Source organism: Pelmatolapia mariae, linkage group LG17, assembly GCF_036321145.2.
Source record: "Pelmatolapia mariae isolate MD_Pm_ZW linkage group LG17, Pm_UMD_F_2, whole genome shotgun sequence".
Taxonomy (NCBI): domain Eukaryota; kingdom Metazoa; phylum Chordata; class Actinopteri; order Cichliformes; family Cichlidae; genus Pelmatolapia; species Pelmatolapia mariae.
The window spans coordinates 36,406,721-36,550,899 of NC_086242.1; the positions used below are offsets into that span (position 1 = coordinate 36,406,721).

A 144,179-nucleotide genomic window follows, 5' to 3' on the forward strand; every position below is an offset into this window, starting at 1 on the left:
CACCTTGTATTTTTCAGTTAATATCAAAGGTGCTAGAATTACTTTTGCAGAATTACTAACAGTAGTGCAGATAATTCATTTTTAAGGAAATGTGTAAATGCTAAAAGACAGTAAGAGAAAAAAATAAAACTTGCCTAATTTAGTAGTTGTGTGAGTCTTGTTTTTCTGTACAGGTGGCATTTCTGAACAGTGAGGAGGCACAGAGTATACAGGAACAGCAACACGTTGCTGTCATCTTCTAAATTTAAAGGCATCACAATGTCAGAAATGGATACAAGTGTCCCATTTGAGGACATGCATATGCTGATATTGTTCAGCACCTAAGAGTCACAGAGAAGGTGGTAAATGAAACTGACCTGACTCTTTTGAGACAATTTTCTCACTGGCAGTAAGTGTCTTCTGAAAGAGATTAAATTTATATTTACTGTCCCTACACTGTAAAATGTAATATTGTGTTTAATTAAAAATATTAAATAGGCTGAACTCAATTTTTATCAATTTGTTATTAGAACTCAATTTAAATAACTTACCAGTACTTTTTATGCAAAAATGCTGATAAACTCGATTAATTTGAGCTGTCCTAACTTAGAAAAACTAAGTAAGCTGGAAGTTTTGCTTCTCAGGGCGGAAGGATGAAAGATGTGTTTTGAAAATGCCACGTGACTACCATCCTCCTCCCTCCCGGATCAGTCCGCATGTTCATGGCGCCAGCATTTGTTATGGAATATATTGGGCAAACCTGGAGATATTATTGTTGTCATTGCTGTGGATCTTTACTGACTTGGTGAGTAAATGTTTACTCTTATTCAAACTGATTTTGTGGCTTCTCTTAGTTTAGCACCAGGTTTATAATCTTGCTAGCTAGTTAGTGTTAGCCTAGCGTTGCTGCTGCCGCTGTGCTCATGTTACTTAAAAATTAACACCACAGCCTTAAAAACCTTACATAAAACTATGTCGGTGAATTTTTTTGTTGATTGTTTGAAATAAATAAGTGAGATAAGAGCCCAGACAAAATTCTTTGGGAGGTGCAGCCGTTAGGGGTGGGGTGGGTGTGGGGGGTGGATAACGGAGCTCTCCGAAAACGTGGAAGCACTTTTGCAAATATGTGATATTTTGATAAATCAAGTAGATATTTGAGCATTACTCAGCTACATTCTCGCCTGAAAATATCTTAAAAGGTTATTTTGTGACCCAGAAAGGGTAGTCTGGTGAAAAGGAGGATCGCATTTGTCGGCCACGGTTGTCGGAGCCTGTGCGCACTTGTAAGCGCGGCAATGGCGGAGGAGCGCGGCTAAAAAACTTACTACTTTTTCTGGGTCACAAAATAAACTTTTAAGATATTTTCAGGCGAGAATGTAGCTGTGTGAATTTCAAATGTCTGCTCGATTTATCAAGACATCACATATTTGCAAAAATGCTCCGACGTTTTCGGAGACATCTATTTTTTCATGCTTTGTGGCAGCTTTAGAACATCTGTGGCATCTATTAATGTCAAATCTAGCCTTTATTTAACAACATAAGCAAACTCTATGTTACAATGATTGCACAGCCATTAAGGATCAAATCAGTTTCTGAAAAATGTTCTGTTTTTTCTCCCTCTGCTTGCTTCTTTCTGTCTTTGAGGCTCGGGACCAGCACTCCTGTTGTTGGACAGAAAGACATCAACTCAGTGGTAAGTATTTTGGTTTTCCAATATATTAGCAACTGTCAGTGACATTTATATTAATCAGGCTGAACTTTAATCATACTTTAGATCAGCCTGTTTTACTTATTGTTTTGTTTGTGCTTTGGTTTGGGGAAGTTGTTTCTTTACTGATCTTTTCCTGTCTGTTATTAGGCTTGAGATATGACTGCACTGTGCTGTTGCTGTGACTCCAGTTAATTCTACAAGACATGCTGTGTAAGTAAACAAACAACAACAGTTTGGTCTGCATTTCTTGAAAGTTCACATCCCCCAAACTTAGTTTAGAGGGTCTACACTGTATATAGTGAAGTCTGCAAGTTTTCTAACAGCAAAATCTGTTTTGTGCCACAAATCATTTTGCACATCATTAGAATGGAAGTTATTGCCCATGTTTGCATAGCCCTTTTTAAAATGATGCTTTCATGACAATATTGTGTGTTGCGTGGTGGTCACGGCTATCTAGACTGAGAATTTGGGACATTGAATGTCACCTCTCCGGCGGGGAGGGAGCCTGAGATTGTCTAAATTGGAGTCTGTTTTATACCAAATGCAGAAAAAAATGTTTTAAGAAAGCAATTAAGTTCATGTTCCAAAAATATGATTGTTTGCTTGCAGGACACCAGGAGAGATGAGTCCTCCGTCACAGATGGTGTGGTCAGTGAAGGTGGTCACCTGCAGGTTCAAGCTCATTGCATCTCCAACCCACATCCACTGCCACTGTACTTAAGGGAAGTTAAAGACTTTCTTCTGCACCTACATTTGGATCACCTCGATCCATGACAGTCATTCAGGCAGTAATGCCTGGACTGGAAACAAGCCATCCTTAAAATATTACAACATTCCAGCTCCTGTGTTGGAATGAAAAACGAATGTGTTGTTTAAATTAGAGACTGCACTTGTGACAGAACAATAAATATTTTATTTTGATTATATAAGTGAGTACAAAACAAACTTGTGGTAGACCTAAACTTATTTTCAGAATAATTACATCTGAGACTTTGTTTCATTGTAAGATTATAACAGTGATGGCAATATAATTTTTATTCAGCAGAACAGTGTCCAGTATGTTGGCTGTTGTACTTTGTTGTGTTTGAAAATAAAAGTTGTGCTCATTTTAACATCATTACAAAAAGTGTTGTTAATTATTTTTAGTCATAATCAGGTTACCACAAATTGTTTTTTCATTTAGTTGAACTTGAAATGTTTGTCAGTAGGTTAACAATTAGTGTTGTACAGTCAGAAATATCAAGTTATTCTTAATACTGCAGACTTGCAATGTATAAGTTGTCCTAACAGTCATCCTAAGTAAGCTTTACTTAGTTTTTTTGAGGCAACGAGTTTCCATAATTTTTTTGAGTTCTGGGAACTAACACGGCTGTGTACATTTTGAGTACAGTGTACTCAAAATGAGTAAGTTGCCCTAACTTGGTCATCTTACGTAAACTTGATCCAATTTTTTTGAGTTCTGGGAACAAATGAGCTTGTACAGAGTACTCAAAATAAATACGTTGTCCTAACTTGGTCATTTTTAGCTAAGCTTTACTCAATTTTTTTGAGGCAACGAGTTTCCATAATTTTTTTGAGTTCTGGGAACTAATTAGATTTTACAGTGTACACATTTTTCTAATAACTTCATTTATTTAATTGCTACATCTTTTTAGGCACGCAATTTCTATTTTCTCCTACTCAGCATTTCTTTTTACTATTTCTACAGCTTTACTTCTAATCTGGACTGTCCAGTCCGCTTATGTCAGTCAAAATATACCTAATCGGCTTGAAAAGCACCTGGAAAAGTTCCCCAAATTACAGGTATGTTATTGAGTTTGTGGTCTCTCTGTGTGGTTTTTGTGTGTTGGTGTGTTGGTGAGGCAGTCCTAGATCTAAATTCAATTGGCTTCTTTCAAAATGTAAAATAACCCACCCACCAATTTAATCACACTCTAGATCTTGTTTTAACAGCAGTGAAACTGAACATTTAACACTGTTTCCTGCAAACCCTCTCTTGTCTGATCCTATCCTGATAACATTTACATTTATAATAATTGATTACACAGCAGTAGGGAGTAGATTTCTTCACAGCAGATGTCTTTCTAAAAGTGCTGTAACTAAGTTTATGAATATAATCCACCCACTGTTATCATCTTCAACAGGGTCGAGTGCTCAAAGTAAAAAAGGGGCACATACAACCAGGCTGAAGAACAACTGCAAACATTCTTTAAGAATCTAATATGGAATCGCATCATACTTTATCACTGTCATCAGGTGGAGACGATACAAAGCGAACATAGCCTATGTTTTACCTGATGGGATACAATGTTGCTGTTGAGGGGTTGTTGCTGTTCCTGCTGCTGATAGTGCTGGAGGGCAGGGCTGTGTTGATCTGTGATTGTAGACTGTAAAATGTCCATAGTGTCATGGTCCCGAGTCTGACGACTCAGTGTTTTGTGTTTCTTTATATTATTCTATCCGCTTGTTTATTCTGTTATATCTCTTGTTAAGGTTTGCTATTTCTTAGGGTTTTGTTGTATGCCTGCCTTCTCCCACTTCTCTGTGTTCCCTCTGTCTGTCCATGGTGTCACACTGGCTGTGTCCCAATTCAGAGACCTCACGCTTGAAGTACGCATTTTGAGTGCGATTACGTCACCGCCACGCGACGACGGCTGTCCCACTTCAAATGCATACTCCAAATGCGCCGTAGATTTCCCCAAATATAAAGCGTGGTCCGGTGCAAGCTTCGTGGTCCCATATATCCCACAATTCATAGTGCGGCGGTGGGTGTGGATAATTTTGCCCCAAAATACGGCAGTAGGGAGCCGAAGAGTGAACTGTCACAAGTAAGTACTGAATATTATGTCACTTATTTATGTGCGAATGTTTAATAATGAAGAACATTAAAACATTCCAGTTGGCCACATGTCAGCAGAGTTATGTGACATTAGTGATGTTTGTACTAACTTGGTTTTAAAGCCTTTACTTTAAAATATACGCCGTTCAATAGTTGACCTTAATCTTGCAGAGAATGTGATGATTTTATGGATAATTAAAGTCAGTCATATATCCAAAAACACAACAAGCTGAAAGTCAGTGAATGCTGTTCGGTTTGCAGTCCTGAATACCACGGCACAAGCAGGATTCACTGCACTGTTAATGTTAGCTATGTTATATTGCTCCCTCTGTTCGGTGGTGTCGAGCCAAACGGACTTTAACGTGTGTTTGAACGAGCTGACTGTTCACTCGTTAAGCTGAAAGAAAGATGCTTTAATCACAGGAGTCACACATGTGTCCACTGTACCATCTGGGAACTCTTCTTGTTTAGCACTCGTAATAACACAAACACTAAATCCTCCTTCTCTTGTGCTGTTTTGTAGCAGTGTATACACCTGAGACTGTCACCTGTCTGTCTGTCCTGCACTCTCTCTTTTTCTTTCTCTCTGATTGTGTAATAAAAGTCTGAACATGTATTTATAAGTTACACTTGTGTTTGAAGCCTGCAGCTTATCACACATTTGATTTCCATGTGTGACAACTGCAAGTGTCCAGAGTGAGGACAGACTGAGGGACCCACTGCTGCACATCATCTGTGAGGCTTTGCACCCCTGATGATCCACCAGGACAAACTCAGCAGTGTGTGAGGAAGAGTAGGAGGAAGAGCCAGCAGCAGCTGACAGATGGAGAGAGTAGACAGACTGTTCCCTGTTTCTGAAGGACTGCTAGAAAAGTTTAAAATAACTTATTGTCTGTCCTGAATCAGTCTTATTAGGTAATGTTCAAATAATTTTATCATTCCAGTGTTTTCAGTGTACTCAGGGCCTTCAAGTTAAACACTGTGAAAGGCAGCAACAAGTTTAATGTTCAGAAACCTAAAGTGTGTATCAGCAGCAGAATGGACCTAAAAACAAATGTTTGTTTCAGTTCTATGAAGCTTTGAGTATTTTGGATTAGTAGCACTGCTGTGTTTGTTGCATCATATTATTGTAATTGTTTATATGCTTTATATATTCTGAGGTAAGTTAAGTTGATCTATAGTGTTACATCATATTCTATAAGTGCCACGGTCCTGGGTCTCCAACCCAGTGTTTTGTATTGTTAATCTTTGATTTCATGATGTCTTTTATTCTTTCATTCTGTGTTATATGGTACCTTTAAAGTTCAGTCGTTGTATTTCTTGTTTTGTTGTGAAGCTTCATATCTTATGCCAGTGTTTCTAGTTTTGCTTCCTTCTTATTTTGATAGTCCCAGTCTGTTGTTAGTGTGTTTAGTTTTACTGCTCCCCTGTCTCGTTAGTCCAAGTTCTCCCAGCTGTGTCTCCCTCCTGTTGCCCATTCCCTGATTACCACTCTGTGTATTTAAGCCCTGTGTTTCTCTGTGTCAGTGTCGTGTCGCACCCTCAACAAGCTGTGTGTTCTGCGTCCGTGTTTCTAGTGTTTAGTCACCTACTCAGGTTTAGTATTTATTTCCCAGTGTTTCAGTCCTCAGTTCCTCTGTTCAGACTTTTGTTGTCTTTTGGTGAGTTTTAGTTAGTACGAGGTTTTTCCCAGCAATAAAGCTGTGCTTTAAGTTGTACTTCCGTGTCTGAGTCCTGCATTTTGGATCCACCACTCCTGCTTGCCTGCCTGCCACACAGCGATCCATGACAATAAGGATGTTATGTGTTTGTATACATTCTGCCCAGTTTGACCCATTTAGCAGAAGTCAGCCTTTTTAAGGCTATGATATCTATTCTGTATGACTTAAAGCAGTTATGACATGGTCTGATTTTTTTCACCCAATAAAGGAATATTTAATATTTCAGTCTAATATATCAATCTACTCTTCATTCTATCAGAAACAATTATCACAGCTCGTACATTTGCTTTTTACACATATATATATATATATATATATATATACAGGGTGGGCCATTTATATGGATACACCGTAATAACATGAGAATGGTTGGTGATATTAAAGTCCTGTTTGTGGCACATTAGTATATGTGAGGGGGCAAACTCCTCAAGATGGGTGGTGACCATGGTGGCCATTTAGAAGTCGGCCATCTTGGATACAACTTTTGTTTTTTCAATAGGAAGAGGGCCATGTGACACATCAAACTTATTGGTAATCTCACAAGAAAAATAATGGTGTGCTTGGTTTCAACGTAACTTTATTCTTTCATGAGTTATTTACAAGTTTCTCTTTGTTCACAGCCATTGACATGTCGAAGAGGTTAACACGTGAGGAGCGGATCGAAATTGTGTTGATATCTGGTGAACGCAGTAACCGGGTCATTGCAGCAGATTTCAATGCAAGACACCCTACGAGACCACCCATCTCCCATGCTACAGTTAGCAAACTGCTTGCTAAGTTTCGTGAAACTGGTTCAGTGTTGGATTTGCCAAAATGTGGACGCAAGAAAACTGTCACTAATGAAGAAACATCAGTGGCTGTCCTAGCTTCATTCAGCAAGAGCCCACAGCGTAGCACTCGCCGCATGTCACTGGAGAGTGGCAATAGTCGAACATGCCTTCGGCGGATATTAGCTACTCACAAATGGCACCCTTACAAACTCCAGCTACTGCAGCATCTCAACGAGGATGACCCAGATCGGCGCACAGAATTTGCAGAATGGGCAAAACAAAAATTGGAACAGGACCCTCAGTTCACGCAGAAGATTTTGTTCAGTGATGAGAAAAACTTTTATGTGAATGGTGAAGTTAACAAACAAAACCACCGCTATTGGTCTGACACTAACCCACATTGGATGGATCCCTCCAAGACTGTTGGACCAACAAAAGTGATGGTTTGGTGTGGTATATGGGGTACAACGATAGTGGGTCCATTCTTCATCAATGGAAACCTCAAGGCCACTGGATATTTGAAATTGCTACATGATGATGTGTTTCCCTCTTTATGCACTGAAGCTGGCACGTTCCCTGAGTTTTTCCAGCAAGATGGTGCACCACCACATTATGGGTGCCAGGACCGAGCATTCCTAGATGAACAGTTTCCTGGAAAGTGGATTGGTCGTCGTGGGCCAGTTGAATGGCCCCCAAGGTCTCCCGATCTGACCCCCTTAGACTTTTATCTTTGGGGTCATCTGAAGGCAATTGTCTATGGTGTGAAGATACGAGATGTGCAGCACCTGAAACTACGGATACTGGATGCCTGTGCTGGCATTTCTCCTGCAGTGTTGCTATCAGTGTGTGAAGAGTGGGAGAAGAGGGTTGCATTGACAATCCAACACAATGGGCAGCACATTGAAAACATTTTATAAGTGGTCAGAAACTTGTAAATAACTCATGAAAGAATAAAGTTACGTTGAAACCAAGCACACCATTGTTTTTCTTGTGAGATTACCAATAAGTTTGATGTGTCACATGGCCCTCTTCCTATTGAAAAAACAAAAGTTGTATCCAAGATGGCCGACTTCTAAATGGCCACCATGGTCACCACCCATCTTGAGGAGTTTGCCCCCTCACATATACTAATGTGCCACAAACAGGACTTTAATATCACCAACCATTCTCATGTTATTACGGTGTATCCATATAAATGGCCCACCCTGTATATCTCATGCCGGCTCGGACGTCGCCCGGATCAACAAGGTCCGCATCAGGTGTTGAGGATCCAGGGCACCCTGACGAGAAGTGGGCTACTGGAACAAGAAGGCATCGGTGGGCAAGAGACAAAAACAGGGCATTGTTGGAATGCTACTACGCAAGTAACCCTGGCGGAAGGGGTTACATGAATAGGATGAGGGACCTATGGATTCTTTGATACCCAACATCCACAATGACGGCGAAACAACTAGTAGCTCAGTGTTCCAACATTTGAAAGAAGGGACTGCTCTCACAGCTAGAGATTGACGAGGTACAACATAAATGCTACAGCAAGGGGGAGCCAGGACGCCAGGTCATGGGAGGGAGATATCATCACCCCCACCCGAGATTGGGTACCAAGCCCCAAGTACGATAGAAGAAGGATCGTTGAGTGCGAGAGGAACTGACCTGAAAGATAGGATCATGGCCAAACTTGAAACCTGGACCCCCCATAGCTGGTTACCAAGATTACGTGAAGTACCCTCAGAAGGTCTGCTAGATGATGTTAATGCAGCACTTCGGACGACACCTACAGCCACGATAACCGACACTAACAAGCTGATCTACAGTACGGCAGCAGTGATCAGTGAGATGCTTGGCTACAAGTTGAACATCCACAAGGGGCAGTACCCTCCATGGAGAAGGAGGTTAGAGGCTAAGGTCAAGGTAGCACGGAGGGAGGTTAGCCAACTATCGGAGTTGCAGAAAGGCGCGATGAAGAAGGTGCCTAAGAAGTACAGGAAGCTGTCCATACCTGAGGCCTTGGAAACTGCCAAGCAACGACTCACAGCCTTGGCCAGCCGCTTGAGGAGGTACACCAGAGAGACAGAAGGCAAGAGAATAAACCAGCTGTTCTCCACGGAACCAGTCAAGGTGTACTCTCAGTGGCAGGGGAACAATATGAGAACAGCACCACCAAGGCTGGAGGCAGAACAATACTGGAAGAGCATATGGGAGAAGGACGCAACCCATAACGGCAATGCTCAGTGGCTAGTGGCTCTGAGGGAAGTCCACAGCGACCTCCCCGAACAGGGTCCAGTAACCATCACAGTGGCAGATATCCAAGAAAGGGTCTCCAGTGTGAAGAATTGGACAGCACCAGACCCTGACATGGTTCACGCCTTCTGGCTGAAGAAGTTGACTGCACTCCACGAGCGCCTGGCAGCACAAATGAACCAGCTGCTAGTTGACGAGAGACACCCAGAATGGCTAACCGAAGGCCAGACAGTCCTGATCCTCAAGGACCCTCAGAAGGGACCGGTCCCCTCCAACTACCAACCAATAACCTGCCTGAGCACCACGTGGAAGCTCCTGTCAGGCATCATAGCGGCTAAGATGAACAGGCACAGGGGTCAATACATGAGCGGGGCACAGAAAGGGATGGGCAAGAATACTAGAGGCGCAAAACACCAGCTACTGGCAGACCAAGCTGTCAGCCGAGACTGCAGGACCAGACTGACAAACCTGTGCACTGCCTGGATTGATTACAAGAAAGCCTATGACTCAATGCCCCACACCTGGGTCCTGGAATGCCTAGAACTATATAAGATCAACAGGACCCTGAGAGCCTTCATCAGGAACTCAATGGGGATGTGGCGGACAACACTGGAGGCCAACCTCAAGCCCATAGCACAAGTCACCATCAAGTGCGGGATCTACCAAGGAGATGCTCTGTCCCCATTGCTGTTCTGCATAGGCCAGAACCCCCTCAGTGACATAATTGACAAGACTGGCTACGGATACCGACTATGCAATGGAGTAGTTGTCAGTCACCTCCTGTGGGATGACATCAAGCTGTATGCCAAGAGTGAATGAGACATCGATTCACTGATCCACACTACCAGGCTATACAGCAATGACATCGAAATGTTGTTTGGGCTGGAGAAGTGTAGTCGGATGGTAACAAAGAGAGGGAAGGTAGTCAGAACGGAGGGGATCAAACTACCAGAAGGCAACATTGCAGACATAGAGGACAGTTACAAGTACCTGGGGATCCCGCAGGTGAATGGGAACCATGAAGAGGCCGCTAGGAAAGCTGCAACCACCAAGTACCTACAGAGGTAGGTCCTGAGGAGTCAGCTGAATGGTAAGAACAAGATCCGGGCTATCATCACCTACGCCCTGCCCGTGATCAGGTACCCAGCTGGTATAATAAGTTGGCCAAAGGAGGAGATAGAAGCCACTGACATAAAGACAAGAAAGCTCCTTTCCATGCATGGAGGGTTTCACCACAAGTCCAGCACCCTGAGGCTGTACACTAAGCGGAAGGAAAGGGGCCGGGGACTGGTGAGTGTCAGCTCCACAGTCCAGGATGAGACAAAGAACATCCAAGAATACATTGGGAAGATGGCCCCAACTGACCGAGTGCTCAGTGAATACCTCAGGCAGCAGAAACCCGAGAAAGAGGAGGGAGACGAGGAACCATCATGGAAAAACAGGCCCCTGCACGGTATGTACCACTGGCAGATAGAGGAGGTGGCTGATATCCAGTAATCCTACCAGTGACTGGACAAAGCTGGACTGAAAGACAGCACAGAGGCACTAATCATGGCAGCACAAGAACAAGCTCTGAGTGCAAGATCCATAGAGGCTGGGGTCTATCACACCAGGCAAGACCCCAGGTGCAGGCTGTGTAAAGATGCCCCTGAGACAATCCAGCACATAACAGCAGGGTGCAAGATGCTAGCAGGCAGGGCATACATGGAATGCCATAACCAAGTGGCCGGCATAATATACAGAAACATCTGTGCCGAATATGGCCTGGAAGTTCCGAGGTCAAAATGGGAGACGCCCCCAAGGGTGGTGGAGAATGACCAAGCTAAGATTCTGTTGGACTTCCAGATACAGACAGACAAAATGGTGGTGGCTAACCAACCGGACATAGTGGTGGTAGACAAACAGAAGTGATCGATGTAGCAGTTCTGAATGACAGCAACATCAGAAAGAAGGAACACGAGAAGCTGGATAAATACCAAGGGCTTAGAGAAGAGCTCTAGAGGATATGGAGGGTGAAGGTAACGGTGGTCAATTAATTAGAAGAACTATAGAGTTCAACCAGTTAATTAAATAAACTGAGACTCTTGAGAAAGAGTTTATTAGTGTAGTTACCTCAGAAAGATGTGGGCCTGTGGTGTTGTGAGGGGCCTGACAGCAGTGACAGCTGTGTCATCAGCATATTTAAACAGGTGACAGTTGGGCTGTAGATGGACTTTATGACCTGCAGGAAGTTACGTACACAGAGACACATACACACTCACTCACACACACACACACACACACACACACACACACACACACACACACACACACACACACATACACACACATAGGTACGCGAACTCGCAGGCACTCATGTGCTTGCACATACATACACAAACATAGTGTTTTAGGTTTACAACACACCATGCGGGTTTTACAATGGGGGTCGCTTCTATAAAACCGGTTGTAACAGACAAAGAAGTTGAGATTGGCAAAGGGACTTCTCCCCTTCTAAAAGGTACACGAGTGACTGAAGATGAATAAAGGTTTTGTGAAATAACTACTGTCTCTGATGGACTGAGGAATAAAAAGAACTGGGGTGAAACTGTTAAACATGACACAAGCCACTGGTAAGACTGGTAAGACAGCCACCTCCTCTATCTGCTGGTGGTACATACTGTGCAGGGGCTTGCCTTTCCAAGATCCTCCTCTTCCTCGGGTTTCTGCTGCGTGAGACATTCACTGAGCATGCGGTTGGTTGGGGCCATCATTCTGATGTATTCATTAATGTTTGTTTCCTCCTTCCTTCCGCTTAGCAAACAGCCTCAGGGTGCTGGACTTGGGGTGAAACCCTCCATGCATGGTAAGGAGCTTCTTTGTCTTGATGTCAGTGGCTTCTATCTCCTTCTTTTGCTGTATATCCCGATAGCCAGGTGAGGGGCTGGTTTTCCATAGAGCTGGAGTTTCCACCTCTGCTCCCTCTAACAGTTGACACCACTTTTCCAAGGCCAAGCTAAAAGCCAGCAGCTCCCTGTCTCCCATTTCATAATTTTGTTCTGCTGAAGAGAGCCGGCGTGAAAAGAATGTACATGTTTGCAACTTGCTCTGGGTCCAGAGTTCTGTGTGAATAATGCCCAGACCCCAGAGATCTAGAACAAATGGTTTTGCTCATAGCAACACTTGACCTTGTAGTTTTTTAAACAAGGTAAGCCAATTTAACTGAAAAGGTGGGTAGAGAGTGAGCAAACACAAGTGAACATTATAATAGAAAACCTCCCAGCAACCTTACTCTGCCAGAATATGGTTTGGGTTCTGGGAATGCCGTGTCCCAAAAAGCCGGGACCACATTGGTAGATGGTAAAATGTGTAGATGCCTTCGCACAGGGTCTGCTGCGTCAATTCTGCGCTTGGCCAGTTCGTACTATCAAAGGGGTCCGAAGGCCTGTACCAAAACTGAACCCAAGCGCAGAACGGAGTGCAGTGACGGCAGGAAGAGTTTTAACAAACTTTTTTGCAGCCACTCACCCGGACTGTGACAATAATGGAATGCTGGGTGCTTTCATTTGACTCAACAGCTTTTATTTCTTCAAATCTTTTTGAGCTATTGGTTGTATGAAGTTGTTTGCTTCAACCAACATTCAACTGCATTACCCCTTATACTCATAAGTCAGTTCTGTAAAGAGATGTTTGGTTTCATACTGAAATACTAGGTGTTACGAACAGCTGTAAGCCTGGCAGATCTGGAAGAGATCTTTGGGGCAATGTAGCATATGTTAGGTGTGGGAGCTAGAGAAGGTGAGCTATGAGTGAAAAAAGGGTGACATTTTGAGGACCCATAATGCATTACAAAGATAGACTTAGCGGGGTGGAGGGGTTAATGCAGACTAATAGATTAATATATGGATTACTTAGAGTATGTCAATGATGATCAACTAATACCACCTGCTAAACAAATTCTTGATGACAGAAGTGGCCAATGCGATGTTTCAGTGACAAAAGTTTTCAAGATCGTTTTCTAATGCATAAAGTAAATGCTGTGGAGATAATTTCCCTTTTGAAACCCAGTCTTTTCTCTGTTGCCCAAAGAGTCTCTAGTTGTTCATAACTTTACATTTTTTGGCATGTAGCACTTTTCACAGAGAAACTGGGAATTTATGTGGGGTCAGTAAACCAACAGTGTGTAAAGTTGTTCACAGAGTATGCAAGGCCATCTGTGTATTGGGATATAAACTTCCGAGATGCTGCAGCCCAAGTATATTATAAGGTACAACTCTATGAATACGGAAGATTTCCCTAAATCATAGACTGCACTGATGAAATCTTGATGCATGCTCAATCATCCAGGTAAATAAATCTCCAAATGTTGATTCTGTTCATCTAGAAGTAGCATTTTTAGTGGAAGAAACATTTCGTCACTCATCCAAGTGACTTCTTCAGTCTCAGCTGACTGCAGGTTTCCCCAATCTTATAAACAGTACATTTGCATAAGGGCTGAAACTAGCACCACTGAAGAAACAATGGGCTGGGAGGTCAGTTCCTTCATCATAATTATGCAAATTTCCATGACAATTGATTAACAACCACTGATCAAAGCCCACTTATCAATGGCCATGAGTACCATTCACAGAGAGCTGGGGAATGGCTGCAATCACAACATTGTAAGAACGCTATGTCCAGATGAACAGAATCAACTTTTGGAGTTCGACAAAATTGTCATGGTCTGCAGAGGCAGAACATGTGGAGCGTGTGTGAGAACCCAGGAGCAGACACAGGCGAGGAGACAGTACTCAACTTTCAACAAAAAGAAAGCCTTCATTAGGGCTGATGACAAAAGTACAAAGAAAAACTACAAGAACCGAAAACCACCAGGTCAGGAAGTGATCTGGGGGTCAGCAGTACAAGAGTCCATAACTGCTCAGTTCTGGAGGTCGCCCCGGTGGTCGAAGGCACTAAAGTCCACAATTACACAGTTCTGGGGGTTGACCTGGGGTTTGACAGCTTAACAGTCTTTAACTCAAAAGTTAAAAAGTGGTTCAGAAAACATTGCAGGTTTGGGGTGCTTGGTCTTTCCCATTTATTAGGATGTCTATGTCTATTCTGATTAACTTATTAGGTTTATGTAAAAACCTATATCTACACAAGTTTACAACTGAAACTTGGTTTTGGTTGGTTTTACTGTGTACTACACCATACCTGAGAACATCATCATTTACATGCGGACAATATGTCTTAAGATTTGAGTTTTCGTTCTTCAAGAAGCATATCTCCTTTCATATTTTGACTCCACTTTGGTCTTTCTTGTTGTCACCCAAGACCATATGGGAAATAAATAAATACAACTTCACCTTCAACTTCAAGTTTTTGTAATTTTGTATTTTTTCAACAACTGTTGGTTTCCAGTTACCAGATCTTGGTATGGTGTGTTCAAAGAGAGTTGACTGATGAAAAATGAGTCTCTTCAAGCAACTGATTTGGTGAATCACACTTTGTTCTGAACTCTTAATCACAGTCCTCTCTGTGTCTCGGATTACATAGGCCTGCTGCATCTTGTTACGAGTTCAAAATATTGGGGATGGATACAAGAGGAAAACCAAAATAACAACACTGGTCCGGCCGGGTCAAGTCAAAACGATGATTTTAATGAACACACGTGTGGGAGACAAAGACTGCACGCAGACAGCAAAACTCTCACCGAAAACCACACAATAATAGTTTATATATGAAATCAGGGTATTAGCACCCCCCCTCATGCATCAAACAGGTACAACACAATCAATGTTGACAACTTTTAACACATTGAAAGAACATCTTCTTCTTCCCGAGGCCAGATCCTTCCCAGTAATCCGTCCCGCTTATCCCCTGGAACAAACCGTCTCTCCTGCAAGCATAATCAAACAGCTACAAGGCCTCGCAAACTGTTTTCTAAATATTTGAACTCTCACCTATACATGGGTTTAACTACTGCGTGTGTGTGTGTGCGTGTGTGCCTAGGCCTCAGCATTCACTCTGTCTATAAGGACAGAGGCCAACCCGTCATGTGTGCAATAACCTAACTGAAACCATATATGTGATATGTTGAATAAATGTTCTAATCAAATGCCACTATTCAAAGCTTAATAAAAGAATATAAATGAATAAAGGATAATAATAAATCACATAGTATATGTGTTCTGTAAGCGTGTTCTTTCCATAGCTCAAGGTCCTTAACACAATAGATTGTTCGGTCCTCGCTCCGAACAAAGTTTCCGACCCTCCACTAGTTGACCGAGCCCCTCTCATTGGCAAGCACAACAATACAATGCATGTATATGAAAATGATTATCACTGCTCCTGTAATAGAAAATGTTAATATGGGATTATGACGATACCTGTAATAGGAGTCGTAGCATAAGGCCGACAGCCTAAAGAAATTCTCTAATGCAATAACAATTAATGATGATAAGTAAATGAAGTAATGAGTAATTATTGCCAATACACACTACTTAAAGGTTAACAAAAGATATGACTAAATAAAAGATCATAAAATAACATGATGTAAGTGTCTTGTAAGCATGTGCGGCCTTCCAGCTCAAAGTCGCTTCACACAATAGATCAGCCAGACATCCCGCTGACTGTAGCTTTTAACCCTTACTGACGTGAGCACAATTCCATAATAAGCACCAAGCGGCAATATGTATAAAGATGATCATGGTTACACCTGCAACAAAAGATTATATGATTATACCAACACCTGTAAATAGAAGATTAACATGAGGTTATAACAATCACTGTAATACAAACTTTAATGTAATGTCAATAGCTTCAATAAATGCTCTAATGCAGTGCTTATTAGATGATTCTGATGCAATGATAAAATAACAGTAAAATATCTTTTCTCAATCTGAAAAATGGTGATAAACAGAGAAAAACGTAGGTACTTTAGCTCATCTAGATGCAATGTTTATCCTGCAGTGCTTTTACATGAGGAGGGACCTCCACTGCAACCTTGTCCTTCTGTGGGGAAACAATTGTTTCTGCACTTTTGAGATCACACGCCTCACTAGAAGAAAACTTGAAATGTAACCAGTTATACACAAAGGCAATGATCTAATTTTAAAAACATATGTTCTTTTATTGTAAAAGAAAATGTCATCACTTGTGATTTACAATTTTGTTGATATTTGTAATGAGTTGTTCTTACAATGGGTGTCTTGAGAATGATGAATTCAGTGTAACTTTCACAAAACGGCTGTGTGTAGATAGGAGAAGACCCAAATGCAAACTCACAAAGATGAAAAGTAAACTCAAAAAAACACAGGTTTATTGCTGGCAACGTGGTGATACAAATAACAATACAAAACTAAACTGGGAAAAATGAATGCACGAGGAGACACAGGGAGAATCACACGCAGCTATGAGGGAGGACACGACACTGACAAAGAGAAATACAGGGCTTAAATACACTGAGGGATAATGAGGGAAATGAGACACAGAAAGAGAACACAACTGGGAGTAGTTAGACTGGATGAGACAAGGGAAGAAAAACTAGAAATGCTGACATGAGACATGGACCTTCAAAGTAAGACAGGAAACACACCGACTGAACTCTAGACATGTAAACTTAACAGACTGTGGAGACAGAACATAGGGACAGGAAGGCACAGTAAACACAACACGAAACACAGGGAAGCCATCACACAAAATCTAAGAACTAAAGTCTTGACAACCATAAATGAAACCTAGGGATATAACAATAATGAAAACAGTACAACTTAGAACACAAACCATAATATAAAAATACAAGAACTCAAAATGCTGGGTCACAAAGACTCCTAACATTGACAGTAACAGCTGGAATTTGGTGTTGTACTGGTAATGTGCTCATCAATGTTTCTCTGTACTGTGCATATAACACACATAAATGCAAGAAGAAAAAAATACGAGCCAGCTTCATGTTGGTATTTATGGTTTAGATACAAATCGAACAGCCAGGAATGGTCTTCAGCCCCCTATTTGTGAGTAAAAGCATTTGGTAAAAGTTACAAGTGCACCACTACAAGTGGTGATTTCTTAACAAATAGTTTTAGGACATTTCAAGTCCTTGGAACACACTGCTGATATTATACATACACCAGTACGATCATTAGATTTACTGCAGGTTTCTACTACTCCTCATGACCTACTAAAAATGGACTGCAGCTCACTCACGTCTTCCATAAACACAGTGCTAAACAAAGGACTCAATTTTGCCATTTCTCCTCAATAGTTGCCCAGAATGCTCCATACACATTAATAAATTAACAAAAACAGAAGCAGAGCAAATCAGGATGGTTTCAGCCACACTCTCCAGTGCTAAATTCCCTCCGTCTAACCTTGCAATACAAGAGAAGAGCACTGTCGCGTCCCTGAGCAAAGACAACAACATCACCATATTACCCCCTGACAACGGAAGGTGCACTGTGTTTCTAAACACAATGGATTATCACACAAAAATTATTCCACACCTCAGTGAAAACAATACCTATGAAGCCTTAAAATGAGATCCCACAAGCAGGGAGGGATCTGGGAGGAGGTGTTGGCCATCCGATTAGGGTCTGGGATGCGGGGCCTCCGTGCTACTGCGATACGGGGGCGGTCTGCTTGCCTCCACCCCAGATAAAAGGGTTACATCTCCTGGGTCTAGGAGCAGTTAGCCCCTCTGGGGACCTGGGGTATAAAGTATGTCTGGAGAGTGTGATTGTGTGTACAGTGTCTATTTGCGTCTGTCTCCACGTGATTGTGTGTACAGTGTCTATTTGCGTCTGTCTCCACGTGCTGTCACAGTTCTGGTCCTTGTGACCCAGCATTTTTGAGTCATTTGTATTTTATATTATGGCTTATGTTCTGAATCCTTTGCTGTGCTGGTTTGATCATTATAGCTATTATTACCCTAGTCTTGGTTATGGCTATTAGTTTTAGATCTTATGTTTTGTTATATGGCTTCCTCTGTTCCATGTTGTGCTTTCTTTGTGCCTTTCTGTCTTGCATTTCAGGCCTCTATGTTCTGTCTCCCCAGTCTCTGTTAAGTTTTCATGTCTAGAGTTCTGTTGGTGTGTTTCCTGTTCTACTTTGAAGGTCCGTGTCTCATGATGTCATCTGGTATGACAACATGTGTCATACCAGATGGTTTATCCAGGACTTTTGGTTGGGGAACTTTACGACGTGTGTGGTGGGCACAATGTTGTTAACACACGTGCTGATGTACCTGGGTAACTGTTGTTAGGGTACCTGGGTCATTGAAGTTTTACATGATTATTTAACTTTGATTTTTGTCATTATTTAGCATTTCTAGTCTTTTGGGTTCAATGTTAGAGTTTTTAGTCTTCTGAAAATTTTAACAATAACTTGCAAACACCTCGGTGAGCATGATTTGAATCAATCAATCAATCAATCAATCAATCAATCAATCAATCAATCAATCAATCAATCAATCAAAGCTTTATTGGCCACATGCAGGTTGCCCTGCAGTGGAATGGGACCCCCCCCCCCCGACCTTACACACACAATACAGACATTACATGGGGATACAAGTCGGAGATCGGTAGCAGTACAGAAAAAAAAAAACACTGAAATGTACATTACAATGGGAAAGTACAAGAGGAAAAAAAGAGACCTCTACTCATGCTGTGCTCCCATGGTAGGACAGCACGAGAACAGGAAACAAAAAAACTCCTCTGCACAAAAGCACATAAATGTCCACAGCACAACATTATGAAACACGTGACAAGCCACAGGGCTGGGTGGGGGGTGAGGAGTTATCCGAAGAGAGCACAGCAGCCGCCCTGCACAGCACTACCATTCCAGCGCGGCACATAAACCCGCCATGTTCGCCCGCAGGAAACAAGCATCGAAGGCGTTTGGAAAGGAAGGGGGGGATGAGTGTGTGCATATCAGTGTGTATGTATGTGTATGCGTGTCCAGAGTTCTGCTGAGACAGTGTCCTTCGCCCTGCCAGGCTAAGTAAACAGTCTTCCAGCCAACCCAGGTGGCATTGCATGGAATGGGAAGGAACAGACTAAACACAGTCGTTATCAGGGAGTTTTTGTTCGGCTCCAGCCTTGAGCCCACAGCTGGCGCTAGAGGGGTAGCCGCATTATGATGGCGATTTTCTTTTCCAACAACTCATGAGAATTTCGAGCTCTTTTTTAGCACTCCGACACTGATCTCTCCATCTCCTGTTGGATAGCTGCTAGTTTCTCCATGATGTTGTTTACCTTCAATTCCGTGGTCTTGTCACTCTTTTGCTCACAGAGCAGATTCTGAGACCTCACAACTGCAGCCAACTGATCCGTGATGTATTCCAGCTTCCGCCCATAGGTGTTGATTTGAGCGGATTCTTCCCTGATGTGTCCCAATATCCGCTCAGAGATGTTGTTCTGAGTATTCACTGCAGCCGCAATCGCTTCCAAGCTCTTAACCATGCTCCCGTCCGTGAGCCCTTTCTGAGAAGCCGCACCTCGTCCCGTCAATTCAATCTCAGTGGGCAGCTTTATGGGGGTTTGAACAGCCGGTTCCGCTTTAATTCTCCGATAAGCCAGGGCCAAGCCAGCTCCGATCAGCAAGATCAGCAAGAAGTGAGTTTAATAAGATATTGCAATATGGAGAGACAATGGTCCAACACCCAATCAGTCTCTGATGATGGCTGCTGTGCTTTCACCTTATATTCACACACAAAGAGATTCCACAGCTCTTACATGTTTGCCCCCCTCCCATTCTAAGGAAAGTAATGACCCCGATCACTTCCCTAACAGCAGGATGTCCAGATGCCTTCACGTTACAACGGAATTCCTATGAAGGTGCGATAAAATCTGGGGCCCACTCGTAATTACATTCCACATGCAAGCATAAAACTGGGGTCAGGAGTGATCTTACTATACTAAAGTGATATAGTTACATATGTGATTAATACAACAGAAAAGAAATCTACTTCCACATGGTTTCTGTCTGTGTTCCATCATTGCTCTGTGTTTCCCTCCTGTCTCCCATTCCCTGATTGCTCCCTCTCTGTATTTAAACCCTGTGTTTTCCTTGGTATGTGTTGTGATATCCCTCATCCCATACGTGTTCCGTCTGCCAGTCTGTTTAGTTAATGAGTTTAATTACTTTTTCCTCCATGAGTCCGCACTTTGGGTCCACCATCCCTGCCTGCACACACTATATGACAAATTGTAGCTTTTAATCATGATGTAAATAAAAAACTACAAATAAAAGTGAATGTTCTGTTTGGGACACTGATTAAAAACTTATTTTTATTCGCTAGCTTTTGACTCAGTGAGTAACTGATATTTTTTACTTATATTTTATTATTATTACTATAGTTATTATTTTGTCTTATTTATTATTCTTATTGGATCTGTTGTTCAGCACTTCGGTCAGCCTTGTGTGTTTTTAAAGTGCTATATAAATAAAATATGATAATGATGATGATGATGATGATGGTTGTGGACCCCTTACAGGGGTTAGCTGTTAGCTGGGGAGGCCCTGTGCCTCCCCAGCTAACTCAGGGCTCTCTCGTCTTGCTCTCTCTGTCTCTCCCTCTCTCTCTCTATCATTCTTAAAAGGATTCCCAAATAATAAAAATAGTTTCTCTTATTGAACAAAAAAAGGACATTTATCTGAAACCTCAAGCTTAATGACAGATACAAAATCATCACCCGCAATAATACCATGTAAGATTCACCACTGTAAATCACCAGTGTTCTTAGTCAATGGAGGCTTGTAGAGCAACCCACATACAGGTGTCACATCAAAACCAACTTTAAAATGATCTCTACTACGCTTTTCATTTTTATCTCTTAATTTTTTGTTTAGAGCCTTAAAGCAACTCTTATACAATACCATCCTATTCATCGAATCCAGTGGTGTTCATAGATATTTCTCCTTCTCCAAAAAAGAGCCTTGCTCAGCCTTCAAAGTTCCACACCATTTAAAGGCCAATTCAGTGGGGTGTTATTGTTTACCTTGAAAGGTCCAAATGGTGGATATTGGGTGTTTTATATTTACATACTGAGAAAGTAGTTTTAAACAATCACTTATTTTTTGGAGGTCTGAGAGTGAAAGTATGGTGTCACCTGCTTTAATGTAGCTATATATAGCTATGTACTATAATTTTGCTTGAATTTTGGGTATATGAGACTTTGAAATTGAAAGAAATCACCATCTCATCAATCGCCTCTCCAATTACGCCCATCCCCCACCCTTCTCTCACCTATCATGTGACACAGTCATGGACAAACCTGTCTTCTGATTGGCTACAGTTGATAGCTTATTAAGGTTTTGATGTTTCTGGCCATCCACTTCAAATTACCATCTTCATCAGGCTGGCATTTCATCTCCTGGTAAGAGTTAAAAACAGTTTATTTTTGTTTTATTTGTGTTTATGTGTGTTTATTTGTTTATGCTTAAGTAATGTTCATTGCTTTTTTTAGCTCCCCCATTGGATTTTTTTTCTGCTACAATTTGTTTTTAGTAATAGACGCATTAAGCCCACCTTCAGTTACTCTTTTGTTTAAAGTGTTATTTAGTGTGAAATTTGCGGGCTAAATTTGGAGGTAGAACAATTGAGAAAATCTTGTGTAGGTGAATTTGTCTTTTTCTTTTTTTTATACTGAGAACCAAAAATCAATGTTGTATAAATGGTTTTATGTAACAAAACTTGCTGTCATAGAACCAAAGCATCAAATGTTTTACTGTAATGATATCTCCTTAAAATAGTGTTTTATCTTGTTTACATGATTAAAAAAGAAATGATAAATGTAATTTGACATGACTCATGAAGGTAACTGCTTTTAAAAATGTAGCAAATTATTGTTTTTTTGCAATGGAAATATCTCATTTGAATTTGAGAAAAAAATAGATATTTTTTCGACTGTGATATATTTATTACAATATTTTATAATGTACTATAATTATATGTAATATTCTTATAATACTACTAATAATATATACTCTGAAATCTCTTAGTTTGATGAGCACATTGTGATACAACAATATTGAAATTTGAGATGCCTAACCATTTCAGCTCATAGTACAACCCAGACAGTGGGACAAGTGGCTGAGGTGCTGTCATGAATCGTGGTACGATTGCCCGTAGTTTACGGAAGAGGTACTGTAGGGAAAGAAAGTCAGAGGATAGTGGCTTGGGTAAGAAGAGTGTGGTGACCCAGGATGAAGAAGAGGTGAGTGGGGCGAAGCTAGTTTCAATGTTGTATCGATTAATTGATGTTGCACATTAACTCGCATAGTGTAATCACAATTACACAATGAAAGGTAAATTCATGAAGAAAATAATCAATTTTCTCTTTGCAGCTACTTAATACTCAGTGTTAATCGATGAATGAAAGTTGATGTAAACAATTATTTGGCAAAGTATTGAGAATTCTAACCTCTTAAGTTCTGTTTGTGTGGATAAAGACAGTCCAGTAATTTACTTTATATTTCATAATTTAGTGGCACAAATTTTTTTTAACATAATGATAAAGAAAACTTGTGCTATTTTGTCATTTTTAGTGAGAGGAAAAACCCAGTTACTGTCTATTTGTCATCCATCCATCTTCTTGTGCTTATCCTGCTCCAGGTCGTGGGGGCAACAGCCCAAGCCTGGATGGCTGAACTTCTCCCCCTATCTCTAAGGGAAAGGCCAGCCACCCTTCGGAGGAAGCCCATTTCTGCCGATTGTATCCGCAATCTCGTTGTTTCGGTCACTACCCACAGCATGTGACCATGGGTGAGGATAGGGACGTAGATTGACCAGTAATTTTAGAGCTTCGGTTTTACACTCGGGTATTTTTTCACCAAAAGAGACTGGTACAGCGTCTGCATCAGTGCAGCCGCAGCACCAATCCGTCTGTTGCTCCCCCGCTCCCTTTTCCCATCACACCTGAACAAGACCCAGAGATACTTAAACTCTTCCACTTGGGGCAAGAACTGGTCCCTGACACAGAGTGGGCAGTCCACCCTTTTCTGGTTGAGGACCATGGCCTCAGATTTGGAGGTGCTGATTTTCATTCCCGTGGCTTCACACTCGGCTGCGAACCATTCCAAAGCGAGCTGGAGGCCATCACCCGATAAAGCCAACAGAACCACATCATCGGCGAAAAGGATGTATGAGATTCTGAGACCACCCCAAGTGAAAGTCTTCCGCCACTTGGCTGTGCCTAGAAATTCTGTTCATAAAAATTATGAATAGAACCGGTGACAAAGGGCAGCCCTGGCGGAGCCCATCACCCACGAGGAATGAGTCAGACTTATTGCCAGCTATGCGGGCCAAGCTCATGCTTTGGTTGTATAAGGATTGAATGGCCCATAGCAATTGGCCAGACACCCCACACTCCCGGAACACCCCTCACAGGACACTCTGAGATACACGGTTGAATCCCTTCTCCAAGTTCACAAAACACATGTAGACTGGTTGGGCAAAGTCCCATGCACCCTCAAGTATCCTTGAGAGGATAAAGAGCTGATCCAGTGTTCCATGAACAGGAGGAAAACCTCATTGCTCCTTCTGTATCCAAGGTTCGACTAACGGAAGGACTCTCCTTTCCAGCACCCTGGCATAGACCTTCCCAGGGAGGCTGAGGACTGTGATTTCCCTATAGTTGGAACACACCCTCAGGTCCCCATTTTTAAAGATGGTAAACCACCACACCGGTTTGCCAATCCAGGAGTACTGCCCCTGATCTCCATGCAACATTGTAGAGGCATGTCAACCAAGACAGCCCTACAACATCTAGAGCAGTGATTCAACACAACTTATCTTTACCACTTTGTTTATAATGTTTTAACCTTCAGCCTTTCGGGTTGTGCCTATTATGCCTGGTGTATTATTGGTTAGTTATGTCACCCGCCTATTAGTATATTTTATTTGTATTTTGTATTTTGTGCTTTATATTTGTATTTATTATTGCTCTTAACTCATTCTGTGAAGCACTTTGGCATACCTGTGGTTTTTTAAATGTGCTATATAAATAAAATTGTATTGTATTGTATTGTATTATTAAATGCTGTGAACATAAGTAGCTTTGATCACACAGTTTATGTTGTAAAAGAGAAGGAATATTGAAGAAAAGATCAACATTGTGATATTATTTCTTCCAAACTGACCAGAAACATGCTTGTCAGACTCTCACAGCAAAGGATCAGACTCACTGTGCATGACAGCTCAGGCCAATGATGTCTGTTAGATTGTCAGTTGTTTAGTATGCTTCTGTACAGTTACGGTCACCATCTCTATTTCAGTATAATTAATATGCAGAAAACACTAAAAGTTGATTGTCTTCCAATATTCTAGCATAATTAAAAAACTTTGACTTTGTAAGTACATATTGTTACAGTCCTAATGCCAATATGATTCTTCATAACGCCTGCTTTGAAATACTGAACTTTAAAATTTACCTGATGAAAGATAATTTACAGTGGCAGTCTGTCAGGATAATTCTGACTATAATATCACTGTATCAATCTGAATCCTTCTGAAATGTGCTGTGAATGAATGCTGATGCAATTCACAATTAACTATTCACTATTCACACATGCAACACATTCACAGAGGAAGAGGACACAAAGGGAGGACACGCAGAGGCTGTGTTAAAGTCAGAAATCCAAATCTTTCGTGAAAAACAGGCAGTGGTTACAAACAGGAATACAAGCAGTCTATTAAACAGTCTACAGATATTTCCCCCGCAAGGGGATGCTGAATTCTATAAGGCAAAGCCATAAATAGGAATATCTGAGCGTTCTTTTAAAAGTTACAGCTATCTTTATGAAGTTGTACAAAAACGCTTTATTTCGCCAAGACAGCGCGTTTCTTGCTATTACATGCATTTGAATGGCGTTCTCCCATAAAACAAAGTATAGGTTTACATCATGTGAATAACTTGAAAATCTTAACTCAAACAGCTTTAAAACCTGTTTGCTCAACACAGGGATATTGAATTCTATAAGATAAAGCCATAAATATGTGTATCTGAGTCTTCTATCAAAAGTTACATCTATCTTTATGAAGTTGCACACGTGATAGGAGCGGCTGTGGCATGCGAGACCTGTCGGCGGTCTGGTTGAGCATTTGGAGCCTTGTTACCAAACCGGCATTTCATCTCCGAGAACGTTATCCCAGAGAGAAGTAAAGCAAGTGTGTAAGTTCATCTCTGAATGTTTGTAAAGCATTCCCATTTTAAGCTTAACAACCGATATATGGAGCCACTGCCTCTTCTCTCTCCCTCCCTCTCCTGTTGCTACTTCAATCATGAAACTTGTCAATGATCAGCTGATCGGCTTTTCTGTCGCAAGTCCCGTCTCTCTTGTTTGTTTTTGGCTTGCTTTGCACCAAAAGAGGAAACCAGCGGTGAACAACAGCAGCATGTTTACGCTTGATAAGCTGTTGTTAGAATTTATTCAAAATTACTTTCTACATCAGGATCCTTTTCTACATAGCTGACAGCTGGTAACTGTGCAGGGGCGGGTCTAGCAAAGTTTAGCCAAGGGGACAGGTAGGGTATTAATTAGTGATGTGCGATACCACTGATTTCCTTTCTTATCCGATACCAAGTAAAATTCAGGGTGGTATCGGCGATACTGATCCGATACAAAAACTTTTTTACTGTATCTTTTATTGTATCTCAAATTATAGCTTCATAACGATTACGGGACATCAGATTACTTGTTCTTATCACTTAATAATGCAGAATTATCATATAAAACACTGAAGTTGTGCGCTATTTGAGCATGTTGCCTGCCTGCAGCACTGAAGGACTCTGCGAGAGACGTCTGTCTCGCCCTAGAAGCACATGTCCCTCTCCTCCTCTTCAGTTCGCTTCAACATACGCTCATCATATTATGTGATATGATTTACTTTGAGGTGTTTGACAAGGTAACTGGTGTTGCCACAACACCTCACTGTCTTGCCACATGTATCGCAAACCACGTCTCGGTTGTTTGTGGAGGTAAAATACGTCCACACATGACTCCATTTATGCTCAGCCATTGTTGTGAGTGCGCACGCCAGGGGCTGCAACACATTTACGTATACAGCCGTATTTCGCACATGACTATTAAAGGCGGAAGAGGAAGTAGTTCCTTCCAATGTAGACAATCCGAATGATATAGTTTCTTTCCACTGTGTTCCTGTTAATGATAAACTGCAAATTTACCCTAAATTACTAAAATATCAATATTTTAATATGAGAATCGATTCTAGAACATAAATGACTGGTATCGGAGGAATCAATATTTCAGTATCGATCCGCACATCACTAGTATTAACAGGGAAAGGGGGGCACAAAGACATACTTGTCTTTCTTATTCTCATTTAAAATGTCTAGCTCTTAATAAATAATTATCTGAATCTTACACCCAAAGTTTTAATCTGATGTAGAATGTATAGAAGTCCATTACTGTATATAGTAACCATTAAGTCTAATATACCCTAGTAAGCTATAGTACTTTTTCCTTTGGGAAGGTACCATCTGTGCAGTCTGCAATTCTGTTGAAGAAATATGTTGAATCTATTTAATTATTGTGGAGAAATAATCGATTTCTGTGCATCTTTTTTACACATTATACCAATTTGGCAGACGCTTCCACACAGCCTGATAAAATCTGTACCCCTTCATAACTTTTGCTGGGAGGAAGACATCATCTCCAAAATTACTGTGGTTATTGGTTATACTGATTTATATTGTAAATAAACTCCTTTGTGATAACATCGGTAATGTGCATTACAGAAGTGTACACCCAGGATAATTGGCTTCTCTCAAAATGTAAAAGACCCACCCACAACTTTAATCACACTCTAGATCTTGTTTTAACATATGGTATTCGAAACTGAACATTTAACAGTGTTTCCTGAAAACCCTCTCCTGTCTGATCATTTTCTGATAGCATTTACATTTACAATAATTGATTACACAGCAGTGGAGAGTAGACTTTATCACAGTACAGGGTGGGCCATTTATATGGATACACCGTAATAAAATGGGAAAGGTTGGTGATATTAAAGTCCTGTTTGTGGCACATTAGTATATGCGAGGGGGCAAACTCCTCAAGATGGGTGGTGAACATGGTGGCCATTTAGAAGTCAGCCATCTTGGATACAACTTTTGTTTTTTAAATAGGAAGAGGGCCATGTGACACATCAAACTTGTTGGTAATGTCACAAGAAAAACAATGGTGTGCTTGGTTTCAACGTAACTTTATTCTTTCATGAGTTATTTACAAGTTTCTGACCACTTATAAAATTTGTTCAATGTGCTGCCCATTGTGTTGGATTGTCAATGCAGCCCTCTTCTCCCACTCTTCACACACTGATAGCAACACCGCAGGAGAAATGCCAGCACAGGCATCCAGTATCCATAGTTTCAGGTGCTGCACATCTCGTATCTTCACACCATAGACAATTGCCTTCAGATGACGCCAAAGATAAAAGTCTAAGGGGGTCAAATCGGGAGACCTTGGGGGCCATTCAACTGGCCCACGATGACCAATCCACTTTCCAGGAAACTGTTTATCTAGGAATGCTCGGACCTAGCACCCATAATGTGGTGGTGCACCATCTTGCTTGATCTTCTTATGTCCACTGACAGTGGACTCATCTCTGTGCTTGTCCTACTAGACCTCAGTGCAGCGTTCGATACTGTTGACCATAGTATTCTATTAGCGCGATTAGAACATGCTGTAGGTATTACAGGTACTGTACTGCAGTGGTTTGTATCATATCTAATAGATTCCAATTTGTGCATGTAAATGGAGAGTCCTCTTCACACACTAAGGTCAATTATGGTGTTCCACAGGGTTCGGTGCTAGGACCAATTCTGTTTACATTATACATGCATCCCTTAGGCAGTATCATTAGAAGACATAGCATACATTTTCACTGCTATGCAGATGACACCCAGCTCTATCTGTCCATGAAGCCAGATAACACACACCAATTAGTTAAACTGCAGGAATGTTTTAGAGACATAAAGACCTGGATGGCCGCTAACTTTCTGCTTCTTAATTCAGATAAAACTGAGGCTCTTTTACACGGCCCTGAAAATCTTAGAAATATGGTATCTAACCAGATTCTTACTCTGGATGGCATTACATTGGCCTCCAGTAACACTGTGAGGAACCTTGGAGTCATTTTTGACCAAGACATGTCCTTCAATGCACATATTAAACAAATATGTAAGACTGCTTTCTTCCATTTGCGCAACATCTCTAAAATTAGAAATATCTTGTCTCAGAGTGACGCTGAAAAACTAGTTCATGCATTTATTACTTCCAGGCTGGACTACTGTAATTCTTTATTATCAGGAAGACCTAAAAACTCCCTAAAAAGTCTTCAGTTAATCCAAAATGCGGTAGCAAGAGTCCTGACAGGGACTAGAAAGAGAGAGCAGATTTCTCCTGTATTGGCTTCCCTTCATTGGCTCCCTGTTAAATCCAGAATTGAATTCAAAATCCTGCTTCTCACATACAAGGTCTTAAATAATCAGGCACCATCTTATCTTAATGACCTTGTAGTAACATATCACCCTATTAGAGCACTTTGCTCTCACACTGCAGGCTTACTTGTTGTTCCCAGAGTATTTAAAAGTAGAATGGGAGGGAGAGCCTTCAGTTTTCAGGCCCCTCTTCTGTGGAACCAGCTTCCAATTTGGATTCGGGAGACAGACACTATCTCTACTTTTAAGATTAGGCTTAAAACTTTCCTTTTTGCTAAAGCATATAGGTAGGGCTGGACCAGGTGACCCTGAATCCTCCCTTAGTGATGCTGCAATAGGCATAGGCTGCCAGGGGATTCCCATGATGCATGGAGTTTTTCCTTTCCATTCACCTTTCTCACTCACTATGTGTTAATAGACCTCTCTGCATTGAATCATATCTGTTATTAATCTCTGGCTCTCTTCCACAGCATGTCTTTATCATGTTTTTCTTCTCTCACCCCAACCAGTCGCAGCAGATGGCCGCCCCTCCCTGAGCCTGGTTCTGCCGGAGGTTTCTTCCTGTTAAAAGGGAGTTTTTCCTTCCCACTGTCGCCAAAGTGCTTGCTCATAGGGGGTCATATGATTGTTGGTTTTTTCTCTGTATCTATCCACTGTACAATATAAAGCGTCTTGAGGCGACTGTTGTTGTGATTTGGAGCTATATAAGTAAATTGAATTGAATTGAATTGAATTGAATTGAATTGAATTGAATTGATAAATTCACCGGAGAGTGATGTGTTGACATGATCCCGTCTGGTTTTACAGTATTAAAGTATCAAAGTCTTTGTCTGTACAAACAATTCCCAGCAGGTTATTTCAGTGTACAGTTTACAGTCGTCTGCACTGCACATTATAATATCACGAAATTAGTATTAAAATGCATTCACGAATCGAGTCTGTTGTTTTCCACCTTTTACACTTTATTGCAACGACTGCAGAATAGCATACAGAAATGAAGCTGGGCAAGTGACTCCAACTTTGCGTGCTCTCGTAGATGGGGCAGTAACTACTGTGGCACGACAACGGCAATTACTTTCTGGCAGTGTTGCCAACTTGGCGACTTTGTCGCTATATTTAACGTGTCTTCAGATCCCCTTATGGTAAATGGCAACTTTTTCTGGTGTTATTGGAGACTTATTTATGACGACTTTTTGACATGAAAGCGCATATCGCTCATACTGTCAACAAGCAGTACTCCCTCTTCTGCAACTTCTTAGCTCTTTCTCTGATATTTCATATCATTGTTATGCAGATGATATTCAGCTATATATCTCTTTCAGGCCACCTGATGTTTCTAAGCTCCAAATCTTGCTGTCCTGCTTAGATTCCGTTAGAGATTGGCTTGCTGGTAATTACCTTCAACTAAATGCTGATAAAACCGAAGTCATTGTCTTTGCTCCTGAGAAATTTGTTCCCCTCGTGGTTAAAAATCTAGGCCCTCTTGCTTCTTATATTAAATCATCCATTAGGAACCTTGGTGTTACATTTGATCCAGCTCTGACGCTGGACACACACGTTAAATCTTTGGTTCGCTCTTGTTTTTACCATTCGCTAAGCTGAGTCCCATTGTGTCATGTTCTGAATTGGAAATGATTATTCATGCTTTTGTTTCATCCCACTTAGACTATTGTAATTCCTTCTTTATATGCTTAAGTAATGCCTCCCTGGAACAACTGCAAGGCGTTCAGAATGCTGCTGCTAGGCTTCTGACAAAGCATCACAAACACTCCCATGCCACTCCCCTGCTGATTCAGCTGCATTGGCTCCCTGTCAAGTTCAGGGTCCAATTTAAGATCATAATCATGACTTATAGGGCCCTGCACAGTGTAGCTCCAACTTACTTAAGTGATCTTCTTCTTTCTTATCACCCCAGCAGGTCCCTGAGGTCTTGTGACCAGGGGTTGCTGGTTGTCCCGCATACAAGGTTAAAAACAAAAGGTGACAGAGCGTTTGTATCAGTGGCTCCCAGACTCTGGAACTCGCTCCCTTTGAGTTTGAGATCTGTGGACTCATGTCTTTTAAAAAGCAGTTAAAAACCTATCTGTTTAAACTCGCTTTTGGTTAATTTTGTTTTGTTTTGGATTTTAAAGTCTGTTTTCTGCCTCTGTAAAGCACTTTGTGATTTTTATCTTGAAAGGTGCTATATAAATAAAATTTTACTTACTTTACTTACTTTTACTGTTATGTTGTTTTGTGGATCACAAGGTTTAAAACACACACAAAGTAACTCCACCAGAGTGCCTATTTCGGGTCACTTTTGCCGGTCCACGCCTGGATAAAAGAGCAGGATTGGAATTGTGACATTAAAAAATACAATAATTGCTAAAAGAAAATTAATTTGTAGTTCTAAATATATTCGAAATGCATTTAGCATGACCAATTATGCAAATTAGGCGATGATATTATTTAACGACTTCTTAGTGATTTTCCTTACTGAGGAGTTTGCAACACTGCTTTCTGGCAGACAATCACTTTTTGCCACGAGGCACCTAAAGCTCCCCTTCACTGTTTATTCACACAGTGTGTATGATATAACTTATCTGCTTCCAAGTGTTGATTTAATGGTGTGTGGCGCGCTGGAACATTATGCAATGTGGCCACCGAGATACAAGAGGGGCCCCACTGGTTGCGTAAACTCGCGCACCGTGGACAAAACGCCAGACAGAAGACTAAAATTATGGCAAGCCATTATAGCCAAAATTCGCCACTTTTCTTATTTGGTCAAGAAATGTCATAAAAAACGGTTTTCATTCAAAACGCCGAAGAAAAGGGCATTTGTCCCGACAGACAGACAGGAACTTTTTGGCCAAAATGCAAAACGCTATGTGTGGCGGAAAACTAACACTGCACATCACTCTGAACACACCATCCCCACTGTCAAATATGGTGGTGGCAGCATCATGCTCTGGGGGTGCTTCTCTTCAGCAGGGACAGGGAAGCTGGTCAGAGTTGATGGGAAGATGGATGGAGCCAAATACAGGGCAATCTTGGAAGAATACCTCTGGAGTCTGCAAAAGACTTGAGACTGGGGCGGAGGTTCACCTTCCATCAGGACAACGACCCTAAACATAAAGCCAGGGCAACAATGGAATGGTTTAAAACAAAACATATCCATGTGTTAGAATGGCCCAGTCAAAGTCCAGATCTAAATCCAATCGAGAATCTGTGGCAAGATCTGAAAACTGCTGTTCACAAACGCTGTCCATCTAATCTGACGGAGCTGGAGCTGTTTTGCAAAGAAGAATGGGCAAGGATTTCAGTCTCTAGAAGTGCAAAGCTGGTAGAGACATACCCTAAAAGACTGGCAGTTGTAATTGCAGCAAAAGGTGGTTCTAAAAGGTATTGACTCAGGGGGCTGAATAATTACGCACGCCCCACTTTTCAGTTATTTATTTGTAAAAAAATGTTTGGAATCATGTATGATTTTCGTTCCACTTCTCAAGTGTACACCACTTTGTATTGGTCTTTCACGTGGAATTCCAAAAAAATTGACACTTCTGATTAAACAGAAGTGTGAGATGGTCGAGAATTTACAACAGTGTCCTGTTATATTTTACAGTGGCTTGCAAACGTATTCAGTCCCCTTGAACTTCCCCACATTTTGTCACATTACAGCTACAAACATGAATCAAACTTCTGTTTGACGTTTATGCAGTTATGTGAAAACCCCGGAGGAACCCACCCAGGGGATTAATAAAGTTTTATTTTATTTTATTTTATCTAATCTAATCTAATAACTTTAATCTCAGCCAAACCGATTTACTCACGAACAAATAAAACACTGAAAAAAGCCAAACAATAACATTTTTAGGTTATCTAAGTGACTTGTATATTACGTTTAACCTGAGTAGTGAAAGACCGCGGTGATCTGAAAATGATGTGCCAGGAGTTTGCCATTCTCGGCAGCTCTAGTGACCCTTGAGCTCCCGTAATTTTAAAACTTAGTAGCGGCCGCCATTGCCTGGAGTTTCGCTGGGATATGGTGGGCCACGAAGGACACACCTGACCCATCCTTCAAATTTGGGGAAAAGGAGGACAAATTTGTCAGCTGCATTCAGAGGAGTCTACGAATTTGGACAGCCTTTGTCGTGTCGCTGTGACATAATCGGTCTACAAATGCGGCCTCAGGAGGATTTTCATCTCAAGGTGCAAGGACATTCTTAATGACTGTACACGGTGGCTGCTGATGGACGATGTTGGGCCAGATGTGCTACAGTTAGCGTTAAGGAGGTATGATCGAAGCATGATTGAAAACATTTAAAAGTGACTACAGCAAGAGCAGCGGACTCCCGGCTTCATCGTTTTCAGACCCCCGCTGTCTTTCACTACTCAGGTTAAACATGATATATAAGTCACTCAGATGATCTAAAAATTTGTGATGTGCGATACCACTGATTTCCTTTCCGATCCGATACCAAGTAATATTCAGGGTGGTATCAACGATACTTATCCGATACCGATATTTTGTACAAAAACTTATTTTATTTATCGTATCTTTTATTGCATCTCAAATTATAGCGTCATCATGATTACAGGACATCAGACTACTTGTTCTTATCACTTAATAATGCAGAATTCATCATATAGAAATAAAAAAACTGAAGTTGTGCGCTATTTGAACACGTTGCCTGCCTGCAGCACTAAAGGACTCCGCGAGAAATGTCTGTCTCGCCCTAGCAGCACCTGTCCCTCTCCTCCACTTCAGTTCGCTTCAACATACGCTCATCATATTCTGTGATATGATTTACTCTGAGGGGTTTGACGAGGTTAGTGGTGTTGCCACAACACCTCACTTTCTTGCCACATGTATTGCAAACCACGTCTCGGCTGTTTGTGGATGTAAAATACGTCCACACATGACTCCATTTACACTCAGCCATTGTTGTGAGTGCGCATGTTTACAGTGGACACATTTATACAGCCGTATTTCGCACATGACTATGAAAGGCGGAAGAGGAAGTAGTTTCTTCCAATGTAGACAATCCGAATGATATAGTTTCTTTCCACTGTGTCCCTGTTAATGATAAACTACAAATTTACCCTAAATTACTAAAATATCGATATTTTAATATGAGAATTAATTCTAGAACATAAATGACTGGTATCGGAGGAATCGATATTTCAGAATCAATCCGGACATCACTACTAAAAATGTAATTGTTTGGCTTTTTTCTGTGTTTTATTTGTTCCAGAGTAATTCGGTTTGGCTGAGATCAAAGTTATTAGATTATTAGATTAAATAAAACTTTAATAATCCATCGTGTGGGTTCCTCCGGGATTTTCACCCAGCTGAATAAACATCAAACAGCAAACTGAACAGAAGTGTGAGACAGTCGAGAATTTACGCAAGTGTCCTGTTATATTTTAGATAGTAAGGAGCAGACGGCTGAGTTTATTAAACTCAACTGACACAGCGGTGACGCAAATCTGAAGGCTAGACCGTTCCATTTCACAGCCTCGCATTTCCGGCTTTCTCGGTCTTCGAAAGACCCGGCCCACGTAGACTGCGAAGGCCGGGTCCGCCGAAGGATGCAGCCTACGTTTTGGGACACAGCTTCTCTCTCATCAACTATGTGTGTGTGTGTGTGTGTGTGTATGTGTGTGTGTGTGTTTCTCTGGTGAAATTCAGTATGGTCCTGACAACAGTTTTATGTTAATGTACAATCCTAAATTTGTTTTATGTGTGTGTGTGTGTGTGTGTGTGTTTGGGGGGAGGGGGGGGGGGGGGGGGGGGCTCTAGAGGGAGTGTTCGCCCAGGGCGCCAAACAGGCTAGGACCGCCACTGTTGTTATGGCAAGTGCTGTGTGGCGTGCAGAAGGAAGGACCCAAATGCAGGACTCACAGACTGAGTGCTTTGGTTAAGCATCAGTTTAACAGGATTTTACATGTCTTGCTTTTGACCAAGTCTGATTTTCCACCCCATTCCCCTCAACCCACTACCCCACCACTCCCAGTCACAGTCCTACAGTGCTGCTAGAAATTGGAACTGTACTCTGATCATGAAGGTTAAAGTTTATAAAAGGCTGACGTATGGCTGCATCGTCTTACTTTTGGCTGCCATCATCTTCATGACATATATTATGGACATTCTGGAGGTGAGGACTTCTTTATTTGTTTGTCTGTTTTCAAATTTTTCATTTTAAAACATAAAAACAGACAAGACATGGAAACAGTGCACAGAAGAAAGTTGCATCTTGGTATAAACATTAATACTGTGTGTCCTCGTTGTGTGTGTTGATAGGGGACTTGCATGGCTGTATTCATTCAGAAAGCTGGTATTCCAAAGGAAGGATGAAGGGAAAAACCTTTAACCTCCTAGGACCTGAGGTCCACATATGTGGACATCACATTTTGGGTTATTTAGACCAAAATACTCAATTTTGCTCTACAAGGGCCTGATATCCAGTTACGAGGACATTATACTGCTACTGTTCTATCAAAATGTTAAACGAATATCCTAATATGTGGCTCTCATTTTTCTTAGAAACAAAAATTAGGTAAAAAAAAAAATCTGGTAATTCTTTGTTTTTACATTCATTGGGCCCCAATATGTCCAAATATCAAAGAGAAATTAAAAATGCATGTTGCGGAAGAGTTTGGGTCTTAGGAGGTTAACACTAGAATTACTGAGCCTTTTTTCCCTGGTGCAAGTCCCTACTACTAGATTTACTAGCCTGCGCAAATTTGCGTAAATTCCCCCGACCCTAACACCTCTTGGCACCCCGCTGATATTTTCACAGGTCTTCAGCTCCATTGTTCTCCTGCTTTTGTTGTGCAAACACACCCTCCCCCAACCCCTAACCATGAGAGATTCAAGTCTTTCCTTCCCTGCAAGGCTACTTTCCTTCCTTACATGCAGCGTACAATACACTATGGTAGTTTCTATGTGCAATATTTCTCATATGCAATATTAGTTCTTGTCAATCCTTGTCACTACATTGCATGCCTGTCCATAAACATATATACACAGAGCTGTACATATATTTATATAGCCACACCTTATATAATATGCATAAAGTCTAGTTATACACACAGACACATCTATATCATAAAAAAAAAAACACCCATCTCGCCCCTACGGGCGGTTTATCCTTCAAGCTCGGGTCCTCTACCAGAGGCCTGGGAGCTTGAGGGTCCTGCGCAGTATCTTAGCTGTTCCCAGGACTGCGCTCTTCTGGACAGAGATCTCCGATGTTGTTCCCGGGATCTGCTGGAGCCACTCGCCTAGCTTGGGAGTCACCGCACCTAGTGCTCCGATTACCATGGGGACGACCGTTACCTTCACCCTCCACATCCTCTCGAGCTCTTCTATGAGCCCTTGGTATTTCTCCAGCTTCTCGTGTTCCTTCTTCCTGATATTGCTGTCATTCGGAACCGCTACATCGATCACTACAGCCGTCTTCTTCTGTTTGTCTACCACCACTATGTCCGGTTGGTTAGCCACCACCATTTTGTCACTTTTTCTATATAAGTGCTTTTTATTTCATTTACACACATTCATACTCCAAAGGATGGATTGGAGAGCAACTTGGGTATCTTGCCCAAGGATATTTGGTATGCAAACTGGAGTAGATAGGGATCAAACCACCAACCTTCCTGCTCTACCACATGAGCTATAGCCAACAAGTTGTCATGAATATCTCCATATATCGCACAATTTACATGCTCAAAAAGGAATAAGATGAAGTTTACACTTGTTGAATTCTACCCCCCTCAATACTATTTAATAATTTGCACATGATATCAACATATAATCAGACAATTGACATATTTAACTATATACTGGATAAGTCTACACTATATATATGTACAGTGTTGGGGAGTAACGGAATACATGTACCGCTGTTACGTATTTAAAATACAAAATATGAGTAATTGTATTCCGTTACATTGTTCAGAATACATTTACTTTGTTGAAACAAATGGATGACATGGCGTTTTTTTCCTGTTTCATATGTTAGGCTATGCCCTCTCTATTTTTGGTAATTCCACGCTAGTGGAAACCCAAACAAAACACGCATTAAGAGGCTCTAATGCCTGTGTCTCAATCTCGCAGCCCATGTCACCTCTACTTGTGGCCCGCATAATGACGTGAAGAAATATTTTTAAAAATTATTGTTCAAAAAATTATTTAATATGAAGGCAATAAGCAGAGTGTTACAAGCATAGCCCTCAAGAATGTAGTCTTATGGGCAGTGTAGTCCAGTTGTAAGTAAGCTACTAAAACTTGACTGTACACTGTGTTTATGTTTTTCTCTGAAACAAAAAGTTTCGTTGGAGCAGCCTTTCAATGCCTCTCTCTGTCTCTCGCTAGCAAAGTTGACCCAGACAGCAAAGTAAAGCTAGTTTTCAGCCACGAGCCCAACACGGAACCCGACGTATTAGCCAGAGGTCCCTTTACTACGGTTCGCAGCAGTGGATCTGTTTTATATACGCGCGAAATAGTTTTCTATACAAGATCGCTGCAAAAAGTGCAACCTTACCTAATGTCCACCCTACTGTTACTCATTTTATATTAAGATTTAAAAATCTAGTTGGTATTGGTATGGCGAGTAACCTTCAGTAATAGTAAAAAAATCACACAGCAATATTACATTCATGTAGTTGTAAAAAGCTTGATAATATATTAAGTAATCCAAAGTATTCAGAATACTTAACGTAACGGAATACGTTACAAAATACATTTTGGGGCATGTAATCTGTAGTGGACAGTAGCAGTGAAGTAGCCTTCCCAACACAACATATATATTTATATCTATATGGTGGGGCTGGACGGCGTCAACACATAAATGAGCTAACTGCGCTAACGCACTAGTTCCCACCAATGTAATTGAGCATTGCGTGGCACATCCGACATACTCTTTTACTTTTGTCCATCAGGGTCATACTTCACATGAAAACCAAAATAGTTCCAAACGCCAGATGTGAATGAGAGTGGGGGAGGTTCAATTTCAGCTAGCGTTGAGGCAGTTGCCATGTTGCAGCGTCTTGCTAGCTTGCGCTGCGCTCAGTGGATCTGCGCTCGACAGTGCAGCCTAGGCGGAGTAGTCGAACGCAGATTCACTGAGCTCTCAACACAGACAGCATCGTCAGAAGAAAAGTTGATAAAATAAATTAAATATTTTGTATTGTTCGATACATATGCGTACCGAACCGAAAGCACTGTATCGAACGGTTCAATACCGATACGAGTATTGTTACACCCCTAATATATATATATGTATATATATATATATATATATATATATATATATATATATATATATATATATATATATATATATATATATGTGTGTGTGTGTATATATGTATATGTGTATATATATATATATATATATATATATATAGAGAGAGAGAGAGAGAGAGAGAGAGATATTTGTTTGGATATTGTCTTATAATATTTTGATATTTTACATTAGTATTACTTATTTGCATCTTCGTCACTACTGTTTTCCCATTTCAGAATACCATAATTGATATCCGAGGAGCAAGCATTGCCACTCTGCCGTACGTGCAGTATGAATACTGCAAGTTAAAATCACTGTCTCCTAAAGAGCCTCATGAAGAAAACCTCCTACTAGAGTCCATCGCTTGGCCTCAAACTCCACCATTATCATCACCTCATTCCCTGAGGAAGACCAGTGATCCAGCCCACAGCAGCTTCACCATTATACCAAAGAGGGAGGGGGGACAGTGGCATGTAGGAGATAAGCTGGAGGTTTTGATTAAAATTTCTGATGCCCAGGGCAATCCAAAGAGTTCTGGGGGAGACGTCTTATTTACCCGTGTGTATAACACAGCTCTTGGTGCAGGAGTGGCAGGACAAGTGAAGGATTATCTTAATAGCGCCTACTCTGCTGCATTCACCTTACTCTGGGAAGGAAGTGTACATGTTGAGGTAATACAAGGCAGTTTTAAATTTTCCCTTATTTTTGTAAAAATTGAACCTTTACACAAAAGTAAGGTCTTATTAAAGCAAGGCTTACTTACTTAACTGTTGTTTCCAGCAGAATAAGCAACTACAGATAAAAAGTTGATCAAAGATAAGTTTCATAAGGTTAAAACTGAATTTGTTAAGTGTCAAGTTTTGAATTGTGACATACACGCAGAGGTGGAAATAGTACAGACTGTCATGAACCAAGGTTCACATCCACAGCAGAAACCCAAAAGCAGACTCAATACGAAATTCTCAGGAACTATGTAGAGATTTATTGCTTTAACATAAATGGCCAGGACCAAACAAGGGAATGAAAATATAACTCAAAGCCGAGGAAACCAGGAACTGAAATGCTCTGGAAGCCATTATTGGGACCGTGAGAAGCTGCAAAAGAAAGGGGAAACAGTTACTTGTGTGTGCAAGAAAGCAGGGAATCAAAACTAAACAAGAATTAGAATATTGCTGCTTAGAATCAGAGTCACAGACCGTGGGACTCGGAGGGGAGGGTGTCCATGAGAAAATCCAAGGAGGAACGTCTTGATGCATTCTCAATCATCCAGGAAAATAAATCTCCAAAAGTTGATTCTGTTCATCTGGACGTTTTGTGGGAGAAACGTTTCGTCACTCATCCAAGTGACTTCTTCAGTCTCAGCTGACTGCAGGTTACCCCAAATCTTATAAACAGTACATTTGCATAATGACTGAAACCAGCCCACTGAAGGAACAATGGGCTGGGAGGTCAGTTCCTTAATCATAATTATACAAATTCTCATAACTTCTCACCCTTTGACCTACTTCTTTGTCACCTCTGGGCCTGGTTTATAAAGGCCTCCCTTATTAAAATACATAAAACAATATAATCAGAAAATAAGCATTAAGAATATATATTTAAATCCCAACACTCTCCAGCACAATGCTTTACTGTAAATCCATCACATTATTGCAAACTAACCTTTTTATCCTACATTTTATTTTATTTTTTGCTCCATGTAACATGTCACAGGTTCTGACAAAAAATTATCTAAAAAGAGCAACCACACTCTGACTGCGGCTATGGGATCTATTTTTTTTTTTTAAAAAGGATTTGATTAACTCTGAGATCAGCAACTCTGAGTTTCCTGTTTCAGTTCCTGTTCAGCTGATCTAAGTAAGTTTAATCTGAGTCAAGTACATGCATGAATAGAGAAAAAAAGCTATTATTACTGGAGCCCCAGTAATACGATTAGAAGGGAGAATACGCAAGAAGGCGGCAGTTAATAACAGCAGGACTAAGGCAGAAAAAGCCAAGGCCCAAGCGGAATATGCAGAATCCCACAGAGCAGTGAAGAAGAGCATTAGAAATGCTCTAAATAGATGGACTGGCAGTTGAAGCCGAACAGGCGGCATACAATGGTAACATGAAACAGCTTTATGACATCACCAAGAAATTGTCTGAGAAGTGCAGCAAGCCAGAACGAACCAGGTCAAATGAAAGAATATACCAGCATATTGGCAGCCACATCAGCACAAGTTGGACTCATCATCAACAAGGAGAAGACCAAAATCATTAAGACCAACTCCAATAATAACAACCCAATCATCCTTAGTGGGAGTCCTCTGGAGGAAGTACACTCTTTTACCTGCCGAGGCAGCATCATTGACCAGCAAGATGGAACCAATGTAGACGTAAAGGCAAGGATTGGCAAAGCAAGAGTCTCCTTCATCCAGCTCAAGAACATTTGGGCATCCAGAGAGCTGACCCTGACTACAAAGATCCGACTGTTCAACTCCAGCGTGAAGTCAGTACTGCTGTACGTAGCTGAAGCCTGGAAGACAAATAAAACCTTATATAGAAAAAATCTAGACATTCCTCAACAGCTGTCTCAGAAGGATTCTTCACATTCGCTAGCCAGACACAATCAGTAACATCAAACTATGGGAAACAACCTGTCAACTCCCAGTAGAGGAAGAAATCAGAAAGAGAAGATGGCACTGGGTAGGGCATGCTTTACCCAAACCGCTAACCATCACCAGGCAGGCTCTCAGGTGGAACCCTCAAGGCAAGCGAAATAGAGGCCACCCAAGAAACACCTGGCGATGAGACCTTGAGGCAGTAACATAAATGATGGGCTACACCTGGGCCTATCTAGAAAGAATGGCCCAGTACAGAAATCTCTGGAGATCTACCTTTGGTGGCCGATGTGATGGGCAGTAGTAGCAGTAGTAGTAGTAGTAGTAATACGATTCACCATGGCAATGGGTAAATAAAGAGCAGAGCCTGCATTTTATTCCAGTTGACCAAGGAATATGAACAGGCTATGTGTCAATGCGGACTATGATCTTTGTCTTGAAAATGAAGAGAGAAGAAAATTTTCATTTTAATCAGTCTCATTTCCTCATTCATATGATCCGAGTGAAATCAGAGTAAAACTCAAAGTTTCTCTTATCTCAGGGTTACCAAACTCAGCATTGTTGGCTAAACCTACTTCTTAGAATACAACCCAGGTTGTAAAACTCAGATTTTGACTTTGATCTGACTTTGTCCTACCAGGTAACACTGGTTCACCCCAGTGAGGCAGTCACAGAGCTGCACAGGCTGAACAAAGAACATCCTGATAGGATTTTCTTCAAGAGTCAGTTCCGTTCCGGCTCAGTCACTGAAACTACCACCTGCAATGTATGTTTGCGTCCTACCCAGCAGCCTGTGTGCAACTACACTGACCTCCGTACAGGTGAACCATGGTTCTGCTACAAGCCAAAGGAGCTGAGCTGTGATGACAGGATCAACAACTTCAATGGAGGATATCAAGAAAAAATTAGCACCATGGAGAAACTTTTTAAGAGGTGAGCATTACCAGTATTGTTGGTGAGGCAGTGCAGCCAAATGCAGCGTAGGTCTCGCTAGCTCTCCCTCTGCAGATTGTCCAGAGCAGTGGTTCTCAAACTTTTCTCAATGAGTACCACCTCATTAAATATATGGCTCTTGAAGTAAAACTTGTGACCAACATTAAAGTACAGTAGTATTGGCCTATTTAACACTGTACAGTTTCAATTCAATTCAATTTTATTTATATAGCGCCAAATCACAACAGCAGTCGCCTCAAGGCGCTTTATATTGTACAGTAGATCGTACAACAATACATACAGAGAAAAACCAACAATCATATGACCCCTATGAGCAAGCACTTTGGCGACAGTGGGAAGGAAAAACTCCCTTTTAACAGGAAGAAACCTCCGGCAGAACCAGGCTCAGGGAGGAGCGGCCATCTGCTGCGACCGGTTGGGGTGAGAGAAGGAAGACAGGATGAAAGACATGCTGTGGATGAGAGCCAGAAATTAATAACTAATGATTAAGTACAGAGAGGTGTGTAAATGCGTAGTGAGTAGGAAAGGTGACTGAATAAGAATTACTCAATTGATGATGGAAATTGCAGCATAGCTAAGGGAGGATTCAGGGTCACCTGGTCCAGCCCTAACTATACGCTTTACCAAAAAGGAAAGTTTTAAGTCTAATCTTAAAACATCTTGATGCATTCTCAATCATCCAGGAAAGTAAATCTCCAAAAGTTGATTCTGTTCATCTGGACGTAGCGTTTTGTGGGAGAAACGTTTCGTCACTCATCCAAGTGACGTCAGAAGAGGGGCATGAAAGAAGAGGGGCATGAAAACTGAAGGCTCTCCCTCCCATTCTACTTTTAAAAACTCTAGGAACAACAAGTAGGCCTGCAGTGCGAGAGCGAAGTGCTCTAATAGGGTGATATGGTACTACAAGGTCATTAAGATAAGATGGGGCCTGATTATTTAAGACCTTGTATGTGAGAAGCAGGATTTTGAATTCAATTCTGGATTTAACAGGAGCCAATGAAGGGAAGCCAAAACAGGAGAAATATGCTCTCTCTTTCTAGTCCCTGTCAGTACTCTTGCTGCAGCATTTTGGATCAACTGAAGGCTTTTCAGGAGTTTTTAGGACAGCCTGATAATAAAGAATTACAGTAGTCCAGCCTGGAAGTAATAAATGCATGAACTAGTTTTTCAGCATCACTCTGAGACAGGATATTTCTAATTTTAGAGATGTTGCGCAAATAAAGCAGTCTTACATATTTTTTTAATATGTGCATTGAAGGACATGTATTGGTCAAAAATGACTCCAAGGTTCCTCACAGTGTTACTGGAGGTCAAGGTAATGCCATTCAAAGTAAGAATCTGGTTTCTGTCATTATTTTAGAATAGAATAGAATAGAATAGCTTTTTATTGTCACTGTTACAAGAACAATGAAAGGCAGTTTGGCATCTCTCCATGTGTGTGAAGTACACAATAGCGCAAGTATTTACACAATAACAGACAAATTTACATTTACACAAGAAAGATATGTACAAGTTATACATACACCTGCAAACATACACGCACTTACATACTTAAATGTATATATACATATATGCATCCGTACATACATACACACACATATTTCCACATACACACTTACATCTATATACATACACATACATGCCATCTAACTAGCAGGTGCATTGAGAGGTGCAGTGTAATCAGTGCTATTGCACATTGAGTGTGTGTGTGTGTGGGGGGGGGGGGGGGGGGGGGGGGGGGTGATATTGCACATTGAGTGGGGGGGTGCTGTTGGAACTATACTAAATAAGGTTATAATAAATACAGTTTAAAGAGGTAGGGGTGTTGGTTGCATTGAAGTATAAACAGAAATACAATTTATAAATAAGGTGTAATGTCCATGAGTGTTGGCAGTGCAGTTATCAGGGTGGAGGTAGGGCATGTTTGACAGCCTGTAGGTAAAAACTTCTGTTGAGTCTGTTTGTCTTCGACCTGATGGACCTGTAACGTTTACCAGAGGGAAGGGGGGGGGGGGGGGGAGTGAGTGTCCAGGGTGTGAGGGGTCTTTAATGATGGTGCTGGCTTTCTGCTGAAGTCTGCCAGTATAGATGTCTCTGAGGGGGGTTAGTGAAGTGCCGATTGCCCGCTCTGCTGCCCTCACCACCCGCAGCAGTTTCCTCTTGTCCTCCGCGGTGCAGCAGTTGAACCAGAGTGTGCAGCAGTAAGTCAGAAGGCTCTCGATGGTGGAGCGGTAGAAGTTTACTAGCAGTCTTTGGGGTAATTGGGCCTGACGTAGTTTCCTGAGGAAGTACAGCCTTTGTTGTGCTTTCCCTACCTGGTGGGAGATGTTTGTGGACCAGGTAAGGTCGGCCGAGATATGGACTCCGAGGAACTTAAAGCTTTCTACCCTTTCTACCTCCTCCCTATCAATGTAGAGGGTAGAGTGCTCAGATCGCTTTGTTCTTCTGAAGTCGATTACCATCTCCTTGGTCTTGGCTGTGTTCAGATACAGGTTGTTGTCGTCACACCATTGCTTCAGATGCTGAACCTCCTCTCTGTAGGCTGAATCATCGTTGTTGTCGATCAGTCCTATGACGGTGGTGTCATCAACAAATTTTATAATGGTGTTACTGGTGTGGATTGGTGAACAGTCATGGGTGAAAAGTGAGTATAAGAGGGGAGTGAGGACACATCCCTGTGGGACACCCACATTCAGAATGAGGGTGGGGGAGGTGTGCTCTCCCATTCTGACGTTCTGGGGTCTGTTGCTCACGAAGTCCAATATCCAGCTGCACAGTGAGCTGCTGAGTCCTAAGTTGCTTAGTTTATTAACCAGTTTGTGGGGTTGAACTGTGTTGAAGGCAGAGCTGAAGTCCACAAACAGCATTCTGTTACTACTGTCCAGGTGTGTGAGGGCTGTGTGAAGAGCTGTTATTATGGCGTCCTCTGTCGACCTGTTTGCTCTGTATGCAAACTGGTGTGGATCGAGGTCTGCAGGGATGGCAGCTTTAATGTGTGACATGATGAGCTGTTTGGCAAACATTTGGCAATTATGGGTGTTAAAGCAACTGGACGATAGTCATTCAAGCAGCTCACTGTGTTCTTCTTGGGCACTGGAACAATGATGGCTGACTTAAGGCAGGATGGTACTACAGACTGTAGCAGTGAGAGGTTGAAGATGGTGGTGAAAACCTCTGCTAGTTGGTCTGCACATGCTTTAAGCACTCTACCGGCTACACCGTCAGGACCAGCTGCTTTCCTCGCGTTGACTCTGCACAGTGTGGCTCTGACCTGATGCCGCTCCAGCTGGATGGGAGCATCGTCCCTCTCTGTAACGGCAGGATGGGTGATGGTGTCCCTGTTTTCTTGGTCAAAGCGGGCGAAGAAATGGTTTTATGTCAGGTAAGGTGATGTCTGGGGAGTTGGTTTGTGTGCAACTGTCTTTGTAGCCAGTGAGTATCTTGATCCCCTGCCACACAGTTCTGGAGTTCTTTGTGTTAAAGTGTTCCTCAATGCGCTGTTTGTATTTGCGCTTGGCTTCTTTTATGCCTTTAACCAGAGATTGGCGTGCCTCTTTGTAGACTTGTTGGTCTCCTGATTTGAAGGCGCTGTCATGTGCTCTTAGTAGGGGTCTCACCTCACTGTTGAGCCATGGCTTCTGGTTCGGGAACACTTTAACAGTCTTTGTTGTTGTTACACTCTCAGTACAGAAGCTGATTTATGAGAGTATGGCAGATGTGTGGCCCTCCAAGTCTGATCCTTCTGCAAATACACTCCAATTCGTGTTATCAAAACAGTCTTGAAGGGCCGTGGTGGCTTCCTCGGTCCACACTCTTACTGTTTTTACAGATGGTTTTTGCCTTTGAATTAGAGGTCTATAAGCAGGGATCAAGAACAGAGAGAGATGATCAGAGAGTCCGAGATGAGGAGGGGGGTGGCTTTGTAAGCATCTGGGATGTTGGTGTAGACCTGGTCTAGTGTGTTGTTTTTCCTCGTCGGAAAGCTCACGTTTTTAAAGAATCCAGGCAGGACAGATTTCAGGTTTGCGTGGTTAAAATCTCCTGTCACGATCACAGTGCAGTCCGGGTGCGTTGTTAGCTGTTTATTAATGGAGTGCTGGAGTAGCTCCATGGCTGACTTAGCATTAGCTTGCGGCGGCACATAAACTGCTATTATTGTGGTCGCTGTGAGCTCTCTCGGCAAGTAGAAGGCTCTACACTGAATCATCATGTATTCTATGTCCGGGCAGCAGTGGATGACTTTAACTGTGTTGTTGGTGCACCAGTTATTGTTTACAAACACTAGTAGACCTCCTCCGCTTTTCTTACCGGACTCTTTGTTCCTGTCTGCTCTGAATGTAGCGTGGCCCGCTAGCTCAATCGCAGTGTCTGGGGTAAAAGAGTCCAGCCAAGTCTCTGTGATGATCATAAAACAGTAATCCAAACAGCGTGAGGTGATCCGCAGTCGTAGCTCATCGATCTTGTTATTTAGTGACCGTGAGTTGGTGAGGAAGAGACTCTGAATAGCCGGTCCGTGTGGGTTAGCACGTAGCCTAGCCTTCAGCCCCACTCTCTTCCCTTTCTTCTGTTTCCTGTGCTTCCATCGCCTACGTGGCGTAGTGGTGGAATTGGTGAAATTAGAGTCGATTTTATATTATTGTTCTGTTTATTTTTATCCTGCTGCTAAACTAATTTCCCCTTGTGGGACAATAAAGAAATTGAATTGAATTGAATTGAATTGAATTGATACCATATTTCTAAGGTTTTCAGGGCCGAGTAAATAACCTCAGTTTTATCTGAAATAACAAGCAGAAAGTTAGCGGCCATCTAGGTCTTTATGTCTTTAAGACATTCCTGCAGTTTAACTAATTGGTGTGTGTTATCTGGCTTCATGGACAGATAGAGTTGGGTGTCATCTGCAATGAGATAAGCGGTAATCTGAATTGTCATACTGGAATTGTCATAAGTGTGCTGTCAGCTCATTGGTCACAAAGCAGGAGAGGGGCTGTGAATTATGTTTTCAAACAAAGCGTTAATTCCATTAACATTTATAGACTACTTTTGATTCTCACTGTATTACGGGACAAAGTGCGTCCCTTATTAGCTCAATACGGGACGTGTACTTTTGTTTCTAAATACAGGACGATTCCGTTTTTTAAGGGACGGTTGGCAACCCTAGGGAGGGGCGGTAGTTACACTTACAGTAGCACAGGAACAAAGTGGGAGGGAAAGAGAGAGAAAGAGAGCCAGGGACAACAATGTCACATTAGAAAGGTATAGTAATCATCTACAACTATTTTCAGTTGCGGATGATAAAGGATTCAGAAAGTTTGTTCATGCATGCCCATATGACAGAGAATGTGCATCTTCTTTTTGTTTTCATGTTTTTTCATATTTATATTTAATTGTGCTGTGGTTTGCAGTGTTTTTGTGTTGTTTCACTTTAAATTTGTTTAAAAGGAAAAAGCTGAAAATTTAAATAGTTAAAAGCTGAAATGTAAATAGTTGGTTTTTGTACTATATTCAATTCAATTCAATTCAATTTTATTTATATAGCGCCAAATCACAACAAAAGTCGCCTCAAGGCGCTTTATATTGTACAGTAGATAGCACAATATTAAATACAGAGAAAAACCCAACAATCATATCATATGACCCCCTATGAGCAAGCACTTTGGCGACAGTGGGAAGGAAAAACTCCCTTTTAACAGGAAGAAACCTCCGGCAGAACCAGGCTCAGGGAGGGGCGGCCATCTGCTGCGACCGGTTGGGGTGAAAGAAGGAAAACAGGATAAAGACATGCTGTGGAAGAGAGACAGAGATTAATAACAGATATGATTCAATGCAGAGAGGTCTATTAACACATAGTGAGTGAGAAGGTGACTGGAAAGGAAAAACTCGATGCATCATGGGAATCCCCGGCAGCCTACGTCTATTGCAGCATAACTAAGGGAGGATTCAGGGTCACCTGGTCCAGCCCTAACTATATGCTTTAGCAAAAAGGAAAGTTTTAAGCCTAATCTTGAAAGTAGAGATAGTGTCTGTCTCCCGAATCCAAATTGGAAGCTGGTTCCACAAAAGAGGGGCCTGAAAACTGAAGGCTCTCCCTCCCATTCTACTTTTAAATACCCTAGGGACAACAAGTAGGCCTGCAGAGCGAGAGCGAAGTGCTCTAATAGGGTGATATGGTACTACAAGGTCATTAAGATAAGATGGGGCCTGATTATTTAAGACCTTGTAAGTGAGGAGCAGGATTTTGAATTCAATTCTGGATTTAACAGGAAGCCAATGAAGGGAAGCCAAAACAGGAGAAATATGCTCTCTCTTCCTAGTCCCTGTCAGTACTCTTGCTGCAGCATTTTGGATTAGCTGAAGACTTTTCAGCGAGTTTTTAGGACATCCTGATAATAAAGAATTACAGTAGTCCAGCCTGGAAGTAATGAAGGCATGAACTAGTTTTTCAGCATCACTCTGAGACAGGATATTTCTAATTTTAGAGATGTTGCGCAAATGGAAGAAAGCAGTCTTACATATTTGTTTAATATGTGCCTTGAAGGACATGTCCTGGTCAAAAATGACTCCAAGGTTCCTCACAGCATTACTGGAGGCCAAGGTAATGCCATCCAGAGTAAGAATCTGGTTAGATACCATATTTCTAAGATTTTCAGGGCCGAGTACAATAACCTCAGTTTTATCTGAATTAAGAAGCAGAAAGTTAGCGGCCATCCAGGTCTTTATGTCTTTAAGACATTCCTGCAGTTTAACTAATTGGTGTGTGTTACCTGGCTTCATGGATAGATAGAGCTGCGTATCATCTGCATAGTAGTGAAAATTTATGCTATGTCTTCTAATGATGCTGCCTAGGGGAAGCATGTATAATGTAAATAGAATTGGTCCTAGCACTGAACCCTGTGGAACACCATAATAGACCTTAGTGTGTGAAGAGGACTCTTCATTTACTTGAACAAATTGGAGTCTATTAGATAGATATGATACAAACCACTGCAGCGCAGTACCTGTAATACCTACAGCATGTTCCAATCACTCTAATAGGATATTATGATCAACAGTATCGAACGCTGCACTAAGGTCTATCAGGACAAGCACAGAGATGAGTCCACTGTCAGAGGCCATAAGAAGATTATTTGTAACCTTCACTAAAGCTGTTTCTGTGCTGTGATGAGCTCTGAAACCTGACTGAAACTCTTCAAATAAGCCATTCCTCTGCAGATGATCTGTTAGCTGTTTGACAACTACTCTTTCAAGGATTTTTGATATGAAAGGAAGGTTGGAGATTGGCCTATAATTAGCTAAGACAGCTGGGTCTAGAGATTGCTTTTTAAGTAAGGGTTTAACTACAGCCACCTTGAAGGCCTGTGGTACATAGCCAATTATTAGAGATAGGTTGATTATATTTAAGATTGAAGAATTAATTAATGGCAGGACTTCTTTAAGCAGTGTTGTAGGAATGGGGTCTAAAAGACACGTTGATGGTTTGGAGGAATTAATTATTGAAGTTAATTCGGAAAGATCGATTGGAGAAAAAGAGTCTAACTTAACATCAATGGTACTAAAAGTAGCTGTAGATAATATTACATCTGTGGGATGATTATTGGTAATTTTTTCTCTAATGATAAAAATTTTATTTCTGAAGAAGTTCATGAAGTCATTACTAGTTAACGTTAAAGGGATGGTTGGCTCAGTAGAACTCTGACTTTTTGTCAGCCTGGCTACAGTGCTGAAGAGAAACTTGGGGTTGTTCTTATTTTCTTCAATCAGTGACGAATAGTAAGATGTTCTGGCTTTGTGGAGGGCTTTCTTATAAAGCAGCAAACTATTTCTCCAGGCTAAATGATGATCCTCTAAATTTGTGACACGCCATTTCCTCTCCAGCTTACGAGTTATCTGCTTTAGGCTACGTGTTTGAGAATTATACCACGGAGTCAGGGACTTCGGATTTGAGGCCTTAGTTTTCACTGGAGCTACAGTATCCAGAGTCGTACGTAGTGAGGAGGTAAAATTATTAACAAGATAATCGACCTCTGTTGGAGTAGCGTTCAGATAGCTGCCCTCCCATACGGTAAAAAAATATATTTTAAAATACATTTTGAAATATATTTCAAAATATACAAAAAATGGCCAAAAAATATATGTGCTAAAATATATTTTAAAATATATTTATATATTTTGAAATATATTTTAGCACATATATTTTTTGGCCATTTTTTGTATATTTTGAAATATATTTCAAAATGTATTTTAAAATATATTTTAAAAATATATTTATAATATATTTTGAAATGTGTTTTAACACATATATTTTTTGACTGTTTTTTTATATTTTGAAATATATTTATAAAATATATTTCAAAATACAATTTAAACTTATTTAAAATCATTCAAAAATATATAAATTTAACCCTTCATATATTTCTAAGAAACCACATTCACATGTAACAGCTGAAAGAAATCTTTATTTGATGTTTAAAACATACATATAGCATATAAATCAAGCAAGGAATATTCATTTTATAATTTTATTCTCATTACATACTTAAACATTCTAAAAGAAACACACATACACATATATGTGTGTGTGTATGTGTATATATATATATATATATATATATACATATATGTGTGTATATATATATATATATATATATATATGTATATATATATATATATATATGTATATATATATATGTGTATATACATATATATATACATGTGTGTGTGTGATTGTATGAACATAAGTCAACATACTTAAAATGTAATTTCTTTTCCTTTTCCAGCAGTCTCAGTTCCCCCAGCTTTCACTGCAATCCTCAAAGCCCTTCTGGACACATTGGGAAACCTCTTCCTTCCTGCCACTGTAACAAACAAAAGTCACAGTTCTATTACTTTTATCAGAGTTAAAATAAAAATATGATTTATGTTAGCTAGCTTCATTTAGCAAACATATATTTCTGTTTATATAGATACAGATATTAATACAGATATATTTTATGCATAATTTTACCTCTTTTTTTTCCTAGATGGAAAGTCTATCCAGTTCACATTACAGTAATGCTAACACCCCTTTTGGTCGTCTCTCCTTACCCTCCAGCATTCATAAATCTGTTGACCTTCTTTGTCTGAGACCAACCACTACAATGCATCATCACCTATTTGTATTGGTAACTTACTTTGCAACCTATTTTAATGGTTGCAAAGTAAGTTTCTTGTGCTGTATGCAATTTTAGATACACAGAAAGTCTTCACTTACTATATATGGCTGTCATAGTGTCCTTATGAAGGGCAGTTCTTCACTCTGCGCCAATGTCCGTTTTGCTTTGTCCTCCTATAAAAAGCATTATTATTTGAGTGTTTGACTAGTTTTAGATTTCCAAAAATCTGATATTTGTACAACTAAACATTTGAACTACAAAGATGTGCTATTTAGAGATACTTTTATGGGTACTTTTTGGTAAAGAAACTGGTGACAGAGTTGTAGGCTTTTTAGAATACTATTAGCTAACCATTTGAACTGACTTTCAAAGCTGTTTACCTTTTAAATTGCTATGGATCAAAACCTCCAGTGGGAAGGTGGCCATTAGAAGAACACATACCATTGAACCTGAAAATAACAAAAACAAACAAAAAACAGAACAATATATAAGAGTCAGGTAGGGTAATAAATCTCTTCTGAAGCAATATAGTTCATTTTGGGTGAAAAACAAAACATTCCTCTAAAATATATATACTGACATCAGCAATCAACATCATGATTGTAATTATTTCCTTTTTAGTACATCTACTGCTGTGTGCATGTGTCAAGCACTACGACTGTATCTATGCATATAAATTCACCATATATATCCTGCAAAAATGTTTTGTTATAGTCAAAAAAGGCAAACAAACAAAGGCATTCAATCAGAGGTGAGAAATTAATTGGGAATATCAATTATAGGTGAACTATTCTTTACCTACTAGCAATCATATTTGAATGTAAAATAAAATAAATAAATAAATAATAATAAAAATAACATGATGTAATTAAAATGCACAACTTACAGTAAGGAAATCTGCATTTGTATCCACAGGCTAAAAGTAAAACAGTAAATGTGTTAGTAATAGTACAGGTATTTGTAAAAAAAAAAAAAAAAAAAAAGAGGCAGTAACTGTGACTCTTCTAGTGGGATGCTAAATGCAGAGATTTAAATTTGCAGTATAATACTGCATGTACAGGTAGCTGTGTTGTGAACTGTAACTGAATATTAGAGAATCTCAGAGAAATTAAATGTATTTATTTTTTGAATTTATCAATCATAAAACCGTCTGTTTTGAAGGCCTGTTACGATAACAACTTTTTGTTGGTCGGTATATTGCCCCATAAACAATTGCGACAAGTTATGTCATTGTCATTTTAAGACCATTTTATGTCTTTGAATGTATAATCATAATATAACACCATAATAATGCAAGATCTACACACTTTCAATTGACAAACCAACATCTAATTCTTAAAATATTTAGATCTGGAAATTAGGTATCAAAATATTAGATACCATAAAAACTTGAATAAATAGTAATTTTTCTAACAAATAGAAAACAATGTTATTTAATGTTATTGTGTTGTTATTATTATATTTTATTTTTGTAAATATAATGGCAGATAAATTGCATCATCAACAATTATTGAGGTCATGTACATGTATTGTGTGTTAAGTCGATATATCGATTATTGTGATAGGCCTACTGTTTTGGTATCATAACAAGCTTGTCAAACATGCATGACCACTAAGCAATGTCTAAGCAGTAGTATTGGTCTGAATGACAACAAACATAACTAGTGTTTTGGAAAATCTGTTAGAAAACAGTTATTTCAATAATTATGATTAGCATGTGACACAGACACTGCATAAAAAACTACAACAACAAATACTTACTTTAGGAGGATGGGGGAGGGCAGCATGAGGTTGAGACTTTGACATCTGTAAGAAACAAATTCATGTATTACAAACAAGTCACTTAAAAATACATTAATGTGGCAGACTGTTCCCTGTTCAGATGCAGTGTATAAGTACAATCAGGGCTGTCACAACAATGGGGTGGGGCCAAGTGGCTGCAACCCCAGGTACAATGTGCAGGTATAAATAATTACATATAATATATGTGAATAAAGCAAGAATCTGTTTAGATTAGTCACTGTGCTGACTGATGCTTGCTAGGTTTATATGATTGCAAACTGCACAAAAACAACAACAGCAACAACATTAATGACAATGACAAACAAAATTACTTACATTTATGTAAATCTCACATCAGGAAGATCTGCATTCGATTTCATGGGCTGAAATAAATAGGCAGAAACATTACTGCTAAAAAAAAACAAAAAACAAAAACTCTAAAAAGCCTAAAAATGACTTAAAAAGCAAGGAAATGTGGAACATTGTAATTAGCGAACATAAATTAGCGAACATAAAGCATAACTGTGCTTTGTTTCTAACCTTGGTAAGTACTCTGTAGCCAGAAGGAGAGGTGGGATTTCTGTGAAAGCCAAATTAAATGTGAATAGGTTTTGATAGTTATTGTATATAACAAGTGTAAACAGTTTTATTTGTAATTTTTTCCCTTTCTGAGAAGGTAGAATAATAAGAAAAGGCAAAAGTACGTCACAATATAATTAATTAAGTTACATATTTTGATTACCAAATTATGGAAGCGTGGAGCTGCCACCCAGGCAAAAGAAAAATAGAGCTATATCACGTTATAACATGAAATGTTTATTGTTCTAACATTATGCTTTTCATGTTTGTATAATATAATATCACGTTATTACAATACACATAATTACCACGTTCGCACAATATTGTACGGACGTGATAAATATGTACACTGTTCGTACAATGTTGTTCAAACATGTTGTTCAAACATGAAAAGTATATTGTACTAACATGATAGTATATTGTTAGAACGATAAACTTTTCAAGTTATAACGTGATATACTTATATTTCTCTTTTGCCTGGGTGGCAGCTCTACGCTTCCGTGCCAAATAAGCGAGAATAAAGTAATACTAGAAAGCGAAAATTTCAGAAGAAATTTTAAGTGTGCCTATGCCGCTGGTAATCAATGTAGTTTGCCATTCATACAGCTACAGAGAGCAAAACTCAGCAGAGCAGCCATTCTCCACCATGAACTATGGTAAAAACAAACACCGCTCGCGCCTCACAGATGACAGCTTACAGTTTTGGGTAAAGATGAAGTGACTTTGTACAGCCCCGATTTGCAGACGCTGTGCACATAGTTTCATGAGCAGAAGTCCCATTGTACCACGGCAGACCCGACAATGTTTGCATGAACACGCTTTGAAGCATTACGTTATGGACCACTTTTCACACATGGTTGGTGTACCCACACAGCCGGCTGTAGCTTTTCAACTCACAGCCTGACACACACCCAAAAAACAGCCGAGAGAGCACAGACTACGCCAGAGAGGCGTGATTGCAGATGCCGCTCAGGTGGGTCCACCTCCCCTGCAGCGGCACTGCAGACCACGCCCCGCCACACACATCAATCACGTAAAATAAATATTTATGCACTTTTGCATTCACTTTTTGTTTTTTGTTATTTTTACACAGTGTTCTGAATGATTAACAATGGTCTACAGCCAATCTTGTGTATTATTATACAAACTTTGGTTGTAAGATGCCCTACCTGGCCCCCTGGCAAAAGCTTTGCTAGATCCGCCCCTGCACAGTTACCAGCTGTCAGCTAAATAAAAAAGGAGCTTGGTGTTTATTTCTCTCAGAAACAGTTCATAACTTCCCTTCAACTCATTCATGTCACCTAAAAAAAAGGTAAACCTGTTTCTCCATCACCAGTTCAGCTCTGATGATTCAGTAAGGTCATCTCCTGTTTTCCACCAGCCGCTTCTACAGCTGTGGCTCCAGCAAACATCAGCTGATACTAGAAATTAAAATCAAATGAATTCTAACAACAGCTGATCAAGCTTAAACGTGCTGCTGTTGTTTAGCGGGATAAACAAACAAGAGAGAAAAGCCGATCATTGAAGTTTGAACAGGCGAGAGAATGACAGGGGAGGCTGTCATAAAGTTCAACATCAGTAACTTAGCGCGCACACAGCTGTATAGAAACTCCGTCGTGCTAGCTAGCACGCAGTACGAGTTATTATAACTGATTGTAAAAAGTCAGCACAACGAAAATAAACTACACCTAAACTCGGTTTATATCTGACCCAAATAGAGTGCAGTTCATAACTTCTTACCTGAAATTCAGTTCACCTCACGCTCTGACCAGCAGCCGCCTGCTTCTCCTGCCTTCGGTTTCCCTGATCCACGATCTACCACCGGTCGATCGGCGGTCGCCTCGCCGCCTCGTATGTCTCGTTCCCTGCATGCTCTGTCTGACACACACCGGTGGATAGCTGCCCTCGGTTGTAGCTCCGTGTCAGCGACCACCAAACAACTCAGTTATTTTTTCCACATCGACCAGCATCTGGACAATCCACCGCCTTTCACTGTTTGTACCGTTACTAAAAAAAAACCCCTCATCGGCTCATAAAAACGAAAAATAAGTCCAGCTATAACCCTGAGTCAAAAAGACAGCCAACTCCGGTTAGCTAGCTAGCTGTCTAGCTCTTTGCAGGCACCGAAACCATCAGAGCTAATATGGGATGTCTTGGTAACACGAGCAGATATTTGAAGTTTACATCTGGCCAATCCACCACCTTTCACTGTTTATACCGTTACTAAAATGAATAAATAAATAAATCATCGGTCCATATAAACGAAAAATAAGTCCAGCTGTGACCACGAGACTTTACGAAGGACCGGGTGTGAAACCAGAGTAAGCCGCTCTCACTGTCATCCAGGCCGGCTGTAGCTTGTTAGCAAAGCCGCGCTAGCCACACTAGCCAGCTAGCCTCAAGCAGAAACGACATCGTCAGAACATTGTCGCTAATATGGGATGTTTTGACAAAACGAGCAGATATTTGAAGTTTACACACCTATATTCTCGCCTGAAAATATCTTAAAAGTTTATTTTGTGACCTAGAAACAGTATTAAGAGGAAAATAAAAACTAAGTGATGGCCGCCATTGTTTGACTCGGCAGAGGCGTGCTATGAATTGTGGGATATTGAGTTTTCCACCAAGCATTACCGTAACTTTTGAATGATTTGCGCAACCTTAAAAATTCCAATGGCTCCTGAAAGCAGCGACGCTGTGCGCACCGTTGATATTGTCATCATTACAGTAATCCAAATAAGGGTAGACAGGCCGTACTACTCCCGGCATACCACTAGAGAGAGCCAGCACACCACAAATGAAGTTTGAAATTTGTATCAGTGGGACCAAAAGATGGCGCCAACACACCACAAATGAAGTCTGTTTCTATGGCGCCAAAAGAAGAATCTTTCTAAATTTGCACTAAAATATTAATATTTAAAAAACTATAAAAGTCATAAACACCAAAAGTGTATACCATACTAGTCCAGCTCCAGCCGCACAAAATGATCTAACATATGTAACCCTATTGTCAAAACTGTTTGGCAGAGAAGCGCGGGAAAATTTTCACTAAAATATTAATATTTAAAAAACTATAATAGTCATAAACACCAAAAGTCATAGCACACCATTCCTGATGCAGCCGCACAAAATGAGGTAACATATATGAAGCTTGTCTCAAAACTGCGAGGCGAGATTCGCTGCAAAATTTCAGGCGGAAACTGAAGAATAACTAGAAAAATTTGCATTTCCTGCGAAAATGCTGTGTGGATGCCTTAACGCTGAAGCTGTCTGCTGGAAAGCTGAAAAAGATGAAAAGTTGCAAAAAGTTGTATGGTGGTGAAAAAAAACATTGCCCTGAGCAGGATTCGAACCTGGCCCTCCTGGTCTCAAGGAAGCGACTCATCTCACTGAGCTAAACTCACTCTGACCAAGAAGAGGTGGAGAGACAGACAACTCTGCTGAAATGAGCAGAAGCTGCTGAGAATTGTGCTGATAAGAGGAGAAAAGGCTGAAAATTTTGCAGAAAAGAGGTGAATCAGCAGAATTTCTGCTGAAAAGAGGCGAAGAAGCAAAAAGTTGCGCTAAAAAGAGATGAATCAGCAGAATTTCTGCTCAAAAAAGTTTTTCCTGAAAACAGCTGAGACTTGTGCTAATAAGAGGTGAAAAGGCAGAAAATTTTGCAGAAGAGGTGAATAAGCAGAATTTGGGCTGAAAAGAGGTGAAAATTCTGCTGAAAAGAGTTTAATCAGCAGAATTTCTGCTGAAAAGAGTTCTGCAGAACTCTTTTCAGAATTCTGCAGAAAAGAGGTTTTTGCTGAAAACAGCAGAAAAAGCTGGGATTTGTGCTGAAAAGTGGTGAAAAAACTGAAAATTTTGCTGAAAAGGGGTGGAAAAGGTGAAATTGAGTTAAAAAAGTTTAACTGTTAACTGAAAGAAATGTTGCCATAAGCGGGATTTGAACCCGGGCCTCCCAGTCTGAGAACGGCTGCTCATCTCACTGAGCTAAAACACAGCTCAGCCCGGCAAGGAAAACTAGTGACCCCACTGATAATGTGTTCCATTTATTTCAATGGGCAACAATATTGCAAAAAAAATTCAATATCTCAAAAAGTATAGAAGTTATGAGCACCAAAAGATATAGCACACATTAGCAGAAAGAGCAGAATTTTTTAAAGTTTGAACTGAGAAAATCGGCTGAAAACTGAGGGAGTAGTTAAGCGGCAAAGAAAGTGGCAACTTGAAGAATAAAGTATAACTAGAAAAAATTGCATTTCCTGCGAAAATGCTGTGTGGATGCCTTAACGCCGAAGCTGTCTGCTGAAAATAGCTGAAAAAGATGAAAAGTTGCAAAAAAGAAAAAAAAAATTGTATGGTGGTGAAGAACTGAAAATTCTGCTGAAAACAGGTGAAGAAGCACAAATTTTTTGCTGAAAAGTGGTGAAAAGCCAAATGTTCTACTGAAAAGGGGTAAAGACGGAGAAATTTTTGCTGAAAAGTGGTAAAAAGAAATTTTACCATGAGCAGGACTCGAACCTAGCCTTCCTGGTCTCAAGGCAGCTCTCACTGACCCAAGCTCATTCTCTCAAGAAAGTGGTGGATAGACTGACAATTCTGCTCAAATGAGCAGAAGCTGCTGAGAATTGTGCTGATAAGAGGCGAAAAGGATGAAAATTTTGCAGAAAAGAGGTGAATCAGCAGAATTTCTGCAGAAAAGAGGCAAAGAAGCAGAACGTTGCGCTGAAAAGAGGTGAATCAGCAGAGTTTCTGCTGAAAAGAGTTTTTTTTTTCTGAAAACAGCCCAAAAAAGCTGGAATTTGTGCTGAAAAGGGGTGAAAAAAATGAAAATTTTGCTGAAAAGGAGTGAAGAAGCTAAAGTATACCAAATCAAAGTATTTGTGCCAAACCATAGTATTTCTGCCATATTGTGGTATTTGTGCCACAAAAGTTACCACATTACAACATGAATACGGATTAAAGGTGAAAGAAACTGGCAACAAATTCCTCCACTACAAACCAGTCTGATACCACTTCTTTGCAGTGTTCACGTTTACTAAGGCACTACCCAAAAGGCGCCACAAGAGGGCACTCCAACACAAGAGATGACCTATGTACACTGATGCACTTAGTAACAGTCAGCCTCCTACTTAGCCACTACATAATACAGCGATATTACAGTGTACAAATTCACATAAATTTGTAGGGGGAACAAACAAAGCAGGAACAAGCCCAAAACAATAAAATAACTGGGCTGCCATAGCTATCGCTAACTAGCACATACGCTAAAGGTAACTAAAACCAATACACACAAGTAGCAGGGTAAACATCTTAAGCATGAAACATTAACTCACGTTTATGTGACACACCATCCCCAACAAATACAGGATGGGCTATTTGCTCCCCTTCCCAGCAGCTCTCTCCTCAATCGTTAGCCCAGGAACGAAGGAAGACCATCTAGATCAAAAGTCCCATGAATTCCCTCACTGCTCAGAGGCTGCTGGGTAATGTAGCTCACAATAACACAGGTTTTTCTACAAGCACAAATACTATAACATAGCAGAAGTACTGTGATTTTGTTGAAATACTATGCTTTAGGACAAATACTATGATTTGGCAGAAATACTATGTTTTAGGACATATACTATGATTTGGCTCAAATACTATGATATAGCAGCAATACTATGTTTTGGCGCAAATACTATAATTGAGTGCAAGTAATTTAAGATAACAGAAATACTACGATTTAGCAGAAATACAATGTTTTTGCAGAAACACTAATTTCACTCAAATACTTTGAAATAGCCGTAATACTATGATTTGGCAGAACATAACAGAAATTCTACGACTTAGTAGTAATACTATAACATAACAGAAATATTCATTGGGCACAAATACTATAATTTGGCACAAGTACCATGTTTTGACAAAATCCCATAATTTGGCACAAATACTATGATTTGGCAGACACTATGATTTAGCAGAGATAATATGATTTGGCAGAAAAATACTAAACTTTGGCACAAATACTATAATTGAGTACTTTAAGATGAGAGAAATACTATGATTTAGCAGAAATACAATGTTTTTGCAGAAACACTGTAATTTCACTCAAATACTATGAAATAGCAGTAATACTATGATTTGGCAGAAATACTATGTTTCAGTACAAATACTATGACAAAGCAGAAATACTATGACTTAGAAGTAATACTATAACAAAAGGGATTCCTCAAAATACTATGAAATTGCAGTAATTCTATGATTTGGCAGAAATACTGTACTTTGTACAAATACAATGCTTTGGTACAAATAGTATATTTTGATTTGAATACTATGATTTGGCACGATTAGTATGATTTAGTACAAATACTATGAATTGGCAGAAATACTGTGACTTAGTAGTAATACTATAACATAACAGATATACTGTGATTTAGCAGACATAGTATGTTTTTGCACAAATACTACGATTTCACTCAAATACTGTGAAATTGCAGTAATACTATGATTTTGAAGGAATACTATGATTTGGTAGAAATACTATGCCTTAGTAGTAATACTATAACATAACAGATATACTATGATTTTGCAGACAGTCTATGTTTTTGCACAACTAGCACAATGTGGCAGAAATACTATGATTTGGCACAAGTACTATGATTTAGTAGAAATGCTCTTATTGGCACAAATACTATGTTTCAGTACAAATACTATGATTTGGCAATAATACTGCGTTTCAGCACAACTACTGAGATTTGATTAAAATACTATGATTTAGAAGAAATACTATGACTTCGTACAAATACTACTATGTTTTGGTTAGAATACTATGATTTGCAAAAAATACTATGATTTGGCACAAGTACCATGATTTAGTACAAATACTACGAATTGGCAGAAATACTGTGACTTACTAGTAATACTTTAACATAACAGATATACTGTGATTTAGCAGACATAGTATGTTTTTGCACATATACTACGATTCTGCTCAGATACTATGAAATTGCAGTAATACTATGATTTTGAAGGAATACTGTGATTTTGCAGACATAGTATGTTTTTGCACAAATACTACAATTTGTCAAGAAATACTATGTTTGGGCACAAATACTATGATTTGCTATAAATACTATGATTTGGCACATATACTATAATCAGCAGATATACTATAACATAACAGAAATTCTACGACTTAGTAGTAATACTATAACATAACAGAAATTTTAATTGGGCACAAATAACATGATCTGGCACAAATACCATGATTTGGCAAAAAAATACCATGATTTGGCACAAATACAATGATATGGCAGAAATACTATGATTGGGTACAAATACTATGATTTGGCACAAGTAGTATGACTTAGTACAAATACTGTGATTTGGCAGAAATACTATGATTTAGCAGAAATACTATGTTTTAACATAAATAATATCTTTTGACAGAAATTTCTGCTAAAAGGTACTATTTCTGCTTTTTAGCAGAAATACTGCAATTTTGCATAAATACTATGATTTGGGATAAATACTATGATTTGGCAGATATACTATATTCAGCACATATACTATAACATAACAGAAATACCTCCACCTACTAGTAATACTATAACATATCAGAATTGTCATGATTTGACACAAAAACCATGATTTGGCACAAATACCATGATTTGGCAAAAATGCTATGATTACCCAGAATTACTATGATTGAGCAGAAGTACTAAGATGTAGTAGAAGTACTTTGATTTAGCACAAATACTATTATGGAGGAGTAATACTTTAACATGGGAGAAATATTGATACACACACACATACACAGAGCCTAAAGGGAGCAGTGGCTGTTAAGAGTCTGGACTTGGTATATCTAGGTCAGCTAAATTGGCTGCACCTGCTGTAATCAGCACTTACACACACAGACAGAGAGAAGTATGAGTCTTCTTCAGTGTATTTCTCACATTCAGGACTCCCCTCGAACAAATGGCCATAATTTCCTAACCGTAGGGGCTAGAACGCTCATTCTGACACTGTTTTGTTCAGAAGGGATGGGGGAAATCTGCAGGTCTTCATAATTCAGAGATAAAATATAAAGTATTGAAGATATAGGACTTGTAATACACTGTAACTGAGTAGAGACAAAGCAAAACTGCCTTGACTTGCCCTCAAACAACGTTTTGTAACTCTAAATCTATATGGAGCATCAAAATCATTCTTTCACCGTACGAAACAGCAGGCTTTGGTGAACAGTCATGGAAATTTTCAGGTCTCTGTGGAAATCCATCAAAAAGATTTGACGAGAGAAAAAAGTGCCGCATTTCCAGAGTTTGAAATCTGAACAGATCTGAGCGAATGATGAATTTCCTACCCTCAAACAAGTGTAACTCATCTCAGAACGGTAATAGGTGAGAAATAACTTCTTGAATTGTGAGCATCAAGAGTGTCTGAAGATATATTTGCACAAGCCTCATGTCTCAACTTTGTTTCGTTAAGGAGATATGACGATTTGAAAATGCCTCTCATTACAGAAATCCAGCGCTGATTTTGAACAAACTCTCCATTGACTCTCTAAGGAGACTTTACAGACTTTGTGTTGCTCTGAGGAGATTTGCCAAAATTCTGTAACACCCACAACAATAACAGTGACAATTTCTGAAAGCCAGCAAAAATACCTACGTTTTGATGTATAATTTGTGGGGGTTGAGTGAAAATTGAGCGAGTAGCAAGAAGTTGTTCAGACATGAAGAGAAAATTCAGAAAGGACAAGTGCACACTCTGAGTTAATTGCATAGCAACCATAACAACGCATGTATTTTCTGAAAAATCACAATTTTGCAACTAAAAACTTAAAGAGGTATAAAATTAAAACGGTAGAAGATCTGAAAAAGCTGAATCATACAGGAATAGCCCAATAATCTGAGAACATTTTAAAGTTTGAATGGAGTTTCTAGGTGAAAGTATGAGGAAGTAGTTAAGTTTCAAAAACAAGCAAGTTTTAGCAGAATTTCTGAAGAATTTTAGAACTTTCCCATTCATTCCAATGGGACAAAAAATTGCATAAAAAGCTTAATATTTTAAAAAGTATAATAGTTAAAAGTACAAAAAGATATAGCACAAATGAGCACAAATAGCTGAATATTGTGAAATTTGAACTGAGAAAATAGCACAAAAACTGCGGAAGTAGTTAAGCGGCGAAGAACGGAGCAACTTGAAGAATAAAGTATAAAGAATAAAGAGAAACAGGAACTCAATAGTGTGGAAGCCCTTTTAGGGCATCCACACAACTAGAAAAATTTGCATTTCCTGCGAAAATGCTGTGTGGATGCCTTAACGCTGAAGCTGTCTGCTGAAAAGCTGAAAAAGCTGAAAAGTTGCAAAAAGTTGTATGGTGGTGAAGAAAAAAATTTCACCGTGAGCAGGATTCGAACCTGGCCCTCCTGGTCTCAAAGCGTTTACTCTTCTTACTGAGCCAAACTCATTTTCGCACAGAACAGGTGGACAGACTGACCATTCTGCTGAAATGAGCAGAAGCTGCTGAGAATTGTGCTGATAAGAGGTGAAAAGGCTGAAAATTTTGCAGAAAAGAGGTGAATCAGCAGAGTTTCTGCAGAAAAGAGGCAAAGCAGAAACTTGCGCTAAAAAGAGGTGAATCAGCAGAGTTTCTGCTGAAAAGAGTTTTTTTTTCTGAAAACAGCCAAAAAACCTGGAATTTGTGCTCAAAAGGGGTGAAAAAAATGTAAACTTTGCTGAAAAAGGGTGAAGAAGCTAAAGTATACCAAATCAAAGTATTTGTGCCAAAACAGTATTTCTGCCATATTGCGGTATTTGTGCTACAAAACTTACTACATTACAACATGAATACGGATTAAAGATGAAATAAACTGGCAAAAATTCCTCCACTACAAACCAGTCTGATACCACTTCTTTGCATTGTTGACGTTTACCAAGGCACTACCCAAAAGGCGCCACAAGAGGGCACTCCAACACAAGAGATGACCTATGTACACTGATGCACTTAGTAACAGTCAGCCTCCTACTTTGCCACTACGTAATACAGCGGAAATACAGTAGCAGAAATGGAATGTTTTTGCAGAAACATTGTAATTTCACTCAAATACTATGAAATAGCAGTAATACTATGATTTGGCAGAAATACTATGACTTAGAAGTAATACTATAACAAAAGGGATTCCTCAAAATACTATGAAATTGCAGTAATTCTATGATTTGGCAGAAATACTGTACTTCGTACAAATACAATGCTTTGGTAAAAATACTATATTTTGATTTGAACTCTATGATTTGAAAAAGATGAAAGCATTGAAAAAGGTGAAAAGGCTGAAAATTTTGCAGAAAAGAGATGAATCAGCAGAATTTCTGCAGAAAAGAGGCAAAGAAGCAGAACGTTGCGCTGAAAAGAGGTGAATGAGCAGAATTTCTGCTGAAAAGAGGCAGAATTTCTGCTGAAAAGAGGCAGAAGGTTCTGTATGTAGAAAAAGAAACACGATAAACCATGTGTGAAATAAAGAAATGAAATGAAAGAACAACCTGATTCTGCTCAAATTCACCAATCAGAGCTACTGCCTCTGTCTGCTTCATTAGGCTGGGTACTTGTATGTATTTCGGTCCATATTAGAAAAGCTGCTAAAATTATAAAACTTTGCAGAATTGTAATAAAAGATCAATATAAATGACAGGTCTGTGATAGTGTTTAAATTTGTAATGAAAAAAAAATGTTGAAGCAAGGTGGGATTGAACCCACGACCTTTGAGCTGCAGAGCCGTGTCATTACTGATTGCGCCACCTGGCAAGGGGGCGTGCAGCTGAAAAACAAAGACATCAGCAATCAGAAATAGATCGCGGTGAGAGGCGAAAAGCGCCGGTTTTTGGAGTTACAAAACGTCGTGTAACTCAAAAACTAGGAGGGCTAGCAGCATAATTCTTGAACTAGGTGAATCAGCGGACTTTGGTGTATTTTGACTGCGATTTTCATAGCTCTTTGTACCTCCGTCGCGGAGATATGACGAGAGAAGAAACGGCTTCATTTCCAGAGTTTGAAGACTGAGAGAAGGACAGGTTTCCACCCCTCAAACAAACGTAATTCATTGCTCAACGGTAAGATGATTGTAAAAACTGCTTCCACTGTGAGTGTCAGCAGTGTCTGAAGATATATTGGCACAAGCCTTATGTCCTAACTTTGCTTTGTTAAAGAGATATGGCGATTTGAAAATGCCTCCTGTTACAGAATTTCAGCTCTGAATTTCAAAACCTCCACATAGACTTTGAATGGGGACTTGTCAGACCTTGTGTCACTTCGAGGCAAATTGCGAAAAAATGGTAAATCTCACAATAAAGATAGTGACATTGTCTGAAAGCCAGCAAAAATACCTACGTTTTGATGTATAATTTGTGGGGGTTGAGTGGAAATTGAGCGAGTAGCATGAAGTTGTTCGGACATGAAGAGAAAATTCAGAACAGACCAGCGCACACTCTGAGTTAATTGCATAGCAACCATAGCAACGCATGTATTTTCTGAAAAATCACAATTTTGCAACTGAAAACTTAAAGAGGTATAAAATTAAAACCGTAGAAGATCTGAAAAAGCTTAATCACACAGGAATAGCCCAATAATCTGAGAACATTTTAAAGTTTGAATGGAGTTTCTAGGTGAAAGTATGAAGAAGCAGTTAAGTTTCAAAACCAAGCAAGTTTTAGCAGAATTGTGGAGGTTTTCCATTCATTTCAATGGGACAAATTAAAGGAAAAAAGTGTAATATTTTAAAAAGTATAATAGTAATAAACACCAAAAGTCATAGCAGTCGTTAGCAGAAAGAGCAGAACAGTTTAGAGTTTGAACGGAGAAAATCGGCTGAAAACTGAGGGAGTAGTTAAGTGCCGAAAAACGTACGGAAGCAACTTTAAGAATACTAGAAAAACTAGAAAATTTGCATTTCCTGCGAAAATGCTGTGTGGATGCCTTAACGCTGAAGCTGTCTGCTGAAAAGCTGAAAAAGATGAAAAGTTGCAAAAAGTTGTATGGTGGTGAAAAAAAAAAAATGTCGTCCTGAGTAGGAATCGAACCTGGCCCTTCTGAGCTCAAGGCAGCAACTCTCCTCACTGACGCAAACTCATTCTCACAAAGACGAGGTGGACAGACTGACAATTCTGTTGAAATTAGCAGAAGCTGCTGAGAATTGTGCTGATAAGAGGGGAAAGGCTGAAAATTTTGCAGAAAAGAGATGAATCAGCAGAATTTCTGCAGAAAAGAGTTTTTCCTGAAAACAGCTGAGATTTGTGCTAATAAGAGGTGAAAAGGCTGAAAATTTTGCAGAAGAGATGAATAAGCAGAATTTGGGCTGAAAAGAGGTGAAAATTCTGCTGAAAAGAGGTCTGCAGAACTCTTTTCAGAATTCTGCTGAAAAGATGTTTTTGCTGAAAATAGCTGAAAAAGCTAGGATTTGTGCTGAAAAGTGGTGAAAAAACTGAAAATTTTGCTTAAAAGGAGTGAAAAAGCTGAAATTGAGTTAAAAAAGTTTAACTGTTAACTGAAAGAAATTTTGCCATAAGCGGGATTTGAACCCGGGCCTCCCAGTCTCAGAACGGATGCTCATCTCACTGAGCTAAAACACAGGTCAACCGGGCAAGGAAAATCAGTGAGGCCATCTATAATATGGCAGAAATGGGCAAAAAATATTGCAAAAAAAATTCAATATCTCAAAAAGTATAGAAGTTATGAGCACCAAAAGTCATAGCCGGAAAGAGCAGAAAGAGCAGAATTTTTTAAGATTTGAATGGTGAAAATCGGATAAAAACTGTGGGAGTAGTTAAGTGCCAAAAAACGTACGGAAGCAACTAGATTATGGTGGAATAAAGAATAAAGAGAAACAGGAACTCAATAGTGTGGATGCTTCCAGCATCCACACAATTTGCATTTCCTGCGAAAATGCAGTGTGAATGCTGTAAAGCTGAAGCTGTCTGCTGAAAACTGCTGAAAAAGCTGAAAATAGCTGAAGAAGCTGAAGTCAGTATCAGAAAAGTGGTTGAAATTGTAATAAATTTGTAGATGAATAAAAACTGAGCCAAAATATAATAACTTTGCGGAAAGTTAAGAAGAAACATAAAGCGTTTGCAAAAATACTATATCAAAGGAGAATATAGCAGACATTGTAACTTAGCAAAAAAATAGTGACTTGGCAGAAATACTACAACATGGTAGAAGTGTTGTAATACAGCAGTAATGTTAATATGTAGCACAAACCTAAAAACTTGGAAAAATGTTGTAAGAGTACAACTTAATATACAGTAGTATAAAAGTAACACGTAGTAGAAATGCAACATAGGAGCTGAAATATTATAATTCAGCAGAAAAGTAATAACTTTAGCAGAAATATTGGAAACACAAAACGGCCAGCTTCAAAAAGCTGAAGTTTCCTCAAAAGATTAGTTGTTGTTCAACTGTGAAAAATTGGCAGAAACATTAGAAAAGTTACAAAGGAAATGCCAGCAGATACACAAAGCTAAGGCAAAAATGACATTCCTAGCAATGTTTACAAATAGGGACACACACACACACACACACACACACACACACACACAGACACATAACCCATGTTCAGAAAACAATGTGTACAAACATAGATGCAAGCATAAACACAGACATACACACACAAGGGCACACAGAGACAAACAGAGCATGAAGTTTCCTGTGTGTTTCTATGCCAGTCAATCAGTCTGAATCTGGTCAAGTTGAATCCACTAATGGGATGCTGGTCACCAGCGAATAAAAACTGAGTCACACAGAACCACACACACACACACACACACACGCACACAGTTCTGTAAATTTTTATTAGAAGTTCAAAAACTTTTTCAAACACTGACATCGGCTTCTTCATTTTTTTTCCGCTTTATATTTTCAGCTGTATCTATGAGAGTCAAAAAGCCTGTATCTGCTCAATTTGAATCCACCAATCAGAGCTGCCACTTCTGTCTGCTTCATCAGGCTATGTATTCGTTCCTGTCAATGCAGCTGCATCCCTTGCTCACACCGACAGAGACATGGGCTTTCTGTAATGTATTTCAGACATGGAGCAGTAACATAACATCTTAGCAAAAAAATGTGACTTAAGAGAAACATAATAACTTAGCAGAAATCCTATTATTTGGAAGAAATAATAATATTTGGAAGAAATATTATATTTTAGCAGAAAACCTATAAAATAGCAGAAATGGCATGACTTAGCAGAAATACTGTATTTAGCACAAATAGTAAAAAGTAGCAGAAATACTCTGATTTTGCATAATAATAATAACTTAAGTAGAAATATTGAAAAGGAAAATGGACAGCTGAAAAAATGCTGAACATGGTTAGGTTCCATCAAGTGTAATTGTTCAACTATGAAAAATTCACAGAAATTAAAAAAAAACAAAAAAAAAAAACCCCAAAGAGAAATAACAGCCAGCAGATACACACAATTACAAATATGGACACATATGGAAACACAAATGCACAGAGGGACACACACACAGGATCTATGCCTGTCAACCAGTCTCAATATGTTCAATTTATATCCTACAATGAGATGCTGCCAAAAAAAGGGTCTCTCTCTCTCCCTCTCTCTCTCTCTCACACACACACACACACACACACACACACACACACACACACACACACACACACACACACACACACACACGCTGCTTGTGTCAGAAATATTGTGATGTGGTAGACATATTATAATTATCCAGAAATACTATATTTAGTAGACATGCTATGTTTTAGCAGAAATTCTATAAGTAAGCAGAAATACTATATTTAGCACAAATCCTATAAAATAGCAGAAATTTGATGTATTAGCAGAAATACTGTATTCATCACAAATACCAAAAAGTAGCAGAAATACTATGATTTAGCAGAAATACTATGATTTGGTAGAAATTCTATAATTCAGCAGAAATACTATTATTAAGCAGAAATGCTATATTTAGCACAAATCTTCTAAAATAGCAGAAATAGTATGATTTAACAGAATAGTAATAACTTAAATAGAAAAATTGGAAAAGCAAAATGGACAGCTGAAAAAATGCTGAACATGGTAAGGGTCTCTCAGATGTACTTGTTGAAAGGTAAAAAATTGACGAAAAAAGGAAGAAAGAAATAACATTCAGCAGATACACACAATTACAATTATGGACACATATGGAAACACAAATGCACAGAGACACACACACAGGGTGTAATCCTGTCAACCAGTCTAAATATAATCAATTTGAATCCTACAATGAGATGCTGCCATAAACAGGGTCTTTCTCTCTCTCTCTCTCTCTCTCTCTCTCTCTCACACACACACACACACACACACACACACACACACACGGAAGTGAACCTGTATGTTTTCAGGTCAGTCAAGCAGCCTGGGAGCTGCTCAATTTGAATCCACCAATCAGAGAGGCTGTTTACGTTTTCCCGCCAAAACAGGTGCACGCAGCACAGAGACACAGACCTGCTTCTTCAGTCTGTTTGATATAGTGATGATTCCCCTCAAACAAATGGCTATAATTTCCTAACCGTAGGGGCTAAAACGGTCATTCTTACACCGTTTTGTTCAGAAGAGATGGGGGAATCTTCAAGTGTTGACAATTTATAATTAAAATATGAATTATTAAAGATATTTGACTTCTAATGTACCCTTACTGAGTAGGGGCGAAGAGAAAACTGCCTTGACCTCCCCTCAAACAACGTTTTGTAACTCGAAATCTGTTTGGAGCATCAATACCATTCTTTCACCGTAAGAGACAGCAGGCTTTGGTGAACAATCATGGAAGTTTTCAGGTCTCTGTGGAAATCCATCAAAAAGATATGATGAGAGAAAAAAATGGTTCATTTCCAGAGTTTGAAATCTGAAGAAATCTGAGGGAAGGACGAATTTCCTACCCTCAAACAAGTGTAACTCATCTCAGAACGGTAATAGGTGAGAAAAAAATTCTTGAATTGTGAGCGTCAGGAGTGTCTGAAGATATATTGGCACAAGCCTCATGTCTTAACTTCGCTTCGTTAAGGAGATATGACCATTCGAAAATGCCTCTCATTAGAGAAATCCAGCGGTGATTTTGAACAAACTCTCCATTGACTTTCTATGGAGAGTTTGCCGACTTTGTGTTGGTCTGAGGAGAATTGCCAAAATTCTATAAATCCCACAACAATGATAGTGACATTTTCTGAAAGCCAGCAAAAATACCTACGTTTTGATGTATAATTTGTGTGGGTTGAGTGAAAATTGAGCAAGTAGCAAGAGATTGTTCGGACATGAAGAGAAGATTGAAAAAGGACAAGTGGCTCACTTAGAACCAACTGCATAGCAACCATAACAACGCATGTATTTTCTGAAAAATCAGAAAAATGAAACTCAAAACTTAAAGAGGGATAAGATTAAAACTATAAAAGATATGAAAAAGCTGAATCATACATGAATAGCCCAATAATTTGTGAACATTTTAAAGTTTAAATGGTTGTTCTATGTGAAAGTATGAGGAAGTAGTTGAGTTTCAAAAACAAGCAAGTTTTAGCAGAATTTTGGAAGTTTTCCATTCATTTCAATGGGACAAATTAAAGGAAAAAAACGTAATATTTTAAAAAGTATAATAGCAGAAAATACCAAAAATCATAGCACACATTAGCAGAAATAGCAGAATAGTTTAAAATTTGAACGGTGAAAATAGCACAAAAATTGTGGAAGTAGTTAAACAGCAAAAAACGTACGGAAGCAACTTGAAGAATAACTAGAAAAATTTGCATTTCCTGCGAAAATGCTGTGTGGATGCCTTAACGCTGAAGCTGTCTGCTGAAAATGATTGAAAAAGGTGAAAAGCTGCAAAAAGTTGTATGGCAGTAAAAAAACTGAAAAATTCTGCTAAATACACGTGAAAAAACAGAAACTTTTGCTGAAAAGAGGTGGAAAGGCAAAGATTCAGCTTAAAAGGGGTAAAGAAGTTCAAATTTGTACTGAAAAGAGGAGTGGTGAAGAGGTTTCTTTTGAAATTAGCAGAAGATACTGAGATTTGTACTGATAAGAGGTGAAAGGCTGAAAATTCTGCTTAAAATAGGTGAATCAGCAGAATTTCTACTGAAAAGAGGTAAAGAAGTAGTTGCACTGAAAACAGGTGAATCAGGAGAATGTCTGCTAAAAAAGACATTTCTGTTGAAAACACCTGAAAAATCTGGAATTTGTGCTGAAAAGGGGTGAAAAAACTCACAATTCCGCTGAAACGGGGTGAAGAAGAGGTGTTGGGCTGTTGAGAAGAGTTAAATAAGTTGAACTGACAAATGTGATGATATGGCACAAATACTATGATTGGGTACAAATACTATAATTTGGCACAAGTACTATGATTTAGTACAAATACTATGATTTGGCAGAAATACTATGATTTGGCAATAATACTGCATTTTAGCACAACTACTGAGATTTTTTGAAAATACTATGATTTAGAAAAGATATTATGACTTTGTACAAATCCAATCTTTTGGTACAAATAATATGATTTGGTTCAGATGCTATGATTTGAAACAAATACTATGATTTGGCAGAAATACTATTATTTAGTTGAAATACTATGATTTACCAGAAATACTATGCCTTAGTAGTAATACTATAACATAACAGATATATGATGATTTTGCAGACATTCTGGTTTTACACAAATACTATAATGTGCCAGAAATACTATGTTTTAGCACAAATACCATGATTTGCTATAAATACTATGATTTGGCACATATACTGTATTCAGCAGAGATACTATAACAAAATAGAGAGTCTACGACTTAGTAGTAATACTATAACATAATAGATATACTATGATTTTGCAGACAGTCTATGTTTTTGCACAACTAGCACAATGTGGCATAAATACTATGATTTGGCACAAGTACTATGCTTTAGTAGAAATACACTTATTGGCAGAAATATTATGTTTCAGTACAAATACTATGATTTGGCAATAATACTGCGTTTCAGCAGAACTACTGAGATTTGATTGAAATACTATGATTTAGAAGAAATACTATGACTTCGTACAAATACTAGGTTTTGGTTCGAATACTATGATTTTCAAAAAATACTATGATTTGGCACAAGTACCATGATTAGTACAAATACTATGAACTGGCAGAAGTACTGTGATTTAGTAGTAATACTTTAACATAACACATATACTGTGATTTAACAGACAATATGTTTTTGCACGAATAATACAATTTCGCTCAAATACTATGAAATTGCAGTAATACTATAATATTGAAGGAATACTATGATTTGGTAGAAATACCATTCCTTAGTAGTAATACTATAACATAACAGATATACTGTGATTTAGCAGACATAGTATGTTTTTGCACAAATACTACGATTTCGCTCAAATACTATGAAATTGCAGTAATACTATGATTTTGAAGGAATACTTTGATTTGGTAGAAATACTATGCCTTAGTAGTAATACTATAACATAACAGATATAGTGTGATTATGCAGACATAGTATGTTTTTGCACAAATACTACAATTTGGCAAGAAATACTATGTTTGGGCACAAATACTATGATTTGCTATAAATACTATGATTTGGCAAATATACTATAATCAGCAGATATACTATAACACAACAGAATTTCTACGACTTAGTAGTAATACTATAACATAACAGAAATTTTAATTGGGCACAAATAACATGATTTGGCACAAATACCATGATTTGGCACAAATACTATGAATTGGCAAGAAATACTATGTTTTTGGCACAAATACTATGATTTGCTATAAATACTATGATTTTGCACATATAGTATAATATGCAGATATACTATAACATAACAGAAATTTTAAATGGGCACAAATAACATGATTTGGCAAAAAAATACCATGATTTGGCACAAATACGATGATATGGCAGAAATACTATGATTGGGTATAAATACTATGATTTGGCACAAGAACTATGACTTAGTACAAATACTATTATTTGGCACAAATACTATGACTTAGCAGAAATACTATGTTTTAACATAAATAATATCTTTTGACAGAAATTTCTGCTAAAAGGTACTATTTCTACTTTTTAGTAGAAATACTGTAATTTTGTATAAATACTATGATTTGGGATAAATACTATGATTTGGCAGATATACTATATTCAGCGCATATACTATAACATAACAGAAATACCTCCACCTAGTAGTAATACTATAACATATCAGAAATGTCATGATTTGACACAAAAACCATGATTTGGCACAAATACCATGATTTGGCAGAAATGCTATGATTTCCCAGAATTACTATGATTGAGCAGAAGTACTAAGATGTAGTAGAAGTACTTTGATTTAGCAGAAATACTATTATGGAGGAGTAATACTTTAACATGGGAGAAATATTGATACACACACATATACACAGAGAGTAAAGGGAGCAGTGGCTGTTAAGACTCTGGGCTTGGTATATCTAGGTCAGCTAAATTGGCTGCACCTGCTGTAATCAGCACTTACACACACAGACACAGAGAGAAGTAGGAGTCTTCTTCAGTGTATTTCTCACATTCAGGACTCCCCTCGAACAAATGGCCATCATTTCCTAACCGTAGGGGCTAGAACGCTCATTCTGACACCGTTTTGTTCAGAAGAGATGGGGGAATCTGCAGGTCTTCATAATTCAGAGATAAAATATAAATTATAGAAGATATATGACTTGTAATACACTGTAACTGAGTAGAGGCAAAGCAAAACTGCCTTGACTTGCCCTCAAACAACGTTTTGTAACTCTAAATCTATATGGAGCATCAAAATGATTCTTTCACCGTAAGAAACAGCAGGCTTTGGTGAACAGTCATGGAAATTTTCAGGTCTCTCTGGAAATCCATCAAAAAGATATGGCGAGAGAAAAAAGTGCCCCATTTCCAGAGTTTGAAATCTGAAGAAATCTGAGCGAATGACGAATTTCCTACCCTCAAACAAGTGTAACTCATCTCAGAACGGTAATAGGTGAGAATAAACTTCTTGAATTGTGTGCATCAGTAGTGTCTGACGATATATTGGCACAAGCGTTATGTCTCAACTTTGTTTTGTTAAGGAGATATGACGATTTGAAAATGCCTGTCATTAGAGAAATCCAGCGGTGATTTTGAACAAACTCTCCATTCAGTTTCTATGGAGCGTTTTAAGACCTTGTGTTGCTCTGAGGAGATTTGCAAAAATTCTATAAATCCCACAACAATGATAGTCACATTTTCTGAAAGCCAGCAAAAATACCTACGTTTTGATGTATAATTTGTGGGGCTTGAGTGGAAATTGAGCGAGTAGCAAGAAGTTGTTCAGACATGAAGAGAAAATTCAGAAAGGACAAGTGCACACTCTGAGTTAATTGCATAGCAACGATAACAACGCATGTATTTTCTAATAAATCACAATTTTGCAACTGAAAACTTAAAGAGGTATAAGATTAAAATGGTAAAAGATCTGAAAAAGCTGAATCATACAGGAATAGCCCAATAATCTGAGAACATTTTAAAGTTTGAATGGAGTTTCTAGGTGAAAGTATGAGGAAGTAGTTAAGTTTCAAAAACAAGCAAGTTTTAGCAGAATTTCTGAAGATTTCCATTTATTTCAATGGGACAAATTAAAGGAAAAAAGTGTAATATTTTAAAAAGTATAATAGTAATAAACACCAAAAGTCATAGCACACATTAGCAGAAATAGCAGAACAGTTTAGAGTTTGAACTGAGAAAATCGGCTGAAAACTGAGGAAGTAGTTAAACGGCAAAAAACGTACGGAAGCAACCAGAATAAAGTATAAAGAATAAAGAGAAACAGGAACTCAATAGTGTGGAAGCCCTTTTAGGGCATCCACACAATAATAAAGAATAAAGAGAAACAGGAACTCAATAGTGTGAATGCCTACAGCATTCACACAATTAAAGAATAAAGAGAAACAGGAACTCAATAGTGTGGATGCCTTTGAAGGCATCCACACAAAGAATAAAGAGAAACAGGAAAACAATAGTGTGGATGCCTTGAGGCATCCACACAACTAGAAAAATTTGCATTTCCTGCGAAAATGCTGTGTGGATGCCTTAACGCTGAAGCTGTCTGCTGAAAAGCTGAAAAAGATGAAAAGTTGCAAAAAGTTTATGGTGGTGAAAAAAAAAAAAAAAAGGTCACCCTGAGCAGGATTTGAACCTGGTCCTCCTAATCTAAAGGCAGCTACTCATCTTACTGAGCCAAACTCATTCTCACAAAGAAGAGGTGGACAGACTGACCATTCTGCTGAAATGAGCAGAAGCTGCTGAGAATTGTGCTGATAAGAGGTGAGAAGGCTGAAAATTTTGCAGAAAAGAGGTGACTCAGCAGAATTTTTGCTGAAAAGAGATAAAGAAGCAGAAAGTTGCGCTGAAAAGAGATGAATCAGCAGAATTTCTGCTCAAAAGAGGTTTTTTCTGAAAACAGCTGAGATTTGTGGTGATAACAGGTGAAAAGGCTGAAAAATTTGCAGAAGAGGTGAATAAGCAGAATTTGGGCTGAAAAGAAGTGAAAATTCTGCTGAAAAGAGTTCAATCAGCAGAATTTCTGCTGAAAAGAGTTCTGCAGAACTCTTTTCAGAATTCTGCTGAAAAGACGTTTTTGCTGAAAACAGCAGAAAAAGCTGGGATTTGTGCTGAAAAGTGGTGAAAAAACTGAAATATTTTACTGAAAAGGGGTGAAAAAGCTGAAATTGAGTTAAAAAAAGTTTAACTGTTAACTGAAAGAAATGTTGCCATAAGAGGGATTTGAACCCAGGCCTCCTAGTCTGAGAACGGATGCTCATCTCACTGAGCTAAAACACAGGTCATCCCGGCAAGGAAAATCAGTGAGGCCACTGATGATATGGCAGAAATGGGCAAAAAATATTGCAAAAAAAATTCAATATCTCAAAAAGTATAGAAGTTATGAGCACCAAAAGTCATAGCAGGAATTAGCAGAAAAAGCAGAATTTTTTAAAGTTTGAATGGCGAAAATCGGATAAAAACTGTGGGAGTAGTTAAGTGCCGAAAAACGTACGGAAGCAACCAGAATAATAAAGAATAAAGAGAAACAGGAAAACAATAGTGTGGATGCCTTGAGGCATCCACACAATAAAGAGAAACAGGAAAACAATAGTGTGGATGCCTTGAGGCATCCACACAATAAAGAGAGACAGGAACTCAATAGTGTGGAAGCCCTTTTAGGGCATCCACACAATAAAGAATAAAGAGAAACAGGAACTCAATAGTGTGGAAGCCCTTTTAGGGCATCCACACAAAAATTGCATTTCCTGCGAAAATGCTGTGTGGATGCCTTAACGCTGAAGCTGTCTGCTGAAAAGCTGAAAAGTTGCAAAAAGTTGTATGGTGGTGAAAAAAAAGTTTCACCCTGAGTAGGATTCGAACCTGGCCCTGCCAGACTCAGAGCAGCTACTCATCTCACTGACCCAAACTCATTTACACAAAGAAGAGGTGGACAGACTGACAATTCTGTTGAAATGAGCAGAAGCTGCTGAAAATTGTGCTGATAAGAGGTGAAAAGGCTGAAAATTTTGCAGAAAAGAGGTGAATCAGCAGAATTTCTGCAGAAAAGAGGCAAAGAAGCAGAAAGTTGCGCTAAAAAGAGGTGAATCAGCAGAGATTCTGCTGAAAAGAGTTTTTTTTCTGAAAGCAGCCAAAAAAGCTGGAATTTGTGCTGAAAAGGGGTGAAAAAAATGAAAACTTTGCTGAAAAAGGGTGAAGAAGCTAAAGTATACCAAATCAAAGTATTTGTGCCAAAACATAGTATTTCTGCCATATTGTGGTATTTGTGCAACAAAATTTACTACATTACAACATGAATACGGATTAAAGATGAAAGAAACTGGCAACAAATATATTAGAAAAGCTGCTAAAATTATAAAACTTTGCAGAATTGTAATAAATGATCAATATAAATGACAGGTCTGTGATAGTGTTTACATTTGTAATGAAAAAAAAATGTTGAAGCAAGGTGGGATTGAACCCACGACCTTTGAGGTGCAGAGCCGTGTCATTACTGATTGCGCCACCTGGCAAGGGGGCGGGCGGCTGAAAAACAAATAGATCAGCAATCAGAAATAGATCGCGGTGAGTGGCGAAAAGCGCCGTTTTTTGGAGTTACAAAACGTTGTGTAACTCAAAAACTAGGAGGGCTAGCAGAATAATTCTTGTACTGGGTGAATCAGCGCACTTTGGTGTATTTTGACTGCAATTTCCATAGCTCTTTGTACCTCCGTCGCGGAGATATGACGAGAGAAGAAACGGCTTCATTTCCAGAGTTTGAAGACTGAGAGGACAGATTTCCACCCCTCAAACAAACGTAATTCATTGCTCAACGGTAAGATAATTGTAAAAACGGCTTCCACTGTGAGTGTCAGCAGTGTCTGAAGATATATTGGCACAAGCCTCATGTCCTAACTTTGCTTTGTTCAAGAGATATGACGATTTGAAAATGCCTCTCATTAGAGAATTTAAGCTCTGAATGTCAAAACCTCATAGACTTTAAATGGGAAGTAACCTGACCATGTGTCACTTTGAGGCAAATTGCGAAAAAAACGGTAAATCTCACAATAAAGATAGTAACATTGTCTGAAAGCCAGCAAAAATACCTACGTTTTGATGTATAATTTGTGGAGGTTGAGTGGAAATTGAGCGAGTAGCAAGAAGTTGTTCAGACATGAAGAGAAAATTCAGAACAGACCAGCACACACTCTGAGTTAATTGCATAGCAACCATAGCAACGCATGTATTTTCTGAAAAATCACAATTTTGCAACTGAAAACTTAAAGAGGTATAAAATGAAAACCGTAGAAGATCTGAAAAAGCTGAATCACACAGGAATAGCCCAATAATCTGAGAACATTTTAAAATTTGAATGGAGTTTCTAGGTGAAAGTATGAGGAAGCAGTTAAGTTTCAAAACCAAGCAAGTTTTAGCAGAATTGTGGAGGTTTTCCATTCATTTCAATGGGACAAATTAAAGGAAAAAAGTGTAATATTTTAAAAAGTATAATAGTAATAAACACCAAAAGTCATAGCAGTCGTTAGCAGAAAGAGCAGAACAGTTTAGAGTTTGAACGGAGAAAATCGGCTGAAAACTGAGGGAGTAGTTAAGTGCCGAAAAACGTACGGAAGCAACTTTAAGAATACTAGAAAAATTTGCATTTCCTGCAAAAATACTGTGTGGATGCCTTATCGCTGAAGCTGTCTGCTGAAAAGCTGAAAAAGATGAAAAGTTGCAAAAAGTTGTATGGTGGTGAAAAAAAAATGTTGCCATGAGTAGGATTTGAACCTGGCCCTCTTGGGCTGAAGGCAGCTACTCATCTCACTGAGCCAAACTCATTCTCACAGAGAAGAGGTGGACAGACTGACAATTCTGCTGAAATTAGCAGAAGCTGCTGGGAATTGTGCTGATAAGAGGTGAAAAGGCTGAAAATTTTGCAGAAAAGAGGTGACTCAGCAGAATTTCTGCAGAAAAGAGGGAAAGAAGCAGAATGTTGCGCTGAAAAGAGGTGAATGAGCAGAATTTCTGCTGAAAAGAGGCAGAAGGTTCTGTATGTAGAAAAAGAAACACTGTTCAACCATGTGTGAAATAAATAAAGAAATGAAATGAAAGAACAACCTGGCTCAATCTCACCAATCAGAGGTACTGCCTCTGTCTGCTTCATCAGGCTGTGTACTTGTTTCTGCCATGGAGCGTTAACAATTGTGCTTATAAGAGGTGAAAAGGCTGAAAATTTTGCAGAAAAGAGGTGAATCAGCAGAATTTCTGCAGAAAAGAGGCAAAGAAGCAGATACTTGCACTGAAAAGAGATGAATCAGCAGAGTTTCTGCTGAAAAGACTTTTTTTATGAAAACAGCCAAAAAAGCTGGAATTTGTGCTGAAAAGGGGTGAAAAAAAGAGAAAATTTTGCTGAAAAGGGGTGAAGAAGCTAAAGTATACCAAATCAAAGTATTTGTGCCAAAACTTCCATATTGTGGTACTGCTACATTACAACATGAATGAAGATGAAAGAAACTGGCTACAAATTCCTCCACTACAAACCAGTCTGATACCACTACTTTGCAGTGTTCACGTTTACTAAGGCACTACCCAAAAGGCGCCACAAGAGGGCACTCCAACACAAGAGATGACCTATGTACACTGATGCACTTAGTAACAGTCAGCCTCCTACTTTGCCACTACGTAATACAGCGGAAATACAGTAGCAGAAATACAATGTTTTTGCAGAAACACTGTAATTTCACTCAAATACTATGAAATAGCAGTAAAACTATGATTTGGCAGAAATACTATGTTTCAGTACAAATACTATGACAAAGCAGAAATACTATGACTTAGAAGTAATACTATAACAAAAGGGATTCCTCAAAATACTATGAAATTGCAGTAATTCTTTGATTTGGCAGAAATACTGTACTCCTTACAAATACAATGCTTTGGTAAAAATACTACATTTGATTTTAACTCTATGATTTGAAAAAGATGAAAGCATTGAAAAAGGTGAAAAAGCTGAAATGAGCAGAAAAGAGATGAATCAGCAGAATTTATGCAGAAAAGAGGCAAAGAAGCAGAACGTTACGCTGAAAAGAGGTGAATGAGCAGAATTTCTGCTGAAAAGTGGCAAAGAAGCAGAACGTTGCGCTGAAAAGAGGTGAATGAGCAGAATTTCTGCTGAAAAGAGGCAGAATTTCTGCTGAAAAGAGGCAGAAGCTTCTGTATGTAAAAAAGAAACACGATGAACCATGTGTGAAATAAATAAAGAAATGAAATGAAAGAACAACCTGATTCTGCTCAAATTCACCAATCAGAGTTACTGCCTCTGTCTGCTGTCTGGGTACTTGTATGTATTTCGGTCCATATTAGAAAAGCTGCTAAAATTATAAAACTTTGCAAAATTGTAATAAATGATCAATATAAATTACAGGTCTGTGATAGTGTATCAATTTGTAGTGAAAAAATTTTTTTTGACCAAGGTGGGATTGAACCCACGACCTTTGAGTTGCAGAGCCGTGTCATTACTGATTGCGCCACCTGGCAAGGGGGCAAGCGGCTGAAAAACATAGAGATGAGCAGTCAGAAAATAGATCGCGGTGAGCGGCGAAAAGCGCCGTTTTTTGGAGTTACAAAACGTCGTGTAACTCAAAAACTAGTATAATTCTTGTACTGGGTGAATCAGCGGACTTTGGTGTATTTTGACTGCGATTTTCATAGCTCTTTGTACCTCCGTCGCGGAGATATGACGAGAGAAGAAACGGCTTCATTTTCAGAGTGTGAGAACTGAGAGGAGGACAGATTTCCACCCCTCAAACAAACGTAATTCATTGCTCAACGGTAAGATAATTGTAAAAACTGCTTCCACTGTGAGTGTCAGCAGTGTCTGAAGATATATTGGCACAAGCCTCATGTCCTAACTTTGCTTTGTTAATTAGATATGGCGATTTGAAAATGCCTCCTGTTACAGAATTTCAGCTCTGAATTTCAAAACCTCCACATAGACTTTGAATGGGGACTTGTCACACCTTGTGTTACTTCGAGGCAAATTGCGAAAATATGGTAAATCTCACAATAAAGATAGTAACATTGTCTGAAAGCCAGCCAAAATACCTATGTTTTGATGTATAATTTGTGGGGGTTCAGTGGAAATTGAGCAAGTAGCAAGAAGTTGTTCGGACATGAAGCGAAAATTCAGAACAGACCAGCACTCACTCTGAGTTAATTGCATAGCAACCATAGCAACGCATGTATTTTCTGAAAAATCACATTTTTGCAACTGAAAACTTAAAGAGGTATAAAATTAAAATGGTAGACGATCTGAAAAAGCTGAATCAGACAAGAATAGCCCAATAATCTGAGAACAATCTGAGAACAACAGGAAGCAGTTAAGTTTCAAAACCAAGCAACTTTTAGCAGAATTGTGGAAGTTTTCCATTCATTTCAATGGGACAAATTAAAGGAAAAAAGTGTAATATTTTAAAAAGTATAATAGTAATAAACACCAAAAGTCATAGCAGTCGTTAGCAGAAAGAGCAGAACAGTTTAGAGTTTGAACTGAGAAAATCGGCTGAAAACTGAGGGAGTAGTTAAGTGCCGAAAAACCTACGGAAGCAACTTTAAGAATATTAAAGAATAAAGAGAAACAGGAACTCAATAGTGTGGATGCCTTTGAAGGCATCCACACAATAATAACTAGAAAGCGAAAATTTCAGAAGAAATTTTAAGTGTGCCTATGCCGCTGGTAAACAGTGTAGTTTGCCATTCATACAGCTACAGAGAGCAAAACTCAGCAGAGCAGCCATTCTCCACCATGAACTATGGTAAAAACAAACACCGCTCGCACCTCACAGATGACAGCTTACAATTTTGAGTAAAGATGAAGTGACTTTGTACAGCCCCGATTTGCAGACGCTGTGCACATAGTTTCATGAACAGAAGTCCCATTGTACCACAGCAGACCCGACAATGTTTGCATGAACACGCTTTGAAGCATTACGTTATGGACCACTTTTCACACATAGTTGGTGTACCCACACAGCCGGCTGTAGTTTTTCAACTCACAGCCTGACACACACCCAAAAAACAGCCGAGAGAGCACAGACTACGCCAGAGAGGCGTGATTGCAGATGCCGCTCAGGTGGGTCCACCTCCCCTGCAGCGGCACTGCAGACCACGCCCCGCCACACACATCAATCACGTAAAATAAATATTTATGCACTTTTCCATTCACTTTTTGTTTTTTGTTATTTTTACACAGTGTTCTGAATGATTAACAATGGTCTACAGACAATCTTGTGTATTATTATACAAACTTTGGTTGTAAGATGCCCTACCTGGCCCCCTGGCAAAAGCTTTGCTAGATCCGCCCCTGCACAGTTACCAGCTGTCAGCTAAATAAAAAAGGAGCTTGGTGTTTATTTCTCTCAGAAACAGTTCATAACTTCCCTTCAACTCATTCATGTCACCTAAAAAAAAGGTAAACCTGTTTCTCCATCACCAGTTCAGCTCTGATGATTCGGTAAGGTCATCTCCTGGTTTCCACCAGCCGCTTCTACAGCTGTGGCTCCAGCAAACATCACCTGATACTAGAAATTAAAATCAAATGAATTCTAACAACAGCTGATCAAGCTTAAACGTGCTGCTGTTGTTTAGCGCGATAAACAAACAAGAGAGAAAAGCCGATCATTGATCAGTTTCATGACTGAAGTTTGAACAGGCGAGAGAATGACAGGGGAGGCTGTCATAAAGTTCAACATCAGTAACTTAGCGCGCACACAGCTGTATAGAAACTCCGTCGTGCTAGCTAGCACGCAGTACAAGTTATTATAACTGATTGTAAAAAGTCAGCACAACGAAAATAAACTACACCTAAACTCGGTTTATATCTGACCCAAATAGAGTGCAGTTCATAACTTCTTACCTGAAATTCAGTTCACCTCACGCTCTGACCGGCAGCCGCCTGCTTCTCCTGCCTTCGGTTTCCCTGATCCACGATCTACCACCGGTTGATCGGCGGTCGCCTCGCCGCCTCGTTCCCTGCATGCTCTGTCTGACACACACCGGTGGATAGCTGCCCTCGGTTGTAGCTCCGCGTCAGCGACCACCAAACAACTCAGTTATTTTTTCCACATCGACCAGCATCTGGACAATCCACCGCCTTTCACTGTTTGTACCGTTACTAAAAAAAAAACCCTCATCGGCTCATAAAAACGAAAAATAAGTCCAGCTATGACCCTGAGTCAAAAAGACAGCCAGTTAGCTAGCTAGCTGTCTAGCTCTTTGCAGGCACCGAAACCATCAGAGCTAATATGGGATGTCTTGGTAACACGAGCACATATTTGAAGTTTACATCTGGCCAATCCACCACCTTTCACTGTTTATACCGTTACTAAAATGAATAAATAAATAAATCATTTATTTATTTAAAATAAGTCCAGCTGTGACCACGAGACTTTACGAAGGACCGGGTGTGAAACCAGAGTAAGCCGCTCTCACTGTCATCCAGGCCGGCTGTAGCTTGTTAGCAAAGCCGCGCTAGCCACACTAGCCAGCTAGCCTCAAGCAGAAACGACATCGTCAGAACATTGTCGCTAATATGGGATGTTTTGACAAAATGAGCAGATATTTGAAGTTTACACACCTATATTCTCGCCTGAAAATATCTTAAAAGTTTATTTTGTGACCTAGAAACAGTATTAAGAGGAAAATAAAAACTAAGTGATGGCCGCCATTGTTTGACTCGGCAGAGGCGTGCTATGAATTGTGGGATATTGAGTTTTCCACCAAGCATTACCGTAACTTTTGAATGATTTGCGCAACCTTAAAAATTCCAATGGCTCCTGAAAGCAGCGACGCTGTGCGCACCGTTGATATTGTCATCATTACGGTAATCCAAATAAGGGTAGACAGGCCGTACTACTCCCGGCATACCACTAGAGAGAGCCAACACACCACAAATGAAGTTTGAAATTTGTATCAGTGGGACCAAAAGATGGAGCCAACACACCACAAATGAAGTCTGTTTCTATGGCGCCAAAAGAAGAATCTTTCTAAATTTGCACTAAAATATTAATATTTAAAAAACTATAAAAGTCATAAACACCAAAAGTGTATACCATACTAGTCCAGCTCCAGCCGCACAAAATGATCTAACATATGTAACCCTATTGTCAAAACTGTTTGGCAGAGAAGCGCGGGAAAATTTTCACTAAAATATTAATATTTAAAAAACTATAATAGTCATAAACACCAAAAGTCATAGCACACCATTCCTGATCCAGCCGCACAAAATGAGGTAACATATATGAAGCTTGTCTCAAAACTGCGAGGCGAGATTCGCTGCAAAATTTCAGGCGGAAACTGAAGAATAATAATAATAATAATAATAATAATAAATCCGACGAATAGTAATATGTGTGCCTCTTGGCATAGGCACACATAATAATAACTAGAAAGCGAAAATTTCAGAAGAAATTTTAAGTGTGCCTATGCTGCTGGTAAACAGTGTAGTTTGCCATTCATACAGCTACAGAGAGCAAAACTCAGCAGAGCAGCCATTCTCCACCATGAACTATGGTAAAAACAAACACCGCTCGCGCCTCACAGATGACAGCTTACAATTTTGGGTAAAGATGAAGTGACTTTGTATAGCCCCGATTTGCAGACGCTGTGCACATAGTTTCATGAGCAGAAGTCCCATTGTACCACGGCAGACCCGACAATGTTTGCATGAACACGCTTTGAAGCATTACGTTATGGACCACTTTTCACACATAGTTGGTGTACCCACACAGCCGGCTGTAGCTTTTCAACTCACAGCCTGACACACACCCAAAAAACAGCCGAGAGAGCACAGACTACGCCAGAGAGGCGTGATTGCAGATGCCGCTCAGGTGGGTCCACCTCCCCTGCAGCGGCACTGCAGACCACGCCCCGCCACACACATCAATCACGTAAAATAAATATTTATGCACTTTTCCATTCACTTTTTGTTTTTTGTTATTTTTACACAGTGTTCTGAATGATTAACAATGGTCTACAGACAATCTTGTGTATTATTATACAAACTTTGGTTGTAAGATGCCCTACCTGGCCCCCTGGCAAAAGCTTTGCTAGATCCGCCCCTGCACAGTTACCAGCTGTCAGCTAAATAAAAAAGGAGCTTGGTGTTTATTTCTCTCAGAAACAGTTCATAACTTCCCTTCAACTCATTCATGTCACCTAAAAAAAAGGTAAACCTGTTTCTCCATCACCAGTTCAGCTCTGATGATTCGGTAAGGTCATCTCCTGGTTTCCACCAGCCGCTTCTACAGCTGTGGCTCCAGCAAACATCACCTGATACTAGAAATTAAAATCAAATGAATTCTAACAACAGCTGATCAAGCTTAAACGTGCTGCTGTTGTTTAGCGCGATAAACAAACAAGAGAGAAAAGCCGATCATTGATCAGTTTCATGACTGAAGTTTGAACAGGCGAGAGAATGACAGGGGAGGCTGTCATAAAGTTCAACATCAGTAACTTAGCGCGCACACAGCTGTATAGAAACTCCGTCGTGCTAGCTAGCACGCAGTACAAGTTATTATAACTGATTGTAAAAAGTCAGCACAACGAAAATAAACTACACCTAAACTCGGTTTATATCTGACCCAAATAGAGTGCAGTTCATAACTTCTTACCTGAAATTCAGTTCACCTCACGCTCTGACCGGCAGCCGCCTGCTTCTCCTGCCTTCGGTTTCCCTGATCCACGATCTACCACCGGTTGATCGGCGGTCGCCTCGCCGCCTCGTTCCCTGCATGCTCTGTCTGACACACACCGGTGGATAGCTGCCCTCGGTTGTAGCTCCGCGTCAGCGACCACCAAACAACTCAGTTATTTTTTCCACATCGACCAGCATCTGGACAATCCACCGCCTTTCACTGTTTGTACCGTTACTAAAAAAAAAACCCTCATCGGCTCATAAAAACGAAAAATAAGTCCAGCTATGACCCTGAGTCAAAAAGACAGCCAGTTAGCTAGCTAGCTGTCTAGCTCTTTGCAGGCACCGAAACCATCAGAGCTAATATGGGATGTCTTGGTAACACGAGCACATATTTGAAGTTTACATCTGGCCAATCCACCACCTTTCACTGTTTATACCGTTACTAAAATGAATAAATAAATAAATCATTTATTTATTTAAAATAAGTCCAGCTGTGACCACGAGACTTTACGAAGGACCGGGTGTGAAACCAGAGTAAGCCGCTCTCACTGTCATCCAGGCCGGCTGTAGCTTGTTAGCAAAGCCGCGCTAGCCACACTAGCCAGCTAGCCTCAAGCAGAAACGACATCGTCAGAACATTGTCGCTAATATGGGATGTTTTGACAAAATGAGCAGATATTTGAAGTTTACACACCTATATTCTCGCCTGAAAATATCTTAAAAGTTTATTTTGTGACCTAGAAACAGTATTAAGAGGAAAATAAAAACTAAGTGATGGCCGCCATTGTTTGACTCGGCAGAGGCGTGCTATGAATTGTGGGATATTGAGTTTTCCACCAAGCATTACCGTAACTTTTGAATGATTTGCGCAACCTTAAAAATTCCAATGGCTCCTGAAAGCAGCGACGCTGTGCGCACCGTTGATATTGTCATCATTACGGTAATCCAAATAAGGGTAGACAGGCCGTACTACTCCCGGCATACCACTAGAGAGAGCCAACACACCACAAATGAAGTTTGAAATTTGTATCAGTGGGACCAAAAGATGGAGCCAACACACCACAAATGAAGTCTGTTTCTATGGCGCCAAAAGAAGAATCTTTCTAAATTTGCACTAAAATATTAATATTTAAAAAACTATAAAAGTCATAAACACCAAAAGTGTATACCATACTAGTCCAGCTCCAGCCGCACAAAATGATCTAACATATGTAACCCTATTGTCAAAACTGTTTGGCAGAGAAGCGCGGGAAAATTTTCACTAAAATATTAATATTTAAAAAACTATAATAGTCATAAACACCAAAAGTCATAGCACACCATTCCTGATCCAGCCGCACAAAATGAGGTAACATATATGAAGCTTGTCTCAAAACTGCGAGGCGAGATTCGCTGCAAAATTTCAGGCGGAAACTGAAGAATAATAATAATAATAATAATAATAATAAATCCGACGAATAGTAATATGTGTGCCTCTTGGCATAGGCACACATAATAATAACTAGAAAGCGAAAATTTCAGAAGAAATTTTAAGTGTGCCTATGCTGCTGGTAAACAGTGTAGTTTGCCATTCATACAGCTACAGAGAGCAAAACTCAGCAGAGCAGCCATTCTCCACCATGAACTATGGTAAAAACAAACACCGCTCGCGCCTCACAGATGACAGCTTACAATTTTGGGTAAAGATGAAGTGACTTTGTATAGCCCCGATTTGCAGACGCTGTGCACATAGTTTCATGAGCAGAAGTCCCATTGTACCACGGCAGACCCGACAATGTTTGCATGAACACGCTTTGAAGCATTACGTTATGGACCACTTTTCACACATAGTTGGTGTACCCACACAGCCGGCTGTAGCTTTTCAACTCACAGCCTGACACACACCCAAAAAACAGCCGAGAGAGCACAGACTACGCCAGAGAGGCGTGATTGCAGATGCCGCTCAGGTGGGTCCACCTCCCCTGCAGCGGCACTGCAGACCACGCCCCGCCACACACATCAATCACGTAAAATAAATATTTATGCACTTTTGCATTCACTTTTTGTTTTTTGTTATTTTTACACAGTGTTCTGAATGATTAACAATGGTCTACAGCCAATCTTGTGTATTATTATACAAACTTTGGTTGTAAGATGCCCTACCTGGCCCCCTGGCAAAAGCTTTGCTAGATCCGCCCCTGCACAGTTACCAGCTGTCAGCTAAATAAAAAAGGAGCTTGGTGTTTATTTCTCTCAGAAATAGTTCATAACTTCCCTTCAACTCATTCATGTCACCTAAAAAAAAGGTAAACCTGTTTCTCCATCACCAGTTCAGCTCTGATGATTCGGTAAGGTCATCTCCTGGTTTCCACCAGCCGCTTCTACAGCTGTGGCTCCAGCAAACATCACCTGATACTAGAAATTAAAATCAAATGAATTCTAACAACAGCTGATCAAGCTTAAACGTGCTGCTGTTGTTTAGCGCGATAAACAAACAAGAGAGAAAAGCCGATCATTGATCAGTTTCATGACTGAAGTTTGAACAGGCGAGAGAATGACAGGGGAGGCTGTCATAAAGTTCAACATCAGTAACTTAGCGCGCACACAGCTGTATAGAAACTCCGTCGTGCTAGCTAGCACGCAGTACGAGTTATTATAACTGATTGGAAAAAGTCAGCACAACGAAAATAAACTACACCTAAACTCGGTTTATATCTGACCCAAATAGAGTGCAGTTCATAACTTCTTACCTGAAATTCAGTTCACCTCACGCTCTGACCGGCAGCCGCCTGCTTCTCCTGCCTTCGGTTTCCCTGATCCACGATCTACCACCGGTCGATCGGCGGTCGCCTCGCCGCCTCGTATGTCTCGTTCCCTGCATGCTCTGTCTGACACACACCGGTGGATAGCTGCCCTCGGTTGTAGCTCCGTGTCAGCGACCACCAAACAACTCAGTTATTTTTTCCACATCGACCAGCATCTGGACAATCCACCGCCTTTCACTGTTTGTACCGTTACTAAAAAAAAACCCTCATCAGCTCATAAAAACGAAAAATAAGTCCAGCTATGACCCTGAGTCAAAAAGACAGCCAGTTAGCTAGCTAGCTGTCTAGCTCTTTGCAGGCACCGAAACCATCAGAGCTAATATGGGATGTCTTGGTAACACGAGCAGATATTTGAAGTTTACATCTGGCCAATCCACCACCTTTCACTGTTTATACCGTTACTAAAATGAATAAATAAATAAATCATCGGTCCATTTAAACGAAAAATAAGTCCAGCTGTGACCACGAGACTTTACGAAGGACCGGGTGTGAAACCAGAGTAAGCCGCTCTCACTGTCATCCAGGCCGGCTGTAGCTTGTTAGCAAAGCCGCGCTAGCCACACTAGCCAGCTAGCCTCAAGCAGAAACGACATCGTCAGAACATTGTCGCTAATATGGGATGTTTTGACAAAACGAGCAGATATTTGAAGTTTACACACCTATATTCTCGCCTGAAAATATCTTAAAAGTTTATTTTGTGACCTAGAAACAGTATTAAGAGGAAAATAAAAACTAAGTGATGGCCGCCATTGTTTGACTCGGCAGAGGCGTGCTATGAATTGTGGGATATTGAGTTTTCCACCAAGCATTACCGTAACTTTTGAATGATTTGCGCAACCTTAAAAATTCCAATGGCTCCTGAAAGCAGCGACGCTGTGCGCACCGTTGATATTGTCATCATTACGGTAATCCAAATAAGGGTAGACAGGCCGTACTACTCCCGGCATACCACTAGAGAGAGCCAACACACCACAAATGAAGTTTGAAATTTGTATCAGTGGGACCAAAAGATGGAGCCAACACACCACAAATGAAGTCTGTTTCTATGGCGCCAAAAGAAGAATCTTTCTAAATTTGCACTAAAATATTAATATTTAAAAAACTATAAAAGTCATAAACACCAAAAGTGTATACCATACTAGTCCAGCTCCAGCCGCACAAAATGATCTAACATATGTAACCCTATTGTCAAAACTGTTTGGCAGAGAAGCGCGGGAAAATTTTCACTAAAATATTAATATTTAAAAAACTATAATAGTCATAAACACAAAAAGTCATAGCACACCATTCCTGATCCAGCCGCACAAAATGAGGTAACATATATGAATCTTGTCTCAAAACTGCGAGGCGAGATTCGCTGCAAAATTTCAGGCGGAAACTGAAGAATAATAATAATAATAACTAGAAAGCGAAAATTTCAGAAGAAATTTTAAGTGTGCCTATGCCGCTGGTAAACAGTGTAGTTTGCCATTCATACAGCTACAGAGAGCAAAACTCAGCAGAGCAGCCATTCTCCACCATGAACTATGGTAAAAACAAACACCGCTCGCACCTCACAGATGACAGCTTACAATTTTGGGTAAAGATGAAGTGACTTTGTACAGCCCCGATTTGCAGACGCTGTGCACATAGTTTCATGAGCAGAAGTCCCATTGTACCACGGCAGACCCGACAATGTTTGCATGAACACGCTTTGAAGCATTACGTTATGGACCACTTTTCACACATGGTTGGTGTACCCACACAGCCGGCTGTAGCTTTTCAACTCACAGCCTGACACACACCCAAAAAACAGCCGAGAGAGCACAGACTACGCCAGAGAGGCGTGATTGCAGATGCCGCTCAGGTGGGTCCACCTCCCCTGCAGCGGCACTGCAGACCACGCCCCGCCACACACATCAATCACGTAAAATAAATATTTATGCACTTTTGCATTCACTTTTTGTTTTTTGTTATTTTTACACAGTGTTCTGAATGATTAACAATGGTCTACAGCCAATCTTGTGTATTATTATACAAACTTTGGTTGTAAGATGCCCTACCTGGCCCCCTGGCAAAAGCTTTGCTAGATCCGCCCCTGCACAGTTACCAGCTGTCAGCTAAATAAAAAAGGAGCTTGGTGTTTATTTCTCTCAGAAACAGTTCATAACTTCCCTTCAACTCATTCATGTCACCTAAAAAAAAGGTAAACCTGTTTCTCCATCACCAGTTCAGCTCTGATGATTCGGTAAGGTCATCTCCTGGTTTCCACCAAACTACACCTAAACTCGGTTTATATCTGACCCAAATAGAGTGCAGTTCATAACTTCTTACCTGAAATTCAGTTCACCTCACGCTCTGACCGGCAGCCGTCTGCTTCTCCTGCCTTCGGTTTCCCTGATCCACAATCTACCACCGGTTGATCGGCGGTCGCCTCGCCGCCTCGTTCCCTGCATGCTCTGTCTGACACACACCGGTGGATAGCTGCCCTCGGTTGTAGCTCCGCGTCAGCGACCACCAAACAACTCAGTTATTTTTTCCACATCGACCAGCATCTGGACAATCCACCGCCTTTCACTGTTTGTACCGTTACTAAAAAAAAACCCTCATCGGCTCATAAAAACGAAAAATAAGTCCAGCTATGACCCTGAGTCAAAAAGACAGCCAGTTAGCTAGCTAGCTGTCTAGCTCTTTGCAGGCACCAAAACCATCAGAGCTAATATGGGATGTCTTGGTAACACGAGCACATATTTGAAGTTTACATCTGGCCAATCCACCACCTTTCACTGTTTATACCGTTACTAAAATGAATAAATAAATAAATCATTTATTTATTTAAAATAAGTCCAGCTGTGACCACGAGACTTTACGAAGGACCGGGTGTGAAACCAGAGTAAGCCGCTCTCACTGTCATCCAGGCCGGCTGTAGCTTGTTAGCAAAGCCGCGCTAGCCACACTAGCCAGCTAGCCTCAAGCAGAAACGACATCGTCAGAACATTGTCGCTAATATGGGATGTTTTGACAAAACGAGCAGATATTTGAAGTTTACACACCTATATTCTCGCCTGAAAATATCTTAAAAGTTTATTTTGTGACCTAGAAACAGTATTAAGAGGAAAATAAAAACTAAGTGATGGCCGCCATTGTTTGACTCGGCAGAGGCGTGCTATGAATTGTGGGATATTGAGTTTTCCACCAAGCATTACCGTAACTTTTGAATGATTTGCGCAACCTTAAAAATTCCAATGGCTCCTGAAAGCAGCGACGCTGTGCGCACCGTTGATATTGTCATCATTACGGTAATCCAAATAAGGGTAGACAGGCCGTACTACTCCCGGCATACCACTAGAGAGAGCCAACACACCACAAATGAAGTTTGAAATTTGTATCAGTGGGACCAAAAGATGGAGCCAACACACCACAAATGAAGTCTGTTTCTATGGCGCCAAAAGAAGAATCTTTCTAAATTTGCACTAAAATATTAATATTTAAAAAACTATAAAAGTCATAAACACCAAAAGTGTATACCATACTAGTCCAGCTCCAGCCGCACAAAATGATCTAACATATGTAACCCTATTGTCAAAACTGTTTGGCAGAGAAGCGCGGGAAAATTTTCACTAAAATATTAATATTTAAAAAACTATAATAGTCATAAACACCAAAAGTCATAGCACACCATTCCTGATCCAGCCGCACAAAATGAGGTAACATATATGAAGCTTGTCTCAAAACTGCGAGGCGAGATTCGCTGCAAAATTTCAGGCGGAAACTGAAGAATAATAATAATAATAATAATAATAATAAATCCGACGAATAGTAATATGTGTGCCTCTTGGCATAGGCACACATAATAATAATAATAAATCCGACGAATAGTAATATGTGTGCCTCTTGGCATAGGCACACATAATAATAAATCCGACGAATAGTAATATGTGTGCCTCTTGGCATAGGCACACATAATTATATGAGAAAAGGCACCTGCTAGCTTGATGATGGAGGCTTCATAGACCGGCCACCCGCCTTTTGGCTTCTTGTCGCCACTCCACCAAATAAAGGTCCGTTTCCTCCATGCCGGCTAATTATTCATCCTCATTAAAATCTCGTATATGTTCAGTTGGCAGAATTGAGAATTTTACATCTTCCAAACACTTTATTAACGCGAACATAATTGGCTTGTTTCTTCCCGTCTCCTGTATCCGGCCGTTCCTCTCACTGTTGGAATTCGCGCCTCAGAGACGTCGTTATTTTTCAAAAAAAAAAGAAAGAAAGAAAGAAAGAAACAGCAACAAGTAATAAAGAGAGTTTTTGCACGTTTATTGCACATTTGTGGGAATGTTTAAATATTTAATTTTTATTAATTACTTTTCATTATATCTTTATTTTTTAAACCACCATGGCAATGCGCATGCGCATACTCTCCAGCACGCAAAGGGCTTTGGAGTTGACGTAACGTCGCAATGCATTGTGGGAGCGCAGCACCATCTTGACTGGCCACAAATCAAAACAAGATTGCTACGAACCATTCTGAAACGTAGCTGAAAAGAAAATGACGGTATAGAGACAGATTGTGTCCAGATGCAAAGAGACGTTACTTGATTGTTGAAATGTGGACCCGTATGAAATATAGCCGTGGAGTAGAAACCCTGAAGACCAAACCGCTATTGACTTAGCATGATCTACTCTCGTACCTTGTCTGTGGAGTCAGCGCATACACGGCGCACCAATTTCGCAATTATAAATCTCTGGAGGCGCACATCTTATTCACCAAGGACTGGGTACAAGATTTGGCTATTTTTAAGCCTCCATGTTGTGAGTACGCCGTCATTCAAGCAAAGGTAAGTCAGCTTGAGTACTGCGAGTAAAATTGTTAGAGTGGATTGTTAAATGTTTGTCATTTTTATGCTTGCCAACTTTGATGAAAGGGATTCCACTGTCCTTCCCCCCAGATTCTCGGGGTTCTGGGTAGGGGGCTGTAAGGTTTTATTGCAGATACATCCTATCTGGAGGATCTACTTCTTTTGATCTAAGCTTCCTGAGTTTATGACCCTTTGATCAGCAACACACACACACACACACACACACACACACACACACACACACACACACACATTCCTACTTACATATAGAAGTTCACACATATACATACAATGCGGGGGGCGTTGCTTTGCTGTGTTTTGTGTGAACTGTCTCTCAATAAAAGCCAGCGAGAGGAGGCCATCAGGGGGTCATTTTCGTGCTGGACACAGATGAGGCCTCCCTTGCGCAAGTAATCGATCGAACGCTGTTGCCTTGTTTTCTTTCATGATGAATAAGTCTCTAGAACTAGCGGGGTTTGTGGGAACAGACCCAACAAAAATGTGTTTGATTCCCCCCCGAACATTCAGATCAGTGCAAGCATAAATTCATTCATGAGGGGAAATTACAGTGAGAACATGTAGAGGCTCTGTTAGAGGGATAACATAGTGAGTTCAGTGCATTGATGTGACATTGTCCTGAAGGATTTAGTTATTCTTTATGGTTAAAGAAATTGCCCCAATTAATTCATATTTATTATATATAATCCTAATTACACATCTTGCTTCCTTGTTTGTGTCCTGTGTCACTAAAAATACATTCTGTGTTAGTTTTATACATCGATTAATGACCTGCAGAATCTCCTTATCATATTAGGTGTCCATAATTATCACTTAAAGTCGAACATTATGTTTTCTCCGTCTTGAAAGTGATTACATCCTTGCATTACATACTTTAGGTTCATTTTCTGCTGATAGGTTTCTAAAAAGAAACAGGCAGATTTAGAATATTACATGCAGCGTTCTATAGATGGATACATAAAAACACTTTATTTGTTACATTTATGATAAATGGATTTGAAAGTAGATAAAACACATTTGTGTCGGCCTTGGCTTATTAAAGTTCTTGTCTTTAAATGAACTTCGTCTGTGTGTGTTTCAGGTACTGCACTCTTAAAGACTGAATTGCAGCATTGCAGCCACAGGTCATTGTGAGCATCACAGGGAAGGTTGAAGCCGCCCACTGCACCTGTATGGCCGGAGTCGTGGAGACCTGCAGCCATGTCGCTGCTCTTCTGTTTAATGTAGAAGCAACAGTGCGGATCTGTGGCACAAGGACTTTTACAGATGAACCTGCATACTGGGTTTTGCCTGGTAATATGACAAAGATACAGCCACAGGTTGGCCACAAGATAGACTTCTCCTCTTCAGCTGCCCAAAAAAAGGTTCTTGATCAAAACAAACAGACCATTCGTTGTGACAGGTAAAAGAAGCCGTCCTCAAAAAAGAAAAGTTCCACCTGCTACTGTGGAGGAGTTGGATCAACTGATGGGACAATATTTTTCCAAGCATAGTTCTGTTCTGAATAACCCATAATGTTTTAATTTAGGGGGCCATGTAAATACTTTGCATTTACTGAATATGTACTTACTAAGTACCACTGTTCAAAAGTTAAATAAAGAAACAAACAAATGTTTGCCTATTTTTAATTAAAAGCACTTTGTAGAACATCAAATCAGTTACAATGTAGAATCAATGTTATGTATAGTTTACAAATGACAAAATGTTCACATAAAATCATGACAGCATTTAAATAATATCACCCACTACTAGCATTCTGTAATTTACTGTCTCTTTTGAAAACTTATCACTACATAAACAGCACAAGACTTAAGAGTATTTAACGGGAGCATTTTTCCCTGGTTTTACTACCACACTGGGGCACATGTTCACCAAAACGCAGCAAACCTTTGCCATCTTATCCAGGAGGGTCACCTTTTTACCCACACATGGAAGAAGTAATCTGATTGGCATGGTGGTATGTAGCATGTAGTTTGAAGCAGGGATTTCGTAGTGCCCCATGTGTAGTGTTGGAACCCAGTCAGGATTTGTTTCATCCATTTCATAGGCTGGTTTCTGCAATAATGCCAAATAATTAGCAACTCTATAAATAGAAGGTAGTTCTGCATGTTTGTTCTAAGTTTGTGCTATGATCTCAGAGCGCATTGAAAATAAAACTAACAGGCTATAAAGAATAATATGAACTTATTTAGAACTTACCTGAATGAAAATACTGAAGCACACCAACAGATATCTGGGGATGGTAGAGAACTGAATATCAGCTCGCCTCGCAGCTGCTATCCAGGCTAGATGCCTTCTTTTGGTAACATCCAACACATAAGCTCCCTCATGATGCTTCCAGGTGAGGAAACAATGAAAAGAGAGCCTGTTTTCAAGCTTATTCCTTTGCCGGTAGTGCAATCTAACATTACAACCGGCCACACAGCAAGCATTTGTTTGGCCTGCTAATATGGCGCCTCGACCAAAAATCCTGGCTACGCCCCATCCCGTAAGATCATGCTCCAGAGTCCTCTTAACGTATGGATCTAGAAAGAAGACGCTGCATTTTTAACTCTGAGGGAGATGGAGAATGAGCCTATTTCCAAAAAAAGTGGAGTGTGTTCCTTTAAGTACTATATTGTATATATTGTCAAAAACTAAAGTGTACATAGCAGTTGTTGTATCTTGTTTACTGTATCACTGACAGATAATTTCAAAGTCAATGAACTTTACACACAATGAATTGTGTAATGTGAAATACTGTAAGCAAATGAATAAACAACCTAATTCGTGATAGACCTTTGACTCTGTTTTGTTTGAATCCAACTGTTTTTTGCAGATGTGCATAAAACATGTTACTTTTAGTATTATTATCATTATCATCATTATTGCACTAAATACATTTTAAATAAAGGTTGGAAATGTATTTTCTTCACCCTAAAATATGTTTTGAAATGTATTTTGGTTTGAAAGAAATATATTTTTTGGAGCATCACAAATACAAAATATATTTACCATATATTTGAAATATATTTTGGCCAGGAAAAATGTATTTTTTTACCGTATGGGCTGCTCTATGTTGGTACAGGGCATTGAAGATGATAACAGTGGGTGGATTATATTCTTAAACTTAGTTACAGCACTTTCAGAAAGACATCTACTTTGATAAAGTCTACTCTCCATTGCTGTGTAATCAATCATTGTAAATGTAAATGTTATCAGGAAATGATCAGACAGCAGAGGGTTTTCAGGAAACACTGTTAAATGTTCAGTTTCTATGCCATATGTTAAAACAAGATCTAGAGTGTGATTAAAGTGGTGGGTGGGTTCTTTTACATTTTGAGAGAAGCCAATTGAGTCTAATAACAGATTAAATGCAATGTTGAGGCTGTCATTTTTAGCATCTACATGGATGTTAAAATCACCCACAATAATTATTTTATCAGAGCTGAGCACTAAATCAGATAAAAAGTCTGAGAAATCAGAGAGAAACTCTGTGTAAGGCCCAGGTGGACGATAGATGATAACAAGTAAGACTGGTTTCTGAGTTTTACAGCTGGGTTGGACAAGGCTAAGCATCAGGCTTTCAAATGAATTAAAAGTCTGTCTTGGTCTTTCGTTAATTAATAGACTGGTGTGAAAAATTGCTGCCACACCGCCCCCTCGGCCTGTGCTTCGAGGTTTCTGGTAGTTAGAATGACTCGGGGGTGTTGATTCATTTAAACTAACATAATCATCCTGCTGCAACCAGGTTTCTGTAAGGCAGAGTAAATCGATTTGTTGGTCAATTATTAAGTCATGTACTAACAGAGACTTGGAGGAGAGAGACCTAATATTTAATAATCCACATTTCACTGTTTTACTCTTTGGTTCAGATGTGGATTCTGTATTGTTCTTTCTTTTTGATTTTTTATGTTTAAGTTTTTTATTGCTGGTTTTTGGTTTGTTTTTTGTCTTTTTGGGAGCTGACACAGTCTCAATGGAGATGGGTTTTTGGGGGGGTAGCAGGAGGAGAGAAGCTGCAGAGAGGCGTGTAAGACTGCAACTCTGCTTCCTGGTCCCAACTCTGGATAGTCATATTTTGGGGGGTTTAATAAATTTGTCCATATTTCTAGAAATGAGAGCTGCTCCATCCAAAGTGGGATGGATGCCGTCTCTCCTAACAAGACCAGGTTTCCTCCAGAAGGTTTGCCAATTATCTATGAAGCCCACATCGTTTCTGGGACACCACTCAGACAGCCAGCAATTTAAGGAGAACATGCGGCTAAACATGTCACTCCTGGTCTGATTGGGGAGGGGACCAGAGAAAACTACAGAGTCCGACATTGTTTTGGCAAAGTTACACACCGATTCAATATTATATACTATATGATTTATTTATTACATTTTATGTGGAGTGAATAAATAAAAGTATATTTACGGTCGCCCCTAAAAACAAAGCACGTACAAACTCCAAAACACATACGAACTCCAAAACACGTACAAACTCCAAAGCACGTACAAACTCCAAAACACGTAAAAAAAATCCAAAACACGTAAAAAATCCAAAACACGTAAAAACTCCATAGCATGGACAAACTCCAAAGCACGTACAAACCCCGACTCACGTACAAACTCCAAAACACGTACAAAACACAACAGAAGTGCTCCAGGATGCTCGGGGCAGTGTTGAGCTTTTGTTACTTAGTGGCTACACAAGCCAGGAAGTACCAACGACCGGATTTGATGTGTGGTAGTAACAGGTAAATGAACATTTTTTTTTAAATTATTTGAATATATATGAGTGCCTGTGTATAAATACACAAACAATATACATTGTTGGGCACTGTATAAATAAAATTGAATTGAATTGAACTTTACAAAGTCTTTTCACATACACAATGAAATGTTTCATTCCTACATTCCTAATGGTAAATACGTCCCTGGTTTATTCTCTTTTTCTTTTTTGTTCATTTTGCTCTCCACAAACTAAAGAGGTAAGTATCTGGCTCTCCTGTTAGAAAATGTCCCTTTGCTGAATGTTCATTGGTTATTCTGTTTAATGTTTGGTAGTATTTAAGCCAAACTGTTGCTTCCTATTGTATTGAATATACTTAGTTGAAAGCTCTTTAAAATTCTCTCCTATTTTTGTTGAGAGATTTTATTGTGTGTGTTTTGCCCCAGTGGTGTGAACATGAAAGTCTCCATTCCAGCTTCAGGACCTGCCAGTGTCATTGTTTTGCCCAAACAGAAAGGTAAAATTCAATATTTACTACAAGCATCTATATGAAAAAAAAAAAATAGAAACTAAAAGGGCATTTGCAGATTGTGAATAATTGGCAGGCTAAACTATAAGTATATCTAGAATATTTCCTACCTTGTTCATAAAGAGTTTGTGGATGTTAAGGCATGTTAAGACCAGTTTAATAGTAATGGTGGTAGCATGGATTACATAGAGTGCTTAGGTGAATGTTTATGCATTAGGTATTTATACTATGTCTGTATTTAAATTATGTAATATGTGGATAAAATTAACTTATAACAGCTATTATCCCATAAAATAAAGAGATTATTATAACAGGTTGAGTTGTGATAGGAAAGTTCCGAGAAATGACCAGGGTGGAAAATATATCATGAAGCAGTTTTTCAGCAAAGGCCATATTAACCCAACTGCTAATAAAATGTGCTAGATCATAGGGTATTACCAGAAGTGCTTTGCTTGTAATTGCATACGTGCTTGTAATTGCATACGTGCTTGCACAGCGACAGTCAGAACAGGATGGACTCAAGATGTGTCATTTATTATTATAAGACTCATAACGAGAACAACAGAAAGCAGGTGGGGGTGAAAGGCAGTTAAGATAGATTTCTGAGTAATTGTAGAAGATCACCAAAAAAGGAATCGTGTCTAGCTGTCACTAACTGTAACTGATGCATGTTATGTTATCTGTTTATGCACGAAGGGGCATGAACCCTGACATATACAACTGTGCATCAAAGTGCTTCCTCTATGAGATCTACGCAGAAGGTGGTATTGTGTACATCTCCCTTGTATGCAAGCTAAATAAATAATTCTCAGCCCAACATCAAAGAATTCGGGACACCAGTAAAATTGAAATATTTCCCCCAAAAAATGACTATACTTCAATTTAACTGATGTAGAAAACTGCCTCAATTAGCGGTCTTATGAAATCAGAATTAGAAATATAATTTTAAAAAACAGCTATAAGAGTATAATTATTTCTGGGTTCTTATTGACACAGAAAGGTTAAGGAAATACTTTATTTTGGTCTTTTCATAAACAACATAATCTTACACTTTGTTTGTTTTACTTCTTCTCACCTCTAACAGATGCAAATAACACCAGTGTGGAGTCTAGACCCTCTGGCTATTATTACCAGGGTGTATGGAGAGCACTAGGTGGCACTACAGTTCATCAGTTCAACACTTCCTCAGCCATCACTCAGTGCCTAAAAGGAAAGGTGGTTTATATGTATGGAGACTCCACTATCAGGCAGTGGTTTGAACACCTTATCACAGCAGTACCAGGTAGCTGCTCCACAAACCTTTCTGACACCAGTTTGATTTTCTTAACAGTGCAGCTTACCCTATATATTCTCTAAAACTTTCAGGTCTAAAGGAGATTAACCTACATAGTGCAAAACAATCTGGGCCTTTTGTGGCTCTGGATTACGATAATGACATCATGGTGACATACCGCTGCCACGGTCCTCCTCTCCGATCCAACATTGTCCCAACCATCGAACTGCATTATATTGCCAATGAGCTGGACAACATAGTTGGAGGCAGCAACACCGTAGTAGTTATTGGCATCTGGGCACACTTCGGCACTTTTCCCATTGAGTTCTACATCCGACGGCTTCAGAGCATCCGCAGGGCAGTGGTGCAGCTGCTGTCCAGGGCTCCAGAAACACTTATTGTCATTCGGACCGGAAACCCCAAAGCTCTGACGACCTTCCTTCACGCATCTACTAACAGTGACTGGTACTCACTGCAGGAGGACAAAGTCCTCAGAGCTGTTTTCAAAGGGATTAATGTTCATCTGGTGGATGCCTGGGAGATGGTCCTAGCCCACCACCTCCCACACGAGCTTCACCCACAACCTCCCATTATCAAGAATATGATTAATGTTCTCTTGTCCTATATATGTCCTCAGAAGGGTGACTAGATGTCTTTGTTTCAGTAGTCCATGTGTACACATATTTATTCCTCATCTGTTTAACCATTTAAAGCAGCCTTAACCTCTAGGTTAGGTTACTATAATCCTTAAAAATGGTACTTTTGCTCATGTTACGATTGGGCAATATTTTTCAGTTTTCTAACTGGCCATTGTGACTGCCACTGTGACACTGTGATATCTATAGTGCTGTGAGAATATAAAGGCCCAATGTCCTCGAGCTGGAATTTGCCATAGAATTCCAGAATTGCCAGGTCCACTAGTGGTGCTCTGCACTTTTTACAGATGAGAGCAGGTTCAAACGAAACACATGTGACAGACATGAACAGGTCTGGAGAAGCCATGGAAAAACTTATGCTGTCTGCAACATTCATTGTTCAGCATGACTGGTTTGGCAGTGGGTCAATTATGGCCTTGGGTGCCAACTAACAGATGAGCAGTGTTAGTTGCTCTCAAAAGTTTCTATGAGGGAATGATCTGTTTTGGTTTTTCTTGATCAAGCTGTGTATACATTGCATGGTCTGAATGGTCATCGGAATAACTGAGTTCAGACTAAGTCAGGGTTAAACCAAAATTCCCTTTGATCTGAGAAATGTTTCAGGTCAACAATGTGAAATACAGATATTAAGGAGTTTGGAATAAGCTTTAACATCATTACATGCTGGTAGTCGTGACTTCCAATTTAGGCTCTTTGAACCTTTTTGGATATGAACTGCATTAAAAAAAGTAAAGCACCACTGACAGCTTCTGCAGAAATCAGCAATGATCTAGACCAGGGGTGTCAAATTTGTTTTATATAATGGGCCACATACAGCCAACTTTGATCTTATGTTCATCTGACCACTGAACTTTGCATTTAATGCATGAAATATCTTAATTTAAGACCAGGAAGAGTAATGTCAACATTGCCAGTTTTTCTTCATCATACATCTTTAGCTTAGATTGTAAGAATGTTTGTAAAATTACAGAAATGTGTAATTGAATTACTTTGGTGTATTGTGAATACAATAGAATCTTTTATTGTCATTATTGTCATACAACAAAGTTTGGCTTGGTAGCTCTTGGCACAGAAGATAAGGAGCACTTAGCTCACCCTTTTACATGCATATATGTACTGTACACACACACACATATTTATATATATATATATATATGTATGTTTATATGTAGCCATAGCCAGTCTTATTGATGATCTCACTGAGGCCTTTGCAGAACAGCAGTGGGGACAGCGTGTCTCCTTGGTAGCACTTGATGGTGACTTATCCTATGGGCTTGAAGTTGGCCTGTAGTGTTGCACTCCATATCCCCATAGAGTTCCCGATGAAGGATCCAGGTGTGAGGATATTCTTCTTTTTGACATCCATAATCTAGAGGGGTTTTGGAGCCAGCTTTTGGACACAATTACCAGAAATAAGGAGTAACAAAGAGTGAGCAAATGTTCTCTTCTACAGCCATGACAATAATCAGGTGGTGAAAGGCCTTGTAGGAGGAGAACATGTTCAGAGGTAAAAATGTGTGTGGGGGGCAGGGGTGCTTGATAAGGAACCCAACGTGGTTGTGGAAAGTCTCCCCTCTTCCAGTTATTGTGCCGTTCTCATCCTCCATCCCACAGAGTAAAAAAAAAATACTCAGCAAAAGCAAGGGGGGGAAGAGAGAAACACACTGACTGACACTACTGGCCAAGTAAGAACAAAATCCAAGTCAATGCTGAAGTACTCCTGTCCATGTTTTTCTACCCTCCTGCATGGAAAGTGGTGCCGCATGACGTCACACATAAACAGGAAATAACGATAGCGAGCGGTGCTGTGGAGAAAGAGTTAAGAAATCACGACCTGTCGGATTTAAAACATTAACACACAAATACAATGTAAAGCTATCAGTAACAGAGTTAAGACGGACAAAGTCTGAGTTTGGTCCCAGCAGGACCAAACGACGTGTCGTTTTCCCAGCTCCAGGAAATCAGCAGGCTCAATGGTCCAGAATGGCACAGATCAGGTCCTGCTGCACGTCAAACCTGTGAGTCACACTTTGTGCTAAGAAAGACTTGAGTACAATAACTAGAGTCAGTCATCCGCAAAAACAAACATGACAAGGTCATATTAGTTAGGATAAGACCATATGTAATTTATGTTTATTTATCCCAAAGTTGTGAAATTCAAATACAGCTGTCATAAGTGCAGTAACAAATGTGTGTGTGCGTGAAAACCTAGATGAATATGGAAATGCGCAGTAGTTTATACAGGAACTATTTTCCTTGTTTTAGTTTTATATTGTTTTAATTGCAGGGGAAACATGCTGCTATTGTAATGAAGGGTTAAAGTACCAAATAATCATAAACAGCCAAAATAAATAAATATCTGCTTACACCTATGAGAAATGTTGAAAGCTCATTTATATTTAACAGGCTGGGCCACAATCATTATAAGGTTCAAATATTTTGATGAAAAATCTCTCCATGTTTATTAGCTGGCAGATGTTCAGCATCTTCTATGATTGCAGAGAAGTTTTACGAGAACTGTTTTTCCCCCTGAATAAATAGTTACCAACCCATATTTTTTTCTTTAATTTTTTCCTGTACCAGGTGAGCTGGTCACGCTGCTACACTGCAGGGAAAGATGAGTACTGTTCATCGATCATGAAATTCCAAGTTTGTAAAAGAAAGGTCCGCACATGCCTTCCAAGGTATGGCTGCATCTTTCTATTCTTGGTCGTGTTTGCCTTAAGCTTCGTGATAGATTTCATGGACATCCTGGAGGTGAGGAATTGTTTTTTCATTCATTTATACATCTTTTCTCTTACGCTTGTCCAATTCAGGGTCATGAGGGCTGTCCCAGCTGTCTTTGGGGAGGAGGCAGGGTGCACTGTGCACATAGACAACTATTCACATTCACACCTACGGGCAATTTAGAATAACCAGTTAACCTAACCCCACTAATTGCATGTCTCTTTATTCATTTGTTTGGGACTTAAATAATTTTAGGCAGTGAGATAAGGTTCAGTGAACTGTGTTTTTAGAATAGTTTCACTTAATGATTGACAGGCATTGTTTTTTTGTTTTTTTTACATTTCAAAATTAGCAGTGTAGTTTTCTTGCCAATAGTTTCTGTATTTAACTGGGATGTTGTAAATATAACCAGCAGACATGATGGCGAAGGACTGATCTGTGAACTGTGTCTATGTGGCAAATAAATGTTTACCTGTGCTAACCAAGATGCATTGTAAACAGGTGTATTTATCTTATTTCCACCAGTCCTGATATGAGAGTAATACTTTCACCTAGCATGTAACAAGTAAATCTAAACCAATTAAAAAAGTGGTGATTATACCTCCACACCTACATTATACAGAAGTCCCACAGTCACTGTGAGTGGAAACACATGTAAAAAAATGTTTGTACAAAATGAACTTGGGCACCCTAAATAGCAACATATTGGCTTCTTACACAAAAAAATACAATTTCTAATCTGACAACTTAAATATCCATCCATCCTTTCGCTTCCACTTATCCTTTTCAGGGTCGCGGGGAGTGCTGGAGCCTATCCCAGCTGTCATAGGGAGAGAGGCGGGGTACACCCTGGACAGGTCGCCAGTCCATCGCAGGGCCAACACACAGGGACAGACAACCATTCGCACTCACATTCACACCTATGGGCAATTTAGATTTTTCAATTTTTCAATTAACCTATCCCCACAACTAAGTATTTTGTTACTTAAAAAAGTAACAAAATAGGAGTACATTTCACAAATAATTATTTTTAAATATTGTTTCAGTAAAATGTTTAAAATCCACAGTATACTACTAATATTTTTCAAATCTATTACAATCGACTGCGCGGTTCTCATTGTCAAATGCAAATTCTTTTTCATTATGTGTATTTCGTCCTATATGATAGGGCATGGTCTAGAAGTTACTCCATAGTCATTTGCAATTACACTGTAAGGAGGGGAAGTCTTATTTCCTATTTACCCGTTGGTAAAACTAAATACCTACACTAACTGAGCAAAAGAATGAGAAACAATATACAGAACCTTCAAGTTTTATTCATTTTGTCCCTTTTACCAGGACAAGGTAACTCCATAAACTTTTTTTTAGGTTTGCTTCCTTTATGAATGAGGAGACACACTGAAGCTCACTCACCAGATAGATTCCAACTCTCTTTACTAAGCACAATCAATGAAGAACAGTTACAACCCACTCTCTGAATAATGATTTGTATTCACAATGTAAGAAGAGAAGGTTAACATGCTCCATAATATAGGCTGCATCAAAAATATTGTGTAGTTTAAATGTGCAAACATCATTGTTTTTTTGTTGTTTTGTTGAAAAACAACAAAAATCTATCTAGTACAATCATCTATTTTTTTAAATACTCAGAAGGTACTCATTAGTTTAAAAAAATAGATGAAGCATCCATCCATGTAATTTTAAAGTTTTGTCATAATTTCTTTCTCTTGCTGTGTATTTCTAATCTTTACTGTAAAAATCCAGGTCAAAAGAAAATTAAACCATGAGTCACGGGCAAGCAACATGACTTTCAATGTGTTAATAGACCGCTCTGCATTGACTCATACTTGTTATTAATCTCTGTCTTCCTTCCCTCTCCCCAACCGGTCGTGGCAGATGGCCGCCCCTCCCTGAGCCTGCTTCTGCCGGAGGTTTCTTCCTGTTAAAAGGGAGTCTTTCCTTCCCACTGTCGCCAAAGTGCTTGCTTATAAGGGGTCATACGATTGTTGGGTTTTTCTCTATATGTATTATTGTAGGATCGATCTTACAATATAAAGCACTTTGTTTGTAAAGCGGCTTTTGTATTGATTTTGTGCTGTATAAATAAAATTCAATTGAATTGACCGTGGACCACAAATTACGCCCTTGGAACTGTTCTGTAGGATGGCTGGCTTTGTTGCCTCATTGTCCTAAATAGAGCCAACATTGTGATAAAGTGCATGTTCATGGTAAATCATCTCTTTCTGTCAGTTTAATGTTAATGTTCACCCAGACTAACCTGAAGTAACACAGATATTGGAACAAGCTCAGGTTTAGTGCACTGATTTGTATTTGACATCTTCACTGAATAGTTTATTCATTTTACTGAAGATCAAGCAGATGTGGATCATTAGACATTTGCATTGGCACAAATAGCGATAATAGCACAAATAGCGAACCAGCTAAAAATAAATAAAGAAAAAAACAACTATATGTGCTGTTCAAGATCTATCTGGGAACACAATATATGACCCGAAAAAAATAAACAACATTTTCAGGGATTTCTATAAAACTTTATATACACCACAAATAAACCCATCTAAAAACGAAATTGATCAGTTTTTGGAAAACATAACTCTTCCAAAATTATTAGACACTCAAGCAATGGCACTGGATTCGCCACTCCAGGAACTCCAGGAAGCCCTGATAAGTATGCCCAATAATAAGGCTCCAGGTCCAGACGGCTTTCCTGCAGAATTCTACAAAGAATTCTGGACGATTCTAGCACCAAGTTTTTACAGAACGTTGTTGGAAATCAAAGAAAAGGGCAGACTTCCATCAAATATAAATTCTGCAAACATTAATCTCCTGCTAAAACCAGGCAAAGACCCTGTATATCCCTCAAGCTATCGTCCAATATCCCTTATAAATGTAGACCTCAAAATAATCTGCAAAGCTCTCTCGAAGAGACTAGAGAAAATAACCCCCCTCTTAATTCATCCTGACCAAACTGGTTTCATAAAAGGTAGGCACTCATCAACAAATACACGTAGATTACTTAATTTGATAGACTACCCATACAGTAAAAACATTGAAACTACAATATTTTCTTTAGATGCAGAAAAAGCATTTGACAGAGTTAACTGGAAATTTCTATTTGCAACTTTACACAAATTTGGTTTTGGAACCTCATTCATTAACTGCTTAAAAATATTATACAATTCCCCAACAGCTTGTGTCAAAACAAATGACCAAACATCCTCCAGCTTCTGTCTCCTGAGGGGCACCAGGCAGGGATGCCCTCTCTCCCCTTCACTGATTGCTATTTTTATTGAACCACTAGCAGCAGCAATTAGACAGAATTCAGTAATTAAGGGTATAAAATGCAAGAACGTGGAACATAAAATCAGCCTTTATGCGGATGATGTTACTTTTTCTCCAAAACTCACAAACCAATCTCTCTGGGGTAATTGCATGGATAAACTCTTGCAAGAATATCAGATTACTCAATTAACTGGTCAAAATCGACAGTCCTTCCGATTAATTGCTCCTTCCATAATTCTTCTTCTACACCACTGCAATCGGGAAATATAAAATATTTAGGTATTAATGTTTCTCCCAAGCTTGCAGATCTAACTAAATTAAACCATATCTCACTTTTAAAGAAAGTAGAAGGCGAGATGGAAATGTCTACCCATATCACTCATGGGAAGGGTTGCTGCTATAAAAATGATGGTCTTACCAAAAATAAATTATTTATTCTCAATGATCCCAACTAAACCGCCACAAGATTGGTTCAGATCTCTAGATTCATATATGTCCAAATTCCTTTGGAAAGATAAACCCCCACATATAAGCTTAAAAACACTACAAAAGACCAAGGATAAAGGAGGATTAGAACTACCTAACTTTCAGCACTACTTCTTAGCCAACAGGCTTCAATTTATCTCAGGATGGCTAAAACATACCCTCTTAGACGAACCTTGGCTAGATGTAGAACAAGCACTTTGCAATAATCTAGAGATTTCAGATCTACCATTTATCAGCTCAAGCATCCAACGACATGAATGCTTTAAAAGCGTCAACATCAGCTCTTCTCTGACAGCATGGTGGGAGTTTCTAAAATTGACAGAGTCTTCATTAATCCCATGCAAACGTACACCTATCTGGAACAACCCTGACATATTACAAAACAATAATATGATAAACTTTCCAGATTGGAGTTGTAAAGGAATCAAATACTTAGAACATATATTAGAAAGAACAGAATTTATTCCATTTGAGACAGACTAGTTACACAATATGGGATCAACAAGAAAAGATTTTTAGAATATCAACAAATTAAGTCCATAGTAAAAAAGAAATTTAAACCCAGTCAAGTTGAACTACAAACACCACCAAGTGTGGTACAATTCCTTACTCTTAAAACTAGAGATGGCACGATACCACTTTTTTTATGTCCGATACCGATATCATAAATTTGGATATTGGCCGATACTGATATGAATCCGATATAGTGTGTTTTTTAATCAATAAAACTGTTTGGTTTTTTTTAATATCTTGCTGCATTTTGTATAAGTTCAAACTCAAGTTAAAACAAAACAAAACACTAAAGCTAATCTGTTATACCTGTGTGCAAAAAATACACTGCACCCAAAATATTTCATAGTTCAGCAATACTGATCAATCTAATAAACTTAAACCTACTGCATCCTCCCTATTCTGGTATTTTAAAGAGTAAGCAACCTAACTAATAGGGTTGAAAACTCCCAGCAAAAAAATAAATGAAAAAAATAGGGAACCACCCCCCACCTCATGATGCTTAATCGACGTAATCAACTTTAATTTGATGCAGTGTGAAAAAAAATGCACAGAAATCAATTATTTTTCAAGAATAATTAAATAGATTCAATATCTTTCTTCAACAGAATTGCAGACTGCACAGATTGTACATTCCCAAAGGAAAAAGTACTAGCTTACTAGGGTATATTAGACTTAATAGTTACTATATACAATAATGGACTTCTATACATTTTACATCAGATTAAAATTTTGGATGTAAGATTCAGATAATTATTTATTAAAAGCTAGATCTTTTAAATGAGAATAAGAAAGAAAAATATGTCTTTGTGCCCCCCTTTTCCCTGTTCATGCCCTATCGGCCCCCTGGCTAAACTTTGCTAGATCCGCCCCTGCACAGTTACCAGCCGTCAGCTACATAGAAAAAGATCCTGGTGTAGAAAGTAATATTAAATAAATTCTAACAACACCTTATCAAGCTTAAACGTGCTGCTTGTTTATCCGCTGGTTTCCTCTTTCTAGCGCAAAGTGGGCGATAAACAAACAAGAGAGACGGGACTTGCGGCAGAAAAGCCGATCAGCTGATCGTTGATCAGTTTCATGTTTGAAGTAATAACAGGAGACGGAGGGGGAGAGAATGAGAGAAGTAGATGCAACTGCGCAGCAAAGACAGAATAACTTCAGCTTTGTGTCTATTTTTTAATTCTAGCTGAAGTACAGGACAAATCGGTTCCCTTTCACCTCAATATGGAACTCCAAAGGCCAGTTCAGCTGTGGCTCAATATATCAGTTGTTAAGCTTAATGTGGAAATACTATGCAAACATTCAGGGATGAACTTACACACTTGCTTTACTTCTCTGGGATAGTTTTCGCCGAGATGAAATGCCTTAGGAAGCATGTAGCGAGGCTCCAAATGCTCCAACAGACCGCCGACAGGTCTGGCAGACAACAGCCGCTCTATCACGTGACACATACTGCTCCGATGCGCCGAGCTGGGTTAGGCCAAGTAGCGCGTTTTGTGAGGTGATTTTGTGATACTTCGGATCGGATTACATTTTTTATTTCTCTCCGATATCCGATCCAGTAATTTAGGTCAGTATCGGACCGATACCGATACGTAATATCGGATCGGTCCATCTCTACTTAAAACCCCAAAATTACTTTCCAAAATATACAGAATGCTTTCTAAAACAGATGAATCAATATCACTTCCTATTGCAAAATGGGAAGTGGATTTATCAGTTAACTTAGACCAAAACTTCTGGTCTCAGATGTGCATAAAAACTTTTCATTTAATTAGAAATCCCAGCCTTCAATTAATTCAATACAAAATACTACACAGAGTGCACTATACAGGTCATCGGATGTTCAAGATGGGCTTTACGTCTTCCAACAACTGCTCACACTGTCAAACCAATACACCGGACAATTATATCCACGCTCTTTGGTTCTGTCCACCAGTTCAGAAGTTTTAGCGCGAGATATGTGAAGACTTATCAAAGTGTATGAAATGTAACATTCCAACTTCCCCTTTAGTGTGCTTGTTGGGCAGCTTAGATAATGTCACTTCAGAAAAGAATATAGCCCATATGGTTTTCACTGCCCTATGCATAGCCAAGAAAACAGTCCTCATGAACTGGAAAAATAAAAATAATCTTAATTCTAACCAATATAGAAGTTATCTAATAGATTACATTAGTCTTGATACAGCCTCTGCCACCACATCAGATCAATTGCTCTGGGCTCCTTTGATCAGCTTCATCACCTAGTGGGGGTGGGGGGTCATAGTTTGGTCCCACCTTCGCTGTTGTGATTGGTGTGGGGGTAGGGACAGGCTTGGGGCGTCGGGGGATCCCCCAGGAGCGTCTTCCTTGGAGGGCTCAACCCGGGGTTGCAGTCATGGCCTGTTAAGGGCTCTGTTGGCTCTTAAGTGATGGTTTCCTCGTGGCTGCGTGCAGCGGGGCTAGGGGAGGGTTTGTGCTGACGGACGTGGGTTACTGACCTGGTAGCCTGGCTGCCCCTGGGTGGGTCCGGGGCGGGCGTGGGGTTCTGGGGGTGCTCCGTCTCCGGGCTGGGGCCCTGGTTGGGCCTTGGGGGCTAGGGTCCTGGTTGGTGTGTCGCCGGTAGGGTTGCCAACCGTCCCGTGAAAAACGGAATCGTTCCGTATTTAGAAACAAAAGTATTGAGCTGAAAAGGGACGCACTTTGTCAAATGGTTAAAAAAATAATTACACACACAAAAAAAGAGCTAAGAAATTCCCCACACTGGGAAGGGTGAAGACAATCGGGTCGCCCAGCCCTGGCCATGAGGCGTCCCTTATTTTGTTTTTCAGGGAGTTGGCAACCCTAGTCGCCGGGTTGTGGGCCGGTGGGTGTATGGGGGCTCAGCCCTGGCGCGGGATGCCGCCGGTGCATCGAGCCACCTGAGGGGCTCTTCAACTGGTGGGGGAGGCTGTTACATCTTGCAGGAGGTCTCCTCTCTCCAGGAACTCACTCTGCAGGTGGGGGAGATATAGGGGAGGTGGAGGAAGAACTCAGCCTGGGTGTCTATTGTCTTGTGTAGTCTGGAAGATGAGTGGATGACGGGGTGGGTGCAGTTTTCTCTGCGGTGGGGTTGGGTGGGCTGTCCTGGGCTCTGTGGGGCCGGGCGGCGCTGCTGAACTGGGCCCCGGTCCGGATGGGCCTGGGCCCCCTTTCCCTGGTGGGTTGCAGAGTATGGGGGTGCCTACTGGGGTCAGCGGGGGAGCTGGCCCCAGGGAGGGGTCACTTGCCCTTCCCTTCCTTCCCTCCCCATCTCCAGCTGCCTCCCTCTTCCCGCTCCACCACAATCATCCACACATGCAGGGCCTTGGGGTGCAGGTGTGCCACCAGGGTGCAGGGGAGGCATCCCCCCCCCCCTTTGTCCCCTTCTGGCTGCCTGTGCCTCAATTTTATCCCACAACTTAGACATTCACATTACTCACATTCTCATAACACATACATATAGGACCTTGGGGGTAGGCACGCTACACGGTATCCAGAAGACCATCAGGGTGTACAACCTCACCCCTGGTGCCATTGCCCACCTCTCAATTTTAAATACACGTATACATTGAGGGCTATCAGGAAGGGCTATGCGCTTACCTGCTGCTCTCTGGCAGGTAGCTCCATGCCCTCCTGGGTTTTAAATGCACCTTAGAACACACGTACATCAACACTACATATGAGCGGGTGGAGGGAGGTTTGGAGTCTTCTCACACCCCCGTTCTCTGTTGCCTGTTGGGGCAGGGGGGCTGGGAAGAGGAGTCGGCCGTCCGATTGGGGTCTGGAATGTGGGGCCTCCCTGCTGCGGAGTCGAGGCGGTCTTCTTCTCTCCACCGCAGGGAAAAGGGTAACACTACCTGGGTCTGGGTGCAGTTTCCCCCTCCAGGGGCAAGGGTACCTAGACCTGGGGTATAGAGTACGCTTGGGGAGTGTGATTGTGTGTACAGTGTCTATTTATGTCTGTCTCCACGTTGGGTGAGTGCTGAGTAATTATGTTAGTTCTTTTTTTAACTTGTAGTTCTAAATTGGAAGATTATTGTGATATTGAAATATAAATATAAAATTATATTCTATTATTTTTTGATCGCTCAAAATAAGCGTCACACTTGCCGAAGCCGATATACCCGCCGAAACGCCGTGCATTTATTGAGACTTTCAACCCCAGGTAAGCCAATTATGGATCTTCGGATCCACATTATGTTAGCAACTATTCTACACTGTAAACTATGTTAAAAACAAACACCACTCACGCCTCACAGATGACAGCTTACAGTCCTGAAAGTGACTTCGTACAGCCCCGATTTGCAGACACTATGCGCAGAGGTTCAGGAGCAGAAGTTCCATTGTAAACATACCACGGCAGACCCGACGATGTTTCCATGAACATGCTTTTCAGCATCTCTTTATTAACCACTTTTCGCACACGGTTGCTGTACTCATACAGCCGGTGTTAAAGCTCACAGCCCAACACATACCAACACAACAGCACAGATAGCACAGACGTTAAGGCGGCGAGGCGTGATTAGGTGCGTGCGCCTCCCCTGCAGCGGCACTGCAGACCACGCCCCACCCACACACATTAACCAGGTAAAATACATATTTAGGCAGAATTTTGCAAATATCTATTTTTCATTTTTCAGCAGCATAGTGCTTTTTTTCCAATTATTTTTTTAAAAGTCAGGTCAAGGCAACAAAAGCCCAAAGGCAATATAAGGGTGGCGGCTCACAACAGTTTTTCTTTGCTACATGGATCATTTTAGTTCAGTTGGTTCAGTTGTCTTTCCTTTTGTTATATTTCTTTAAGAGTTCAAAATGTGTTAATTACATAAATAAAATGTAATTTTCTCTGTAGCACTTCATGGATTTAAGCAACACACCTTAGTTGTTTACACAAAGCATAAAGGAAAAAAAAAACAATATATACAGTGTTATCTTCATTTTAGATGTCAAAAAGTATTTGCGGCTCCCAGTGTTTTCTTTTGCGTGGAAATCGCGTCCAAATGGCTCTTTGGGTGTTAAAGGTTGCTGACCCCTGCTCTAGCAGATAATTACATGAAGGAACCTTTTAAATACAAGTGCGCTCATGCACACAGGTGTACAAACGGGTGCTCACAGACACAAACTACACCCTTTTTGGCTCCTACCTCAAAGCACACTGTCCGCTGTTGATCCAACGTGCGGCACAATAATGTTTAATATTTAGTATTTATTGTTATATTCACATAGATCATCGCGATGATGTTGTTTATTATATTGCTCTGGGTTTTTTTTTTTTGCTTGTTTTCTCCTTTTTCTTTCTCAACACGTGATCCAGGTGATTGATATATGTATTTTTTGTCTGTTTGTTTTGTTGGTTTTTGTTTTTTGTTTTTTTTCCCTTTATCACCATTCCTCGTCCCCGCTGTTTTTCTTTCCCTCTTTCTTTCTCCCTTTTCTTTCCCCCAGTCATGTCTGTCCCGTGTGTAGCAAGCGAAAATAAAATAAATAAACAATAAAAGCAAAGATGAATCAAATAGACCAATACGGCAAGGCCGGGATGGTCCATTTGGTAAAGTAAATCCGTTGGGCATCTTTCTTTGCATTTAGACAATAATTCTGATGGTAAAAGAACCAAACAGGACAGGCGGAAAAAAAAAAAAAAGCATTGGCACAAATAAGACATGAAAGTAAGAAATACAATTTCAAGATAAACATTTTATTGAAATTTGTTAACCGCTGGTCATTTATTTGATGGATTTTTGTCTGCGCTCTCTCTCTGTTTTCTATTTTCAGAATACTGTGAAGTCTACCATCCACAGCTCATATGCAGACAGACATTATGACTTCTGCAAATTCCAACCACTGTCCCTTGAGGAGACTCATGAAGAACACCTCCTATTAAAGTCCATCACTTGGCCTGAAACCCCACCTTTACCATTTCCTCATTACCTGAGCAAGACCACTGATCCCTCACACAGCAGCTTCACCATTCTCCCAGTGAGGGAAGACGGACAGTGGCACAAAGATGATAACCTGGAGATTCTGATCAAAATGTACGACTTCCAGGGGCTTCCAAAGAAATTTGGGGGAGACGTTTTACTTGCCCGGCTCCACAACCCGACTCTTGGTGCAGGTGTGGTAGGGCGAGTGGTGGATCATCTCAATGGCTCCTATTCTGCTGTGTTCTATTTACCCTGGGAAGGAAACGCAGAGGTTGAGGTGATGCTAAAACTGATTTCAATGTGATCATGGTCTTTCAGTCGACCTTCCTTTTTAATGCAATATGATCTTCAGACAAAGGTAGGATTCTCATTTCAAGATGGTAGACTAAACAAGACACAGGTGCAAACGGTTAAAATAAGGATAGGGAAGTAAAATTCAGACACAGGAGACAACTTTCAAAGTAAAACACAGAAATGGTAACAGAATCTAACCAATCAGACACAATTCACACTTGACATAAAATGAAGTAAATCTGAAAGTCAAGCTATAAACACTGAAAAAAAGGTTTCAGGTCCTAAAAGGACATTGGTTGGCTCTAATTTGGCACTTTTCACGTTTAACTTTAAGCTTTGTTAAAACTTCAACTGCACCCAGTCAAAAAGCCACACTCTAAAGCCGAGACCACATTTTTGTGCATGACTCTTACTGCAACCAACTTTAAGCATCAATATTATGTGATACATCATACAACCTCACTTCCAAAAAAGTATGGATGAAGTGATTTGCAAATATCATAAATCAAGATTTTCTTCATAATAGAACAATATAACAAGTTTAAACTGAGAAAATGTCCTGCTGCAAGGAGAAAAATTGTCATTTTGAATTTAATGGCAGCAATACATGTTGAAAAATTTAGAACTGGGTCATGTTTACCACTGTGTGGCATCTCCTTTTCTTTTAACAACTAAGGAAACCAAATTTTGCATCATTCTCACCTGATATAGGATTCTAGTGGCTTAACAGGCCTCATTATATTTTCCTAATTTTGGTCAAAAGTCTGGACTGTAGGTAGCCCAGTTAAGCAGTATGTGACTCTTCTACTATGAAGCCATGGTGTTGCAAAAGATGCACTGTTTGCTTTTGCATTCTCTTTCTGAAACATGAAAGTCTTCCCATGAAAATGCCATCATCTAGATGGGAGCATATATTCCTCTAAAACCTGTAGAAGAACGGATCCTCCCACCAAGCACTGATGATGCTTTTCCACATGTACAAGCTGCCAGTTTCAATAGCATTAATGTGCTGCGCCTGACATCAGAGAAGCAGGCTTTTGAACAGAGTGCTGCTAACATGATGTTTCCTTTCCTCTTTATTAGAATTTCAATTCATGTGACCGCAGAACAGTTTTTTCCACTTTGTCTTAATCCAATTTAAATGACCTTAGCCCAGAGATGATAGTGGTGTTTCTTTATCATGTTCACATGTTGCATCTTCTTTTCATGATAGAGCTTTAACCTGCACTTGTGAATTGCATGGTGAACTGTGTTCACAGAGTGATTTCTGGGAGTGTTCCTGGGGTCACACAGTGATTTCCATGACAGAATTATGCATGCTCTCTGTAAGCCTGAAGGTCACAGCTATCTAATATTTTTTCCCCTTATCCCATGCTTACAGAGATTTCTCCAAGACGTTTGATGATATTATATATTGTAGGTGATGAAATATTCTAAGTGTTTTCAATCCTACATTTTGGAGCATTGTTCTGAAATTGTTCCACAGTTTGTAATTTTTGCATATTTTCTTTTATTCAAAGAAACTGGGCCTCTCTGAAATGTTCTTTATTCCCAAATATGTTACTACCATGTTGCCCATTAACCTAATTACTGCAAAATGCTCACTTTTCCACCCTTTTCTTTCCATTATCACAATTTTTTTTGAGATGCTGCCATCAAATCCAAATTGAACTTCTATTTCTCAGAAAATAGTCAAATCTTCAAACTTCTTAAAGTATGTTTAAAACGTACAAAGAAAGAAAAATGTATATATATTTAAAATGTATTGCTGTTCCCTTAAAGATAAATACTCAGAGAGTGTGCTGGTTTGGTAGCGGTTTGCACTTTTGGAGTTCTTCTTTTGCTTGTTGATTTCTAAAGCAACTAAAACCATATTAATACTGACAAGATTACCACTATGCATCTATATACATGATGTCTAAAAGTGTGGTTTGCATATTTAACTTCAACCATTTGCTCTTGTCATAAGCAGTATGCCCAGGCATGATCATTATGACGTCATCATGATCTAAGGGAAGTTTAGCTGTGCTGTATGCCAATCCACAGAGAAATACACAAATAGGAATGTCATTCTTTGTCCTCCCAGGTAACACTGGTTCACCCCAGTGAGGCAATCACAGTGCTGTGCAGTCTGACCAGAAAACACCCTGACAGGATTTACTTCAAGAGCCTCTTCCGCTCAGGCTACATCAATGAAACTACTGTCTGTAACATATGTTTGCGTCCAACCCAGCAGCCTTTGTGCAACTACACTGACCTCCGTACAGGCGAGCCGTGGTTCTGCTACAAGCCAAAGAATCTGAGTTGTGATACCAGGATCAATCACTCCAAAGGAAGGCTTAAAAAAAACCTCATGACCACAGAGACCCTTTTTCAAAGGTGTGTATATGCCACATTATCTGTGTGACCTAAATGGGGAATTTCTAAAGTCGAGGCAAAAAGTGACTGACACAAAAAATCTGTCACACTTGATGATTTTGAGGTTTTTCTTCAAAAAAGCTACTTTTTTACACTCAGATATGAAGCAAACTTTGTCTGTACTTGTGTTAATGGTAAATGGGTAAAAAAGGGTATTTTTGTTTTGTTCTCTGCAATCTAAATCATTTTGTTGCATGTGCTTTGCCTCAGTGGTGTCAACATGAAAGTCTCCATTCCAGCTTCAGGACCTTCCTGTGTCACTGTTTTGCCAAAAACTAAAGGTAAAGTACAATTTTTCCAATTTTTTTTTACATTTTTTTTAGTAGTATGGAGTAAGCTAAAAGTTTTTGGATGTGATGTTAGTGTTCATGTGGAGAGATAATCCCTAAGAGGTTTTTTTCAGTGCTCCTTCAGAAGCTTGACTGCTACCCATGGATCACTCCCTGGAAGCCATGTTCTGTGCCCTTGCATTTCTGGGTCTCCGCATCTGTGTCAAAACACAACTTGTCTTGATCTCACAATTTTCATTGCACTGTGTGTGGGCCCACAGTTGTGTGCTGATACATACTACATGTTCAGTTTCCAGTGGATATACTCAGACTACTCAGAATGTTACAGTACAGCTCTCCTTCAGGAATTCACCTGCACAAACCTGTAAATGTCAAACCGTGACTACAGTTCCAGTTGATCTCCTACCGGATGTGCTCTCTGCACAAATTTAAGGTCCATACTTAAATGCAAGTGATTATAACAGGACCTTCCAGATGCAATTTAAAAGTAGCTGCAACAGAAGAGTGTCAAAAAATTGACCATGAATAAGAGATAAGGTTTTTGTTTTTTCTGACTGGTTTCCAAAATGTTTTGATCACACCACAAGCTGCACTTAGCAGATAAAATGCTGAATGAAGTGCACCTTCTCTCTTTAATCTTCAGTTTGAGGCAAGTTTTAAACATCCACACATGTGGTGAGTTGTAAGGTTTACAATCAAGACAGATTATGATACGTTCAAAGCTGCCATGATTTCATGTAGATGGCCACAGGGTTAAACTGTTCCAAAACTAATATAGTGGTGTGAAGTCTTGCATCTGTAGTATGATGGTAGAGTGGCTTTTTTTTCTCTGGAATTTGCTTAACAGTAAGATTAGACTTATCAGCTGGTTAAAAATATACTATTATTTATTTTTTAATGTCTTCTCAGGTTGGTCCATGGTGAGTAGGCACACTGTGAAGTCTAGACCCTCTGGGTATTATTTCCACGGTGTGTGGCGAGCATTACGTGGCCCCAGAGTTCCTCACTTCAACGCTTCCTCAGCTATCACTCAGTGTCTGAAAGGAAAGGTGGTTCATATATACGGAGACTCCACCGTCAGGCAGTGGTTTGAATACTTTAACGCAACACTACCAGGTAGCTGCTCCACAAACCTCTCTGGCAACAATTTGATTTTTTTCACGGTGAAACTTAAATCATTCTCTCTGTATTATTTTCAGATCTTAAGGAGTTTAACCTGCATAGCCATAAAAAAATTGGACCTTATATGGCTCTGGACTATGTGAACAACATCTTGGTGACATACCGCTGCCATGGTCCTCCTATCAGGTTTTCCAAAGTCCCAATTAGCGAGTTGCGCTATATTGCCAACGAATTAGACAGCTTGACTGGAGGCAGCGAGACCGTCGTAGTTCTTGGCATTTGGTCGCACTTCAGCACTTTCCCCGTCGAGGTCTACATCCGGCGTTTGCAGAGCATCTGCAGGGCGGTGGTGCGGCTGCTGTCCAGGGCTCCAGATACACTGGTTGTCATTCGGACTGCAAACCCAAAAAATCTGACGCTCTATGAGACAATCACTAACAGCGACTGGTACTCGCTGCAGTGTGACAGGGTGCTCAGGGCCATGTTCAAAGGACTGAATGTCCATCTGGTGGATGCTTGGGAGATGGTCGTGGCCCACAACCTGCCACATTAACTCCACCCACAGCCTCCAATTATTGAAAACATGATTAATGTTCTCTTGTCCTACATATGCCCTAAAAAAGGTGGCTAGATGTGATTGTTTTTCAGCAGCCCATGCACACACACATTTATTTCTTGCTTATTTATAACAGAGAAATACAGACTGCGTTGAGTCTAATGCATGATAAATAGTAATGAATAATTAAACTGAGCCTTTGGATTTTCATGCAACAATTCAGGAAATACTGGAACTCCTTATCTGACACACAAGCAGGATTTATATAAGGGAATATTGCCTCATACAGGCTCATTCCAATGAACCAATCTATGAGACACTATGAATGTTTTATTGACAGTAGTTTGTAATTCAAAGTCACTTATTGAGTAGTTTACTCATTACCACAAAAGAAGTAAGCTTCACTATGCTGCCTTGCTTCCAAAGAAAATGTGTTTCGCCACAGTCATCTTTTCAGTGCAACTTTTATTGTGTTTTCTGCAGCAAATCAAATAACACAGAAAGGCAAAATAAAAACTTAAAAGGGGTAACATTGAGCAAAGTTAGAAATAATTTAAATGTTTGCTATAGATATGTATTCAGGTGGACATAAAAATATCGAAATTAATGCTACTAAGAAGGGACATAAGATGGGATATAACATCTCGAAATAGTCACTGATTGTTAATTTAATAATGCTAAGCATTACTTTAAAAAATGTGTAAACCCTGTAAAATGACGTCAGATTTTACACAACACTGCCAGTGAATTTGCATCTATTTCTAGAGTACTGTTGGGAGCATTAATCTGACTGACCGCTCAGGTATTACCTCTAGAGTTAAGTGTTTACTAAAAATATCACAAGACATGTGAATGTATTTTCTGGATTCATGAAAGGACAAAAACAAGAAACATTTTCTCCAGCTGAATGAAAAGAAAACAGAAGTCCTTGTTTTTGCCAGTGACAGATTAAGTTAATGACAACTTAGGTTCCCTTGCCACATTTGCTAAATCTTCTGTCAGGAACCTTGGTGTAACGTTTGACTCTGTCTTCACTGTCAATGCTTACGTTAAATCTCTGGTTCGTTCTTATTTCTGTTACTTGGATCACCAGGTTGAGTTCTACTGTGTCAGGCTTTGGATTGATATTTGTTATTTATGCCTTTATTTTATCACATCTGGATTACTGTAAATTCATTGTTTACTGGTTTTAATAAAGCATCCTTGGAATGCCTGCAGGTTGTTCAGAACGCTACCCACATACATTAATCCAGGTGCACTGATTCTCCATCAACTTCAGATTCCACTTTAAGATTGTGGGGTTTTTTTATTTTTAGAGCTCTGCATGCACAAACGTCCACTTTTCCAGCACCAGCTCCAGACCCTGAAAGTCTATGACGCTGTGATCTCTTTTAAAAAGCAACTAAAACCTCATCTTTTTAAACTTGCTTCTGGATAACCTTTTTGTTTTTATGTTGTAGCATTTTTGTTGTGTTGTTTGTAATATTTATCTTGAGAGGTGCTAAATAATTAACATTTATGACTAAATATAATGTAATTTAAACATAAGACTGTTGTTAGGTTTTGTATTGTTGATTGTCATTTATGCTTAGAAATATTTGTGCCATATGCTTTGAAGTATATAATCGATTGTGTAGTGATAGGAGGTTTGATCCTTAGTAGTCTGCAGAGACACTTGTGTGCATTCCAGAGCACTGGCTTTCACACCCACACTCTGGGAGCATGGGAGAGGTCGTACCTTGTCTTATTGTTTTATGGTAGGATAAACGTATCTATATCTGTTTTAGTCTAAGTGCCTTTTGTTTAGATGAACTGCTGGACTTCCAGGCCAGCAGGTTTAGGGAAGTCATTTATGGGGTCATGCTTGACCACACACACACACACACACACACAGAGTATTCTTTGTTCACATGTATACCTATGTAAGATGTGATATGTTAATGAACCTATGCATATTCATGTGACCACAATAAAAGGAGTGCTATGGGGAACCTGGCCGAGAGTCTGACGGAGGTCAAGTGGCTGGAACGACACTTGGCTCCAGGCAGGCCTCCTCATGCATGAGTAACACAAAGAACGTTGCCTACTTGTGTCTTGTTCTTGCTGTGTAATTACATTGCCTTCAACGTTCCAGCGAATGGGTTCAAGCTACAAACCTATCATTAATTGGTCCTTCGAGAGCCGGATCTCTGGGTCGACATTCACCGAGGGGAGAAGGGACACGCTGAAAGACTGACGTCAGCCAGGAAGTTCCTGTGGATTAGGTGTCTGTCTTTTCTTCTCGATGAATGACGATTGGCGAGATTCGAGGCTATACTACACGCAAGAGCAACACCAAGTAAGTACTGTACAAAGAAGAGCGCTGTAGCTGCGCGGGTACACGCGAGCACGGTCGCGCGGTTTGACGCGGGCCTAAGCCGTGCGGTTAATGCAGGCTTATAAACAAAAGAGAGCGACGGCTCCTTAATTGAGTACGGCCGCGCGGTTTGACGCAGGCCTAAGCCGTGCGGGTTCACGCAGGCTGGGGAAAGTTATAGGCCTATTTTGTGTTGTTTGTGTAAGTCAGGCACAGTCTGTGACGCCGGTTGTTGTTGTTATCATGGGTTCCCGAGCAAGTAAGACTACCTCACAGGGAGACGACACATTCATGCAAGAATTTACTCTTGGCAGCGCGAGATATTTATATTCTCATACAAAACTGTGATCTTGAGGGTAAATTGGTTGCTGTACAATGTTTGGATTCAAATCTTAGAAATTTTTAGAAAACACAGCAGCCTTGAAGAGCGTGTGGAGAAGGCCAGCCCACATCAGCAGCATTTAAGCTATGCTCTGGTGAATGGCTTCCCCCCACCCCTTGCTGACACAAAATGTTTAGATTCTTTAGATTTCCCTGATCAACAACAGCCTGTGCTCCAGGCCATTAATTTAACCAGTTGTTAACAGTTATCTGCATTAAGCTTAAGGTTGCTCGAATTCAGTACAATGACATATGAGATGAAGCAAAATAGGTAAATATTTAAACTAATGACGTGCATAGGGGCACTTGATCTGTTTGAAAGACTGTCGTCTTATTATGAGCCATTGTTGAGATATAGAGCACACCTATGAAAACAACTAATATGCTGAACCCTGTATGAAACAGCTGAAAACTACATGATGGAGAAGCTGAATTGAATATGAAAGTGCAAGTCTTTGCCACTGTGGGGCAAAGCACGCAACCACTGTGTGAGGTTGCGTTGCGGTCTCTTCTGAGCTGATGAGCAAGCTACACATTATCAGATCGGGAGCTGGCTGAGAACTCATCAAAGAGAGGGAAACAGAACTATGATAACTCAAGTATGTAGCGTATCCGTGAGTTCAGCTTCGTCTTTCAGATGCGCAGCAGTTTTCCTGTATCTTGATTCATGTGTGTAGAGTGTTCATAGCATCAGCATCATGTTTTTGTTTATTTGTTTTGTTGGGTTGAAAAATAATTAAATAAACTTGTGATCATACTTATGGATCACCATGGCACATGTCATCAGTCATATGATTTATCTACGCAGATGAAAAAAGTGAGTGTGAATGTGCCTGACGTCGCAGTGTGTGTGCGTTGTGTAAACGTAATTGTTTCCAATTGTGAGAACGGTGATTCTGCAGGTCACCAGTTATAAAAAAAAAAAGAGAGTAAAAAAGAGACAAAATTTACATTGTAGATGAAAAAAAAAAATCATAGGAAAAAGGTTTTGTGTTTATCAGCCAAGAACAATTACAATCTCATTTTCTGCTTTTAAGAAAGGAGAGTTCACGAAAGACAGAGAGAGAGTTCTGTGTGTCGGTTAAGCAGTGATGATAATAATGAAAATGTCTTAGTTTGTCACTTTCAGATGAAAAGCAGACCTGGATCGATTTTCCACATGCAGCAGTTGGAAGAAAGTTATAGTTTAATATCATTGGAAACGTTCAGGCCAAGTTTCTGGCTAACTTATTTACAGCACCATGTGTCCCTCAACCTCACAAGCGAGCTCTCACTCCTCCCTGAAGACAAGGAATGCAGCCCCAAGAGCAATAACATGGCAGATAAAGAGACAGCAGCAAAGTCCTGAGCAAAGAGACCCAGCAAGCAGCAGCAGTGTGGACAAACAGCATCAGAGAAGAAGAGCAAACCCATCATCCTGACTGATTGATGCACAAGCTGCAAATTCACTGTGCTTGTGAAAAGAAGTTTAAGGAGAACTGAGGAGACTGTTGGAGTTTGACATTTGCCACTTTCTGAGTAAAATGGCAAGAAGAGACAGTGGAACACAGGACAAAGCTGAAGAAGAACTGCCGGCTGTTGGACTGTTGAAGTGGGAGAGGACAACAGAGTGAGAGGAGGTGAGAACACAGAGGAAAGCTGTTGTTTAATGTGGGAAATCAAAATTTGGGTTAGCAAACCTGGGGAAAAGAAAACTGACTGCTTAAGTGGAAAATTGTGAAGGAGTCTGAAACACTGCAAGAAGAAACATATACAAAATCACACACACAAGCAGAACATGCATTAACCCTACTAACACAAACACAAGAGAGCTCATGAAGATTAGGCAGCATCTTGAGCATGTGAGTCTGTTTATCATCTTGTCCAAGTCACCTCGTGTGATGCAAAGATCAGTGGACTCATAGCACATTAGTTTAAAATGATCAATTAATAGCAGAGAAGTGTGTAGGAAAGGCAGCTTTAAGAACATGCCCTGCTGGAGATGCAGCTCCAGACACATTGATTAAACCTGCCTAATAACACAAACACACATGCAATGAAAATCAGCTTGTTATCAAATGCTGAATTTATCCAATGCTGACAGTTAACTCTCTAGGTTGCAGGACAACAGTTTAATTTTTGTGGGAAAAAAGATTCTGGTTTGACCAACCAGTGATCAGACAATAAATTTAGTTGTTAATATAGTAAATTGGGAGATGCTTTCTGCCTGATTGATGCAGCACAAGTAATTTACTGTATGAGGGAAATTCTATTTTTGTGATAATATTTTGAATATGCATTTCTGTTGTCCTGTCATCTTAGTGGGTTAATAGCTGATATGCAAATTAGTTGGTCGTTCTTAGATTAATGAAAAGTGACTGAATTCTAGCACGAGTGAATGAGATGTGTTGGAGTTTGTTAGAGTGGAGACTCTAAAACACTGAGTTTCCTGTTGTGATGTGTGAGTGAATCCTGCACCCAGATACACAACTCTGAATACATAAGAACAAACTTTTTTGTGAAATGTATGACAACATGTCACATGTTTTATGAGACGGGGAAAAAGGAAAACTAAATAAAATCTGTGGCCTAAATGAGTAAAAAGTACAGATTAAATTCATAGCTAATAAGTCATGAGGCTTATGTTGTGTGTTGTGCGGCTGATGGTTGGTTTGGAGTTTATTTAGCTGATGATTTTTCTTTTGTTGTGAAGTTGAGCCTGCCAATTAGTATGATGGTATGATAAATCATGCTAATGGTATGATTTACCCTCCTGAGATGAGGAGCATGTGTCATGACTTAACGAGGCCTTTTTATTTTGATACTTTCACAGTGCACTGAAAGTTTTGTTTGATGATCTCATTTGAAGCAGATCTGCACGATTAGAATAGAAGCGCTATACGACATGTCAAGAAAATTGTTGCAAGTGAGCTTCTTCATTAAAATGGGCTCAGGAGAAGGTCACTTATTTGGGACAATTAGAAAGTAAGTCCCTGCCAAAAAGGATTCACCGAGGTAATCCAATCTATAATTCTTCTTTTTCTTTTTGAAATGACGTCATTTTGCTAAGAGTGGAAACTAAATGCGCAGATAGGTTCCACTATCAGCAAAGAAAGAATGAATGAAAGAATGAATGAATGTATGAGTGAAAGAGAGAAAAAACTGACTCACTGGTAAAAGCTGACAAAAGCTGACAAGACTTTACTGATGTAACACAACGGTGCGCAGTTAACCCCCACCTGACAAAGGTGCAGATGAATCTATGTGTTTCTTTTTACATAAGCAGAAAGATGACAGCAACATTCGAGGTTGCGTGAGCTTTGGCTGTACCGATTTAACCTTTTAAATGCCACTTTCAGTGTTTCTGAATCTATCAGGGGTGTGTCATTCATGGGCTTGTGCGCAGCGTTAACATTTACATTTCTTTTCTACAGCAGAGAGTTAATCATGTGTTTGATTATGTGAGTTACAGCAGGACACACTAATGGTTCATGTTCTTTCTACTACAGGATTACTGGGTTTATGTGTGAAGGAAACTGTGTTTACAGGTTATGAGCTGGTGATGCTGTTGCACTGTGTTGTTGGGAAAATGTTAAAGGTTACTTTGATGATGTGAATAACATGTGAGACGTTTCCTGTGTTGAAACTAGTGTCACTTCTTTCCACAGCTATGGATGGCTAAATTTATGGTCTTTTTATAGCACCTCTGGAACCTGTCAACTTGTGCCTGACCTCCAGGATTGTCCATGTGTGTTGCTAATGTTTGTTTCTTCTCAGAATGCATGTAGAGGATTCAGCAGAGACGGACAAGTAACATGAGAAAGCAAATGAGAGATGCAGTGTTTGTGGAATAGTTTAATATGGGGCTCATTAGCTGGCCACTACTGAGCTCCTAGTGTTAAATACATGGAGTGACTTTGCTTAAGGTTCAAGGTTCAAGGCTCTTTATTTGTCACATGCATAGTTATACAAGTATAACACACAGTGAAATGTATCCTGACACGCTCCTCAACATGTGCAAAAAAAAAAAGGGGGGGGGGGGTAGAGGAATAACATTATAAATATATATATATATAGTATATACATTGGGTGAATGTGCAGTAGTAGCAGCAAGCAGGTGAATTCTGTACATTAATATGAATAGACATCTGACTATTTTACAGAATGGACAATATAAACATATTTAAAGTTAAAGGAATTGAGTGTCTGGAGGAGAGTCTCAGTCAATTATAGATGATGTGAGAGGGCGGGTGTGTGTGTGTGTGTGTGTGTGGGGGGGGGGGGGGGGGGGGGGGGGGGGTTGGTTTAGGGCCCGGATGGCTTGAGGATAGAAGCTCCTCTTGAGTCTCTCTGTCCTTGCCCGGATGATGCGGAACCTTCTACCAGATTGTAGAAGTTGGAACAGTTTGTTGCCAGGATGGGACGGGTCCTTCAGTATCTGCGTTGCTCTAGTCCGGCATCTCCTGGTGTAGGTGTCCTGAAGCGGGGGGAGAGCAATCCTGCAGCAGCGTTCTGCTGTACGGATCACTCTCTGGAGAGCTTTTTGGTCCTTCACACAGCTGTTTCCAAACCACGATGTCATGTTCTGTGTGAGGATGCTCTCCACAGCGCCTGTATAGAAGATCCTGAGGATCTTTGGAGAGACCCTGAACTTCCTCAGTTGTCGTAGGTGATACAGGCGCTGCCTAGCCTTTTTGGTCTGGGCCTGAATGTGGGCAGCCCATGTCAGGTCTGAGGAGATGTGGACGCCAAGATACTTAAAGGACTGCACCCTCTCTACTGGAGCTCCATTAATGATAATGGGCTTGTAGTCTCTGTGCTGACTCCTTCTGAAGTCCACCACCAGCTCCTTGGTCTTGCCGACGTTCAGCTGGAGGTGGTTGTCCTGGCACCATGATGCCAGATTCTTCACTTCGTCCATGTAGGCCGCCTCATCGCTGTTGGAGATGGCACCCAACACCACTGTGTCGTCAGCAAACTTCACAATGGTGTTGGAGCCGTGGGTGGCCACACAGTCTGAAGTGTGTGCTTAAGGGAAGTCACCAATTACATTAATGTTACCTGAGTACATGGGATGATCCATGTCTGAGGCAAATTATGGCAATAATTGTATTTTTCTAATTTGAGAAAACCTGCACATGATACTTGTCCTGCTGATGCTGAATGCTTTATTACTCTTATGATACAAGTGTTTATAAGTGTGAAGTTTGATTTCACTTCCAGATCTTGTTTTCCAGGCCATGATGGTGTGTATGCAAGCTCCTGGCGGAGTCCGGTTTTAAGCAAACTTAATATGCAAAACACACTAACATCTTTTATTGCAGGGTTATAGGTCCGGGGTGGTGCTGCTCCAGAGGGGGAGACGCCCTGATGTTGCCTGGGACGTGATCTAGCTAACCTTTTTCTTTTAGACAGGAATCTAGGTTTGATGAGTTGACTCATGGGAGTGTCCATGCTTCAAGAGGAGGGGTCCAGAATTATAGAGTTACATGAAACTATCTTTTCTATGTTTTCTAAACTATGTTTTTATGATTTTTGTGTTATTTGTGTGATTAACAGTTCCTCAACGGGTATTAGGATTAAACCTATGCAAAGTGGTGCATCCATGTTCAGCTGAGGCTTTGATGGTCCATAAATGAAGCTCACTGAACTAAAGAATGTGGTTTGATGATGGTTTACATGCTTTCCAAATAGAAGTTTCTCCTCCTAGCAAGGAAATACAGGTGCAGCAGTCAGAGAATTGCTGAAAGGAATCTCCTGAGAAATCTTCAGAGGCCCAGTGAGAAGCAAGAACCATTCCAGGCATAGCTGACAGTCCAGGCAGTGGTTGAGGTCAAAGGTCGAGCTGTTGGGGCACATCATGAGATCAGATTCCACAGCCACAGCAAGGACCATGAAGCTGCGTTGGAATGAGAGCTGTGCCAAGGGGGCTTTCCAGAGGCCAATAGAGGAGATTGTGGACCACAGACGGGCACCTGAAGGATGAAGGGAGCATGCCAAGCTCCAAAAGTGACAACGCAGGGGGAGTCCAAGGATGGCATCATGATCCTGTGACAAGCACAGGAACCAGAAGCTATGGTGGTGATGACAGCAGTTTCCTACGAACATCACCTAATGCTGTGTCACTATACTATGCATACGATGACACTCTGAAGACTGCTGGGATCATAACAGCAATAAGATAACTGGATCCAACACCCTTTCCACAGAGGGTTTTCCTGCAGAGGATGGACAATGGAGGAGTCATAAATATCCCCCACAGGACAGAGGCCATAAAACTAGAGTGCTGAAGAGGTCTGCAGCTTTCACGATAGCTGAGACCCGTGTTGACAAACAACAAACTCAACTGGTATGTTTGAATATCTATTCTACATACATTTGGACTCTGGACGGTGATGGAAACAACTGGAAGAGACATTTATGACGCCCTGCAGAACTTAAACCACTCTGCAGAGAGACATGCGATTTACATGTCTTGCGGAGGAGCACCACCAAGCTGGGATGTTTTTGAAAATGTTAATTTCTCTTTTGACCATTAACAATTCATTTGTTTGCTCGTAGGATGCAGTTTACCATTGAATGAGATCAATGAGAACTTGGATAACTGCTAATATATTTGTCAGACTGTGTACGTTGACATATGCTGAGTATAAAAATGTTTGCATTGACACTGTCAGACATGAGGTATTCATAACTGGGTACTTTTCTAGCATAACTGTCAAAGGGGGGAATGTTAGGTTTTGTATTGTTGATTGTCATTTATGCTTAGAAATATTTGTGCCATATGCTTAGGAGTATATAATCGATTGTGTAGTGATAGGAGGTTTGATCCTTAGTAGTCTGCAGAGACACTTGTGTGCATTCCAGAGCACTGGCTTTCACACCCACACTCTGGGAGCATGGGAGAGGTCGTACCTTGTCTTATTGTTTTATGGTAGGATAAACGTATCTATATCTGTTTTAGTCTAAGTGCCTTTTGTTTAGATGAACTGCTGGACTTCCAGGCCAGCAGGTTTAGGGAAGTCATTTATGGGGTCATGCTTGACCACACACACACACACACACACAGAGTATTCTTTGTTCACATGTATACCTATGTAAGATGTCATATGTTAATGAACCTATGCATATTCATGTGACCACAATAAAAGGAGTGCTATGGGGAACCTGGCCGAGAGTCTGACGGAGGTCAAGTGGCTGGAACGACACTTGGCTCCAGGCAGGCCTCCTCATGCATGAGTAACACAAAGAACGTTGCCTACTTGTGTCTTGTTCTTGCTGTGTAATTACATTGCCTTCAACGTTCCAGCGAATGGGTTCAAGCTACAAACCTATCAACTGTTGTAGATTAAAGTATTGTTTAAAACTGGCTTATGTTTTTAGTTACAGTTTTATTATGTTGGGAAAATAATTCTTTTTTGCTATTGGTTATTCAAACTACTTACAATTCAATAAAATGTTATTTATATACCAAAGTGACCAATAACAGGACACTTTATATGATAAGAGACAGATATCAGAAACAGAGCCTCAACATCATACTGACTGAATTATGCTAAGGACAATTTGGAGAAAGATTATTTATACCAAAAGCATGACCTGTGGTCAGATGAGACTAAACTAGGTCTATTTGGGTAAAGAGATGCTGCTCATGTTTGAAGAATGAATCCATCCACAACCCAAAGAATACCGTCCCCAGAGTAAATATGAAAAAAAGATATGAATAATGAAAAAAGATATGGGAAGATTTTGAAAGTAGTCAGCAGCAAAACTTGGGTTCTCATGTTGTCTTTCAACACTACAATGTCCAAAAATATACGTTGGCATTCTGGTCTGCACATATCCCTGACTTGAATCCCATTCTCAGGGGTGAAGACCAAGAACCATGCCAGAAGACGGTCAAATCTGGAGAAGTTTAAGAGATTTGCCAAAGAAGAATGGTCTAGGACTCAGGTGGTGCATGTGAGACTTGTTGAAAACTACAACAAAGGACTGCTGGCTGTTATCCAGCAAAAATGATTTTCAACACAATTATTGGCAACAGTTGGGCTAATAATGTTGACTCTGGCATATTTTAGTTGTTGTAAAATTATTTTTAATACATAAAAAGAGAGGGTAAGCGGTGCTTTAACAGGAAGAGACCTCTGGTAGAACTTGATTATCTGGAAGGCATGTTTTTAGGTTTAGTACAGAAATGACTAAGCATTAACAATACACTGATTTTCATGCTTTTAGCATTGTATTTTACATATCTCCTTCACAGTTACTTTTCTTAAAAGCTTTGTTGAAAGTTTTTTACAGAATAAAAATCAGCACTTGATAATTTGAGGAGGTTCCTTTCACACCGACTTGATCATCATTCTTGTGGCCTTGGCTGAGTATGGTGCAGGTGGTTTCCAGGTGCGCCAGTGGAGGCCCGAAGCCCAACCTATGTGTTCACCGTAGGAATGCCAGTCACCGTTTAGATTGGCGGACCCACACTTGCTGTACCACCACCCGCCGCCCTCTCTAAAGGTGCATGCTCTATCAGCAATGTCACCAAAGATGCAGGGGGAGCAGCCATCATTATCGCGGTCAACTGTGCTAAAGCCATAGCCATTCTGATCAATGCCTTTATAGGCACCACGGATGGCATCACCTTTGGACAGAGTGGGAAACAAATCAGGAAAAATGAATTTCTAAAATTCACAGGGTTTCTTTAAAGTACAAAAAAAGAACAATATATAACACCTGATTGCATTAACAAACAGTGAGTAACATTTATGTGTATACAAAAAGCAAAAGAAATATGGGGACAGTAAAAACTTCAATAGGCTTCAGGCTTCAGTACCTGCATTTCCACGGTACTTCCCAACATGTAGTTTGAATGCAGTTTTCTCATTTCCCAGTCTAAAGTTTTTGTACTCAGCGAAAGCAGTCCCATCTTCATGATCCCACAGATCCACCCTCATTGTCCACTTCTTGGACTTGTCCTTGGTAAGATAAAAAATCTTCTTCAGCCCGAGCCAGTGGTCCTCTGAGAGTCAAAGCACAAAGAAATAAATGGTAAATGGCCTGTATTTGTATAGTGCTTTACTTAGTCCCTAAGAACCCCAAAGCGCTGTACACTACATTACACTACAAAGAAAAGATTTAATATTTTTATGTTAGATCCATTCTTGATCTCTAGGATTATATATCACTACATCATAATGATAATCATTGTAAGTAATTTATTTACGTGTCAGGTTTCCAAAGCCAGTTTTATATGCTGCCCATTTTCTGCGGAAAGAAACGGCTCCTCCGCTTCGTTTTTGAAACACCGTCCAGCCTCCATCTGGATGCATCTCACAGTAAACCTGAGTAAGAAGTTCATTCAACACATATTAAGAAATCCAGCTGGTATTTACTTCTACTTTTTATCTAAGGAGCAAGAAACATTTTAGAATATGGCCTACAAGTAGTGGAGTAATTCACCTGTAATAAATGGAAATTCAATATTTTATTTGAAATTACAATCTAATCATACTAACCTATGAATGCTTAAAAGTAGGTACACTACAATAACTCGGGTTTTTACAGGAAACAAAGAAATTATTATATTGTATGTTAAGTACAGTGTAAGTAATTTTAGCTAGTGTAAAATGTCATGGTAATTTTGCAGAAAAATAAATATTTACATATCTTACATCCATTTAGATAAGGGGAAATTACACCCTTGGTCAGGGCTATATTATCGAGTATATAACCAGAAGCTCAGTGTGCTTTTTGTTTAACATTATTGTTAACTTAATAGTTATGAATATAAAGTAAACTGTATCCTGTTATCTATAACCAAATGAAACCTTGTTCTGGTGAAATCATTTGATAGATAAATTGCATTTATAGTTTACAGTGCTGCTTTTGTTTGCTGCGATCTTATAAACATGACTTTGTTATTATTTCTTGGCTCAATCGATACCTTAAACTTGGTCGTGGCTCCATTCGGCTGGATCGTATAAACGCCACTGGATGCTCGTGGTGACAGAGTCTTAATCTGTGTGCAGTCTGTTCCTGAGGCGTACACCATAACAGAAAGAAACACAATAAGAAGCGGAAGAATAAGACTGAAATAGTATACTTATCTGCGTAATAACAAACAAGATGATCCATACCTTGAGGAGAACCTGCTTTGTCCTGTCTCTAGCAATACAAAGAAACAGTTTTAAAGTGAGTCTTAACCTCGTTTAAATATCCATCTTAAATGCTGACAATACAGAAGCAGGACAGGCCAAGTAGGGAAAGAATTTTAAAGCTCTTACTTTTACCCCGGCCTGTTCTGTGCAGCTCGAAAGAAATGCCAGGATGAGTCCACAATACACAACCAGACTCTTCATTTTGACCTGTGTTTAAAACAGACAAGACTGTAAACAGTGTTTAGTCAGATGGAAACTGCTGGTAACTCTGCTCTCAGAAGATGACTGCCTGCTCAGAGTAATTCTGTCCTGTTCATTACTGCAGCAGTAATAGTCAACAGTTTTTTTCTCCAAACACATACCTGCGTGTTAGGTGAACCTTAAACCCCGTCTCAAGATTAACAACAGCAGCAGTCCCTTTATCCAGTAGCTTAACTACCACACCCCCTTCACTGCTATAACAAGCACGTCACTTCCTACCTTAGGTCAGTGTGAGTGTGACAACTCAAATCTGAAAAACTGATGCAGTCATCCAACATGAACTGCACTGTTCTCTGAAAGAGCTTGTTTACCTAATGTTACACAACTTTCACATGGGTCATTTCTCAGACCTCTCTGGCTACACCTCTCTCTAACATTCCAACAAGGGTGTGTAGAGGTCTGAGTAGTTCTAGTTGCAAAGCAATAAAGTTCACTGTTTGTGGAAGCCAGTTACAGACATTCTCTTTTTATTGACTCGGATAGCAAGGGATGTTTACAATTGCTCCTTTGGCGTCTGTAGTTAGAAAAATTACATGTTTCCCTTAAATCTAAATTTTTCTTCAGATATTGTTATTCCCCAGAGACTCTGCTCAGTCATTTCTTCTTATTCTTGAAGATGATAAATTTGATGTAGATATGAAACTGAAAGAATAAATTCTAACTACTTTTAAGCAATTGCCTAACTTTTTATTTAATGGCACCACCAGATGAAATGTTTTAACCATTTAATCATGGCACAAAATTTTCCAGTTATTTATGGTTTGTAATAGTTTCAGTGATCGGCAGGTGTCCCAGGAGATGTGTAGTTTTAAGTAAAATGTTTTTGCAACTTTTAACTTTTTACTATGAAACACAGAGGTGCCACAGTTCTCAAATCAAACTCTGGAAGTTGATCAAAAAATGATTTATGTCTTATTTTTCCAAACGTTTACAGTAACTTTGGATAAAGCACTTGGAAGATGCTCCACATTTCCCTTGTGTATCTGTGATAATGTCTATATGTACTCTAGCAGGATGATCTTTGTGGTTGTTATGCTACAATCACAGTAGGAAAAACAGTTGTTGGAGAATGCAACACAACCAAAATTACTGTGTATGGTGCGCAATGAACTTGGTTGTTTCAAGTGATTGTTTCGAAGATGGGGCCAGCATGACGCACAGGGTGACGGCTGAGGGAGTTGCATGCTTAATCTCTGGGTGACCTTGGTTAGAGCAACTACTTCCAACTGGTTTTTGACAGCAAAGAAATTGCAATTTTTTCTAGGGAGGTTGCGATCTACTCCGGTGTGACTGAGCCATTAAATACAAAAAAGCTAGACTGTGGTGAGTAGAGCAGACAATAATAGCAATTAAGTATGTTATTGTGTGTACCCTATTGGGTAAGCATGAACATGCATGAAGATTGTCAGACATACAGCGATTATCAACAGCTATACATATAATTCTTTTGATTTTCATATTTATCATCATCCTGTGAATGCAATGTTATGTGTTTCCACAATGGAATTTTCACCACTAAATAGGGAATGAAGAAATTGAAAAAGTGCTGCAGGCCTACTACTAATGCTAAATAACTAAATGCTGCTACTCTGTAACGTAACTCCCGTCTGCAACATGCATTTATTTTGCTTACTTTGACATTTAACATTCGCTAACTTGGTGTGCCTATTTCTACTGGTCATGTCATGGAGTCAAGTGTGCTGACTTGGAGTCAAAATTTTGACCAGTCATTGGTTGGGAGCAATGGGCCATCTGCAAAAGGGATGTTTAGTGCAGCTATCAAGTTGAAAGCTAGCAGTTACAGTATTAACTGCATTCAGTATTGTCCTTCAAGGCACATATTAAACAAATATGTAAGACTGCTTTCTTCCATTTGCGCAACATCTCTAAAATTAGAAATATCCTGTCTCAGAGTGATGCTGAAAAACTAGTTCATGCCTTCATTACTTCCAGGCTGGACTACTGTAACTCATTATTATCAGGATGTCCTAAAAACTCCCTGAAAAGTCTTCAGTTAATCCAAAATGCTGCAGCAAGAGTACTGACAGGGACTAGAAAGAGAGAGCATATTTCTCCTGTTTTGGCTTCCCTTCATTGGCTTCCTGTTAAATCCAGAATTGAATTCAAAATCCTGCTCCTCACATACAAGGTCTTAAATAATCAGGCCCCATCTTATCTTAATGACCTTGTAGTACCATATCACCCTATTAGAGCACTTCGCTCTCGCTCTGCAGGCTTACTTGTTGTTCCTAGAGTATTTAAAAGTAGAATGGGAGGGAGAGCCTTCAGTTTTCAGGCCCCTCTTCTGTGGAACCAGCTTCCAGTTTGGATTCAGGAGACAGACACTATCTCTACTTTCAAGGTTAGGCTTAAAACTTTCCTTTTTGCTAAAGCATTTAGTTAGGGCTGGACCAGGTGACCCTGAATCCTCCCTTAGTTATGCTGCAATAGACGTAGGCTGCCGGGGATTCCCATGATGCATTGAGTTTTTCCTTTCCAGTCACCTTCTCACTCACTATGTGTTAATAGACCTCTCTGCATCGAATCATATCTGTTATTAATCTCTGTCTCTCTTCCACAGCATGTCTTTCATCCTGTTTTCCTTCTTTCACCCCAACCGGTCGCAGCAGATGGCCGCCCCTCCCTGAGCCTGGTTCTGCCGGAGGTTTCTTCCTGTTAAAAGGGAGTTTTTCCTTCCCACTGTCGCCAAAGTGCTTGCTCATAGGGGGTCATATGATATGATTGTTGGGTTTTTCTCTTTTTCTCTGTATTTATTATTGTGCTATCTACTGTACAAAATAAAGCGCCTTGAGGCGACTTTTGTTGTGATTTGGCGCTATATAAATAAAATTGAATTGAATTGAATTGAATTAACATTTTATAACCTGTTACCTTGGTCTTGAATATTATTAATGGAATGAACATGGTTTCTGCCATTTTTATGGTAATTTTTTTACCTCTTCTTTTGTGGCAAACTAGTAATGGAGTGGGCTCATTGGAGGGTGAAAGAAGGTATCTTTTTGTAGTTAACTGATGAAAGCCTTGTGTAACAGAAATGACTGTTAAGCTGTGAATGCTAAGTTATGAAATTTGGGCATGTACTATGGTACTAAGGTTTATCAGATTTATTGTAAATCTATTGTGTGATATGTGTAGTGTGGTGTATTTTCCAGTTGTTTAATGATACAAAAGCTGTATATTTTCATTATATAAAACTCTAAGTAGCCAGTTCGGGCCCAAGCACATAACTTTAATCATCTGCAGTGGAATTACCACATTCCTTCTATCAGATGAAAAGTAAAAACTTAATAGTGAATGCTGAATAAATACTGAATAGTAAAGGAATTTAAGGAATTCTAATTTATAAAATGAGGCATTTTTAATTGAATAATATTAACATGTATTATATACATATACTTATTAAATCACGTTATTATATTTTCTCATTATCATTAAGTCTCTGGTACCAGCAGCCAAAGAGAAGGACAAGGTGCCCCCTCCACATGCTGACAATGCTAAAACAGTTGAGAATTCCGCACAATTATGACCAACTGTCACCAACATGATTATCACTATTGTTTTCATCAGCAGTGAGTTTGGAATTATTTGCCACAATTATTCATCGGTTTTAGTGACAAAAATGTTTTTAATGCACTGCCATCTACACCAAACACTGCTTTCGCATTTTCTCATCTGTACAAATCTTTACATCCAAGTAAAACTGGTCTTCCTCCTTTGCTTTAATTCAGTGCATCTATTATCAGAAAAATAAAAGATTTACACCAAAACTTAAAGAAATTACATCAACAGTGCATTGCCTTCACTTTTACATTGTCCTACATTCCTGCTAATTAAAATTTCTTTGCAGGAAATGTGTTTAGTATAAGTCCTTCACTACATGCATTGTAGGGGGGGCACGGTATGAAAAGGGGGAAAAAAAACAAAAACGTTTGGACACTGCTAGCATAGGCGCCCACACAAACGCAAAGCAGGAGATGAAGCATAGCTGAATATGTTTCCAAACCAACTTCATTCTAAGCCAAAGACTAGAAAATATGGTGAAGCATATCTGCCCTTTGGTTTCACCTGCACAAGTGCCGAGGTAGGTCTCCCCTACATTTTTCTCCCCTGGTTTTCCCTTCGTCGGGAGCACGCGTTGGGCTCTTCAAATCACGGACAAACAGGATCCCACATTCTTGATTTTTAGTTCACAAACACTTCTTGTAATGACTAACTACTCCTGACATTTTGGAGATGTTAGCTCTTTATACAGTAAAGTTACAGTGGGATACAAATAATATCAGGCTGATCCTGCCATAATTTGTTCCCCTCGGTTCAAATCACGGACAAACAGTATCCCACAGCTGTTTATGTTTTTAAACCCATTTTGCACAGGGAGGCATTTTTTGAAAAATGTATTGATAGCAATGTTGAATATTATTACACAGGAAAAAAAGCAACTACACATAAAATAATTACACCATGACGGACGCCTCTGCCTTTCTAAATAGAGGGACAGTAACTGCGTGTGTGTATGTAAGCGTGTAAAGCCTGAAGATAGTCAGATTAACAGTAACAGTATTTTGTCTCTATCTGCCATTCTGCAATTCATCTCATGTAAACAATAATTTTTTCTGATTAGGATGAATTGTGGTTATGCTACTTGTCATAACCACAATGTGGTTATGACAAGCAGCAGTTCTAATTAAAGATCTCTGCAGTTCAGTTCTCACTTATCAAAATGTTAATTCTTGTTATCAGTAAATCATGTATTACTAGTGGAAGTAGTTATATAACAGAAAAAACCCAATGATCTAACTATTCAACTTTTACCACTGACTGTTCAAGTTTACTGATAACAGAAATTGAATTGATGTCTCATTGTATATGTCTAAATATTATATTATCACCTCCAACCAGTCACAGCAGAAACAGGTTTGTTCTTGTTAAAAGGGAGTTTTTCCTTCCCACTATCACCAAGTGCTTGCTCATTGCTTATTTTAGGGTCTTTACAGTATAAAGCACTGTTCTGATTTGGAGCTGTATAAATAAAACTGAATTGAACTGAACTGAACATCTCCAATGATATGTAGCCAAAATTAGTTTGTTATTCAGACTGATATATCCAAGAATGGTATGTTTATATGTCAGACATATTGGAAATATGTAGGTGTCATCAATACATTGAATATATTGTGACATTAAGATACTAATTAAGATCAAATGGGAAATTACACTTCAGGTCACAAAAATTGTAGAATCAATAACAGTTATTCTAATTTTTGAAAAAGTGTTCTACTGCCATATTAAGGATATCTGTAAATAGTTTTGCTTGACAAAACACAGTTTCTGCAGTTTTGTCAAAAAACAAAAATGTATTGAAGGCCAAATAGCACATCACTATTAGCACAAACAAAATTCCCTCCATAAAAAATGTTGGGTTAGGTTTATTTGTCTAAATTGATCCACGCTCAGCATCTATCACTCGCTGTCCATAAGCTCCTGTTTTACCATCATTTACAAATAATTACAGAGCAGTCATCCTCCTCCATTCCAAACCCAGGGTAGAGGGGCTCAGTGAAGTTGCTGTAGAATGTGTGAATGTGTCTGAGGGTCCCAGAGAACACACTATAGAAGGACAGGGTGCCAGCTGGCCAGTCCAAAAAGATTCCAATCCTATGGGAATGAGATGGATGCGCTGGTATTTCAACATTATGGCCGTCATGCTGAGCAGTGTAGTGATCATCAGAGCAGTACAGACTCCAGGACTGGTCAGTGTAGCCAAAACCAGACAGGTGATATCCCGCCCTCCGACTGATTCCCCTCTTCGCCACAGCTACATCCACCCAGCGTCCTCGCCACTCTACCTCCCAATAATGGCGTTGAGTGAGGCCTTGTTGACAAAGGACTTGGGAGACAGTCTCAAACCTCTCAGGGTGATCTGGGTGTTGCTGTCTCTCTCTGACCCATGTCACCTGCTTTCCACCATCATGAAGAAAGAGAGACTTGGATGCTGTATTTTTGTCGAACTTCAATGTGCATGCATCTGAGGGAAACACAAATGTGGTATTTTCAGTGTCTATGGTCATCACTAACAGGTTATATGATGAGGGACTCATTTTATTCATATTGACCACTGCTCATTTTTTGATTGTGTATTAAATAAAATTGACTCTAAACCACTCTCAATTTATAACTAGAATATGTAATGTATTTTCAGTGACTTCATGCTCACAAATTGCTACTAGATGTTGCTTTAGGGAAAATAAAATATAAGTGGAAGGGGGAAAATACATTTAAAATACAGAATCAGCCTTGGCAAATTCTGCCATCTGCTGGACAAATAACAAAACAACCTTCCATAGCAGCAAGCGTTACCTGTTTACTGTCTCTACCTTTGTTACATAAATAATCTTGAAAGAATTATGAAAAAAGAGGAATTTAAATGAAAATATATAAATATAAATAGTATAACATAATAGTTGAATTATAATGCAGAAAACTGTGTAAACTGTACTGAAAGTAGAGAACAGCTGCGATAGAGGAGGTATGCTCTTCAAAGAAGAGGAGAGAAAATGAGTAGACACAATAGATATGTGTAAATGAGAGGAAGACTTTAACAGTGAAGCTGCAAGGATTTGAGGTAGTGAATGTAAATTAAATATCTTGGGTCCATGAGCCAAAGCAATGGACAGTGCAGAAGAAAGGTGATGAAGAATAGTGAGGCATGCTATGCAGTACAGTTTGACTGACAAAAAGACATGATCCAGAGCTGGGGGTGCATAAATTGAAGATGGTAAGATTGTCATTGGGAATTACAAGGATCAAATGAGTTAGAAATGAGCCGGGTTGGGCAAGTTACTTTGAAAAAGTAATTAATTATAGTTACTAGTTACATCTTCAAAAACGTAACTGAGTTACAAGATTCTAAAAGTAATTAATTACTAGGAAAAGTAACTATTGAGTTACTGTAAAAAAAATGTTTAACTCTCTGTGGTCGAGGGAATAATTGGCCGTTTTTGACTACTTTTGATTTTACCTCTACATTTCACCTTTAAAAACTATTGTGCAAAAAAGTGATCGTCTGTCAGAAAGTGATTGCCATAAGCGGGAGCACGTGCTACTGCTTAAAGCTGTAGCACCCAGATTACTTACATAGACAGCTACTTCCTTGCAACTGATATAAGATGTGGTAAGCTGAAGACGGCTTCAACCGTCTGTTTGTTTAAAAATAGCAACGCAACCGCACTGCATTTTCTTGCTAGTAACGGTAACGGCGTTGTAACGATATAAATTGTAATTAGTTAGATTACTCATTACTGAAAAAAGCAACACCGTTAGTAATGCCATTATAACGGTGTTATTCCTATCAATCGAAATGAGTATATCAGAGCAACAGCTCACTTTGAGCAATTTGGAGACAAAGTTATAGAGGCAAGGCTGAAATGGTTTAGATATGTGCAGAGAAGGGCATATGGAGCGGCCAGGCAGGAGGAAAAGAGGAAGACCATAGAAAAAAGTTCATCGATGTAGTGAAGGTTGACATGCAGAGGGTTGGTGTGACAAATGTGGATTTTCTTCCACATTTGTCACATAAAAGTCACATAAAACTTACAGTTTTTTAATGTTGCTTTCAAGAAACACTCTGCGTTAGGGTCCACACTGCAGATAAAATGATAAATGATGAACATTTATTAATAACAGACAGTTAAATTTTGTCTTACAGTTACATTCTGTATCTATCTATCTATCTCTCTCTCTATATATATATATTATATATATATATATATAGGCCATCTTATAGAGAGAGAGAGAGAGAGAGGGAGCGAGAGAGAGAGAGAGAGAGAGAGATAGATAGATAGATAGATAGATAGATAGATAGATAGATAGATAGATAGATAGATAGATAGATAGATAGTAGGGGTGCAACGATACACAAAATTCACGGTTCGGTTCGGTTCGATACTTTGGTGTCACGGTTCGATATTTTTTCGATACAAAAAAATGTTCATGCTTTTTTAATTTGTCATTTATTAAAATTATATATATATATTTTAACTCAAAAGTACAGTGTTTAAATTTAATGTTGCTGAAACAACAAAGTAATAAAAAAATAAATCTATCTGATCGAGAAATCCTTCATCTTTGGAAAAGAGAGTTTATTACAGAGAAATGGCTCTTTCCAAAATAAAAGCTATACTATACGCTTCTTCTGGGGTATACTCTCAGCAGCATATTAAACATATCAGGTCCCCATAAGGAGAATCATGTGCTAACGGCTGTCTAAATGACTCGGGTAAAGTCTGTAGCATGTGTGCTTGTTGTTTTTGTCTGCTTCCACTTGTCTTTGCACTAGGATGATGTCGGCGTAAATGTGCAGTCATATTCATTGTGTTCCCACTAGTGCTGTCAGCGTTAATCTGAAATGACGTTAACGCCACAACATGGCAAATCTCCGTTAACGAGCTACCGCGGATCGCCCCTTGCGTGGGGCTGGACGGCGTCAACACGTTAACGAGCAAACTGCGCTAACGCAGTAGTTCCCACCCATGTAATTGAGCATTGCGTGGCACATCCGACATACTGTTTTACTTTTGTCCATGACGCGCTTACCATCAGGGTCATACTTCACATGAAGACCAAAATAGTTCCAAAGGCCATATCTGAATGAGGGTGGGGGAGGTTCAGTTTGCCATGTTGCAACGAGCTTAGCTTCTGTCTTGCTAGCTTGCGCTGCGCTCAGTGGATCTGTGCTCGACAGTGCAGCCTAGGCGGAGTAGTCGAACGCAGATCCACTGAGCTCTCAACACAGACAGCATCGTCAGAAGAAAAGTTGATAAAATAAATTAAAATTTTTGTATTGTTCGATACACATGCGTACCGAACCGAAAGCACTGTATCGAACGGTTCAATATCGATACGAGTATCGTTGCACCCCTAATAGATAGATAGATAGATAGATAGATAGATAGATAGATAGATAGACAGATAGATAGATAGATTCCATTGTATTACCTAAGTTTTTCAAGTTTATCACCATGAACAGAGATCAGCTTAATGGCGGAGTCCTGAAGGTAGTTGTAACTCAGATCCAATTCCCTCAGTTGGTAGGAGCTGAAGCTCAGTGCTGAAGCCAAATGCGTACAGCCCACTTCTGTGACTCCACAAAATGTCAGCCTATAAAGGTAGTGTATTCCCATTTGATTCAGTTTTAGGTGCTTTCAAAGATTTATTTTGCATGTTCATAGGATGTTTATATGAATAACATTCAAAGTATCCAATAATGATGAAGGAAGCAAAGATTATGTTACTTTCAACTGAAAGCCATCTTACCTTAATGTCTTCAGTGTACAGCTTGTATTTGCAAGTCCATTAGAGAGCAACTTTATCTCCGAGTCCTGCAGGTCATTCCCACTCAGATCAAGCTCCTTCAGCTGTGAGATGTCAGAACTGATGACTGAGGCAACATCTGCACAGCATTTCTGGAGATTACATTCATTCAATCTGTGGGTAAAAGTATGTTGTGCTCCAATAGGTCATACACATCATAACCAGTGGTACCCCACAAAGTTAAAAACTATAGGTTGAACTAAGCTATATTTTTTCATAGCTATAGACAGCTTTGTCATTACACTCATGTAGGCCATCATATTTGTTAAGTCCACTGATCCTAAGTGATCTGACCTTAAAGTCTTGAGTTTACAGTGCTGACTTCCGAGACCAGAACAAAGCAGCTGGAAATCTGGACCATGTAGGTTATTTCCACTCAAGTCCAGTTCTCTGAGGTGGGTCGAGTCAGAGCTGATAGCCGAGCCAATGGGTTCACAGCATTTCTGTGACAGGTTACACCAACTGAGTCTGAAAAGTGGTCACAATGATGTTACTTAGACATATTAATAAGTCATTTTAACATCACATATGGAAAGCACATTCATCATTTTAATCGTGCTGTAATTTTTTCACACATTGATTTTAGTTTTGATTTTGGCATAAATTTGATCAATAATACCAATAGTAACCTCTTGGACTGAAAAATAAAGCAAATACAAAAATGACAGAAACTGCAGTTTCTCAAACAGCCACTTAAAAATGATGCCAAAACCAAGTTGAATTCTGCAGGCCACCGTGTTAATATGCCTACCATTACTCTGGACAGTTTATGGTCTTGGTGTCTTTTTAAAACTCCTGACTTTCAGGTTAATTTTCTGAAAAATTAACAAATTAACCCAAAAGTCAAGTCTTGCTGTACGTTTAATTGTTCTAGGAGCCTTTCCAAAATGTCTGAGATTTGCATTCAGTTTTTGTTTACAGGAAAATAATGTCTTTTTAATGTTTGCAAAGTAATTATATTTTTGGATACATTTAAAGTCTTGAGCCTGTCTACCTGAACAGTTCAGCTCAAATAATAATTTCTTTTGCAGAATTCTTTTGGTAGCTGACTTCTGAGTAAACAGCCTGAGTTCCGGGCTACAAAATCCTGTCTTATGTTTGCTATTTTATTTCTAACTGTCTGCAGTTTGGTGTATGGTAATTCTTTTGCAATAGTAGCAGTTCATAGAGACTGAAAAATGCGATCCATCCATTCGCTTATCCTTTTCAGGGTCGCTGGAGCCTATCCCAGCTGTCATAGGGAGAGAGGCGGGGTACACCCTGGACAGGTCGCAGGGATAACACACAGAGGCAGACAACCATTCACACTCACACCTATGGGCAATTTGGATTGATCAATTAACCTATCCCCACTAACTGCATGTCTTTGGACTGGGGGAGGAAGCTGGAGTACCCAAGGAGAACATGCAAACTCCAAACAGAAAGACCCCCGCCTGATGATGCAATTGAACTCAGGACCTTCTTGCTGTGCGGCAACAGTGCTAACCACCGTGCCACCATGCTGCCCATGAAAAATGCGATGCTGAGAGGAAATCAGAGTTGGATGTTATTTCTTATTGGATTCTGGGGAGAGGCTCTTAGAACAAAGACAATAGAAGAAGGAGAGTCAAGCTACAGTGGTATGAAACTGCATAACAGGAAAGAGGCCTGTACTACAAAGCAGGATTTTGCTTTGTAGTTGCTAATTCAGGCAATTTGGGGTTAACTCTGTGTTCTCAGTAGTATAGTAGTGGTTCACTGTAACTTACTGTACAGTGCCATACCTGTTATAGACATTCATATCATTAGTCATTGTGCTCCTTTCAGTCTGCATTGTATTTATAATCGCCTCATATTCTTGTAATACTATAGTTTTGTCTTCTATCTCATTAGCTTTGTTATTTATCTATTATCTTTGTGTTTATTAGTCAGATACTAACGATGCCACACCATTCGCATGATTGTGTTCAATCCAAAATGACAAACTTATCCAGATAACCACAGTTATGTAAAGGTGAGAGAAGCCAGAAAAGGGAAAGACATTCTGGAAATTTGTTGAACTTGCTTCCTAGTACAGAACAGTTTTATAGAGGTTCCATTTACCTGAGAGTTTCCAGTCTACACTGTGGATTTCTCAGTCCAGCAGCTAGCAGAGATACACCTGAATCCTTCAAACTGTTGTTACTCAGATCGAGAGTTTTAAGCCGAGAGGAGCCTGATTTTAAGAGTGAAGCCAAATATCCACAGCAACCCTCTCTTAGCTTGCACTGATTCAACCTGCAAAACAGGATTCTTTTTAATTTTTTTTACTAGAAAATATAAATTGTGATTAAATTCAAGTCCAAACAAGTAATTCAAGTGTGTCAACATTCAAGCTGTTGTGACCTCAGAGTTTCCAGTTTGCAAAACTGGCTACACATGCCCACACACAGAGCCTTCAGATGCACTTCCTGGAAATCATTAGCACTCAGGTCAAGGTCTTTGAGTTGGGTAAACTCTGTACTGACAGCAACAGCCAGTGCTTTACAGCAGTCTCCTTGAAGCTGACAATTGTTTAATCTAAAAAAAGAAAAAAAAAAACAGAAAAAGCACACAGCGTTGGTGTAGCACAGCAATGAAAGCAATTAGTAAGATAGTAAGTTAACTGTAAATGGTACAATTTAATAGCACTCATGAGAGCAAACAGCAAACCCAGACCACAAGTCCTCTGGCCAGAAGAAGAAGGGTTTCTGTTCTGTTTTCAGAGACATGTTGTGCATCGTATAATTTCTTAAACACTGCTAACAAAACCTCAAACTCTTCAGTTTGCAATGTGGACTCCTTAATCCGGTGGAAAGCAACTTCACCCCCGAATCCTTCAGCTTGTTCTCACTTAGGTCTAGAGCTGTTAAATGAGAGGAGGTTGAGCTAAGTGCAGAAGCCAAAGCTTCACAGCAGTTTTCCGTGAGGTTGCAATGATTTAGCCTGGAAGAGAAAAGTATGTTTTATCTTTGTGAATTTTTGAACAAGAAAGTAATCATGCAAAGATCAAAGAATGTTTGCATTGTTACAATTCAGTTTGTCTGAGGGTTGGAGAATGACTGAAACTAACAATATCGTCACATGGGTAAACTTACAGAGCATGTTTGGAGGAAGTAATTACTGTCAGCAGCTTCACCATTCCCTCCTCTGATTTTATGTACTTCTTTAAGTCAAACTCTTCCTCAGTTGTCTCTGATGTCATCAGCTCAAACGTAAGAGCTGACCACTGAGCTGGAGACATCTTTTTGGCATCAAGCCTCCCAGAGCTCACAAAACTTTGAACCTCCTGCACTAAAGCTTCGTCTTTGAGTTCACTCAGACAGTGGAACAAGTTGAGGTTGGCTTCTGCTTCTTCACTGATCTTTTCCTTGATGAACTGGATTATTCTTGATACATCTTCCTCTCCTTCTACATCCAAATCCATTATTTTACAGAGAAGCTCCTGGTTTGATTTCAGTGAGAGTCCCAGAAGGAAGCGAAGAAAGAGGTCCCAATGGCCATTTGTACTCTCTAAGGCTTTTTCGATGGCTGTTTTATGAAAATTGAATACAGACTTGAATTGCCATCTTGTGTAAATCCGTTTCAGGTATCCAAGGAAAACATTTTCCTTTCTTTTCATGTACAAGTAATGGGCATACACAGCTGCTAAAAATTCCTGGATGGTTAAGTGTACAAAGCTAAAAACTTCTCGTCTGTTTCCTCCCTCCATTACGAAGATCTCTGTGCAAACCCCTGAGTAGATGGTTGCCTCCTTGACATGTATGCCACATTCTTTCAAGTCAGCCTCATAGAAGATTGATCTTCCTTTCTCCAGCTGACGGAATGCAAGTTCTGCTAACTTCAATAGGACATTGTTACTTTTCAATGGATAGTGTCCTTCAACCATTCGGTCCGTCTGGCAGATAAGGAGATATGCATACATCTCAGTGAGAGTGTTGGGTATAACTCCCGTCATATTTTTGCGGACCATTTTCTTCATCACAGTAACAGTGATCCAGCAGAAAACTGGTATTTGACACATGATGTATAGGCTTCTTGATGATTTTACATGGTTGATGACCCTGAGGGCAAGGCTATCATCATGTAAACTTCTCTTAAAGTATTCTTCCCTCTGGCCATTACCAAAGCCCTTCACCTCTGTCCACTGGTGGATGTGCTTTCGAGGGATACGGTGGGCTGCCGCAGGTCTGGAGGTAATCCAGATGAGTGCATTGCCAAGCAAATCTCCAGTGATGAGGTTTGTGATGAGCACATCGAGTGGGGCCAGCTCCGTCTCATCCCTCAAGACCTTGTTGTGTTTAAAATTCAAGGGGAGAAGAGTCTCATCAAGGCCATCAAAGATGAAGAGAATTTTGCAGTTTGCTCCCAGCTTCTCAAGAGGTTTCGTCTCTGGAAAGAACTGATGGATAAGTTGCATTAGGCTGTAGTCTTTCTCACCTATAGTGGTATTTATTTCACGGAAAGGAAGTGGGAAGAGCAAGGTGATGTCCTGATTTTCTTCTCCTTCTGCCCAGCTTAGTGTAAACTTCTGAGCACAGACTGTTTTTCCCATTCCAGGAATACCCAAGGTAAGAACTGTTCTGATTCGCTTATTTTGATTGGGTTTGGGTTTGAAAATATTGATAGCTTTGATGGATTTTTCATCTCCTGACACAAGCGTTGACCTCTGCTGTCTGACCTCATGCTCATCACTGAAGCTTCCCCAGGCTCCTTCAATCATGTGCAGCTCCGTGTAGATTTTCTTTAGGTAGACTGTTTCCCCCTCATCTGCATTCCCCTCATAAATGTTTTGATACTTTTCCTTCAGAGTTGATTTAAGTTTTTCTTGGATTGTGTGATGGCCAACTTCTGCTCAAAGAATAAATGAAAAACCTTTAGTTAAGTCTCACTTCTACATGTGGATATATCAGTTTTAAGTTATTAACATTACCTTGTATGTATGTGTGTGACTGTCCTTTAT

At 39.7% G+C, this 144,179-nt stretch overlaps 4 protein-coding genes across 6 annotated transcripts in view; 2 read left to right on the top strand and 2 right to left on the bottom strand.

The window, feature by feature from the left end:
• The first annotated feature begins 22,325 nt into the window (after window positions 1-22,325).
• LOC134646719 (NXPE family member 3-like) lies at window positions 22,326-99,061 on the top strand. Its single transcript, XM_065469467.1, has 6 exons — window positions 22,326-22,436; window positions 38,188-38,622; window positions 41,192-41,484; window positions 97,057-97,127; window positions 98,224-98,421; window positions 98,505-99,061. Exons 1-6 carry the CDS (start codon window positions 22,326-22,328, stop codon window positions 99,059-99,061), a joined length of 1,665 nt encoding a protein of 554 aa, XP_065325539.1.
• A 1,800-nt stretch (window positions 99,062-100,861) lies between these two features.
• On the top strand, window positions 100,862-119,002 carry LOC134615754 (NXPE family member 3-like). The gene is made up of 7 exons (XM_063460387.1): window positions 100,862-101,086; window positions 101,652-101,825; window positions 111,870-112,295; window positions 114,399-114,691; window positions 114,941-115,011; window positions 115,930-116,136; window positions 116,220-119,002. The coding sequence occupies exons 1-7, from the start codon at window positions 101,042-101,044 to the stop codon at window positions 116,693-116,695; spliced, it is 1,692 nt and encodes a 563-aa protein (XP_063316457.1). The 5' UTR covers window positions 100,862-101,041; the 3' UTR covers window positions 116,696-119,002.
• An 8,531-nt stretch (window positions 119,003-127,533) lies between these two features.
• Window positions 127,534-130,623, bottom strand: LOC134615624 (angiopoietin-related protein 5-like). 2 transcript variants are annotated; one of them, XM_063460180.1, is made up of 7 exons: window positions 129,931-130,623; window positions 129,695-129,775; window positions 129,548-129,575; window positions 129,355-129,446; window positions 128,635-128,752; window positions 128,245-128,430; window positions 127,534-128,052 (listed from the first exon to the last, which is right to left on the bottom strand). In XM_063460180.1, the coding sequence occupies exons 2-7, from the start codon at window positions 129,767-129,769 to the stop codon at window positions 127,754-127,756; spliced, it is 798 nt and encodes a 265-aa protein (XP_063316250.1). In that variant the 5' UTR covers window positions 129,770-129,775; window positions 129,931-130,623; the 3' UTR covers window positions 127,534-127,753. The 2 variants fall into 2 exon arrangements, with proteins under 2 accessions (XP_063316250.1, XP_063316249.1); XM_063460179.1 differs by having other exon boundaries at window positions 129,695-130,623.
• A 2,635-nt stretch (window positions 130,624-133,258) lies between these two features.
• Window positions 133,259-144,179, bottom strand: part of LOC134646904 (NACHT, LRR and PYD domains-containing protein 12-like) — a 14,285-nt gene continuing 3,364 nt past the window's right edge. Inside the window, exons 3-11 of one of the 2 annotated variants that reach the window (XM_063500934.1) lie at window positions 142,315-144,067; window positions 141,989-142,162; window positions 141,584-141,757; window positions 141,302-141,475; window positions 139,514-139,687; window positions 139,163-139,333; window positions 138,845-139,006; window positions 137,445-137,491; window positions 133,259-135,875 (exon numbers count right to left, since the gene is read on the bottom strand). In XM_063500934.1, the coding sequence (XP_063357004.1) occupies window positions 135,343-135,875; window positions 137,445-137,491; window positions 138,845-139,006; window positions 139,163-139,333; window positions 139,514-139,687; window positions 141,302-141,475; window positions 141,584-141,757; window positions 141,989-142,162; window positions 142,315-144,067 (3,362 nt within the window). In that variant the 3' untranslated portion in view covers window positions 133,259-135,342. The remainder of the gene's footprint in view (window positions 135,876-137,444; window positions 137,492-138,844; window positions 139,007-139,162; window positions 139,334-139,513; window positions 139,688-141,301; window positions 141,476-141,583; window positions 141,758-141,988; window positions 142,163-142,314; window positions 144,068-144,179) is intronic. The other variant, XM_063500935.1, reaches the window with a different exon arrangement.

Coding starts and splice junctions, on each gene's coding strand:
- LOC134615754 (XM_063460387.1), top strand. CDS start 101,042: ATGGTCCAGAATGGCACAGATCAGGTCCTGCTGCACGTCAAACCT. Junction 112,296..114,398: donor AAGGAAACGCAGAGGTTGAG/GTGATGCTAAAA, acceptor TTGTCCTCCCAG/GTAACACTGGTTCACCCCAG. Junction 116,137..116,219: donor CTTTAACGCAACACTACCAG/GTAGCTGCTCCA, acceptor TATTATTTTCAG/ATCTTAAGGAGTTTAACCTG.
- LOC134615624 (XM_063460180.1), bottom strand. CDS start 129,769: ATGAAGAGTCTGGTTGTGTATTGTGGACTCATCCTGGCATTTCTTTCG. Junction 129,447..129,547: donor CAAAGCAGGTTCTCCTCAAG/GTATGGATCATC, acceptor TGTACGCCTCAG/GAACAGACTGCACACAGATT. Junction 128,753..129,354: donor GAGCCACGACCAAGTTTAAG/GTATCGATTGAG, acceptor CTTCTTACTCAG/GTTTACTGTGAGATGCATCC.
- LOC134646719 (XM_065469467.1), top strand. CDS start 22,326: ATGAATCGTGGTACGATTGCCCGTAGTTTACGGAAGAGGTACTGTAGG. Junction 41,485..97,056: donor ATGGAGAAACTTTTTAAGAG/GTGAGCATTACC, acceptor GTTTTGCCCCAG/TGGTGTGAACATGAAAGTCT. Junction 98,422..98,504: donor CCTTATCACAGCAGTACCAG/GTAGCTGCTCCA, acceptor TAAAACTTTCAG/GTCTAAAGGAGATTAACCTA.